The sequence below is a fragment of the Oryctolagus cuniculus genome, chromosome 8 (genome assembly GCF_964237555.1).
Source record: "Oryctolagus cuniculus chromosome 8, mOryCun1.1, whole genome shotgun sequence".
Taxonomy (NCBI): Eukaryota; Metazoa; Chordata; class Mammalia; order Lagomorpha; family Leporidae; genus Oryctolagus; species Oryctolagus cuniculus.
In genome coordinates this window covers 50,591,102-50,735,280 of record NC_091439.1, presented here as the reverse complement: position 1 = coordinate 50,735,280, position 144,179 = coordinate 50,591,102, and the positions used below count along the sequence as shown (strand labels likewise).

The 144,179-nt window shown below is 38.7% G+C and overlaps 1 long non-coding RNA gene and 1 other non-coding gene across 4 annotated transcripts; one reads left to right on the top strand and one right to left on the bottom strand.

The window, feature by feature from the left end:
* Positions 1–44,165: 44,165 nt before the first annotated feature.
* On the bottom strand, positions 44,166–44,271 carry LOC127483333 (U6 spliceosomal RNA). The gene has a single exon (XR_007909528.1). It is a non-coding gene; the product is annotated as a U6 spliceosomal RNA (small nuclear RNA).
* A 23,898-nt stretch (positions 44,272–68,169) lies between these two features.
* On the top strand, positions 68,170–125,151 carry LOC127483275 (uncharacterized). 3 transcript variants are annotated; one of them, XR_011378276.1, is made up of 7 exons: positions 68,170–68,208; positions 70,811–71,197; positions 75,948–76,224; positions 88,610–88,667; positions 104,999–105,164; positions 105,992–106,100; positions 107,651–108,025. It is a non-coding gene; the product is annotated as an uncharacterized lncRNA (long non-coding RNA). The 3 variants fall into 3 exon arrangements; XR_011378275.1 differs by lacking the exons at positions 105,992–106,100; positions 107,651–108,025 and adding an exon at positions 124,429–125,151; XR_011378277.1 differs by lacking the exons at positions 70,811–71,197; positions 75,948–76,224; positions 105,992–106,100; positions 107,651–108,025 and adding an exon at positions 124,429–125,151.
* The last annotated feature ends 19,028 nt before the right edge of the window (positions 125,152–144,179 follow it).

Sequence of the window (144,179 nt, the reverse complement as noted above, 5' to 3'; positions counted from 1 at the left end):
CTCTCCTCTGGCTAACTGGATGGAAAGAAATGGTCACCTCTGTTGGTATGACCAGTCCTCATAGTTGAAGAATGCCCTGGTGTTGGTCCTAGATGTGCTCAGCACTCATCTGTACTGCTTTATGAACTGCATATTTGATCTGGGGAGTCTTTCTTGTGAGCACTGTTCCCTCTGTTATGGGCTGCTACAGGTAACCAAGGAGCTTGGGAGTATAGAGAAGCACTCTATAGTTGCCCAGGGCCTAGCCACACTCTGCCTCTTCTTATGCAGTCACTATTTTCTCAGACTCAGCTCCCAGAGCTCTCTGGGTTATGGACTTTCAGTGGGGCCACTCCACCCCAGCCAGTCCTGTCTATAAGGAAACTAAGGTGTTCCTAGAGCAACTCTTTGTGTGTAGTCCTCCTGTGTTGGTGGGGAAGGTGGGTCTTTTTACTCTGGTTAGGTTTGTGGTTTGCAGGCATGTGAAGTCATCACCTGCTGCAGCCCCACTCACTCCTCGATGGTGCTGGGTGAGTAGGAGAGTCCTGCAGGTGGCGCTTCCCCTCCATAGGGGCAACTTCCCTTTCCCTCCTGGTTCCGGGGAACTGCTGCAGTGCAGCTGGCTGTTAAGATCAAAATGCGTCCACCGCTGAGGAACGACTCCAAGAGACTCTTTCATGCAAATTGCAAAGGGTTTATTATTTTTCCAGCATGCTGGGGCTCTCTGATGATGCAAGAACAGAGCAGCCCCGAGGAACTAAAGTATAGGGTTTATAAAGGCAAAAACCACAAAATCAGGAGTGGGGGAATACAGGGTTGCTATACACGCTTGCTAAGATCAAAGGAGAGTACATAGTTACTGGGGTCAACATAACCCACGACCTAAGTGAAATTAATATCCACTATAATCTTAACAATACCAGTTACAATTTTACAATTATTAATTATGATCTTGACATTAATCCAAATTATACGTAAGACTTAGACAAATCACAACTTTATCATTAACCCAGGTGCAACCTTTCTACTTTCAAGCTTGAGCAATCATGCTAAGGGGTTTTTGTGCTCTGCCAAGGGTGATGTAGTGTACTGCTATTGTCCGACTATTTGAGATCATAGTTTCAGACCAGAGTCTCACGGTGGAGGGTGCTTTCCCAGAATGGAGTCTCCAGTGCTCCAAAATGGAGTCCCTACTGTCAAGGTGCTACTTCACTGGCCAGGAGGGCAAAGGAATTCTTCTGAACTGTTGTGGTCTTCACTGATTGCGTGGGGGCGATTCCTGTTATTTCTGGGCACACTCATGGCAGGTGGGGTTGCAGCTACCTGCCTGTGTTCAAAAAAAAAAAAAAATAGTGTGAGCCCTCCCCTGATGGTTGCAGGTTTCTGCTATAGCAAGGAGATGGGGAGGGAGAGAGGTGTGCTGCATTTTTTCTTCTCTTTCCTGGTGTCTTAGGGGGTTCACATGGAACTCTAAATGCAGTTCACTAAGCTCTCCCTCCTGCCCATGGATTCCCCCCTCACCTGGTATGAAGGGGCAGGCATCTTCCTCCCCGATGGAAGCTTTTGGCGTTTTTTTTGGTCATGTATTTGCTCTTTCTGCATGCGTCTGGACCATTTCTTTATCTGGGTCTCCTGCTGGGATTCTTCCCTCTTCAATGACTTTGTTAAAAAAAAAATACACAGTTGAATTAGGTCAAGATTCTTATTCCCATATTCCGTGAACACTGAAATTATTAGCAAATCTTACTTGAGTGTGTGTGTGTGTGTGTGTGTGCATTTTTCTAGTAAGAAACTCTATTCACAACATATCTGGAATGTTCAAAAAGTTCATGGAGGATGGGCACTATGTTTTAATTTCATTCTCCCATAAACTTTTTGAAATATCCTTTGTGTCCATTTCTCCAAGAGTTGTAAAACAAATCTCAACTGGATGATTGTTATAATCTCTTGTAGTTCTAAAAATATTATGCTTCTATCCAGCTTGAGGAGATTAACACAGCAAAAAAGATCAAGAAACTCCAATAAAAGGTAAGGTTCCTGACTTTTTATTTTAACAATATTTAGCTAAAATTTAATTTCTAAACCTAATGCTTAAACAAAAATTCTACAGAGCATTTTTTTTTACCAATTTCCAACTCTACATCTTCATATCTAAATAGGAAAAACAGCAAATCCATTTTGACTAAGATTGAAACATGAGCTCTCCATGGTGTTCTGTGAATTATAATTCAGCTTAGCAGAAAAAAAAATGAATTTCTTAACTGTTTCAGTTTTGAATTAGCTAATAAATCTCTCTATTTTAAGAAAAAAATGAAGAACTACCAATTGAGTTGCTTTAACTGACCTTAAAACTAGTATCCACTTGACTTTGGAGCTTAGATATAAAGTCACTGAGAAGTAATTTTCTTTACTCATTCAAATAAGTAAATGAAAACTTTATAGCTTTTGATCATGTGGAGTTATGAAATTTTAGTGAAAATAAAGACATTAGGATTCAATTCTTCATATTTAAAAATAATGATATCCTTAGGGCTAATAACAGAGTACATGAATCTTGATCACATAACAAGATGATCCCCAGCATGGGACAGCAGGGGAGATGCTATTTAAACTAGTCTCCTTGATTGAATTTAAAAGGCTTAGAGGTTTTAGTGAGAAAGTGTCTGCTTCTCATTGTATTTTTTTCCACCATCAAAATTTTATAGAAAAAAATGTTAAGGATCCTAGGTAATACATAATCTCAATTTCTGCATAGCATAATTGTTGTGGCATCTACCCATGAAATATACCTGTTGGCATTAAACTGTAGTCATAAATGAAAGTAAAAGCACTAGTCTAAAAGAGTAGGATTAATATTATAGTGAATTTAAAGAAATTAAACTAACGTACAAGTATTTCTTATGTCATTACCCAGTTACACTAAGGCTTGCTGTATTTTGGTTCCTTAATCTCCAGCATCTGAACTTCAGTCTTCCTTCTCTCTGCATACTTGCTTTTCCTCAGTGTTTAGCACATAAGTCTGGCACTAATTCTAATGTTTATTTCTTAGTATGTGCCCTCATGGATTTCTGAGTGATTGATCTTTTTAGAATATACTACCAACTTTTATCTCTTTCTTGTAACTATATAATGCATTAATCACTGTTTCTTTTCCCTCATCTGCGTCTTCTCCACCCTCTTTTAACATCATTTTTCTACCCTTTAAAAACGTACATTCTCATTAAAATTATTTTTTTAGTCTACCTTTCATTCTCTCTAAACTTTTTCCTTGAGTAGACTCCTTCCTAAAGGTTAACTGCAGGTGGAACGCAATCAATGCACTCTTACAGGTTTATTAAAAATCATAAAATACTATCATTGAAATGAAATGTTCTTGCACATTATTGAATAAACAGTACTAAGGCAGTGAAGCAACTTGCCCAGGATGTAGCTAGTGAGAAAAGAAAATGAGACTCAGATCGTATTCATAGTCCAAATATAAGCCTTGTCCATCAAACCAGGAGCCAGGAGGCAACGGCTCAGAGAAGCAGAGATGGAGAAGGAAGGCAAACACAGCTATAAATGAGTCTGCTCAGCCGCAGGCTGAGGATTAACCTGCTGTGCCACAGCGCCGGCCCCGATTTAGGCTTGTTTTGAAGTTTAAGCCACTTGGGGCCAGTGCTATGGCACAACAGGTTAACGCCCTGGCCTGAAGCGCTGGCACCCCATATGGGCGCCGGGTTTGAGTCCCGGCTGCTCCACTTCTGATCCAGCTCTCTGCTATGGCCTGGGAAAGCAGTAGAAGATGACTCAAGTCCTTAGGCCCCTACACCCACTTGGGAGACCCGGAAGAACTCCTGGCTCCTGGCTTCAGAGCACTGCAGCCAACTGGAGAGTGAACTAGCAAATGGAAGACCTGTGTGTGTGTGTGTGTGTGTGTGTGTAAAACTCTGACTTTCAAATAAATAAATAAATCTTAAAAAAAAAAGTTTAAGCCATTTGCAACAAAGGAAATCCAGCCAAGATATATGTATTTGGAAGTTAATAGCATAAAATAACTTAGCACCACATTTGTATTTGCAATCCATTTGAATGAAACTACTGATAAGTGTACTCTATTAGGCTGGTTTGCAAGTTTTCCCTGCACTCTCTTTCCCTACAAGCCCCATTCGTATGCTCTGGGTTCACCAGTCACTGTCTCAGGAAGTCTTTGATCAGCTTTTGTAAAAATTTCAGCATCTGGCCCATCATATCCCATTTCTTGTTTTCTTTTTAATTTGAACAGTACTCACTACTATCAAACATACTTATTTATTTGGTTTACAACCTTGCTTCCCGCTTTAGACTATAAGCTCCCTATGTGCAGACTTACTGTTTGCTCTGCTCACTCTTCTATCCCTGGCAGAGGAGAAATCCTGGGTCCTACTGATTGCTCACTACAAATGCCATGCCCAGGTCTTGTTTACTACAATGGGATCAAATGAAGAAAACATGCTTCTAGAACAGGATGAAAGAAGCTACATTTCTTTATCAGAAAACCTAAATAAGATGTCCTCTTTGTTAAGAAGGAACACCTCTGTGCATATTAAATAAATAAAGTCAAATCCTGTCTTCAGAATCAAAAAAATCACTCCTGTTTCTGACAGTCTTTGTTCTTTGGATTCTTATTAGCAATCCTGCCCAGACCTTCAGATGTCATTTCAAAACACTGAACACTTGAGATTGTAAGCGTCTGTTTTTGTTAGGAAACAAATGCTTCTGTCAGTGCTGCCAAATTCAGAAAATTATCAAAGAAACAATGTTTTTCTATAGCATTTTATGTTTCTTTTTGGAAACAAAATACAACTCACAGAATGTTTTCAGGATTCATTATCCAGGCAGAAAGAAATTCAAGTGTCAGGAAGCCTTCACAAATCCTCTCCATGGTTGCTTAGAACAGAACTGGAGGCTGAGGTCAGCAGGCAACTTTTCTTCTCTTTTCCACATACTTTTTGTGATGCATTTTCAGAGAAATTCTAAATAATGACTGTCTCCGTTGCACAGAAAAATGTAAAAATGTTCAAAAATATGAAGGAGTTCCAGGATGGGAGTTCTTGAGGTAGATTTTTATCTCAGAAAACACAAAGGTTTATGGCATCCATATATTTTTGAAACATACATTCCTTTTCCTTGCATTGTGTAGTTAACAAGAGCATAAACTTTGAAACTCCAGACTGAGTTTCAATTTCAACTGCAGAGTTAAATATCTATGTCACCATGGGCAATTAATTTTATTAGTTTAATTATTTTTCCTACCCTGTAAATTGTACTTAACATCTTTCATAGGGCTGTTAAGTGTATTAAATGAGATAACTTATGGGAACTATGTGATATAAAACAGGCAAATAGTTAAAATTGCTAGTCTTCCCCCAACACACACACCTTCTTCTTATGTTCTGTTAATAATTGATTTCACTTAACTACTAATTTAAAGAGAACAATGTCAAGGAATTTAAATTTAGAAAATGTTCCATTCCTGCCCTATTTATTTAAAATAGGTGTTTGAACAACCTGCTGACAATAGCAAAAAGCAGCGCTGACCTATCTTTCAAAGGGTTTTTGTAAGTGAAGCTGAAAAGGCTGTGACCAGAAAACCTGATCAGCATTCCTTGATTATTTTCTGTAGTTGAGTGTTGAAATTGAACTATGCTTTTTCTGTAACATGGGTAGTTTTCCAAGACATTATTCTCTAGGAAAGTCGAATATGATGTGATTGAAAATGATATCACTCAGATTGCTGCTGTATTTATTAAGAGAAATGACTTGGTTACTATTTTTCATTTTGGGTGAAAATGTTGCACTTCATTTAGTATAGTGTCCCCTCCCCACAAAAATATGTTAAGTGCCTGAAAAGCTATTCTTGCTGTTTGCTCTCTTAATTCTCTGCAAGTAGAAACTAATTGCTACAAGCCTCAATGATTTGAACCTGTCTTACAAAGTCCTTAACAGGATTTCTGATTAAAACAGATAACAAGTCTAAATGGTAAATGGATGCATTTTGCTTAACTCATCCATTATTGTTTCTTATAATTATATAATCGCTTAAATAAGTATTTGGCAACTATAAAAATGTAATGCATCTTCTACATGTGTCATCATTTATGTAAATCACTGGTCATGGGGAGAGCAGCTGCCATGGTGAAGAATGTGTTCCTTTATTTGTCAAAGCTCTAAGATGTCTCTTTAAACCTCCTTGGGAGTATTAAGTTTTAGTTCTTAGTTAGTGCCCTTGTCACACTATCATGCAGCTACCAAAATAGGAATCCAAAGATGATGGAAGCACAGAGAGAGAGAGAGAGAAAGAAAGAGAAGAATCTCTAAGTATTCATAAGTTAGAAAACAAAGATTCGTGGAACTTGTTAACAACAGCATTTTACAGATGTTGTTTACCTAGAAAAGGGCTTAGAGATTATCTAGTTTCATCTCTACTGCACCTCGGCTTCCTTTCTGCATTTTCCCTGCTGTTAGAGTGTGCAGGTGGACAGTAGAGGACTCTGTTCCATGGTGCCCCACAGGTTCTCCCTGTTCCAGCTCGGTGCACCTGTGGCCCAGCTTCTGGGTGCTTTCCTTCTTGCCTCTCATACCTGTGATGCTCAGAGGATTGCTCTTGACAGGATAACCTCTCACCTGTTGTGATTCCTGGAAGCACAAGGAGTTCTTAGGACAATTGCCCTGCCCCCTGCCCCTGCCCCGACCCCTGCATAGTCAGCAATTGGTGCAGGAGTCCAAAAACCCTGCGTCTTTGCCTCCATGGTTATGGGCAGCTGTAACGTCTAATTTACCTTCCAGAGATCTCCATGGTAATCAGTCTATCCATGAGTTTGATTACCCTTGGAAGCGCATAATATTCTGGACTCTTTGATTAGGATCAGCTTCCAGACACCCTTTATAATATTTCATAAAGAAAAATATCAAACACTTAGTATCTTTAGCAGGTAAGTGAATGAGTGATCATGGAGTTTTCAGAGCAAGAGCGAGAGAGAAGATACTCCCATGTTCAGTTAAGCAACAAGATCAAAGAGTGACCACCCATTAGAATAGGGAATCTTTCAAAAGCACTAGGTCACATTGTGTGCATATTAAGTATGACCCTCTGGGAGATGGGTAAGGGCATGGCCTTGATGTTCTCAAAGTGCCCCAAGCTGATTCTCCTGCACAGCCAAGGTTGAAAACCTGGCATTCCCACTTGGTTCTAGATGAGTTTTTAAACCAAATGCGAAGCAGTAACAGGGTTGGGTAAGAACAGTAAAAATGAGTGGAGTTTGGATTTTCCAGTGCTAGGGTATTCTGTTTATTCTTTCTGACTTTATGGGGAAAAGAGAGGAGAAAAGTTTCTTAAACAAAGTTAATTATTTCAAATGTTATAGAGTCTAGGTATAAATAAATGAAGAGAACACAAAAGATTCTTTACAGAACCTTCTATTATTACTTAACATTAAGCATGTAGAGACGATTTTTTAAAATTTTTTGACAGGCAGAGTTAGACAGTGAGAGAGTGTCGCTCCCCCTCTTCGTGGAGGAACGACACAGGACCCTGCGCTGTTCTTTCGTCTGCTCGGCCCTCCCCGGGTTTGCTGCTGGTTCTTCCCGGGTTGGCTACTATCCCTTCCACCTCCGTGGAAGGGCAGTTCCCCCTGGCCACTTTCCCCACTTCCGCAGGGGAGCGGCACACCGCCGGCCGGCTCTCTCGGGGCTGCACAGGTGTTCCTTCAGCTAGATGTTCCCCTTAGATGTTCCTGGTGCATGCCGTCTCTCTCCTCCTTTATAGTCCTCCTCCGCCAATCCCAACTCGGCTGCCCACACGCCGAGTACGCTGCTCTCCTCCAATCAGGAGCAGGTTCAGCTCCTGGAGGTCATCACTCAGGTTGGCAAGAGGCAGCTGCGTAGAAGCTGTTTTCTCCTCTCCCAGCGCCATATTGTGGGAGAGCAGATGCATAGAATAAGTCTTAATTCCAGTAACTCAGTCTAGTCCAGGTTGCTCCCCACAAGAGAGAAAGGTCTTCCTTCCATTGGTTCACCCCCTAAATGGCCACAATGGCCAGCGTGCTGCACCGATCCAAAGCCAGGAGCCAGGTGCTTCTCCTGGTCTCCCATGGGGTGCAGGGCCCAAGCACTTGGGCCATCCTCCACTGCACTCCCTGGCCACAGCAGAGAGCTGGACTGGAAGAGGAGCAACCGGGACAGAATCCGGCGCCCCAACCGGCACTAGAACCCTGGGTGCCGGCGCAGCAGGCGGAGGATTAGACTAATGAGCCACAGCGCCGGTGACAATCTTTTTTTTTTGCCATATGTGCTTCCTTCTCTTCACCCCTACTTTATTTTAAAATATGATGTCCTCTGTAATTATGTTTCATTTTCCTATTTTTTACAGGATATACGTACCAGAAATGTCTTTTTTTTTAAACTCTCATCTATGAAAACATTACCATTATGCTCGTTAATGGCTACTGACCCTTCTCTGTGGTTCCATAGAGGTGACAGAAAGTCCCAAGTGCCTTAAAACCATGAAAATGAGATTAATATGCTTTTTATTTAAAAAATTTATTTTTCATTTTATTTGAGAGGGAATGAGAGGGAGATAGAGAGGAGAGATCCTCCACCTGCTTGTTTACTCCTCAGATGTCCACAGCAGCCACGGCTGGGCAGGTGTCATGAGCGTCAGCTTCGTCTCCCAGGTGGGTAGCAAGGACTGAAGTACATGAGTCGTCACCTGCTATTTCCCAGGCTGTGCACTAGCAGAAAGCTGGATTGGAATTGGAGGAGTGGAGATGAGGACTCAACACTACACTCTGATATGGGAACCCAGCGTCCCAGTGGTGACTTCACTGCTGTGGGAAACACCCGCCTCTAGGCTTCATCTGTGTTCTCCTTCACCTATATGCTTATCTACGCCTTTAGATGCACACAAACAATGTGCTGTGTACTTGGAAGGAAGCAGACACATATATAATGAGCTTATATAAATTGAAAGATGAAACTTTCCATCACAGTCCTCTGGGTGGGGATAACCTAGTAACTTTGAAGAGCTGCATAGTCCCAAACAAGACAATCTCTTGATGGGTTATTATTATTATTTTTTTGAAATAGTGCCACGGTCCATACACCTTTTTAAATTCTTAGTTCAAAAGCTTCTTCTTAGTCATCATCCTGATTAGCTATTTAGAATATATTTTCAGGAAGTGCTGTATTTTGTAAATTTGGAGTAAGAATACATTAAGGAAAAGGAAAATAAAGATAAAAAAGTAAATGTAAATAGTATCTAGAAAACAAAATATAATACAAAGAGCTTTGCATCTCAGAAGCAACTTACCAAATTAAAAAAAAAAACCAAAAAACATGAAACAACTTTAAGCATTTTCAATGTATTGAGGTCCTAGAGAAAAGGTATACAACGAGGATCTTTGCAGCTGTAGAAGAGAAATGAAGCATCGGCTTTTTGTGCGTGCTTCTGTATCATTACAACTGAACATCACAATATCAGAAATTTGAGGCTTAGAGTAACAAAGTGATAGAGGTGGCCCAATTTGTATAAGGTAGTCACGTGCCTAAATGGTTTATCTTATAAGAAAACTCTAAATGTTGAAACAAAATGGAGGGGTGGAGGAGGGTGTTAGAACCAACTTTTACTAAATTAGTCATCAGGGCTGGACAACAAACACGAGGGCCTGAGGAATCTTGCCTGTCTCGGTCACTGGGTCACTGTCTGAGGGGTGGAGGAGCGGAGGTTCCTGCAGCAGTGGGTGTGTGTCGTTTTCCCAGACACACTGGAGACTACCGTGAAGAGCCTTGCTGGGGAGAAGCTCACACACCAGGTGTGATACCGTTTCATATCAACATAAAATACAAAATGATAAAGTCATTTGTGACATGTCACATAGTATATATGGTTTTACCAAAAAAGTGTGTTAAGTATTATCGTACAAAGGACAAAGTTGATGGAGAAGAAAGGTGAATTGCACCCTTCCTTAGTGAAGGAATTTAACAGTTTTTAGTCCAGCTGAATTCTCTTTTCTTTCAGTGAATAACCTGGCTTCTGGCTTCGGCTGGTACCTTAAATCTTTTTAAAGATACCTCTGTGTCATGCCAAGTTGGTTGAGTGTCCCATTGTTCTCAATTTTTGTTTAAAATAACAGGACTGGAATCCTAATTCCTTGCTTGTAAAGACCTATCTATTTTCTTCGCTTTAACCTTCTGTGTTTCCATGGTTCCTCCTCTAATCAACTCTCAGAATTTTCTTACAAAATTATGCTACTTTGGAATGAATACTCAGCATTCCTAGCTGGTCTGGAAGAGTTAGACAATTATTTAATTACATTATATGATTTTGTAAAATAAAGAAATTAGCTATCAGAATGATACACCAGTGGATGCTTCAACATCTGAAATAATTTGAGGAAAATAAAATTATGGTCATGTAGTATTTGAATGAACATTAACTTTATTCAAATTTTATACCACTTATAAAATACATATTGACAATTAGCTATACTACAGGTAAAATATATTAACAATAGATTTGTTTGTGCATGTTTAGACTCTTACATGGACTTGTGTAAAGCAATCCATCTTCACTTTTAAAGTGGAAAAGAGAAGAGTAACACCTAATCAGCATGTCTGTTGGCTTTGTTTCCTGTGAAAACACACTACCTGTAAAACAGCCATAACTGCCATCATCTTTCTGTGTTCTGCTCTTTGTCTTGTACTCATTTTCTTCCACATTTCCTCCTCGCAGGCCCTTTTTCCCTTTTGCTTCTTTTCACACATCTCATTCGCTTTTAATTTTTTTATAATTTATTTATTATATGAAAGGGAAGGAGGGAGAGAGAGAGGGAGAGAGAGTTAGGAGACAGAGATTTTTCCATTTGCAAAAACACTCTCCAAATGGCACAACAAACAGGGTTAGCTAGGCTGAAGTCAGGAACCAGGGACTTTATCTAGGTCTCCCAAGTGGGCACAGGTGCCCAAGTGCATTAGCCAGTTTCTGCTGCCTCCCAGGTGCACTATTAGGGACCTGGATTGGAAGCAGAGTAGTCGAGGCTTGAACCACCACTCAAATGGGATGCTGGCATCCCAACCACAGCTTAACCTCCTGTGCCACAACTCCTGCCCCCACCATCTTATTTTCATAGCAATAGATATAATCATCACCATCATCATCATCATCTGCTCCCCACAATAAAAATCATTGTATTTGTGTGGGATGTGCTTTATGAAAAAATAACTTTTGCACAAATTACTGGGATATGACATTTGCAATATACATATGCAAATATCTAAATTAGGGATAAAATATGTTTCCTGCTCCTGACTTTGGTCTCATTAAGAACACCTGGGGAATAACAAGTGGATAGGAGCTCCTTCTCTTTGTCTACCCATACATTTCTGTCTTTCTGCTTCTTAAAATAAGCAAATAAATAAATATAGTTAGGTTAAGCTTTAAAAAGTTTTTTTTTTATTTTTTTGACAGGCAGAGTGGACAGTGAGAGAGAGAGAGACAGAGAGAAAGGTCTTCCATTTGCCGTTGGTTCACCCTCCAATGGCCGCCTCGGTCAGTGCGTTGCGGCCAGCGCACCGCACTGATCCGATGGCAGGAGCCAGGTACTTCTCCTGGTCTCCCATGGGGTGCAGGGCCCAAGCACGTGGGCCATCCTCCACTGCACTCCCTGGCCACAGCAGAGAGCTGGCCTGGAAGAGGGGCAACCGGGACAGAATCCGGCACCCCGACCGGGACTAGAACCCGGTGTGCCGGCGCCACAAGGCGGAGGATTAGCCTAGTGAGCCACGGCGCCGGCCTGCTTTAAAAAGTTCTAATCTAATAGATCAGCACCACATTTAGATTTTTTTCTCTGAAGGAAGCAAGTTAGAAAGAATAAAAAGAGACTTTGAACGTCTGCACCACGAAGTAGCCCCAGCAGCCCGGAGACAACATCGTCCCTGTCCCTTCATCTCCAGACTGATTTCCCTCAGCTTGGCTGGAGCTGCAGAATGTTTGTTGCTTTCATTCTCTGGAAACTGTTCAAGCTGTTAGGAAATACACATTCTCTCTTCCAAATGATTCTGCTTTAGTCATGGAACATGTTGTTTAAAAACATAAATGTGAAAAATGTGGTAGGAAGATGTGTGCTTTATTCCTAGACATAAATGAAATGGGTAAATGCCACTTAAAATTTTTTTCAAATGATTGTTAACTAAGGACCTGCCTAGTTCTATTCTGTTTGAATTCTATTTGAATTATGAGCCCCCACACACCTCTAAAAATACATATAAGATTTTGCTTCATGATATTGTTGCAAAAATTACTTCCTCAATCACTGTTTTTTAATTACACTGAAAGCATGAAAATGTGAATTTTAAATACAGTAATACTAGAAAATTACACCATCTACAATATATAAATTTTGCAAATATTTCCTAAGAAGATTGAATTGATATATAACTTTTGTTATATATAACAAAAGAATACTTTTATTTCTAAAATAAAGCTATATGGTCTAAAAGTGTTGAGGTACTGAGGTTGCCTGGAACAGTATTGTCTAGGTATGTAGCATAAATCCAAATTAACACTCTGAAATGACACTGTTGGAAAAGCTAAATGAGGAGCCATTTTCCTCTCTTTGTTTCTGTGACCTTACTTTGTAATTCCGTGAAACAACTGAAGATAATTTGGTGTGTAATAAGGACAGGAAGGAGTCAGCAGGCATGTATGTTCTAAACATAATCAGTTAATCAGGGATTTTTGAAAGTACAGCAAAACTAACTTCATGAGAAAACCACTATTTTAAGCATGGTACTTATCCTAACCCATATAATGCTCTCCACAAACTATAAATAGGTGTGTCATTATTGTTCACATTTAGGGACAAAGAAACCGAGGCATGGAGATATTAAATTACTTTCAAGAATACAGCTGGCAAGTACAGCCCCAGAAATCAAAGTGAAGTTATTAGCATGTCTGTAGAAACCTGCTCCCCAATGCCATATCCCAAGGATGTGTAACAGATTTTATTAGAACAGCTGAACTGGGGTGATGAAATTAAAAGTGAAGATGCCAGTACATTTTGTAGCCTGGCCCTAATATATTTGTTTTTTAAAAAGATTTATTTTATTTTTTTGAAAGACAGAGTTACGAGGAGAGCTAGAGACTGACAGAGAGAGAGGTTTTCCATCCACTGATTCATTCCCCAAATGGCCACAATGGCCAGAGCTGAGCTGATCCGAAGCAGGAGCCAGGAGCTTCTTCTAGGTCTCCCATGTGGGTTTATGGGACCAAGGACTTGGGCCATCTTCAACTGCTTTCTCAGGCCATAACAGAGAGCTGGATCAGAAGTGGAGCAGCTGGGTCTCAAACCGGCGCCCATATGGGATGCTGGCACTGCATGCGGCGGCTTTTCCTGGTAGGCCATGGTGTCACCGTCCCCCACCCCAATGTATTCTTAAGAAGACTGATAACACAGAACAAACAGTTCTACTTAAAGAATAAGTTAAGGAACCATCAAGGAATCTTCATAACATACTACAAAACAAAAATGAAGAAAAGGAAACAAGTTAATATCAATGAACCAAACACATCAAAAAAAATTAAGGAGAATGTAAGTTTTAAAATGTAAAAAATGTAAAATTAGCTAATAAGAAATACAGTAATCAAAGAACACATGAAAAAATTAATGAAGGTGATGTATCTATACAGCATGTTTATCATTATAGTTTCTGTTTGACTTATGATAACCTTTCTAATTATCTTATTATATGTGTATAATCTCCTAAATTTTTTGTTCTATTTTTTACTGTAATTTCTTTTACATTTAAATTTTAATAGGTGTACATTTGACCTAGCAATTAAGTTGCCAGCTAAGATGTCCACATCCCAGATTGGAGTACCTAGGTTCAATTCCCAGCTCTGGCTCATGATTCCAACTTCCTGTCCACATGAATCTTGGGATGTCACAGATGATGGCTCACTTATTTGGGACCCTGTTACCTGTGTGGGAGACTTAGATTGAATTGCAAGCTCCTGGCTTCAGTTCCAGCCCAGTTGTGGCCATTTTGAGAATTTGGGGAGTGAATAGAAGGTGGCGACTCTGTCTCTCTCTGTCTACTTCTCAAATAAATAAATAAATAAATGCAAAATTTAATATATCTGAATTGATTTACAAGCAATGAAGAACAGAAATTTACCTTTGCTTTTTTCTAGATGGAGACCAATGGTGTTGTCAGCATTTATTAAACAAATCAATTTTGCTAACTGAATTGAATAACTTTGGATTTAATTTACATTAATTTCTCATATATATCTGTTCATGTGTGTATTTCCTTGGATATATTTTATCTTTATTCTCCAAACAGCATCATACAGATTTTTAACTTCAAAACAATGCTATTAAAATAAAAAAGTATTTGAAATTTTAAATAGATATGTGCAACATGTATACATTATTTAAAATAAAGAAATGTTTACAACTAAGAAAATAAAATGTACTATATTACTTTATCTTTCTTAATAAGACTTCATCACAAACTCAACATATTTCTTTATGTCAATTGTTGAGAGCCGGCGCCGTGGCTCAATAGGCTAATCCTCCACCTTGCGGCGCCGGCACACCGGGTTCTAGTCCCGGTCGGGGCGCCGGATTCTGTCCCGGTTGCCCCTCTTCCAGGCCAGCTCTCTGCTATGGCCAGGGAGTGCAGTGGAGGATGGCCCAGGTGCTTGGGCCCTGCACCCCATGGGAGACCAGGAAAAGCACCTGGCTCCTGGCTCCTGCCATCGGATCAGCGCGGTGCGCCGGCTGCAGCGGCGGCCATTGGAGGGTGAACCAACGGCAAAGGAAGACCTTTCTCTCTCTGTCTCTCTCTCTCACTGTCCACTCTGCCTGTCAAAAAAAAAAAAAAAAAAAAAAAAATTGTTGAATGCATTCTATGGTTTTTTCCGTTATTGTGAATGATCTTTTCAAACTATGATATAGAATTACACCTTTACAAAAAAAAATAATGCTTTCTACAAATGCCCCTTGCATGTGGACATCTTCCAACATTTTCCCATTAAGTAAGTTGTTTTGATTTCTGTAATACTATTTTTCATGGAAGTCATTTGAATTTTCTGTGTATAAATCCAGACAGTCAGCCGGTGCCGCGACTCACTAGGCTAATCCTCCACCTTGTGGCACCGGCACACCGGGTTCTAGTCCCGGTCGGGGCACCGGATTCTGTCCCAGCTGCCCCTCTTCCAGGCCAGCTCTCTGTTGTGGCCAGGGAGTGCAGTGGAGGATGGCCCAAGTGCTTGGGCCCTGCACCCCATGGGAGACCAGGAGAAGTACCTGGCTCCTGCCATTGGATCAGCGCAGTGCGCCGTCCGCAGGGCGCTGGCCGCGGCGGCCATTGGAGGGTGAACCAATGGCAAAGGAAGACCTTTCTTTCTGTCTCTCTCTCTCACTGTCCACGCTGCCTGAAAAAAAAAAAAAAAACCGAGACAGTCTTGCCTGCCAGAAACAGAAACAGAAAATCCCAATTCAGAAGTTTTAGACTATCAAGGCCATTAATTTTCTCATACCAAAAGAGGCTCATAGGGAATACCTGAGACTGATCAGCTGAGCAGCACAGACCCTTCAGGTCCTCCTGTATGTGCATTGGCTTCCTTCTAGCTGGCTCCACTCATTGTCATGAGATGACTGTACAACCTCATGAGACACACAGCATCGCTACTCACATTCATATCAACAGACCACACAAAGGAGACGCTATTTTTATTGCATTTCTCTTAAAATTATGCCATATGACTATACCAAAACCAGTAACAGAGAAGGCAGATGGGAACCCTCACGATTGACTCACACCCTCAAGACATAACCTTAAGAACAAGGAAACAGGAAGGTGTGATCAAAACTGTGTCTTCTTAGCAAAAACAGAATAACAGCCACTGGTAGACAGGTAATACCAATGTCATAGGTTACCATCACAAAGAATTCCATTTATCTGCTCTTAGCCAATATACATGTCATTATTATTATTTTTTACTTAACCCACTGTATTTGCAGGAACATCCCAAACATAGTAAGTAAACATGATGATGGCAATTATCCTTAATTCTTTTTGCTTTTGATTTTAGCATTTAATCAATTTGAATGAGATTTGCCATATTTTTCTTTATAATATTTGAGGTCAGCTGGCCTGGTATACATGTAAGAACAGGCAAGAGCCTTCTCAAAACTTGAATATAAGAGCAGGATAAATCTCAGTGTACAGAGAATAGAGCTCTAATGCAAGCACTATGCACTAAAGTGTTATTATATTGGTTCATGATAACAGACAAAAGAAAGTGGAACCGAAACATGCTTAAAAACATGGACATTTGGAATATTAAAAAATAACCATTTTACAACAGAGATGTAAAAGAAATTGTTTAATAATTTTAAAAATGAATGTGAGAATATGCTAAGTACCAGGAAAATATGGATGACCCACTGAATTTAATTTCTGTGAATTGGTGACATGAAAATTTTAAGAATTAACAAAGAGAGATCACAATGCACTGTAAAATGCTGGAGAGATCACAATACACTGTAAAATGCTGGAGTTTTATTTGTTAATAATTTTTAAGGAGAGTCATAATTTCTGTTACCCAAATCTTAAGTTGACAAAAATAACAGTAACGGCTAAATTATAATAAATATTTTTAAATATATAAGGCAAATAAGCCTCCAAAGTATCAGAAGACAACTAACAAATTAGACAACATATTTGTAACTCAGTTGACAGAGAAAAAATATTGACACATAACTCCAAAAATTAAGAAGATGACATGAATAAAAATATATGAACATGTCTCAAAGATTTAATTAGGTCATTTATGAAATAATCAAGTGATTAAAATATATTTTTACATTTATTAATTTTTGTAGTATAAAATGAACTATTAACAGTGAAAACAAAAACAAAGACATGATGGAAAACTATGTGTGGTATACATAAAACATAGTTAACAAAATACGATAACTATGCAGAAATTGAAAATATTCAACTTCATTCATAATTAAGAAAATGAATAGAAACAGGGAATAAAATAACAAAGTTATGAAAATGTGACTTTAAAACGTAGATAAATTTTATTATTACAGCATTTTTTATTTATTTATTTATTTATTTTGACAGGCAGAGTGGACGGTGAGAGAGAGAGACAGAGAGAAAGGTCTTCCTTTGCCGTTGGTTCAACCTCCAATGGCCGCTGCAGCCGGCGCGCTGCAGCCGGTGCACCGTGCTGATCCAATGGCAGGAGCCAGGAGCCAGGTGCTTCTCCTGGTCTCCCATGGGGTGCAGGGCCCAAGCACCTGGGCCATCCTCCACTGCACTCCCTGGCCACAGCAGAGAGCTGGCCTGGAAGAGGGGCAACTGGGACAGAATCCGGCACCCCTACAGGGACTAGAACCCGGTGTGCTGGCGCCGCAAGGCGGAGGATTAGCCTATTGAGCCACGGCGCCGGCCTATTGCAGCATTTTAACAACTACTTGATCAAACTTATGGATAGTTGACTTAGAGGAAATTTTAAAAATTAGATTTCCTAAGTAAATTACCTCAAAATCTTTGTTTCTAGTCATCTCTATCATCCTATTTTTTAATATTATGAGATTCTGCAGAAAGTTTATACTAATACAAACCTGATATTGTTTCAAATACTTTAAATGAATAGTTGGTATCATTATTGTGTGCCCTAAAGATTCATAACTGACTTCTTTCACTCTTGCTTCTTGTATAAAAAAATCATTCTAATACTTTAATTTTCTAAATATTGATATATATTTGCACACACTGGTGAAAATTTTTTACACACTATTGTAGCTTCTGAGGAATTGTAAACTATTGATAAAGTGAGCACACATACTTCTATTCTGTTCTTTGGATCTACAGAATTTCCACTGAATTTTAAATTAATCAGGGATCAGAAAGGTGTTTTCTTTTTTCCTGGTGAAACTTATACAAATGCACAAAGAAAGCAGGCCAAGTATAATTTTTCTTAAGGTTATGACTTTTATTTATTATAATGATCATAGATGTAGACCTTCAGCAATATCATCATGGTATTTGTATGTAGGTTTAACAACCATGTCAAAACTTGGTTGTAAATTTTCTGATATCAACAAACTGAAAAGTTCCTAAAAGAAAAATCTATATTGACCAGCAGACAATCTTTATGCTAGCATGAAGGCTACAGCAACCAACAAAGTGGAGATTTAAGGAGTGTATTTTATAACTAGGCATGGGTCTTTAGTGTCTGCTTCATTCCTCCTCCATCTCTGGAGAAGTTCCAAACAATGGGATTGCAAGGACAAAAGACTTGTACCCTGATGTTTTCCTCTACTACTATTTCTTAGCTGAGTTTTTCTTAATTGTTGAGGATGAAACAGAGGCTTGGGTATGTATGATTGATTTGGAAATATGATCCTGGGAAGTAGTAGGAGTGTAGGGCATGGTAGAATAAAAGGGATGAAGTCAAATGTGAAATAATGTATTATTGTATTGGTACCATTTCAGGTACTGGTTCTAGATCTGATGGAACTGCAGATCTGAAGAACTACAGAACATGATTTCTGTTCAGAATTTTCTGCCCAGGAGATAAATTTTCTCTATTTTTCACTGGTCAGAGATGGCCCTTTCGGCATCAACTCTCTTTCATTTGGGGACTGCACAGAGAAGATTCCACATGAAAACTCTTGCCAGGAAATCCTCTGCATTCTGATGCAAAGAGAGAAAGTAAGGCCTGGAGTGAAGGGTTGTTGATTGTACCAGAGCAAAGCTGGTAGTAGTATCAGGAGTAACAGATAGGGTCATGAGGCATGTCAAGTGGGATAGAAGCAACCAGCAACATTGCTGCTTTGCCTTTAGAAACATTTCTAATTTAGGCTTGCATCATCAGGGTTTACCAACATCTATAAATGTGCTGATGCATGCACGTACCCACACACATATACTCACACTAGTCTGGGTTATGCTACTATAATGGGATACTTGAGAATGAGCAATTTATAAAGAATAAAAATTTATTTCTCATAGTTCTGGATTCTGAGAAGTACAGGATCAAAGTGCTAACATCTGGGTGAGGTGGGGGTGGGGCTAAGGGGCTCTTGCTGTTAAAATATGGGAAAAGGCATTACATGGGAGAAAGGGCAAGAGGGGACTGAGTTTACAGTTTGATAAGGAAGCCAAAATAGTGACACTGATCTGTTCATGAACACCATGCCCTCATGACCCTAATGCTTTCCATTAGATTCCACTGCTCACAGCACTGGAGATTGAGACACACAGAGAGGAGAGATATTCTATCCACTGGCTCATTCCCCAGATGGTCAAAACAACCATGACTGGGCCAGGCTGAAGCAAGGAACCAGGAGTCTGGAACTCCATCCAGGTCTCTGAGTTATCATCTGCTGCCTCCCAGGCACATTAGTAGGGAGCTCGACTAGAAGTGCAGTGTTCAGGACTTGAACCAGCACTTCGATATTCTCTTGGAAGAATCTGTAGCTAAATAAAGCAATACCACTCTCTTCAAGTTCCTCTAGGGTGGAGTTTCCTGTTTGGATTCACTAAATACTGGTGTTCTATGAGATAACAATAGATGAATTACAAAACAGAGTTCTTTTGCTCTATAAATGGTTGGATAAATGAGATTATGTTTATTGGATGATTCCTAAGATTTTTTTTTTTTAAGATTTAGTTATTCATTTGAAAGGCAGAATGAGAGAGAGAGAGGGGGAGAGAGAGAGAGAGAGAGGTTTTCTATCTGCTGATTTATTCCCCAAATTGCTGCAACAACCAGAACTGGGCTGATCCGAAGCCAAGAACCAGGAGATTCTTCTGGGTCTCCCATGTGAGTACAAGGACCCAAGCACCTAGGCCTTTCTCTGCTGCCTTCTCAGGCACACCAGCAGGGGGCTGGATCAGAAGTGGAGCAGCCAGGACCTGAACCCATGCCCATATGGGATGTCCGCACAGCAGGGGCTTTACCTGCTACACCACAATGCCAACCCCAAGCTTCCTTAGAATCTTTAAGAGGTTACTAAACAACATGACAGCAAAACTCTTTCTACAGGCCACCCTTAATATTATGCCTGACACCAGTGTTCCAAATGCACACTGTCATATAATGACATATTGCTACACTAAGGTAATTAAAACAACATCAATTATATCAAAAATATCAATTGACACTGGAATCATTTATTTTTACCCTTTTAAATTAAATTTCCCTTCTTTTAGATCACCTATAACATGATACAGCTATATTTTTCCTTTTATTGACCTCTGAATTTATTAATAAATTAGTCTATAAAATATCTTTACAGCACTTTTTATTTTAAAACAGAGATCAAAATGATGGAGACCAGACTCTGTCTTTTCTTCCCAAATACATCCATTTAATAAGTATTAATTGAGAATTGCTTGTGTAAAAACTTGATGATCTGGAAGGTACAAACTTGTATAAGGAATGATCTCTACACAGAAGTCTTTAATATAAAAGGGGATATAACTACACTTCCAAATCAATTACAGTACAATAAAGATATATCTATGCATGTTATCTGTGAAACTAAATAACAAAGGAATTCAAAGGAAAAATAGAGCTCCTCTTCCTTTAAGACACAAGGAAGAATACCTAATAAATAGAGTTTTAAAGTCCAGCTCAGTAGTCCCAATGTATTCAGTAACCAAGAAGGCAAGGTTACCTGAAGATCTAGAATGTGGAAGAGTTTCAGCCATGAGCATTTGAGAAGAGACAGGATATACATTCCAAGCTCTAGGGAGCTAATTTGTTATCAAGAAATGAATAATAAGATTGTCATGTAGCTTTGGGAACCCAGTGGAAAATACTCAGGTGAATTTATGGTAGGTCGGTCAGTGAGATTCGATTGAAGAGTCAAGTGAAAGAAGTGCTCTTCTTAACTATCCATGGCAGGCACAATGGGAAATTTAACTCTTTATTGAAGCAAAAATACTATTTTTAACTTGATCATTAATTTTCATTGTTAATTCCTGATGTCATTGAACTTTTACAGAGACCCTGAAGAACTGTACATTTCAATTTGTGTTTCTGCTTTTACAATGTTGAAATATAAAACAGAGGACTCAGACTTTATCTCATGTTTGAGATTCTATTGGGTTTCTATAAATAAAAAAGTTAAAGAGGATACTGTCCTGTACAGTTTTATTTTACTCAAATGTACTATGCTGTGTTCCAAGTGATTACACGTGATTTATAATGGCCAGTAAGATGGTTCTGTCAGGGAAACTATGTTAAGGATTATTTTCACTAATACATACAATAAATCACAATAAAAAGGCCATAACACTTGAAATTATATTTGTCTTGCCATCTTCTTAAGGAAGTTTTCAATTTACAATAAAAAGAGAATGGATGTTTCTGTTTTGTTCTAAAGTTCAGTATACATACTCAATATTTTTTCACCTGCTTCCCCTGAAGTAATAATACAGTTAGAACCATAGCATATTATTTTAAACTTTAATATTCTCCATCCTGGGTAGATATTTCACACTCTGTCACTACATAAGATCAAAATTCGTAATATAACTCCAAGACAACCTGAAGAATGAGAGTCTTCCTTAAGAAATCTCATATTTTATTGTTATTACAATTTGTCATTTCCCTTCTGTTCTCTTTCTGTGTAGAAGTAAGGGAGAGAGAAAAACTGTCAAGAAGGAAAAAAGCATGCCTTTGTGCCTGCATCTTGACTTAAGAAACTGGGCCATATCCTGAAGGAAAGTGATGACTATTTCACAGTGATTAAACGCATCCCTCTTGTCGAGGATTACTGCATTAACAGTCCTTGCTTTGCTCTAGCACCCAGAAGCACATGGATCAGTGGATGCACCACTGACTGTTCTACACAGTACACAGGTGGCCTCTGTACAGTGATGCATGGAACAGGAAGAGCCGTCAACGCTACCTCAATCATCAGTCCATTCATCCTAAGAAGGAGATGGCACAGATGGTGAGATTATCAAGTTAGCAGAGAGGAATGCCCTCAGGAAATCCAGCATCATCTGAATACTTCCTTTTCGCCCCTCCTACATCAGCTTTCATGGGACTTCCCTGCACATATACTCTGGGTGACATTTCAACTCATCTTTCTGAACATGAACTATGGCTCAGCCCCCTCCTTGTGAGTATTTAAAGAGTAAACCAGGGAAAGGGAGTACACACTCAGTCTGCCTTACTAGGCTTCTCCAATTCTAATAAAAATAATAATTAAAAAAAAAACAGAACACAAGACTTCTCTCCATCTCATACCAGTGGACTCGATACTTGACCTCTCTTGACCAAGTTACTAACTTACAAGGCTGCATCCTTGGTCAGGAGCTTCAGTTGTTATTACACTAATTAACAACAGCTTCCTGACTTTTCTCTGCTGTCCTATAAATGGTCCCAACACTGTGAGGACATGCCCCACTTCCCATGCTGTGCCCATGGGGGTGAACACGAATCTCACAGTTTGTGCATCCTCTAGACTCTAACACCTCTACATTTTTGCTAATGAATTACAGGGCCCAGTGTGTATGCCTCTGTGTCCCCTGCACCACAGTCCCCCATGACTTCCTTACTCACCTTCTCATGTTACTTGAGCTCTCAGAAGCATTCCATACACAAAACATTCTGTCCTTCTTTTCTCCTCTCAGTTCCTATGACTCCGTACCAGGGGCTCTTAAATTTTAGAGTGCATTGGAATCAACGTAGTTCCTGGGTCTGTAGATCTGAGCAGGGCAGGGAACAAGCATTTGCATTTCTAACATGTCTTCAGGTGATGCTGACACCTTTGCTTCCTGCGGACCACTTTTTGAGAATGACTCTGCACCACTATGGGGACCTCATTCATTTTGACACATTTGCCATTCACTAATGCTACTGTTGTAGACACTTCCCATCACCCTCTGCCAGAATAGCTTCCGTTGTGTGATCTCTAATTTCTCTTCAAGGGTCATTCTTTCCTCTAAGTCTCAGATCTATGACTCTGTCCATATACTGATGACTCCAGCATTTTTTTTTCAAATCCAATCTACATGTTCTGTAAAAGCTGTACTGTCTTTAAGCTGCAATCATTTCATGATATTATGCTGAAGACTGAGCTGTGAACCTCAGTTACTTTGACCAGGACAAAACCTGTACTATGATAATTCATAAAGCAAGAACAACACCATCAGGTAATCACATACACCATTTTAATATAGGCCTTCAGTAGATATGGAATCTAAATCATTATTATTGCCAGGAACATTACATTACACACAGGGAATTCCCATAAACTACATATTTGATTATTTTGATATCTCTTGTTTAAAAGTATGTAACATCATCTGTGGCTTAAGCTTTTTTCAAGTGTTTGGATATTTTATGGGTTAAGATGCACTAAGAGAAGCAGCTACTTAACAAAATGAAGATGTGGTTATTCAAACATGCCTATTTGACCGTGAAATTCTTTCATGCTGAAAAGAAATACTCATCAACGTTTTTGTAAGGAAAAAGCTCATTCTAATTGCATAATTTTTTGAAGATTTATTTTCATATTTTTATGTTGAAAAATATAACATGGCTAACAAGTTGCTGCATAAAGGAAGGAATAAAATTATAATCATGGCTATAAATCATCTTGAGAATTCTTCATCCCTTCAGCATGTCTAAATGCTAATGTTTGTGATGTTCACAATTGACTCCTTCTATGAATTAAAAACATCCCTCAAAGTCATTTTTTTTTTTGACAGGCAGAGTGGACAGTGAGAGAGAGAGACAGAGAGAAAGGTCTTCCTTTGCCGTTGGTTCACCCTCCAATGGCCTCCGCGGCCGGCGGGCTGCAGCCGGCGCACCACGCTGATCCGATGGCAGGAGCCAGGTGCTTCTCCTGGTCTCCCATGGGGTGCAGGGCGCAAGCACTTGGGCCATCCTCCACTGCACTCCCAGGCCACAGCAGAGAGCTGGCCTGGAAGAGGGGCAACTGGGACAGAATCCGGCGCCCCGACCGGGACTAGAACCCGGTGTGCCGGCGCCGCAAGGCAGAGGATTAGCCTAGTGAGCCGCGGCGCCGGCCCCCTCAAAGTCATTTGTAATTTGATTCATTTGAAAAATAAAATTGAAAACTCTAATATTTGTACAATTTATTTTTCAATAGAATTATTCAAAAGTATCATATGTGAAGTTTTTCTTCATATCTGGATTTCTGAAAATTAAGAGGTGATTCTGTTTGGTGACTATCAAGGCAGATTTTAACTCTGAATAAATCCCCAACTGACCTGTGGTGTGTGCATTTGTTTTAGGTGAAAAAATAACATTTTTAAAAAAACTACTGATACTTAAGGAGCTGTTAGTTCCCATAGCATGGCTTTGTCTGTCCTGACTGAGTTAATAGGCATATTCTGGAGATCTGATTATGGGTACTTTCTTTTAGGTTTTTCATTTCTTTGAATTAAAAGCACTATGACTTGCATATAACCGATAAAAATGGAAAAGGTAGCAGGATGTGCATGGTTAAGTTATATAAGATTGTGATTCTCATCCTGCTCAGAGACTTTCTCTTTGCAGGCATTGAAGAAACCGCCTTTGATGCTGTAAGATGCTATTTGAGCAGAGCCACATAGCAAGTACTTAGGGACAGTCTTGGCAAACAGCAAGAAGCTGAGGCCTGCAATCGTGCAGCCTACATGAAATTAAATGCTGCCAACAACTTTGTGAGCTTGAAATAGAGTCTTCTCCAGTTGACTCCTGATGGGAGTCCAGCCCTGTCTTCCACTTTGCAGCCTTGCAGAGGACCCAGGTAAACCTGAACCATTCCTGGATTCCTGGCACACAGACATGGTAAGACAATACTCATCCCTGAGTTTTGCTGCTAAGTTAATTTAGGGCTGTTTTGTAGAAACATATGACAATATTGTTCAGGATCTAGTTCTGTGATATTTCTTTACTTCAACAGCAAGGAGAGAGTTCACTGGTCTTACTGTAGCAAATTAAAAAAACTAATAATGGAGGCAGATAATGAAGTCAGATGCTCTAAAGGCTCACGTAATTTGAACCACTTTATGTGCTTTACTTGACATTTATTGAGGCGATAAAGAAGACCAGGTATGTTTGACCCTGCAATGTTGCATGAAGAATACTTACATCTTTAATGGCTGCATATTCAATGAAGAATAGGTTAGATCATCTGGTGATTTCTGCCCAGGTTCACCGTGTTTCTTTGAGTACTTTGTGAAATATGTCCCTTTCTGTATGTATACTATTCTTTAATAAAATGTGGAAAAAGACAGCTACGATCATCTAAAATCACACTGTCCATATATCTGCTTCTTTTTATTAAGGTATAGACTAAATTTACAATAAATAGAACCAATAAGGCAATTTTTGATACAAAAATAATTTTATTCCATGGCCTGCTTTTTCAGATACTGATTGAGATGGCCATGTCCCAAATGGGGATGCCTGGTCCAATTCACAGCCCCAACTGTTGACTCCCAATTCCTGCTAATGTGAATCATGTAGGGCAATGGTGATGGCTCAATAATTGGTTTACTGTTACCCCTGTGGGTGACCTGGATTGGGTTCCCTGGCTCTCTACTTCAACACTGGTGCAGGTATCTGGGGAGTGAACCACGGGGTAAGAGTGTACTCTCTCCCTATATCTGTCTGTACAATTACCTCTCAAATAAATAAATAAAATTTAAAAGGAAAACCATAAATTAAAATTATAGATGATGGGGCCAGCACTGTGGCATAGTGGGCAAAGCTGCCACCTGAGTGCTAGCATCCCATATGGGCGCTGGTTCGAGTCCCGGCTGCTCCACTTCTGTTCCAGCTTTATGCTATGGCCTGGGAAAGCAGTAGAAGATGAGCCAGGTGCTTGGACTTCTGCACCACATGGGATACTGTGAAGAAGCTCCTAGTTCTTGGCTTCATATCAGCACAGCTCTGCCTCTTGTGGGCATCTGAGGAATGAATCAGCAGATGGAAGACTCTCTTTCTCTCTCTCTCTCTGCCTCTCTGTAACTGTGCATTTCAAATAAATATTTTAAAAAATTATAGATGATGGATTCTAAAATTACATCTTTCTCTCATTTTCTCTTTTGAAAGTATTTGATTTTCAGTCCTTCTAACCTACACTGAATCTTCAAGTTCAAATCTATTGGCTCAGTCTAGTCTCTGGATTTCTCGTGTTGTTATTTTAATTTAACCAAGTTACTTGAGAAGATGTTCTCATTATTTTTCTCTATAAATCTGTGCATATGAGTAGTCTATTATTGATTAATTCTATTACAAATATTATCTTTTCAATCATCTAACAATCCAAATATAAAATGTTACTACAAAATCACTGAATCTCCTTTTATTACAGAAATTGTATCATGATATCATGTTTGGCAAAAGTCCTGTTTCTCTGCTCAGTCTGATGTATGGTCCCATAGATCTTCCCACAGTTCACAGAAAAAGACTAACTGCACAATGTATTATTGTGGGATACTGGAAAAATGCACATGAATCTGCATCTATAAATCATTGGTCTAAAGTCTTTATATCTTGCTCTCTGAGGCATATTATTAATCTCAGCTGAACCATAGGCCAGTAATTGTGTCATTGCTCTGGGTGAACATAATTGATGACACTGCTGGCAGGTTTGTAGCAAGGAAGAAGTTGTCTCATTTCCAGACTTTGAATCTGTGGCTGTGGAGAAGAGTGGAATAAAGAATGTTTATAAATATTGTTGACTGGGGCCGGCGCCATGGCTCACTTGGTTAATCCCCCATCTACTGAGCCGGCATCCCATATGGGTGCCGGGTTCTAGTTCCAGTTGCTCCTCTTCCAGTCCAGCTCTCTGCTGTGGCCCAGGAGGGCAGTGGAGGATGGCCCAAGTGCTTGGGCCCCTGCACCTGCATGAGAGACCAGGAAGAAGCACCTGGCTCCTGGTTTTGGGTCGGCGCAGCATGCTGGCCTTAGTGGCCATTTAGGGAGTGAACCAACGGAAGGAAGACCTTTCTCTCTGTCTCTCTCTCTCTCTCTCACTGTCTATAACTCCACCTGTCAAATAAATAAAAGATAAATAAATAAATATTGGTGAGTATTTATTAAAGATGGAGTGCATGAGTTAGGTAATTTGAGATCCTCACATATGCTCTATGAACATGAAAAGGTCTAATTGTTCTATGCCTCACCACCATTTATCTCCATAATACATAGAATGAATGCAAATCTCTGCCTAACTCTTCTTCCAGGCACAATTTGTGCCTCAATTCCTTCACTACACTTTCTTGAGTTTCCTTGTCTTCTTTTCCTTAATTTTGTTTCAAAGATTACTCATCTTAACCAAGTGAGTTAGAATTGAAAATTTTATTTCTATATGTTGGGCTCATTATCTTCAAGTTGATTAATTTCAAGATAATTTATGTTTGAGGGTAATATTTCTGAATATTTTATCATCTATATTCTTTTAAAACATACTGTTGATTGCCTTAGTATGCACCAGGCTAACCTTTCTAAATTTCACTTTTTCTTATCTATTAATATTTATTAAACAGGCCGGCGCCGCGGCTCACTAGGCTAATCCTCCGCCTAGTGGTGCCGGCACACCGGGTTCTAGTCCCGGTTGGGGCGCCGGATTCTGTCCCGGTTGCCCCTCTTCCAGGCCAGCTCTCTGCTGTGGCCAGGGAGTACAGTGGAGGATGGCCCAGGTGCTTGGGCCCTGTACCCCATGCGAGACCAGGAAAAGCACCTGGCTCCTGGCTCCTGCCATCGGATCAGCGCGGTGCGCCGGCCGCAGCGTGCCGGCCACGGCGGCCATTGGAGGGTGAACCAACGGCAAAGGAAGACCTTTCTCTCTGTCTCTCTCACTGTCCACTCTGCCTGTCAAAAAAAAATATTTATTAAACACATATTACATGTGTGAGGCACAGTGAGTAACATTCAGAAAGCAGTGGATCCATTTGATATATTTGCCTATGAAATTTTAGTGTAAGTGGAGACCCTTATAAGAGATTCTATTTCCACAAGCATTCCCCTACACTCTTTGAAAAGAATGGTGTGGAGGGTTGTAGGTCTGAAAGTAGTCTTTCAACCCTATATTGAATGTCCTTTAATAGAAAGAGTATTAAGGTGCTTTGGTTTATGTATTTTCTGGAGAGAACTGCAGCTCAGGAGACTTAGGAAACTACTAAACTAAGAAAAAATTCAGAGGATGGCATTATGGAACAATGGTTCAGCTACCACTTGTGATATTGGAGCAACAGCTCAAGTTCCAGCTGTTCTGCTTATGAATCAGCTACCTGCTAATGCACCTGGGAAAGCAGGTGATGATGGCCCAGGTACTTGGACTGCTGCCATCCATCTGGGAGACTCAGATGGAGTTTCAGACTCCTGGTTTTGGCCTGGCCCCAGTCCTAGCTTTGAGGCCTCTATACCTCTCTCATTTTGTCTTTAAAATAATGAATAAATAAATCTTAAAAAAACATAAGAAAAACTCCAAACACATATGCCCAATCCTAGAGTGACTAGAACAATGTAATATCACTTATATGAATTTTAAAATAAATTTTTTTAAATTAAATGTTGTTAAAAAGCTGTAAGTTCATCGTACAGCTTACTTAGCAAAGACACTAAAACTGAAAGAACAATATGATCCAATGGAAGAGTAAATTATTATCTATATTCTCTCTTAATGAGTAGCTTATTCTGCCATAAATGTCTCCGCTTCTCAGAGGAAAATTTCTTCTCTGAAGTCACGGAGTGCAGAGTTCAAGAGGAAGAAGCTACAGAGCAGAAATGAGCACCAGGAATCCTCAGAAGCTTCTTCACCAGTAAAGAAGGTAAGGGTTCAGGGGCAACACCACTGAGACTTTCATCCAAGTCCAGGACTGTCTCAAAGAGTAGGCACACGGATTTGAACTCTTTAGAGATAGAATGTATAAAAGAACAGGTAGATGGCTAACATTTTTTGATGCCTACTTTGATAAGCATCCTTTCAGCTCTTTGCAAAGCTTAATGTACTTCTTTTTTCAAATTTTTTATAATTTATTTATTTTTTACTTATTTGAAAGGCACAAGAGAGAGAGACATGGATACACAGAGACAGACAGAAAGAGAGTGATCTCTCATCTGCTGGTTCAATCCCCAAAAGCCCGCAACAGTTGGGCTAGACCAGTCTAAAGCCAGGAGCTGGGAATTCAATCTGGGTCTCCGAAGTGGGTGACAGGGACTCAAGGACGTGGGCCATCAGAAGCTGCTTCCTATGGCAGGCAACAGCAAGAAGCTGAAATTGAGAGTGGAGCTGAGACGGGAACCCAGAGATGCTGATATGGAATGTGGGTTTCTTAGTAGCTGTCTTAATGGCAGTGCCAAATGTCCACTCCTGTTACTTCTTTTTTCAAACAGCATCTGGAGTAGGCACTCTTTCAGATTTATAGATGCAGAGACAGAGGCTGCTTAACATTCCCCAAGTCACCTCAGTCTTTTGGAGAAAGAGCTGACACCTGGTCTAGTCTCCAGTACGCTGGTTGCTGTGTTATGTGGTTCCTGCCTACCTCTGCGCCTTTATTGTACTCTTGGCTCTAAAGGAACATGTCCCTCTTTCTACCTTTGCTAATATTGTTTTTCATGACAAAGCCACCCTACCACACATTTTTCAGCTTGTTAAAGTGCACTGGAGTTAACTTTTCGATAAAATTTTTGCTCTCTGACTGGATTCACTGCTGCTGGCCTTCTCCACCTTTCTCTACATATTGTGAGCACAGGTTTTACCCCCAGTGAGTTAGGGTATTGTGCTGTACTGATTACAGGGACTCTGTCTTCTTCTTCTTATGTATATGAAGTGTTTGACATAAACTTGGTGGTAAACTCATGATTCAAATCATGTCTCTGATATTTCAAAGTTTAAAAATAAAACATATTCACAGTAATTATGACACAATGTAGTTAGTGAAAAGCTACATCAAAGAAGTTAATATAAAATACTATGAGACTTTTTTCTATTTCTGTAAAAATATCATTATACTTTTAATAAAAACTAGTTCTTTTTATGTAGAAACTTTGATATATAAAAATTGTATATGTGTAGTATGTGATGTTGCATTACATACCTATATTGTGTTATGCCCAAACAAGGTAAATATATTTAACCTTTCAAGCATTGAACATTTCTTTATAGTAAAAACATCCAACATTCTATCTTCTATTTTTTAGAGGGAAATATACAGCACGTTAATATTATCTATAGTCACCCTAATGTGCAAAACTGAGAGAGAGAGAGAGAAAGGTATTCCATCTGCTTGTTCACTTCCTAGATGGCCACAACAGCTGGAGCTGCGCCGATCTGAAGCCAGCAGCCAGGAGCTTCCTCCAGGTCTCCCATGTGGGTGCAGGGGCCCAAAGACTTGGGCCATCTTCAGTTGCTGTCCAGGCCATAGCAGAGAGCCAGAACGGAAGTGGCACAGCCAGGACTCAAACCATCGCCTATGTGGGATGGCTGCACTGCAGGTGGTAGCTTTACCTGCTATGCCACAGTGCCAGCCCCACAACCGACTTGTGTATGTTGATTTGATATCTTACAACTTAACTGAACTTGTTTATTGGTTCTTACCATGTTTTTTTTTTTTTTTTGGTAACTTTTTAAAATATTCTCTCTATAAGATCATGTCATCTGCAAACAGAGACAATTTCACTGTGTCCTTTTCAGTTTGTATTTCGTCGTTTTTTTTTTTTTTTTAATTTTTCTTGCCTATTTACTTTTGGGGAAGAAGAAATCAGAATTTGAAAACTCCATTAGCATTTTAAATACAAGAATTCAGGAATTCTAAAGGAAGAATTTAAATTATGTCAAAGATTGTTTTTTGTTGGGGGGGGCGGTGCAAGCGAAAGGAAAGGAAACAGGACATGGGAACTCTTCCTCTGAAGAATGCCATTGGACCAAACCCAGCATGTTTCTTTATATCCTAGGAGTACACCGTACGTTTGTACAGCACATGCCTGTGCTCCTGTAACTCTTGAGATTTCTTTGAAACACGTTTAGCAAGACCTATTAGATAAGCATGTCTGGGGAAACAACTGCATGTCCTGTGGATCCCAACATTCCCATAAGGGGTCAATGCTCTTCTTGTTAGTAGGTCTCTCTGTGTAACTCTGACTTTCAAATAAATAAATAAATCTTAAAAAAAAAGAAATGCAGAGATTCCTGTAGAATAGCTAAATTTAGGAAATGTATGCCAAGAAGTGGATGAAATGAGGCAGAATGGTTGTTATTAGCAGAATGATTTCTAGAAGAACCTTTCAAGATTGTTGGCAGGGTTTATGGATTCATTAAGTAAATGAAGCAAATAATAAGGTACAAATATCAATTTTTTCTTATGTTTGCTGTTACATTTCTTGACAAATTTCAGGGATTAAAAATAGGAGTAATGGAAATTTCGCTCCTTCTTAGGTACTCACAACACAGAAAAATGATGACCAGTTAGATATTTCAATGGGGTCAGCCACAGCCAGAAACCTGGGACTCCATCCTGGTCTCCTATGGGGGTAGCAGGGATGCGAGTACCTGGGTCATCTTCCACTGTTTTTCAGGAGCATTAGCAGGAAGATAGATTGGCAATAGAACAGCTGGGACTTCGTAGCACTCTGATGTGGGATGCCAGTATTATAGGCCGTGGCTTAATCCACCGTGCCACAAGACAAGCCATGTTTGATGCTTGTTGACTTTTCCTTGGATTTAGACAGAAAGAACCTATCTAGGAGATTTTCCTTGATTCTTTTTTTTTAAAGATTTATTTTATTTTTATTTGAAAGACAGAGTCACAGAGAGAGGTAAAGACAGAGAGGTCTTCTATCTGCTGGTTCACTCCCCAGATGGCTGCAATGTCTGGAGCTGCACCAATCCAAAAGTCAGGATTCAGGAGCTTCTTCCAGGTCTCCCACATGGATGCAGGGGCCCAAGGACCTGGGCCATTTTCCACTGCTTTCCCAGGCCATTGCAGAGAGCTGGATCGGAAGAGGAGCAGCCGGGACTAGAACTGGTGCCCATATAGGATGCCAGCGCTTCAGGCCAGAGCGTTAACCTGCTGCGCCACAGTGCCGGCCCCTCTCCTTGATTCTTTAGGAGCCTTCATTAAATGATTTAATGATTTCTATCTCCTAAGATACCTGTTTCCCTGGATGTGGCAACTGGAATAAAAAAATGAATGGTGCAGATGTAATTTATTTTGGAAAACATTGCTATAAATTACCTACTGAGTAATAAGAACTAGCTTAAATATTGGTAAATAAGAAACTCAAGTTTCTGACAAAATTTTAAGGTTATAGTTTTATTAAGTACTGTGGCTTGGCAAAGATTTTTCATTTAGACAAATGTCTGTTGTATACTTTCCTAACCCCTTTACAATGGCTCTCTGAAAACCATACAAAGTAGCACTATAAGTATTTAACATAAATAAAACATTTGCAAGCAAACATTGGGCCAAATGTTAATTCAAGCATGAACTGGTAGAAGAAATGTGTTATGATTGGCATCATTCTGGTTCTCCCGTATTTCGTAACTTTGGAGTGTTAACTAATATTGCCCTATTTCTAAAAGAACCAGAAAAGATTTCTTGGATAAGACCCAACATGATTCAAGCTATGAGTTCATAAAGAACATTTGAAACTAATGGTCCACAAATCAGATTTAATCTCAACAGATCTATATGTTTTTCTGGTTTATTACATTCATTTTTCCCCCCTCCTTGAAGTTCCAGATGGATCATTGGAGTGCCCTGAATTAATCCAACCTTTCCCTAAAACACCACCTTACATTGTTTATGCAGTCTTTCATCTCAGCTTACTTTTGGATTGTATTAAGTGGTTACACTGTTATCTGACTCTACTGTATAACCCTCACTTTTACCTCAAATATGTGATGACAAGAGCACCATAATACATGCAATATGTGAATGAAGCTCTACTTATATCATCTGTGGATATTCTAATTGTTTTATGTTGCATATCTTTCCGTAATTCACATATACAATTCTGATTTTTGGCTTCACCAAGCACTCCGTGTACCCAGAATATTAGTAAAAGAAAACAAAATCATATCTGCTAAACTGACTTCCCAGAAATGCTAAGTGGAAAGACTGTTTCATGAATAGGTTCAAAATTAAAACTCTGATAAATGGATAGATTATTGCACACATCAATTCAAAATTAAAACCCCATAATGTAGAATTTCACTTAACATCAGTAGAGGAATAAGTATTAGCAAGGGTCAAAAGGCAATAAAATTAAAATGAAGAGCCAGCCTTATAAAATATAGAAACCAACCTTATAAAATATAAAATGTATAAAGCTTATAAAATATATGTAATATAGAAAAATGTTTCAGCCTCACTTAATAAACAATTCTATTAATTTTTATATGATCATTATGAAATTTTACTGGTAACTTATGACACTAAAATTTATGTTTAGGAAACCATAAAATAACATATAAAATAAAACAAATAATAATGTGTTAAAGGCACAATTTAAAACTATGTATATGTGTATAGACTGATCTAAATTGTTTTTTTTTTTTTTCAACTTTTATTTAATGAATATAAATTTCCAAAGTACAGCTATGGATTACAATGGCTTCCCTCCCATAACGTCCCTCCCACCCGTAACCCTCCCCTTTCCTACTCCCTCTCCCCTTCCATTCACATCAAGATTCATTTTCAATTCTCTTTATATACAGAAGATCAGTTTAGCATACATTAAGTAAAGATTTCAACAGTTTGCTCCCAAACAGAAACATAAAGTGAAAAATACTGTTTGAGTACTAGTTATAGCATTAAATCTCAATGTACAGCACACAAAGGACAGAGATCCTACATGAGGAGTAAGTGCACAGTGACTCCCGTTGTTGACTTAACAAATTGACACTCTTGTTTATGGCATCAGTAATCACCCTAGGCTCTTGTCATGAGCTGCCAAGGCTATGGAAGCCCCCTGAGTTCACCAACTCTGATCATATTTAGACAAGGCCATGGTCAAAGTGGAAGTTGTATTGAGATAAGTACTCTGTATGTAGAAAAATAACTGGAAGAAAAATAATCAAAATGTGTGAGCAGCTATCTTTGTTGATGTGTCTATATTCATTATTATTACTATTTTATTTATTTATTTATTTTCTAATTTAGCTTTAACATATAATACATAGGTCAAAGGGCCAGCACTACGGATCAGTGGGTTAAAGCTCTGCCCTGGAGTGGCTAGTATCTCATATGGGTGCTGGTTCACCTCCCAGCTGCTCCATTTCCAATCTAGCTCCTGGTTGATGAGCCTGGGAAAACAGTGGAAGATGGCCCAAGTGTTCCAGCCGTTGAAGACATTTGGCAAGTGAACCACTGGATGGAAGACCCCTCTCACTCTCTGTCTCTATCTCTCTCTGTGGTGTCTTTCAAATAAATAAAATAAATATTTAAAATATATACACACATATATAGAAAGGAAATAGCATATACTGTAATATAAAACAGTTATTTATATTTTATACTATATGTATACACCCATACCTATATTTATCTTATATAGTCAAATTAAAATATTTGTACAATGTAACAAAATATTTCCAACTCACCACAATTTTATATTATTATCTAAAATGATGAAAACTCAATGAATGGATGAAAATACTTATTATATACACTAAGTTAGATTACCCACAATTGCCCAAAACGATAACTTGATTAATATGGAATGAAGTAAAAATTTGTTAATACTGACAAAATACAAAATGTTAATTTGTATATTGACTTAGTATCTAGGTAAATGCTCAAAATACCCAGAAAATATGTTTGGGGAGTAAAATTTCAATTTTGTTGTCAATATAATGCATTAAATTGAATAATATTTTAAATATGGAGTCAGAATCAAGGCTGAAGTGCTTTTAGGTAAAGCATGAAACCCATTCCTTACATGGAAAATGTTGTGTGTTTCACCAAGATAAGTTTTTCAAATACTTCATTAGATAAATTAAACTTTTAATTGATTTTTGTTTGATTAGACAGCTTTAATTTTATTTAAATAGAGCCTAATGTGAGCAGGACCTTAAAAGATCGATACGTTTTAAGTAGAAAATAGAAAAATCAACAAGAAAGAAAAGCTGGTATGTGTACGGGAGTGGATTTTGTTAATAGGCTGTGATCTCTAATACATAAGGAGAAGTTGGTGGGGAAAATGGGCACAGGGCTCAGAGTGAGGGGCTGAGCATACCACTGTGTACATCTCCAAGATGAGTTCACTATGATGGAGAATAAAGCATGCAGTATTCATCTACTTAATGCCAGATGGATCTTAAAATCCAGTGGAGAAAGTAGGCATTCATGATTGAACACTTACTGGACGCTACAGCTTCTTCTACCCTGTGAACCTTAGTAACCCAACAACAGCAAAAATGCTCCTGCCATTGTAGACTTCATGTGCTATAGTAAACATAAGATAACTTCAATTACTATGAAAGTTTTGGGAGAAGTCAGAGGGAGAGCAGACTTTAATTTAAATCAGGCATACTGTAGAGTAGGTTGAAGAGGAAGCCTTTTACGATGAGCCGCGGGACTGCAGTAAATATGATAGAAAGACCTGTGAGCTTACCAGCTTTACTCACTATGTCACTGAATGGTGAATTAAGATTCTTTGAGGGCCGGCGCCGTGGCTCACTTGGTTAATCCTCCTCCTGCAGCACCTGCATCCCATATGGGTGTCAATTCTAGTCCCGGTTGCTCCTCTTCCAGTTCGGCTTTCTGCTGTGGCCCGGAAGGGCAGTGGAGGATGGCCCAAATGCTTGGGCCCCTGCACCCACATGGGAGACCAGGAAGAGGCTCCTGGTTTCAGATTGGCGCAGCACCAGCTATAGTGGCCATTTGGGGAGTGAACCAATGGAAGAAAGACCTTTGTCTCTCTCACTGTCTATAACTTTACCTGTCAAATAAATTAAAAAAAAAAAAAAAGATTCTTTGGATTTCTGTGTTTCTCCAAACATAGATGTGGGGAAAGATGGGGAAAGATCTTTGGAACAAATTGCAAAATAGATTCTTACTGTGGGAATAGAGATGAACTTCTAATTTCCTAAATTACAACTTTTAGTTTTAGCTGTAAAATTGATCATTAGAGGCAATTATTTTAGGGGCAAAAACTAATTAGCCGTAATCTTTTCTAGATGAAATTAGGTTTCAATATATTCAACAGACTGGCATTTTTCCTCTCTTCCCTTCTCCCTGGGCTGCTGCTGCTGCTCCCAGCTCAGTGGGGGAGGGATTCCCACTTTCAGGTCACTCCTGGACCCAGCCCCTCTCAGGGTTTCATCATTCTATCATGGTGAGATGGATATGCTTCTGGTTTCAGGTGAAGGATTCGAAATAGAGATTAAATTCAATTTAAGAAAATAAGCAATATGTGTTTACATGTCATTTTATGGACACAAATTCATACCCTCGATTCTAAGCACCAAAATCATTAAAGGATATGGAAGAATTTGTTAAAAATTAGCAGAATAGGCCGGCGCCGCGGCTCACTAGGCTAATCCTCTGCCTTGCGGCGCCGGCACACCAGGTTCTAGTCCCGGTCGGGGAGCCGGATTCTGTCCCGGTTGCCCCTCTTCCAGGCCAGCTCTCTGCTGTGGCCCGGGAGTGCAGTGGAGGATGGCCCAAGTACTTGGGCCCTGCACCCGTATGGGAGACCAGGAGGAAGCACCTGGCTCCTGGCTTCGGATCAGCACGGTGCGCTGGCCGCAGCGCGCCAGCCACGGCAGCCATTGGAGGGTGAACCAACGGCAAAGGAAGACCTTTCTCTCTGTCTCTCTTTCTCACTGTCCACTCTGCCTGTCAAAAAATAAAAAAGAAAAAAAATAGCAGAATAATAACAATAAAGATGGGAATGAAATAGTATCATTGGGTTTCAATATTCTTCTAAAGACAGCTGCTCAGAGGTTGTTCAGGGAAAATGGGAAGTAGAGGGACTGCTACTTGGGGACACTCATTTTGAACTTTTAGTATTGAATTAGGGTTGACATCGGGGTGTAGCGGGTTAAGTCACTGCCTGCAATGTCCCGCTACTTTCTCTGCACCTATGCCACATTTGTTTCAGACCGGAAAATGTAGCTAAGGATTAAAGTGTTCCTAGGTCAGTCCTAGCTTCCACTTCCACCCCAGTGAATCAACAAGAGCAGCAGAAGTCACAGGTTTCTAAACAAACATTAGAGTCACCTTTATTCCATGCATGTTTGATCACTGATGAAGGAGTGATTGCTTTTTCTGCTGACGATATTTTCTCTGAAATCTTTCCACCTTACTCCTAATGGGGATACTTTTTAACTTCACATATCAAAGGACACCAGTGACCTCATGTTTCCCATCCCCAATGAGAGGTGACAAAATCTCATGGTCTTCTAATCAAATTCCTGCCCCTGCTTTCTTATCTTTCATTCATTGCCAAACAACAACAACAACAATAAACCAAACAAACAAAAAATACCTGAGTGCATATCCAGAGTCTTGTTCTCCACACCGTTCTTGATGTTTGCTGTCAAAGCTGTCATCCTGATGCTCACTATGGTCTGGTTGCTCTGATTTATCCTAAAGCATCGTCAGCTCACTGCCAACAGCCTAGTGTTCAGCATCCATGTCTGAAAATTCTAAATCTTACATGATTGAACTCCAAGCTGCTGTCCTAATTATATTTTCCCCTTCTCTATGTAATTCCTACTCTTTTGGCAAATTTATTTATAATTTCATGTGTTATTTTTGCTTCCAGGCCTCATTAAATGGCAGAAATTCCTTTATGTTATGTTGCCATTTTCCTATGATCAAATTCTAGTGGATTTTCAGAGATCATTAAATTTCTTTCAGTTCACCAAAACTCTCTCTCTCTCTCTCACACACACACACACACACATTTCTTGTTCAAACTAATATAGTCCTTTCCTAATAGTTTTATTAGGCACTTATTCTCCATCTCATATTATAATTACTTAAGCACGAATAAGCTCTCCTACAAGATTGAGTTTTAAATTTCTTAAAATTTAAATTTTCCAGCCAGCGCCGCGGCTCACTCGGCTAATGCTCCACCTTGCAGAGCCAGCACACCGGGTTCTAGTCCTGGATGGGGTGCCGAATTCTGTCCCGGTTGCTCCTCTTCCAGGCCAGCTCTCTGCTGTGGCCAGGGAGTGCAGTGGAGGATGGTCCAAGTGCTTGGGCCCTGCACCCCATGGGAGACCAGGAGGAAGCACCTGGCTCCTGGCTTCGGATCAGCTTGGTGCGCTGGCCGCAGAGCGCCAGCCACGGCAGCCATTGGAGGGTGAACCAACGGCAAAGGGAGACCTTTCTCTCTGTCTCTCTCTCACACTGTCCACTCTGCCTGTCAAAAAAAATTTAAAAAAAAATTTAAATTTTCCCACTAATTCTTGTATCCCTAGCGGTAATGTAAAAAAAAAATAATCAATACATGATTGTGATAAAAGTTAATTTTATATTTGAATTCTATCCTCCATAAATTGTGTTTCTATTGCACCCAGGGAGAAGATCTGGGGAAAGGTTTATTTTACCCAAATCAGTTGTATCATTGTATATATTTGTCCATGCTCTTACACAGATACACATACACATGCACACTGCATGCATATTTGCACATCATTTCAATACATATGAATGACTGAGTTTGGCTTTAAATAATATCAAAGGAGTCAATTATGTTCTAGATTTTGGAAACTAAGAATAGGGAAGCCAGTCAGTGGGTTAAAGCCCCAGTTTGCAGAGCTGGGATTCCACATGGGTGCCGGTTTGAATTCCGGTTGCTCCACTTCTGATCCAGCTCTCTCTATGGCCTGGGAAAGCAATAGAAGTTGTTCCAAGTCCTTGGGCCCCTGCACCCACGTGGGAGACCCGGAAGAAGCTCCTGGCTCCTGGCTTCAGTTTGGCTCAGCTCTGGCCGTTGCGGCCATCTGGGGAGTGAACTGGTGGATGGAAGACCTTTCTCTCTGCCTCTGCCTCTCTGTAACTCTGCCTTTATAATTAAATCTTTTTTTTTTTAAAGAATAATAGGAAGAAAAAGCTACTATATTTTGTTATTAATTTGCTATTAAATTTCACCTGTAGGAGAAAGAAGAGAACTTCAATTTAAGGTCTCAATTCATCAGTTTCAGGCCAACCTCAGCTTGTGCTACATTCATTAACTTTACTGCCTAGCTAGCTGGCAATTTCAAGGGTTCTGCATTGTCAGTCAGTTCACCATGTGATCTGGGAGAAGTAATAAATGTCATTTTTAGGGCATCTCTTTTCAATATGGTTTCAGTTGATTAAAGTCATTTGTTCACTCATGAAATGGTAATGAACCATATTTTCACACTCTTGGAATTGGCCCCTAGAGCTTAAAAGAATTGAGTTGAGCAAGGTCGAAGAGAAAGCCACTAATATGTATGCTATTTTAATCCCTTAAATTAGATATGTACTATGAAATTGAAGGATGATTTTCAGAGTTGAGAGAAAGAATGTTTTTGTACAAGAACAAAATGAAGTCCACGGAGGAAATTCAAGAAGGGAAAAATGACAGAGTTGGTTTAGGATTAGTCAATAAAATAACTAAAGATGTGACATACTCAAAACTTCCAGAGGACGGTAAAAGTGAGAAAGCAAACAAGTGAATACTGTGAATAGAAAAAGCACTAATGAAGAAAAAAGCAAAAGGCAATATTTTATGGATTTTCCAAAAGAACTAGAAAAATACGAAAGCTTTAGAACTCATGGGATTAGGTTGGCTTTTTTTTTTTCCAATTTTAGTGTTTTTTAAAAAGAAGTACTAGATCATTGTTTACCTAGGTCACCTAGAATTATGTCACCAAAAAACTGAACAGCATACCACAGCCTCCTAAGCGCAGCCGTGGATGGAAGAATTTTTCAAAGGCTTCCCTCCCCATGATATACGTTTATAGAATCTCTATTAGACAGTAAGAATAAGAAAATTAAAAGCTGAAACGATCTACAAATTAAATTTCTGTTTAGGAGTTTTACAAGTTAAAAAAAATTGTTGTTACTTTATAATTGTTGTTTGCCCCACAGTACTCTATCATACTTGTTCAAAATACAGAAACATCCAATGTGTTAAGAACGTTCATGAGGCCTAATGACTGTAGATGTCCTTTGCCATTTACCTCATGGAACCTACCAAATTTTTTCTATCGTTCTTTTCTTGGAGAGAAGGATGATGAGAAAGATCGTTTTACCATATTGAACAGATGGATAAAAATAATTGAGTAATATTAAATGCTTTATCTACTAGCTAATCTAGCATAAATGGATTTAATACAGGGCTAAAGGAGTTCATGTTATTTAATAGCTTTTGTTAATGGCAACTATTTAAAGAAGTCAAAGTAGGTACTGATAAAACGTATTGAAATGCATAGCCCCTGTTCTTCTGTGAGATCATTCAATAAAAATTTCTTTGTGTTCCTGGGTTCTAACATATCCGATTTTATTTTATTTTATGCCATCAAATCATTTTTCGGTGATTTTAGTATGGTTTGGCACACAGGATTTAGAATTGTAAACCAGATTACCTGGCAAGGAATTATACCACTGACTTAATAAATTATTACAAGGAATTAATGTAACTGCTCTGGGTCACAATTTCCTAGGATAATTGTTTCTCTTTTTTGGCAGGAAAATAAAAGGAAAAAACACAGGCTATTTCTTGAGAACTCGTGTCTTTTCTTCAGTCAGAAGTCTCCTGTGAAAGTTAGACTTCTTTTGCAAAGTTATTCCTGAAACTGATTGACTCAGAGGGCAGATGACTTAGGGTTCTATTAGTTTCTATAAACAGCTCTGTCTCATGAGTAATGCTGAGATCACAGTTCTTAAGCACTTAGGGATTTCCCTGAACCCAATGAGTTTGACAAAACACACTTTAGGAAGAATTCAAACTATCATGCTGTACTAAACAGGCTTGAAACTTCTTACATATTTATTTATATTAATGGATTTCACATGTTGAGTTTTGCAGAAGAAACAAGAAATTTATCTGAGGTAATAGACATAGTAGCAAGGATCAGTTACAAAAGTAAGTATTCTAATTTTATATGATCTTTGTTTGGTTACTTGACCTGGAGTCCAGTTTCCTGTATTATAAAATGAAGAAGTTCAATGGTGGAATATATAAGTTATATTACAGACCTATACATAGCAAAATCAAGTGGTTTTATTTATAAATACAAGTTTTAGAAACATTTTAGCCAGTTTTTAAGTTTAGGGTAGATTTAGATATAGAGAAAAATTGTGAAGATAGTGTATATCATAACTATCCTGCTATTAACATTTTAACATTAGCATGATACATTTGTCATAATTAATAAAACAATGGATATATTATTTCCCAAGTTTATTCTTTAATTAAGTTTCCTTAATTATTATCTGATGAATGTTTTTAAAAAAGAATTATTTATTTATTTATTTGATTATTTATTTGAAAGGCAGAGTTACAGAGGGAAAAGACAAGACAGGGAGAGAAAGATTTTCCATCCACTGGTTCAATCTCTAAATGTCTGCAATAACCAGGGCTGGGCATGGCTGCCCCCAAGAGCCAGGAGCTTCATCCAGGTCACCCACATGGGGCCCAAGCACTTGAGCCATCCTCTGCTGCTTTCCCAAGCATATTAGCCCAGAACTGGATTAGAAGTGGAGCAGGGGAGTCAGGGGGAGAGGGGGTCGAACCTTTGCCCCATAGGATGTCAGTGTTGCAGGCCATGGCTTAACTTGCTATGCCACAACACAGGCCTCCAAATTATCTTTCTATATTCCAGAGTCCCATCCAATCTACCAGGTTATATTTGTCGCATTTCCTTAGGCTCCTCTTGGCTACGATAATTGTTTATACTTCCCTTGCTTTTGATGATAATTGGAGTTTTGAGGGATTGTTGTAGAATTTTTCTCTATTGGAACTTATGATATTTTTCTTTTGATTGGATTTGGATTGTAGGATTTGGAGAGAAGGACCACAAACATAAAATTTTATCACATCACATGAAGCGTGCATATCATCAACATGCTTGCTTAATTACTGTTGACTGACTCTGGTGACCTAGAAATTACTTTTCTTTCCCTTTCTTTCTGTCTCTCTTCCTATATTCTAATTTTTGGAAGAAAGTTATTAAGTACAGAGTGTACTTAAGATTTGGGTTTTGTTAAGGTAGCTAGGTAGTCATTAGCTCATGTGTGTGAGAGAGACCAAAGGAAATGGGAATTTTTGTGTGGCAGAATGAGGGAAGAACGTAGAAGCATGTCGTGGAAGCAGATCAGCATTTGCACATCAGAAGTCTTGCTCTTACTGCATAACCTTATTAGGTGGATTCCAGCCTCTCCCAGGGCAGCACAGGGAATCATCCCACCCTACACCAAGGAGGCTATTGGGTGGATTACGAAGTAAGTCCTGGGGGGAATTTCAGGAACTCAACTTCCAGAAACTATTCCACCCAAGAATATCCCAGAAGAGGGAGAGTGGAGGAGGAAAGGAGAACCCATACTCATTTCCGGGAAAACTCCAGTCTGAACGCAGAGTGGGCCCTCAGTTCTTTCCTGAGCTGCCCTCCTGGTCTGTCAGGTATACTCTCTTCACTGAATGTGGCTAGCATGCTAACTACTTGGGGGGAAAAAAAAGTGGGCTTTATTCTCCGTCCTCTAGAGGGTGGAGTTTGAACCTAAGCTATTTGCAATTATAATCAATCATTAGGAGTAGGACTTTGCCTCAGCCTGTGTCTTTGAAATGAAACCTTCCTAACTGCTTCTCAGGCTTCACCTCCCCCAAAGGTGGGAAAGAAAGACTAGGGTGGGCTGATACTGGGTGTTTCTCCTCCCTCCTCCCCCAACAACTTGGTTGGTTCTGAAGGACTCCAATATTTAGGCTCTTGTAAAATATAATGGTATTTCAAAATGTTAGTGGAGCAATGGAATTAAAAGGTAATGTTTTTCCCATGGATCTTTGAATATCCCTGGTCATTTCTTCTGAGGTTCAGCCTAGTTAAGAACAGAATGTTCTGGGATATTCCAAAATGTTTTCTTAGCCCTCCCTGAACTGAATGCACGGAATGTTTCTCAGCATGAACTGTGAGAACCAGACTGAGCTTTCAGAACACCAGAGTACTGCTAGTCCTTAACTCAGATTTGTCTACACTGAATCTCCAGCAATTTGCCAATCACACTTCAGGTTTTCTTACCCTGAGGACTCTGCTCAGGCAAGCCGTGATTCTCCATTTTGATCTCTGTCTCTCCGATTTTGAGGACAGTTGTTTGCACTACAACCCGACTTCTCTGAAACATCTGTAAGCTATTGATTTTTCAGCCGGTCCAGGTGTTTACCTGTTGGAATCTCGTTTCATGATGGGCCAGAACCATAAGTTTTGATAACTTTTAACACTTCTTATAGACAAAAATTCCCTCAGGAACTCCTTCATTGATTTATTTCTCCTTCATTACTGAAGGATAATTTCACTGGATACAGATTTATAGGTTGGTATGCTTTATCTCCCAACACTAAATTTTTGACCACTCCCTCCTATTTTTGGCCTAGTATTAATGTGGGAAAAATCAGGCAGATAGATCAAGTTCATGAGCTGGAGGCCACACCTACCCCACCCCATATAATCTTATTATCAATCAGATGGCGCCTCCCCCAATGCACCCCTCCTTACCTGGGACCTGCAGGCAGTACTATGTAACCACTCCCCTTTTGCAAGCTAAGAAGAAGCCTGGGGAATGAGAGGGTGTTCTCTCTTTTCTCTCTCCTCACTTGTGGACCCAGGACAAGCAGAGCAGGGTATGAAGTTCCTCTTTTTACCTTTCCTGGCCCATTCTCCCTAAATGGAACCTCCACGTGCCTGTGGATTCTCCTCACATTCTAAATAAACCTCACCATGCTGCATCCTGTGTTGGTGCCTGTGCTTAGAATTCTTTTCTAAGCAACAGACAAGAACCTGGGATATTAATTTTGGCCCACCTAGCCCACAATAGTATCTGGTGAAATGCCTGCTGGTTTTCTTATTTCTGTTTCTCTAGAAATAAAATGTTTCTCTTATTTGTGTTTGGTTTTCTAGTGCTGGAATATGACATAGCTATGTGTATGTCTGTTTTTGTTATTGTATTAGTTTTGAATTTATAATTTTTTTATGGAAAGCTTCAGGAATTTGCATGTCATTCTTTTGCAGAGACCATGCTGATATCCTTTGCATGGTTTCAATATTAGTATTTTTGCTGCAAAGTGAGAACTTGTTCTCTGACTTCCTAGATCTGTAACTTGGTATCAGTCTTTAATATTGGAAGTTTCTCAATCATTATTACTTCAAATATTTCTTCAGTCTCATTTTTTTCTCCTTCTGATATTCCAACTACATTATAGAGACATAGAAACATCACCTCTATTCTTTTAGGTCGCAACTGCAGCCTTAGAACTAAATTAAAGTAACAGGCTAGCCGGCGCTGCGGCTCACTAGGCTAATCCTCTGCCTTGCGGTGCCGGCACACCAGGTTCTAGTCCTGGTTGGGGCGCCGGATTCTGTCCCGGTTGCCCCTCTTCCAGGCCAGCTCTCTGCTGTGCCCAGGGAGTGCAGTGGAGGATGGCCCAAGTGCTTGGGCCCTGCACCCCATGGGAGAACAGGAGAAGCACCTGGCTCCTGCTTTCGGATCAGCGCGGTGCGCCGGCCTCAGTGCGCTGGCCGCGGCTGCCATTGGAGGGTGAACCAATGGCAAAGGAAGACCTTTCTCTCTGTCTCTCTCTCTCACTGTCCACTCTGCCTGTCCAAAAAAAAAAAAAAAAAAAGTAACAGACTAATAATAATGTAGATTTTATTTGGTAGAGGAGTCCTCATTAAAAAAAAATGAACACTGAAAGAAGCAGTCAGAGTGAATTACTTACATAGTGAATAGGACAAAAATTGTTAGCTGGGCAAAGCAATTAAATGATGTGGGGAGGCTTAAAAGATAAGAAGTATTGGGGCTGGCACTGTAGCTTAGTTGGCTTAGCCTCCGCCTTTAGGTGCTGCCATGCCATATGGGTGCCAGTTCATGTCCCTGCTGCTCCTTTTCCAATCCAGCTCCCTGCCATGGCCTGGAGAAACAGTGGAAGATGGCTCACGTGCTTGCGCCCCGGCACCAGTGTGGGAGACCTAAAAGAAGCTCCTGGCTCCTGGTTTTGGATTGGCAGCTCCGGCCGTTGCGCCCAACTGGGGAGTGAACTAGTGGATGGAAGACTACTCTCTGTCTCTCCGTCTGTCTGTCTGTAAATATATCTCTAAAATAAATAAATAAAATCTTTAAAAAGGGAGGTAAGAATCATCTTAGCAAGATTTGTGTAGAATTCTTTCAGCTTTGTTTGTCCTTGAGGATAAGGGCCCTGCATCATTCTACATAGGAAGGTGATTGAGCACATAGGAATGTCATCTTCTACTTTTAAAAGGCAACACAAAAATGAACCTGAACGTTTTGCATCTGGTGTTTTTCAAGTGTCATTAAGACATAGTTTAAATGAGAAGGTGATATATTTTTAACTCATTCAAAACATATATCACAACTTTTTGTATTATCATCTCACAGTTATTATTTTTTAAGATTGATTTATTTATTTGAAAAGCAGACTTACAGAGAGGCAGAGGCAGAGAGTGAGAGTCTTCCATCCACTGGTTCACTCCCCAGTTGGCCACAATGGCTGGAGCTGCACCGATCTGAAGCCAGGAACCAGGAGCTTCTTCTGGGTCTCCCACGTGGGTACAGGGGGCCCAAGGACTTGGGCCATCTTCCACTGCTTTCCCAAGCCATAGCAGAGAGCTGGATTGGAAATGAAGCAGCTGGGACTTGAACTGATGCCCATATGGGAAGCTGGCACTGCAGGTGGCAGCTTTACCTGCTATGCCACAACACTGACCCCTCACAAGTTATTTTGATATTCTATTTTATTTCAAATTATTTTTTTCTGATGAATTTCAGTTTTGGAAGTTTCTGTTAACCTCAAGATTACTCTTTCTTGGCTGTACTAAGTATACAGATGGACCCACCAAAGGCATTCTTTACTTCCTTTACCATATTTTTTACTTCCAGAATTTCCTTTTGATTCTTTCTTAGCATTTCCCGTTCTCTAATTTCAGTATTCATCTGTTCTTATATCATATCTACTATTGTGATTACAGCCCTTGACATATTAACGCCAATTATTTTAAATACTCAAGTGTATTTCCAACATCTGTGTCATGCCCGAGTCTGACTATTATCATTTCTTCACCTGATGGTGATTTTTCTCACCTTTGACATTCTTCACTTTTCTATTGTTGCTGTTGAAAGCCAGATATTTAGTAGCAGGTAATAAGAGTTAAGTTACACAGGCCCTTCGTGGAAGGACTTGTGGTAATGCAGTTAGTAAGTGAACTGTGTTTGATGGTTGCTGTAACCATAGGTTCTACATGTCACATCCATTTAGTGACCTTGTTTTTGCTTCCTCCTACTTTGGGTTTCCCCAAATACTTCTCAGTGAGACTATGGGTGTTGTAGCTCTTTTAAATGTAATTCATGTTAAAATATGAGAGTTATATTTGTGTGATGTTAAGATATGAAAATGTAGGAACACAATGATATTCCAGTGGACTCTCTTTTAGTGAATGTATATCCCCAGACTGGATCCTTCACAGGTATTGTTTTAGTGTATAGACTATTTTTCCATAGACCACCAATGCCTTCCCTAACTACAGTGCTTCCAAACTATTTCCTTGAAGTCCTGACCCCTAATAACTTTGCATTTTCTCCTTTCCATGACAGGGGAAGGCTAGAGAATGCTAGCGTGGCAGAGATTTCTTCCTCTCAGCTGGGAGAGGGTCTGGCATGTTCTTTTCTCCTGGAGACTCGGCCTTTGCCCTGGAGAATGTGCTGGGGGTGCTTCACAGTGCTCAGCACTCCTCTCCCCTTTACAAAATCCTATAATGATCTTCAGATCTTCACCATGACAGACTGTTGTGATTTCTGTAGGCAAAGCACAGAAGAGTATGAACTACTCCTAAGACTGTTCTTTTATGGTAATCCTTGCTCAAGCAACGCATCAAAATTACCATTTAAGTGTTGTTCTTAGCGTAACACTCCAGCAGCTTCTGCTGCAAGTAAGCTGATCTTGGTTGGTGCATCTCTCTTTGTGCATCTGTTCCCCCAGCTTTCAGGATGATAGCTTGCCTTACAATATTGGTTTTCTAATGGATGTGAGAAAAGTCATTGTTCTTCATTGTATCCAATTTTTTCTTATCATAAGGATGAAAGTGACAGCTTCTAAGCTCTAACATGTAAAAAAATTGAATCCAGAATTCTCAGTGTGTTCCTAGAAGTATAATTTGCTATATTCACTAAAAATGGAAGAGGATGATTCCTCAGTAACTTGCAGAAAAAAATATGTTTTAAGTTCAACACACAAATAGTACTGTTTAGTATACAACTTAGAGTCATAATGTTAATAAACTGTACAGTAAGAGCTGATGATGTGGTATTGCAGGTTAAGCTGCCGCTTATGAAACTAGCCATCTCATATTGGAGTGCTTATTTGAGTTCCAGCTGCTCTGCTTTGGATCCAGCTTCCTGCTAATGTTCTGGGGAAGGCAGAGGAAGATGGCCTGAGTACATGGAACCCAATTACCTATGTGGGAGACCAGAATAGAGTTTATAGCTTCCGGCTTTGATCTGGACCAGCCCTGGCAGTTGCAGCCATTTTGAGAGTAAGTTAGTGGATGGAATATATATCTCTCCCTCTTTGTCATTCTTGTTTCTTAAGAGAATTTTTTTAAAGACTACACAGGAATCTGTTATTTTAATCAATAATTAAAAACAGATAGTTATACAACAGAGAGAAACAGACACCAGATTGAGATATAGAAAGAGAGAAAAGAAAGGGAGTTGGGGCTGGAGTTGTAGTGTAGCAGGTAAAGCCACTGCCTGTGACACTGGCATTCCTTATGGGTGTTGGTTTGAGTCCTGACTCTTCTTCTCATGCAGCTCTCTGCTATGGCCTGGGAAAGCAGTGGAAAATGGCCCAAGTCCTTGGGCCCCTGCACCCACATGGGAGACCCGAGAGAAGCTCCTGACTCTTGCTTTCAGTCTGGCCTAGCCCTGGCCATTGCAGCCATTTGGCAGTAAACCAGCAGATGGAAGATCAATCTCTCTCTCTCTGTCTCTCTGTCTCTCTCTCTCTCTCTCTGTCTCTAACTCTGCATTTCAAAACTAAAAATAAGTTTTTTTTTTAAAAAAGATTTATATATGGGGGGGCTAATTATCACACTAGTATTCCTCTCATCAAAACAAGGAGTGTTTGTCTTTACTCCTCTTTCCCTGTTACCTTTGAAATCATCATGGAATTATGCTATTTTTGGACTCCTAAAAAGTAAAAAATTGATAAGCTTGAGTACACTGATAATATACATGGCCATTTTGAAAAATGCATGTCCAATGGCCCAAATGCTTGGGCTTGGGCCACCCATAATGAAGACCAAGATGGAGTTCCTGGCTCCTGGCTTTGATCTGGCCCAGCCTGGGACATGGTCACCATTTGTGGAGTGAACCTGTGGACTGAAGATCTTTCTGTCATTCTTTTTCCTCTTTTTCTGTTACTTTGCCTTTCAAATAAATAAAGTCAATCTTAAAAAAAAGAAAAAAAGAGCATATTCTAAAGTCCTAATATGAAAGACATCATATCAAATACTACAACAGCTACAATTATTTATTAACTTTGCACTAAGCTCATTTTCTTCCTTTAAAATAAGTCTTAGATATCCAAAATTCTGAGTAAATAACTCAAGAAATTCTGCTGATGTAAATGGAGTCATAGGATGATTATATAAGCAGATTTTTCTTTTTGTTAGTGTAAAAACTCATTCAAAGTACATAAAATAAAATGAACAAATGGTTCAACACTCTAGCAACCTGCATGAGGGTACTTTTATGCAATTATGATTTTCATATTACATACTCTTAAGGAATTTTCTGGAGTTTATATGCTAGTATTATAACATGGTAAGTAGTATAATGTGTCTGTCTATATGTCTGTGTAACAATTTTTGTGATAATCTACTTTTTGCTGGAATCTGGAATGATTTCAAGTTTGTGAAAGCATCATTACAATTTTTCTCTGAGTATTATGTCAGTATATCTCAGATGCTTATTTTAACATTGTGGTGACTGCAAATTTCCTCTATTTTTATACATATTTTCAGCCAGCCTGACATTGCTGCTTATCAAATTAGAAGTAAAGAAAATTTTTGACTCCTGCATTGAGATTTTTCCTTTTTTTAAAGATTTATTTTATTTATTTGAAAGGCAAAGTTACAGAGAGAGAGAGAGAGAGAGAGAGAGAGATACATAGAGATAAATCTTCCATGTGATGGTTTATTCCTCAAATGGCTGCAACAGCCAGGGCTGGGCCGGGCTGAAGCCAGGATCCAGAAGCTTCCTCTGGGTCTTCCCTCCCCTTGGGTGCAGGGGACAAGGACTTGAGTCATCTTCTGCTGCTTTTTCAGGTGCATTAGCAGGGAGCTGAATCAGACATGCAGCAGCTGTAACTTCAATTAGCACCCATATGGGATGCTGGAATTTCAGGTGATGGCTTAACCCATTAAGACACAATGCCAGTCCCAAGATTTTTCTAAAATACAATTAAGTGATGTCGATGAAAAGCCAAGTTTTGTTCACAGAACAGGAGTTGATTTTAGAAGAAATTTCCCTTGAAGATTGAGGCTATTAATAATGCACACTAATGAATTCTCCATGATATAGTTTCCTAACACAGTAGCAGCAGTATCACCAGGTAACTGATTAGAAATTCAAATTCTCAAGCCTCACTCCAGAGGGACTGAATCAAAAGTTCTGTGAGTGGAACCCAACAACGTGTATTTTATGAAAACTTCCAAGTAATTCTGTTTCTCCTAGAATTTGAGAACTCTTTTTAATTGTAGGAATCCTAAAAGAAACAACTCCTAAGACTTAAAAGAGCAAAGGTATTAGTGTTAGTTAATGCTGTTTCTTTCTCTTTTCTTTAAAGCTTTATTTATTTATTTGAAAGTCAGGAGTTACACAGAGAGAAGAGAGGCACAGACAGAGAGCAGTCTTCCATCTGCTGATTCACTCTCCAGAGGGCCACAATGGCCGGGGCTGCACCTTTCCAAAGCCAGGAGCCAGGAGCTTCTTCTGGGTCTCCCACGTGGGTGCAGGAGCTCAAGGACTTGGGCCATCTTCCACTGCTTTCCCAGGCCATAGCAGAGAGCTGGATCAGAAGTGGAGCAGCCAGGACTCCAACTGGCACCCACATAGGATGCCAGCATGGCAGGTGGCAGCTTTACCCTTTATGCCACATTGCCTGCCCCCATGTTGTTTCTTAATCTCTGGAATTCCACTCCTTTCTTTTCCTTTTACATCTTCCACATTCTCTATTGTTTCAACGATATATGCTTCTTTTTCCTTTAATGTGTCCATTTAAAAAAATTTGTTACAACTGATTTAAGAAATCAACATGGGCCGGCGCCATGGCTCACTTGGTTAATCTTCCACCTGCAGTGCCAGCATCCCATATGGGCACTGGTTCTAGTCCCGGTTGCTCCTCTTCCAGTCCAGCTCTCTGCTGTGGCCTGGGAGGGCAGTGGAGGATGGGCCAAGTGCTTGGGCCCCTGCACCCGCATGGGAGACCAGGAAGAGGCACCTGGTTCCCGGCTTCAGATCAGCGCAGCTCCGGCCATGGCGGCCATTTGGGGGGTGAACCAATGGAAGGAAGACCTTTCTCTCTCTCTCTCTCTCTCTCTCTCTCTCTCACTGTCTAACTCTATATGTCAAATAAAAAATAAAAGAAATCAACATGAATTCTTAAAAGGTCATGTTTAGTTGGAGAAAAGATTAGAAATTATCACTTAATTATATAAAAGTGTTATCTCCCCACTGATTAAATTATTCCAAGAAGTATTTTGCAACTGATGAGGGGAAAATAAGAGGGAAAAAGGAATTTTTGTATTCCTTCATAGTTCAAGGTCCATTAAAGTGAAGATTTTATCGCATACTGTTGAATATGGCATCAACTGTGTACTAACTATCTCCTACTGTCATTATTACTGTTAAAAGGAGAAAACTAAGGGTTACTTTTAGAATTTCTCCCATGTTAATTTGTGACATGAAGAAAAAGATATGGCAAATAAATGAATATAAACAAATAAAAATTTAAAAATATATATTGTTAGTATTTACTGTCTTTTTCCAAGTAAAATCCTATTTCTTGGTAATCTAAGTGGATAGGTATGCCATTTATTTATAAGAAGCCCAGTTACATCAGGAAGTATACTTAGGCAAAACTAATCATAGCACAAGTAAAAGTATGATAGATGCTGGAATTAAAATTCAAAGTTATACAAATAAATTATATATACACACATTCATCATTTATGTTTAAAATTAACATATTTCCTGGCCCAATAGTCCTTAGAAGTAGTAAAGGAAATTCTATGTCTAAATTCAGCAACAGTGGAAATTATGTATCATTAATGGAAGATTATGATTGAGTAATAAAATTCTAGGTCATTCTCTCTTTTGATATTTTGATGAATATTTCCACAAAACTGAGCAAAGTCTATAGGATAGGTCTTGGACTTATTCTACCAGCTCATTGTCCAGATGTCTCAAGGATTTGAGGAAAATGGAAAGTCTGGATGAAGACTAGGCATACATATTAAATGAATATTTTTGCATAGATTTGAGATACATGAAATCATAAAGTGAAACGTATTTCAGGTTGCCTGTTAATTTTCTATGGAAGAAGTCATTTTGGTCAGTTCAATTTGTGAATCATGATCTCATAGATAAAAGCATAGGTGACAGCAGCAGCTTACCTAGGTCTTACTTGGAAATAGTGCAGTTCCCTTATGTTTTTCTTTGGTCATAACTAAAATATAGTCACGGATTCTTGCAGCATGACTGCTAATGGAAAAATTTTTGAAATGCTTTTATGTATGATAATTATAAATGCCTGCTTCTCAAACTACCACATATTTGGTATTGAGTTTAGCTACCAAACACAACTAATGTGTTTGTAAGAAATTCTGGATTCCTTCCATATATGCACGCATCATGGTAACAGAAACACATTCCATTTTCACTTTTTTGTACATGGGAAATTTCATTTTTAGAATTTTTTTTCAAAGTATGCCAAGAAAATGTATTATTTGGCCTGAGAAGGCTCAGTGGCATCCATCTGCCAATTCCTGCTACTGATTGTGATGTCATTACTAAGCATTTTATAAAGTGCTTATGCCAAGAGTTTTTCCATGTTGGTAATTAATAGGCTTTTCCTGAGAAGTGAATTTGGTACAACGTTCTCTCTAGTTGATTCCAAAATAATAAAACAAAATCTAGAAACATAAATCAGTATATTCTATATACGTATATATGTATACTCTATTTGTTCTAGTTCCTATATAAACACAGGATTCAAATAGACCTTGAATAATTGAGCTAGTGCACTACTCTATCTTCATGTAAAATAATATCAAAAATAATATTAAAAATAAACAAAAGCAAATATAACTACTGCATCACATATTAGTCCTACAGTTGTTGGATTAGGGAGAGTTCAGAGCACTGAGGTAGAAGATAGGCGATGAAGGTGGCTATGAGACTCAAGGGGCACAGAAGGGTGGCTTTTTATCAACCTAAATAGTTGATATGATTCAATATTTTGTCAGCTAATATGTATTGGTTGAATATCATCCCTGGAAAATGCAAACCAAGCATGAGAAGCCTTCTTACTACCTGTGACCACAATGTGTGTTTCCAATTTATCATGGAACCATTTCTCAGTCCCTACAAGGTGTCAGAATCAATCTCAAATCTTTAGGACTTCACTGTCAGTCAAAGCAAATTTACTATTTTGAGAAGAAAAAAAAATCATTGTCATCTGAGATCTTAAGCAATCTAAAGAAATGAGTATTCAAAATTTGTTTTAATGCTAGTCTTCTTTGTGGTCAATGTTACCAAAGAAACCTTTCCCACATATTCCAGACACTCATATTCTTCCCTCGGCAAGGAGGCTTATCCAATTCCATGTCCTTACAGTGTTATTCCAATACATCTTTCTATGAAATCTTCTATTATTTTCTGCACATCACACAAGTTAGCACTTGGTTATATAACATATATTATCTTCTACTTTGTCATATTTAGCAGCCTTAATCATTTTATCAAAGTGAACCTTTGTTTAAAGATCATCTTTTATACAGATTTGGATTCATCTCCACACTGTGCACATATATATACATATATATATAGTCAATTTTATTTTTATTGCTTATATTTTGTCTATCATTTACAGGGTATTTTGATGTTATTTATAGTTCTATTGTTAGTTTAACAACTTATTACAAATTTAGTGGCTTAAAACATAAATTTATTATTTATACTTACATGGGTTTGAAATCTAACATACTTCTTGGTGGGCTAAAATCAAGGTGTTGGCAGGGCCAGTTCTCTTCCAGAGACTGCAGGGCAACATCTGTTTGCTTGGCATCCAGGGGAGAATGTTTGCTTGACATTTCTAGCTTCTAGAGCCAGCTGCACATCTTGCCTGTTTCCATTGCTTCATCTTCAAAGTCAGCAACAGTGAATGAAATCCTTGTGATGTTATCTCTTTGACTTCGTAGGAACTCATATGATTAGGTCGAGTTCATGCAGATAGTCCAAAATAATCTTTCTACTGCAATGTATGTACCTTAATCACAATTGCAAAGTCTTTTTTTACCATAGAAGGCAACAAAATCACAGATTTCAGGGATTTGAGTGTAGACGACTTTGGGGAGTCATTATTCTGCTTAACACAAAGACTAATTTTCAACTAAGTTCATTTTGTTCTATCCTCAGGAAGACGAATAACTGATTACTAATTTAAGTAGAACTGAAAGCACCAAACTGCTTTATAGAAAATAAAATGTATCATGACACCCAAGTCAGTAAAAGTCTTTATTTTCCTGTTTTAAATATGTTCTAAGTCAATTACAAGTCAAAATTCATAGAGTCCAGTTGTGTCCAATAGTCTAACTAATACTCCTAGTTGTTTAAAGTTCCCATTTCTTTTCAGTCTCTGCCTTTTATATGACCAGTTCCATACTAAAAGCCTGTCCAATAATGACATTTAGACTGCAAGTATTTTGTATGCTTTAACAGTGCTGGGAAAGTTCTCGAAGCTGTATAGAGCTTCTCATTCTTCTGCTCTCCTGAGACTGTGCTCTCATTGACTGTCAAAGTGTTCAGAAGCGCCATGAAGGAGACACAGAATGTTAACATGTAAAGAACTCTGAACAATTTGACAAGGCAGAGTTTTTGAGAATTATATTCTGGTTCAAGCTTGTAGTTTTAGCATCCCTGCTCCAGAATTAGTTTTATCTTACATAAAATAATTGAATCAGGTAACAAAATGATAAACGCTCAAAAATTCTTGCTCTTTTCCTTACTCTCAAGTTTACATAAACAATACATGGACAATATATTATTCATGAAAAGGAACTATAGATTTGCATGAATATCACCTTTTCTTTTAATTTTTCCTACATTTTATTAAACACAGATCATGTCTAATTTTTTAATATATGCCTACCTAATAATTGCTGGACACATAGTAGGTGTATATTGGAAGGACACATAGGTTTCAAGACACTAATACATTTTATTTCCTTATTTTTTGTGAGTTGAAATGAAAATAATTTTACTTATAGATGCTAAGTCTGCTTTGTGTATACGTTTCTCAGGAGTAGATTAAAAGATTTAACATAAAGGACTTCTCATTCCATCATCCAGGCAATTTGAAACCATTGGTCAATCTCCATTTTTTAAATTTACACAAATGATTTATCTAGAAGTTGTGACTAACTGCCAAATTGCTTGAGCAAGTTAAAACTCATTTTAGTAAAAGTGATTTTGTTGGTCATTCTCAAAGGAATTGGGTTGAGAACAATGAAGATTAAAATAAAAGTAAGGCAGAGGGCATGTGGAATATAAAGAAGATATGGAAACTGTCTGGAAAAATATTTATTCTTAAAGACTTATTTATTTATTTGAAAGAGGCATGGGTAGAGAGAGAGTGAGTGAGCTTCCATTTGCTGGTTCACTCCTCAACTGATTGCAACTGCAGGGGTTGGGCCGGCGTGGAACCAGGAGCCAAGAGCTTCTTCCAAGTTTTCCACGTGCATGACAGGGACCCAAGCACGTAGGCCATCCTTCCATGCCTTCCCAGGCACATTATCAGGGAGTTAGAGCAGAAACGGGGCAGCAGGGACATGAGCTGGTATCCACATCGAATACTGGTGCTGCAGGTGGTAGTTCAACGTGCTACACCACAATGCTGGCCCCACTGAAAAATATTTCTATTTTTAATCTCTGTAGAACTGCTGGATCATATGGTAATTCCATTTTTAGTTTTTTTGAGAAACCTCCACACAATTTTCCATATTGGCTAAGTTAACTTTCTTTTTCTTTTTTTTTCTTTCTTTCTTTCTTTTCTTTTCTTTTCTTTTTTTTTTTTTTTTGATTTGACAAGCAGAGTTACAGACAGTGAGAGAGAGAGACAGAGAGAAAGGTCTTCTATATTCACTCCCCAGATGGTCACAATGGCCAGAGCTACGCCGATCTGAAGCCAGGAGCCAGGAGCTTCTTCCTGATCTCCCATGTGGATGCAGGGGCCCAAGCACTTGGCCCATCCTCCACTGCCCTCCCGGGCCACAGCAGAGAGCTGGACTGGAAGAGGAGCAACCAGGACTAGAACCCACTGCCCTTATGGGATGCTGGCCCCGCAGGTGGAAGATTAACCTACCACCCACCGTGCTGGCCCCTAAGTTAACTTTCAATCCCACTAACTGTGTATAAGTGTTCCCATTTCTCTAAATCCTTGCCAACATTGTTATTTTTCATTTTTTTATATCAACAGTTGTGATTTTAATTAGCATACACCTAATGATTAGTGATGTTGATCATTTTTCAGTATTCTTGTCACTGATTTGTATATGTAATTGTGAGAAATGCCTATTCAGGTCCTTTATCAATGATTAACTGGATTTTATTTTGCTTTTGAGTTGGAGGAATTGTGTATCAATTTTAGACATTATTGCCTTCTCATGTATATGGTTTGCAAATATTTTCTTCCAATCTGTAGGCTATTTCTTCACTCTGTTAATTGTTTCCTTTACTGTGCAGAAGTTTTGAGTCTGATGTAAACCCAGTTGTCTATTTTTGCTTTTGTTGCCTGATTTTTTGAAGTCACTGAACAGACTGTCATTGTGTAGTTTTCTCATTATGTTTTCTTAGAGCATTTTTCAGTTTGGTATTTTATATTCATTTTTTTGGAAAGATTTTATTTATTTATTTGAGAGGTAGCATTACAGAGAGAGAGAAGAAGAGACAGAGAGAAAGGTCTTCTATCTGCTGGTTTGTGGGGAGCAACTCGGACTAGACTAAGTTACTGGAATCAAGACTTATTCTATGCATCTGCTCTCCCACAATATGGCGCTGGGAGAGGAGGAAACAGCTTCTACCCAGCTGCCTCCAGTTCAACCAATAAACAGCAGGACCTACTCCTGATTGGAGGAGAGCAGCGTACTCGGCGTGTGGGTAGCAGAGTTGGGATTGGTGGAAGAGGACTATAAAGGCGGAGAGAGACAACATGCACCAGGAACATCTAAGGGGAACATCTAAAGGCCGAGAGAGCCGGCCAGCGGTGTGCCGCTCCCCGGCGGAAGTGGGGAAAGTGGCAGGGGGGCCCGCCCCTCCACGGAGGTGGAGGGACGGCAACCAACCCGGGAAGGACCAGCAGCAAACCTGGGGAGGGCCGAGCAAACAAAAGAACAGCGCAGGGTCCTGTGTCGTTCCTCCATGAAGAGGGGGAGCGACACTGGTTTACTCCTCAAACGGCCACAACAGCAAGAGCTGGGCTGGTCTGAAGCACTTCGTCCGGGTGTAACACATGGGTTCAGGAGCCCAAGCACTTGGGCCATCTTCCACGGCTTTCCAAGGCCATAGCAGAGAGCTGGATCGAAAGAGAAGCTGCTGGGACTAGACTAGCATCCATATGGAATGTTGCTGCTGCAGGCAGAGGTTTAACTCACTATGCCACAGCACCGGCTCTGTATTCAAAGTTTAATCCATTCTGAGTTGAGTTGATTTTATATATGTTAAAAGATAGGAGCACAGTTGCATTCTTACACATGTACTGTATGCATTTGTCACTTCTGGTAGTTTTTTGTGGAGTTGTCAGAATTTTTATGTATGATAAGTTCAAGTTGTTGACAAACTAATAATTTCTATTTCCTTTACTATTTGTATGCCTTTTATTTATTTTTCTTGATTAATTTCTCTGGTGAGGGCTCCCAGTTCTATTTTGAAAGGAAGTAGTAAGCCTGGGCAGTCTTGCTTTTTTTTTTCCTCAGCTCAGGGAAATTCTTTAACTTTACTCCCTAGCAAGTCTGCCATTGACCCTGGGCCTGTAATTTATGAGATACATGCTTTCCATACCTAATTGGTCGACAGTTTCTATCACAAAAAGATATTGAATTTGCCAAATATTTTTCTGAATATCATGAGATGATCACAAGGTTTTTAGCCTTCATTCTCCTAGGCAATGTATAGTATTTACAGGTTTGTATATGGTGAACCATCCTTGCATCACGAGGGTAAATCACAATTGACCATGCTGATGGTTTTAATATGCTGTGAAATTCCATTTACTGGTATTTTGTAGAGGATTTTTGCTTCTGTGTTCATGAAGGATGCTGATTGTTGCTTAACAGTATAATATCTGAACAAATTATTTTCAATATGTCTTCTGAAAAGATATTAAAATGTCATATTAAACAGAGAAAGGTTATAAATGTATGATTTAATTCATGGAAAAGTCAAACATGTTTTTAAAGATAAGGGACAATGTCATTAAAGCAGCCATCTCAGAATTTAAATCTACTTCAGAATATATGGATATAGATCTCAAAACAAACAGTTTAATCACTCAATATAACTACTTCTGTCTGAAATATGCTTTTCTGTGCATTGTTGAGCTCAAAGCATAAAATCCATTTTCAGTCAGGTATAAATCTAGGACTATTTACTCTTCTTTTCATCAAAATTATTTCTATGGTTTTTCTAATTAAATTAAAATGCATAATGTTAGGCCTGGGGAAACCATTAGCTTAATTAATTAAATCTTATTTAATTAATTAAATCTTATTTTAGAGATAAGGTAAATATAAATTCTATAATGATAAAGTGTCCATGGGTACTTTTATGGTCGCACTGACTAAAGGCATTCCCTAGTCTCCCTGCAACAACATTGTTGGTATGACTAAAACCAGTGGAAAGAAAGGAAACAGAAGTATATGTGGCAGCTTCCAGAAACCTTTCCAAAGTGACAACCAAAATGGTTCCATTAACCCCTTTTTAATGTTTCCCTATTTTGTTGTCTAGAGACTAGAGGGTACCCATTTATGCCCTTCCTCAATAATAATAATAAAGTTGTAGCCCAGGAATTCTACAGTTATCTGCATCGCTGGGAAATTTGTGGAACAGAAGCGCCAGACCTGTCCAGTGCAGCATCTCTGTGGCCCTGGTTTACACAAAACAGAAGTTAACTTTACCTCACTTAAATCCTTGCTGTGTTTCTGTGTTTCTTATCACTCACAGTAAACTTTTTTTTTTTTTTTAAGACAGGCAGAGTGGACAGTGAGAGAGAGAGAGAGAGTGAGCCAGAGAGAAAGGTCTTCTTTTTCCATTGGTTCACCCCTCAATGGCTGCTGTGGCAGGCACACCATGCTGATCCAAAGCCAGGAGCCAGGTGCTTCCTCCTGGTCTCCCACACGGGGTCAGGGCCCAAGCACTTGGGCCATCCTCCACTGCACTCCCAGGCCACAGCAGAGAGCTGGACTGGAAGAGGAGTAACCGGGACTAGAACCTGGTGTGCTGGCACCGCAGGCGGAGGATTAGCCTATTGAGCCGTGGCACTGGCCTCACAGTAAACTTAATCCCAACTAATACAACTACAATGAGTAAGGTGAGTGAGACATTCATTTTGTATGTATTGTTTAAGGGAGCAGCAAAAAAAGTTATCAATATAAGCAAAATCAAATTAACAAACTATGACTTGTGGTCCATCACCTATTTTTATAAATAAAGTTTTACAGAAACTGCTACCAAAAGTTCAGTCCCTGTCCCAGGGGGTCAATCAAAATAATGACGACAAGACTTGAGGGTAAAGGAAAGAGACTGTGTAAGCCATCCATAGATGAGGACAACAGCAGACCTTGGGGTCTCCAAAACTTTCATCCTGCTTGGTGAGAAGAATCTGGGGTTTTTATTGAGGCTACAAACAAAGCGAAGTCTATTTTGGGGGAAAAAAAAAATGCCAGAGGCACAGCAAGTCTTCAGAGTAGCTGTGATAAAGACCAAGACTCATCAGCCAGAAACAGAACTTGTCACAAGAATGATGCCCAGTCCTGGGTGAGGCCTACGGATGGACGGATTAACCCTTTCAGAGTGGGTTGCTCTGCCATGGCTGCCTGTAAGAGAGGTCAAGATAAGGATTAAAACATTCTTAGAGCATGGGCAAAGGAGAGGGATAGGAATTTAGTCTTGAAGCATAACATGCATAACAGAATATTTTCCAAGAGTGGCCCGTAAAACATCACTTGGCTAGGATTAGTGAAAGTAAAGCTGCACACTGCAAAATGTTCCATCTTACATTTAATTATGGCAAGAACCAACTCCTGAAATATTTATATCATCTGGCACCTGGTTACAAAACCACAGCTTGGAGTGAATAAACAGGGTCCTGCAAGTATGAAGTGATATCTTGTCCTTTTTAAAATTTTTGTTGCTCATTGTGCTTTGAAAAACAATTTAAATTTAAAAATAATTTTGCTTGAGGGGCAGGAGTTTTGGTGATTCAGGTTAAGCTACCACTTGGGATGCCCACATCCCATACTGGAGTACTGGTTCAAGGTCTCAGGACTCCTGCTTCTCATCCAGTTTCTTGTTAATGGATCTTGGGAGGCAGCAGATGATGACTTGAGTACTCGGGCTCCAGCCACCTACATGAGAGGCCCAGAAGGGATCCTTGGCTGCTGGCTTTGACCTGGCCCAGCTCTGGTTATTGCAGCTGTTTGGATAATAAACTAGCAGATGGAAGATGCCTCTTTTATTTTTTTCTCTCTCTCTGCATGTGTATGTGTGTCACTCTACCTTTCAATTAAATTGATCAATCTTTTAAAAGTTGCATGAAATGCAGTTTTCTTGGTTGAGTGCTTGCCTCCTTACCTCCACCCACTTAAATTTTGCACCTTGTTCACCTCATTTTCATCCCAGGCCTGATGCAGACCTATGAAACTGCCACTGCGATGAAGATTTTAAGCACATCTATCACCTCCAAAACATTCCTCTTGCCCCTCGGCCCCTTTTTAATCCTTCCCTTCTGCCAATCTCTACCCAGTCATGAAGGAATCACTGATATATTTTCTATCACCATGTGTTACTTTGTATTTCCTAGAATTTTACATAAATGGCCAAGTATGATTTTTCTTTATTGGCTTCTTTTCTTCTGTATAGTTATTGCCATGTCTAACACACTCTTTTTTTCTTATTTGTAGTGTTATGTCCTTTCATGTGTTGATAGACATTTGGATTGTTTCCACTTTGAGAGTATTACAAAAAAGCTATTTGAATGTTCGTGTACGAGTCTTTTTATGTATACATGCTTTAACTTCTCTTGGGTAAATATCTAGGAGTGAAATGGCTGTATCAATGGCTGTAGGTATAGTTGTAGGTATAGGTGTCACTTTTTATGACGTTGTGAAACTTTTCAAGATGGTTGAATCGTTTTACAGCTCACCAGCAATGTATGAGAATTTGGATTCAACACTTTGTCAGTGACATTTAGTGTGCAGAGGAGTGATGACACGATCTGGCAGAAAGTAGAAGCTTGGGAGGACTTGTAAACTACCTTCATTTCAAGTATATTCTCTAGCATGGATCTATTACACGAAAGCAGAAGACACAGATGAGCTCAAGGTGGTCAAGCATAATATCTGACGAATTATTAGGTGACTACTAAGAAATGTTTATGATGGTACAATATTCTAGGAAACTAGGCTTACAAATAAAGCTAAGAGATAAAAAATAAAACTGAATAACAGCATCAGAAGATTTCTAAAAACTTTGACTATTATCTTCTGCTTTCATTCTTTACACAAATTTTAGTCACATGGCTACAAGGATACTGAGGAACAAACTATTTTCTGTGTGGCCATGTGCACACCTAAACACTTTATCACTATGGAATTGATGCTTACCTCATCTCTAAAGCAAGGGGATTTACTTCATTACCCTGGGTTTAATATTATTCCCTTTAATTCAATATGAAACCAAAATGGACATTGTTTGTAAGATAGACTCTACCTTATAAAATTAATCTGGAAGGCACTGAATAAAAATCCAACAAACACATAAGCAACAGCAATCCTTGGGGAAAAGGGTATTAATTTTCTTTACTTCCTCACAAATTACTGTTGCTTAGTGACTTAAAACAATGTGCATCTATTCCTTCAGTTTCTATGGGTCAAGGGCCTGGCACAGTTTAACTGGGTCCTCTATTGAGAATATCAGAAGGCTAGAGTTTAGATTTCAGATGGGGTGTCACTCTCATCTGAAATTAAGGTCTTCTAAGCTCACGTGAGTGTTGGCAGAAGAGAGACTGCTATTTCAAATCCTTGAAGATCTTTTCCATAGGTGGATATTTAGAGTACTTAGGGTGACGGCAACTACATATCAAAATGCCTGGGTCTGTGTCACATCTTCCTCTTTATTCCAGCTTCTTGCTCATTCCTTGGCTGTTGTGAGCATTTGGAGAGCGAGTAGAAGGGAGATCTTCTCACTTTCTTTCCTTTTAAAATAAATAAATAAATAAATATTTAAAAACTTTTTTACTAATTCAAAGTCAACTGGTTAAGAACTATGCCATTTGTAAAAATCTTTTCTCTCTTAGTATATAATATGAACTAACCACAGTAGTGACAAACATCATGTACACAGGTAGGTCCTTTACAAATTCAAGGAGACTATTCAGGATATGTACACCAAAAAGCAGAAATTCTATCAGTTCTCTTAGAATTCTGTAACAATTAAGACTTTCTTTTAGTGTTTAAATATGCAATTTTAACAAAAAAATGCAACACTTGAAAAAAAACCAGAAGTGTTATTCATGTAGAGAGAATGCAGCCAAATAAAAATTGAAGGGGCCAAGTACTATATTTATCAAAGATGTAAAAACAGTGTTAATAAGTGTGTTCAAAAAGTAAATTGAACTGTTTTAAAACATCAAATGTAAGCATAATAACAATTATTGATTAAATAGAGATTAAAATAGAAATTTATCTTCTAAAATATTTTATTTATTTGAGAGGCATAGTTATAGACAAAGAAAGGAAGAGAGAGAGAGAAAGAAATCTTACATCCATTGGTTCACTCCCTAAATGGTCCCAATGGCTAGAGCTGAGCCCGTCCAAAGCCAGAAACCAGGAGTTTCTTCCGGGTTTTCCATATGGGTGCAGGGGCCATCTTCTACTACCTTCTCAGACCATAAGCAGAGAGCTGGATTGGAAGAGGAGCAGCTGGGACTCTAACCAGGGCCAATATGGGGTGCCAGGACCATAGGCAGAGGCTTAGTATACTATGATACAGCACCGGACCCAGAAATTTAAAAGAATGTCCTGAGGCTGCAAAACACAGTAATGTAGTTACTTTGAACTGACACAAGAGAGAGTGTACTTGAAGATGGAACAACAAAAATGGCCCAATCCAAAGACTAAGTGAAAGAAGAGTGAAGTAAAAGAAAACACAATCTCAGATCTGTGAGACACGATTAAGTGAACCAATAAATATGTGTATGTAATTGGAGTCCAGAGAAAAGACAAGAGAAAGCAGAAAAAAATGACAAGATAATGGTGAAAACTTGACTGAAAACATTCATCCATGTATATAAGAAGTTCAACAAACTTCAGTGAGGATACACTCAAAGAGATTCAAATGTAGATACATTGTGGTCAAACTGCTTAAAGCCAAAAACAAAAAGAAAATTTCAAAGCAACAAGAGAGTGATGATTTATTTATAAGATATACTATACCACAATAAAATAAAATAGAGGTCAGAAGTGGTTAGAATGACATATTTAAATTACTGAAAACAAAAGTGTCATAAAAACAAAGACAGAGAAATTTTGCCTGGCAGGTCTGCATTACAATAAATGCTAAAGGAAATCCTTCAAACTAAAGAAAATAATACCAGCTGGTAACTTAAGTAGATTTTAAGAACTAATGTTCATGATAAAGTAAAATGAAAAACAGTGCCCACACATACTTGAAATCCATGCATTGTCTTTTTGTAGTACACAATTTTCCATGAATTGTTTGAGGACCTCTCATATGCATCACTTTAAAAAAATTGCACCAAAATGAACTCATCTATTTGCTCCAATTTCCACAAACTTTTTAAAGTACCTTAATATAACATATACCAAAAGCATCATTGACTGTATACTTCAGGCTGGAGAGTTTTATGGTACAAAGAAAACCTTAGTAAATCTGGTAAAAAATATATCAGGGGCAAGTTTCTGCCTGGTACTTCCTTATACTATCATAAAAATAAATATTTTATCTAGAGTTCTAGTTACTTATTGGTCCTAAGGGAACTACAAAAAGAATGTATGCAAATTATTCTCCTCCATAACAACCTATACTTGCTTTAATTGGTTTCAGTGAAATAGAGCCAAAACATATAAAGTCAAAGTTGGGTCATGCATGGACAGTGAAAAACTTCAGCAATGTCTGGCTACGGAGTAGGAAAATGTGGAGAATGCAAGTACAATAAGAATCCTACCAGGTATCCAGTGCAATCACAGGAGGACTTAACGTTGCCCTAATTGGAGGCTGGGCATCAGGATGGTCAGCTCTGTTTCTGATTGACCTTAGCGGAAGGTTACTCCACAGCAGTGTGTTAAACATTTCCCCAAGATAACGCACTGTGCATCACCAGAAAAAAATAGTTTCATAGCATGAAATGTTGGAATGTGGTTTTGCTCTCAAGCAGATGTTTGTTAATAGAATTTAGGCAGAAAATAAACTGGAATTTCTACAAAACCACACATAGCCAAACCATTAGATAGAATTGCATTTTTGGAGTACTGTAGAGTATTAATTCTATTATATGTTTATATCACATGCATCAGGGCAAGATAAGTAAAGTAAATATAATGTCATCAGGAAGTATCTGAGTTAAGCTGCACATGTCAACAGACATGAATATATATCAAAACCACAGAGACGTCTTGACTCAGAGTCATGAAAAAAACGTTTCCAAAATTCTTGCGCTATTACTCATCTTCAAAAGGATGTGAGTTGAAAAATAAGGGAGAATAACTTTAAAGTTTTACAATAAATGCCATATTTGCTTTAAATAGATTCATCTTGAGAATTAAACATTGGTTCAAAGAAGCAGATCATCATGGTCTTTTCTGGTTCCAGGATAAACAAGAATGTGTTGCAAAGAATATAAAGAAGAGACTGTTCTATTGATGGTTTCTCTGTTACCTAACGATGTCTTATTAATGACTTGGGTATAACACAATGTAATTTTTTGTCTATAATCTAGACATTGAGCTTCTTGTGCATTCATTCTTTTTTTTCACTTAGTTTATTAGTTTTATTTATTTATTTACATTTTTATTTTTAGAAAGAGAGAGTGACAGCAAGAGAGTCCTTCCATCCTCTGGTTCACTCCCTAAATGGCTGAAACATCAAGTGCTGGGTTAGACCAAAGCCAGCAGTCAGAAGCTTCATCTGGGTCTCCATGTCGTTGCAGGGGCCCAAGCATTTGGACCATCATCTGCTGCTTCTCCCAGGTGCATAAGCAAGGAGCTGTATTGGAAGTGGAGCATCCGGGACTCAAACCAGCACCCACATGGGATACTGGTGCCACAGGCAACAGTTCAACACACTGTGTCACAGTGCTGGCCCCTCATTCTATATTTTTAAGAAATGACACTAGATTGAGAGGGATCTAAGTTTACGAATTCAAGCGTTTATTCTTTGGTATGGTTTTTTTCTTTGTTCACCCTGCTCTTCTCTCTTCTAACCTCTCTAACTTCCCAGTTCCACTGTTTGGTGGAGAAAAGCACCCAATACTGAGAACAGAAAAGTAGACAAAGGTATCGAGGTGGTCTTGACTCTGGTAGCCACCTGATGTATTTTTCCCTTGCTACTTATTTTTTCTTTTATGGTAAGAATTAATCCCCTGCATAGTCATCACTGATTCTATATTGCCAAAATACATAGCAAATGTGTTCTGATAGGTGCTCTACATTCCTTATTGTCTGCAAGGTTAAGGGGGCTATAAAACAGCATAAACAAATCCTATTTCCTCTAGTTACAACAACACCTCCACTCACTGGCAGGTGAATTGGACTGCTTGCTGACTCCTGCACATGCCTTGAGGACAGCCACCCCCTGAAAGGGCTCATCTCTCAGCTGCTGGATAATGAGTCAGGAGCTTGGGGGTGGAGAGGTGCCTGAAACAACACAGCTGCATTGTCCTTAGATATCCATTCCAAATTTTTTCTCACCTCTACTCCAGTGTGGGTCTTATACTGAAAAGCTGGTAGTTAACCCACAGATGCAAGAAGTGCAATAAATCTCAAGTAAGATAGGATAAAAAGAAAAGATCATTATGCAGATTTCTGAAAATTAGTGATAAGAAGAAAATCTAAAAGTAGCCATGAGGTGATAATGAGGATGGAGGATCAAGTTAGCCACAGATGGTGTCCCCTGGTCCCAAACCTACCATATTCAGACATTGATGCCCTAACAACCAGTACCTCAGAGTATTACTGTGTTTGGAAATAGGGTTTTTAAAGAGGTAATTACAATTGCATGAGATCACGTGGAGGGCTCTAATGCAATCTGATAGCATACACATCAGAAGAGGAAATTTGGAAGTGAAGAGATATCAGAGAAATGCATACATACAGTAAAGGCCTTGAGAGGACACAGAGAGAAGATGCCTGACTACAGATGCAAGAGATAAGCCTCAAAGGAAACTCCCTGCCAACACCTTCTTCAAGGATTTCCAGCCTCCGGAACTGTGAGAGAACAAATTTCTGTTATTTAAGCTCCCAGACTGTGGTATTTTGTAATGGAAGCCCTAGAAAACTAACATACACATGATGAGCCGAGAAATCAACTCTTCATGTCTTTAAAATACAGAAGGAGATGTCTCAAAGGCTCCGTCGCTATTAATAGCAGAGGGCATTATGAGAGCATGGAAAAAGATGGAAATAAATCACTGGTGGTTTTCTTTAATATCATACAGAGGAGAATCTTGCAATAAGTGTAACTTACCCCACATTTTCTGAAGAATGATCCTAACATCGGTGCTATAGGATGCTAATAGTTTTTCCTTGGAAAATAAAGGAGCTTTAGGAAATATTACAATATACTGTGAACCAAATACTTATTTTATTTGAAAAACAGAGATAGTGAAAGACAAGTACAGACAGACAAACACACATACACACACAGCAAGAGAGATAGATAGAGATAAAGATAGAGATAGAACTAGAGAGAGAGTGAGAGAGAGAGAGAGAGAGAGGTAAAGCTGAGGAGAACTAATTTCCATCTGCTTGTTCACTCCCCAAATGCCAGAGCTAAAGTAAGAGCCTGGAATTGATTTCAGATTCGCCCATATCAATGTCAGGGACCCAAGTACTTAGGCCATCAACACCACCTCTGAGAGTGTGTATGTGCAGGAAACTTGAGTTGGGGGCTGGGGCTGGTCTAGAATCCACGCACTCTGACATGGGTTGTGGGTGTCCCAAGTAACTTCTTAACCACTGCACCAAGTGCTTACAAAAAATAGTTTTTGTATCTACTAAACAGCACAAGGTAATATGAAATTAAATTTGACTGAATAACCTGAAAGCAAACAATGTTATTCACCTAAATGGAGCTTGTTAAATATTTATTGGTAATATTGGGAAACTTCCTAGGCATGTTTGGATAAACTAATCTAATCAAAAGATCAAATGACCCCAAATTAAATATATGAACTATCATGAGAAATCCTTTAGTGATTCTCTCTAGAGGTTTGCTTAATTGTGACCATGGGAATTTAGTATGGGGGAGACAAGAAAAGTGCTTCTACTTTAATTAGACCTCTATGTATAATTACATGTGCTTTGAATCACATTTTAAAACAAGAGAAAACCACTTGCAGAGTGGCCCTGTTCTCTCAATCTGATCTTTTGAAGAAATATCAAACTTTTACTGGGGAGTTCTTTGCTGACCACTTCATGACTAGATTCACAGAATGCACACAGTGGCTTTGCGGCTAATGGAGACTTAGAATGCATATAGAAATTCCTTCTAGAAGCAAGCCCAACTGCCTGCTAGTTAGCAATCTACTGTGTCTCCATGTGGGAAGAACAGCCAGTTGTGTTTCCATTTTCTTCAATTATTATTTGATGAAGTATTCCTAAAGATCTGTGTTAAGTCTAAATTCTATGGATTTTGCTTTGCTGTGTTTGTTGATCAGTCCTCTTGAGTTTAATGTGCTAGAATCCACTGTGATTTTCATAACTCAGAAGACTCCATGCTGGCACAGAATGGCATTTGTTTGCTCAAAGTAAACCTGCATTTTCTTGGGAGAGAATACAGTACAGATGATAGGAGGTTTTATTTTGTTTTTGTTTTTGTTTTGGTTCCATTGGCTTCCAAGAAATGATTCAGACTAACATTTATTTTCTAAAACAAACAAAATGTAAATAGTTTTATATGAGTTTTAGTTTCAGAAAGGTTATACTCTCCAAGTCAGTTATTTAAATATGAATCAAAGTAAATCCCTTTAAGATTAGTCTAAAGTTAAATGCTTGACTTAATAAATAGATTTATGAACAGACTTATTCCTTAGGAAAATAAACGGCTGGCAGAGGAGCAGAGGAGTGGGAAGGAGTTAAAATAAATTATCAAAAAAGTCCACCTTAAAAAAGCATAGAATGCCAGAACTCACAGTTTCCATGGATACTTGGTTTTCAGATAAATGGACTGATAACAAGATAGTTCAAGTGATTTGCCAAAGACCAAGTGAGTAGATTCTGTGGGATTATATGTGAGCCTGAACAGTTTGTGTGCCAAACAAACACCATTGTATAAATGGTTTCATTTGAAGTCTAGCCTGACCTTTATGAGGTCGACTGGTCAACTTTGTCAATAGCTCACTCCTCAAGTGCAGGAAACCCCTGCTGATGCCAATGCCAATGCCAGCACCGGTAATTTAGTTATAAATGGTCACCCAAGCCAAGAGCATGTTCTCTCAATGAAATAGCTAACTTCAGAATGGCCTCTGTATGTTACTCTTGGGGATTTTCCTGTTCTGTGCACTACACAGCCTTCTGCTACTAAATCTCTGCAAGCCTCAATTTCTTTGTTTGTAAAATGGGAAACATAAAAATAGAACTTGCGCCCATAGGGCTGCTTTTAAAATGAATTATGGGGAGTGAGGGGACAAGGGAGGGAGATTTTGCACAGCAGTTAAGATGTTGTTTGAGATGGACATATTTCACATTAGATTGCCTGGGATTGCATCCTGGTTCCATTTGCAATCCAGCTTCCTGCTGATGTCTACCCTGTGAGGTAGCAGGTGATGATGGCTCAAGAGATTCAGGCTCTGCCACACACATGAGAGAATCAGAATGGAGTTTGAGCTCCTAGTTTCAGCCTAGCTCATGCCTGTTCTTGGCAGGCATTTGGAGATTGAAACAGTAGATGGGAGATCGCTCTGTCTCTCTGTCTATCTGTTTGTCTAACTCTTAGCCTTTAAAAGATAAAATAAAACAAAATAAAATGAATTATGACTATTTAAAAATCATTTATTATTTATTTAAAAGTCAGAAAGAGAAAGAGAGGAGAAAGATAGAACTTCTATTTGCTGGTTCACTCCCCAAATACCCACAGCAGCTAGTATTGGGCCAGGCAGAAGTGGGAACCAAGAACTACTTGGATGACAGGTGCCCAAGTACTTAGGTTGTCATCCACTGCTTTCCCAGGTCCATTAGCAGGATTTTGGATCAGAAGCAGAGTAGCCAGGTCTCTAACCAGGCACTCCAACATGGGATGCCAGCATCAAAAGCAGCAGCTTTATCTGTTGTGCAGCCTCAAATCATGATCTTATTACAGGTGAAGCATTTGACATGTTGCCTGATACATAATAACTTCTCAAAATGTTTGCTCTTAATTCTATTAATTATTTTAATTATAAAGCAATTTAATTATATTCAGAATCTCTCACTTATATACATTATTCACTTATATACATTATTTATACTTTTGTATCTGAGGAAAATAAGAAATAGTGGGCAATCAAGCATACAGAATTTTGTCATTTGCCTTTGTATGACAGTGTGTTTCTGCCTTCAATATCTATTTAATTGGACATGAACAGAAGGGCAGAAAAGAGAGAAAATTAACTTTTTATGAATATATTTTTTTGGAATCACAGCCTATAAAACATTAGAGTTGTATATCTTATTTCAAGTGGAGATTCTGTTAAATATCTATTGTTTTTTTTTTCTAGAAGCAGCACTATTAGCGCATGTGTGAAAATCTAGTTACTATGGTGATGTGTTAGCTGTCATCTCTTTTCTTTATAAATTAATCCCAAAACATCTTTCTAAATTTCAACTTCTAATTATTTGACAAAATAATTATCCCAAATAATAAGATTAAAATTATGTAACTACCCAGTAGAACTCATTACACTTTTAAAATTGATGCTGTTATTGTAAATAACTCTCAACCTCTTGACCTTATTCAATGTACTTGAACTTCAAACTGAAAAAGGAGAGAAAACATGGGACTCAAATTTGGTGTTGCATCTGTTAATTGTGAAATGCAGATGAAGTCTGGCCCAGGGAAGGGATTGGGGGCAGAGGCAGGACATAGTGGTGCAGCAATTGAGCCTCTGGGTTGCAGGACCCCATAACTTGTGCCTGGTTCAAGTCCTGGTTACTTTGCTTCTAATCCAACTTTCTGCTAATACAGGAAGCAGATAATGGTTTAAGTACCTGGATTCCTGCTGCTCACGTGGGAGACCTAGAGTGAGTTCCAGGTTCTTAGCTTTGGCTTGGCCCAGGCTGTTTTACACATTTGAGGAGCAAACCAGTAAATGTACCATTTATCATTCTTTCTTTATCAATTTTTTTCAAATAAAAAAAATAAATAAATCTTTTTTAAAAATTTTATTTATTTATTTGAAAGAGTTACACAGAGAGAGAAGGAGAGGCAGAGAGATAGAGGTCTTCCATCCACTGGTTCACTCCTCAATTAGCCACAATGGCCCAGAGCTGCACAGATCCAAAGTCAGGAGCCAGGATCTTCTTCTGGGTCTCCCACGCGGGTGCAGGGGCTCCAGGACTTGGGCCATTTTCTATTGCTTTCTCAGGCCAAGGAGAGAGCTGGATTGGAAGTGGAGCAGCTGAGTCTTGAACCGGTTCCCATATGGGATACCAGCACTGCAGGCGGCAGCTTTACCCACTACACCACAGCATCGACCCCCTTAAAACTGTTGTACTGGGTGAGAGCAAAGCTAAAGTAGCCGTCATAGCCTATTAATTCAGTAACTACGTATTATAAAAGAACAGATACATCACTTTAATGAATGAGCCTCTATTTGCCTCCCCTCTACTAGGAACATTCCACCACCAATGCCTGAGTCCAGGTTTATGGCTGACAACACTACGAGTAGCAAGTGACCAGGGAGGAGGATAATCCTAGTGCAAGGAAGCAACAAAATAAAGCACTGAAAGAATGTAGAAGTCACAAAGACAGTGACCTTCATAAGCCGTGTGAAGTTTTATAATGCATGACGGCTTTTTTAGCAACAAGCAGAAGGCATGCCAAGAAACAGAGTGAGAAATCATGTGACTACAGAGAGATGGAAAGACTAGTTACTTCAGACCCCAATGGCTTCACTTTCATGAGCCTCAGTTGCGCTCCTCCCTCTGTTGCACTGTGACAACTCCTCTTCAACAAATTTCCTCCTTATCTGAATGGATCTCGGTTCCTCACCACCAAGGTAGTATCAATGTTACTACTCTGGGGCTACCCTTTGCAAGGTGATCTAATGGAGCCCCGCAGTGCAGGGTTATTTCAGAGACCCCATGGGTCTAGGTTGTTGGAACATTGATCCAAATGTTCTACCAGTGGCTTAAATTACAAAGTGTAATTGCTTGGAAATCATCAAAATTTGATGACATTTTCTTAGGGATTAACTCTTGGAGTGGAATCATAATACAGAACATAATCTAAAAACAATACCAATAAGACTATAAGATACTTTTGTTAGATAACAAAGTAATCCTAATGAAAGTAATTTCCAATTAGTTTAGGTGTTAAATAGCAAAAGCCAACTGTGAACTCATGAACTTCTATCACTCATACACTCCTGCAAACTGAATACAATATCCAATTACCATAAATGCTTAATAAATTTTGAGCATCATTCCTTTATAGTGCTGAGTTGAACATAAACATTCACGTCTTTTGCCGCATGCCTGCAGAGTAAAATCTAGGTAGGCACCATAAATGCAGGCTCAGATAACACACATGCAGGTAGCGTACCTCTTTAGACTCAGTGCCTTCATGTTGGCCACCTTCTAAGCGAGTTTCACAGAAGTGCTTGTGCCTGTTCAAAACACCATGATTTGAGCATCCCAACACCATGAGAAGAGCATCCAAGGCAATCCCAGTTCCTACTTACTCAATCTCGGTTATGGAGCTATGCTAGCATTTGGGAATAAAGCACTGTTTAAGGAAACAAAGGATGTGTGGGAAATACAGCAGCTGGTGTTTGCAAAAGTGATTAATTTTTGCTGCATAACAGGGTTGTTTGGGATCTTACAGTGAGAATATAGAGATCACATCTTGGCCAGATATAAATATTTATATTCTTAATCTTCTTCAGGGACCCTGAAGATGAGGAAAAGGAATGATTTTGCTAGTGACAAGTTATGCTTGCCATAAAAATTTTCTTTTAAAAGCACTTTTAAACTTTTTTTTTTCTTAACCACATTTGCCAAGTCCAGAGAAATCTCTAGCAGAAATTAAGTGTAAAAAGATTTTGGGCATCTGCAATGTTAGTTCCTGAAACTGGTATGTGGCACAGGACCAGATGTCTCAGAGTCTGTAGCTTTTTGCTTTCAGTGTTTACATGTAGGGTTTTTATTCCCCCTTTTCCTTGCCTTTCTTAGTTGAGATTAAGAAAATGATTTTGACTCTTTTTTGAAGAGTCAGGCCCTACTTTAGCCAGCAATAACATAAAACAAGGATATTATGATGCCCCAAGAAAAATTCTGTGAGAAGAAGAGAAAAGGCAATGCTTGGGGACTCACGTTAAGACACAATGTGGCCTCTAACGTGCATTTGAGAAATGCCAAAAGGATAGGAGAGGACTGAGCAAAGGACTTCGACTACCATGAGATCTGGGAGAAAAGCACATGCCAGGGTTCATGTCATGTGCTGGGCTGCTGGAGCCCGAGGCTACAAAGGTTAAAGAACAAAAAGCAGCAGGACAAAAAGATCTTGGCTTCTTTAGGGCATGGTGAAAAGCAGTAAAATTGTTTAACAGAATTTCACCTCAAAATTGGGTTTAGGTTATGAACTCCAGACAATGGACAAATGTTAAATCAGAAAGACTTTTTCTTTTGTGCTTTCTGTGTTATTCCATTTTTCCGAATGATGGCCTCGTTCTGCTCTGATATTTGATGTCAGCATCATGATATGCGGGTCCAACTAGCCTGAATCCTAGGAACTTTTAATTCTTGGACAGAGCACATCCCTTTCTGCTGGGAGTGCTACTTTGAGTACATATGCAAACTTAAGTTTTGGAGGGTCACCATGTTAAGGGCTTGCCTATGAATGAAACCCACGCAGAAGTTTTCAGAGCCCATTGCAAGGCAAGTCTGTGAGGGAAGCCACTGTTAGCTGACGTGACTGGAGCTCCTAGGCCCAGAGACATCCTGGGTTACTCTGCTACACAGGGCAGTGCATTTTACATTTTGTTAGAGTTGAAGTGCTGGCTGAAACCATCATTTTGTATGAAATAACTTATTTTAGGAGCTTGAAATTTCCATGAATGTTTCAGGTAAAAACTGGTTTGCAATAGTCCCACGGCTTCTGTTAACCATTTCAGAGTTTGAAAAATGGGATATGAGGTGTGGAATTGAATGAATCTAACCATGGAAATGTTCCAGATGCTGATTGATGATTCTGGAGATCAATGCTGGGAAATAAAACAAAATTTCGACCAAGTTTCCTGCATTAGAATGTGTTTGCTGAAAATGAGAAAAATTGGAAGGAGAACAATTTTAGATTTTTATTTCTACTTAATGTAATCTGAAAGAAGAATTAATTTTGAGTTTATATGAAATCTTAATCAGGAGAGGAGTGTTCTGCTATGAAGCATTTTTATTTAACTGGCATTGTGGTTGAGCTAAGCTACCATGTAGTACTAACTCAAAAATTTTGCCTAGTGAATGTGATTGGGTAATGTGGTTACGCGGACTTTGCAACTCACAGTAGATTCAGGAGTGAATTCTTAATCAAGTATATGTTACAGCCTTGGAGATAACTTAATGAATGTCTTTTCTGCTGAATTTCCCAGGCAAAGGCTATAGTGCCCATCTTTCTTTTCCCAGGAAGGTACAAAAGAAGCATGATACATGTATGAGGGGAGTAGACAGAAGAGGATGAGTATAGAATTACTTTGATACACATCAGGATCTCAACTGAGTGGAGGTTCTAAAATCCAGATTGGTATAGGAGAGGTGACAGTTCTCAAATTTCTTTCCATATCAGATCACATCCCCTTTTCAGCTTTCTGTAATAAAGATAAAATAACACACATGGTCTTTAATCTATGTATCAGCACCATTATAAGTATTTTATATATTTATTTGTTTAATATTTACAAAGCCACGAGAGGCAGGTAATTCTATTCTTCTACATTTATAAATGAGGAAGGAGCATGGGAAGGCTAAGTGTCTTGTCCAAATCCATAGAGCTCAGAAGAGGTAGAACAGGAATTTGAACACAGATGGTCTGTTCTTCAAACTCCTTGCTGCTTGAGAGGAGGAAGATGTGCTAATACAACAGGGTAGGTAGAGTGTAAGCGTTCACCTGGGCTCTCTTTTATCAGGAAGTGGGCTACTGAGCCTCTTCAGGTCACGTGGATCAGGAAATGAACATAGGGTCTGATGTGCGGCCCAGATGTATGTTTCTCTCACACAGTTTCTCTTTCTGTCTCTCTCCTCCACCTCACATTTTTTCTCCCTGCTTCCTCTCTTTCCAACTACCACTTTCCTGCCTCATCTTCTCTTAACCATAAGACATATCTGAGCATGCCAGCCTGTCTCATTGTGAATATTTAAGTTGAAAGCAGGAATCCCCCCGCAAGCTTCAAGCAGACAGTGTAGGCATTAAATAACAATTAAGCCTTAACCAAGTATCTGTAGAGATACCTGTTCAGATATGAATTAAAAGGCCATTTGATCCCCCGTCTGCTCATACTCTTTGTGCATAATTATTTGGAAACTAGCTGGGATTGATAATCAATAATTGGCATGGCATAATTTGGGGAGTCTATGTTTTTTAGAGTTAATACCATTGAGGCTGAGGCCGGCGCCGCGGCTCACTAGGCTAATCCTCCGCCTAGCGGCGCCGGCACACCAGGTTCTAGTCCCGGTCGGGGCTCTGGATTCTGTCCCAGTTGCCCCTCTTCCAGGCCAGCTCTCTGCTGTGGCCAGGGAGTGCAGTGGAGGATGGCCCAAGTGCTTGGGCCCTGCACCCCATGGGAGACCAGGAAAAGCACCTGGCTCCTGGCTCCTGCCATCGGATCAGCGCAGTGCGCCGGCCGCAGTGCGCCGGCCGCGGCGGCCATTGGAGGGTGAACCAACGGCAAAGGAAGACCTTTCTCTCTGTCTTTCTGTCTCTCTCTCTCACTGTCCACTCTGCCTGTCAAAAAAAAAAAAAAAAAAAAAAAAACAAAAACAAAAAAAAAAAAAACAAAAAACAAACAAACAAAAAAAAAAACATTGAGGCTGTGGCCTAGTGGGAAAAGCCGCTGCCTGTAGTGCTGGCATCCCATATGGGCGCCCGTTCAAATCCCGGCTGCTCCGCTTCCAATCCAGCTCTCTGCTATGGCCTGGGAAAGCAGTAGAAGATGGCTTAAGTCTTTGGGCCCCTACACCTATGTGGGAGTCCCGGAAGAAGCTCCAAGCACCTGGTTTCGGATCGGTGCAGCTCCGGCTGTTGCAGCCATTTGGGGAGTGAATCAGTGGATGGAAGACCTCTCTCTCTGTGCCTCTCCTCTCTCTGTGTAACTCTGACTTTCAAATAAAATAAATAAAAATCTTTAAAAAATAGAATTAATAGCATCAAGCATTATCAAAAACCCACCTGATCTATTTTATTAACTTATATTACATTAATGTTTATTATTAAATATTTATAATATATGAATAGTTATGTACATTGATCAAAAAATATGACTCCAGGTGAATGTGAAAAAGTGTTGGATAGTAGTTCTACTTATGTGTATGCATGGGACAGTGAAGGGTATCTTGATATCTTTCCATTACTTTGCAGCAGTGCCTTACTTGTCAATTAATACAACTTTAAAAAATTGATTTAATTGCCTACTGTTTAGAGAGAGTTGTTAGTGATTCAAAGAGAACTATTTTATATATATTAGACCAGAATAATTAATGCTATGTGTAAAAGTAAAGCAGAAGATAGCTGTGGATAACTGTTCCTGGCATCATCCTCAGAAAGCCTCATGAAAGAAGTTATGGACAACACAGGTCTCCATTCTGCCAAGTGAGCATGAAGCAAGAAAGTGCTGTCTCTGCAGCAGAGAGGAACCCTCACCAGCCGCTCCATCTGCCAGTTCCTTGATCCTGAACGTCCCTGCCTCCAAACTGCTATAGACACATTCGTATGATGTGTAGATAACCCAATCTCAGACATTTTGTTACCACAGCATGAACAAATAAGACCCTCAGTAAGATGGTGATAAAAGGAACTTATTTGGGGATGTGGTTTGTGGTAAGTGACCTGGGGAAGTAGGGTTCTTTCTGCATTGGGTCCTGAAAGGGAGGAATAATTCTGTGATTAAGAATCTTAATAGATTTTACCTTGGAAGCTAGAAAGGTGAGGCTAATGCTGTAAGTGATTCAAAATTATTAAAAAAATCAATCACTCAGCTGGGAGAGGGAAGTACTGACATTTTTTGTTGTTTCTGGTTTTACAGCAACCTGGATTATAACTACACTCAAAGATAATTACAAACTGTTTTTGTTTTTTTGTCTCACCTTCCCGTTCTTAGAGTGGTTTCATCTGATGTTGGTCTGTGCAACTGTTCATATTTGACAGAACACCATGGCCTGCATATGGATGCAAGACCAGCTCTCAGTACCTTTCCTTCAGGGGAGAGCATATAATAAAAAACAAAACTAAGAATAGTTACTATTTGCTCCTAAGAAAATATTTTGGAGTTTGCTGTTTCTTTATCTCTCGATGTTTGAAAATAAATGTTTGCTTCAAAATAATAAAAGAGCTACCATGACTCCAACTTAACAAAAGTGCTCAGCACCTCTTTCCTTTCTTATAGACTCCGGTTCTATATAGTGACATAAACACTCATCCTTTTGTATCCTACAGTGTTCACAGGCAGGAAGACCATTGTCTTAGAAAAACAATGAATACAATATAATCTTCATGAAAAATGTAAAACACTGCATCTCATTGAGGAATTGTGAATGCAGTAGTGTGATATACTAATATTGCAGTATCGTAGTGATACTTTCTGTTTTAGTTTATTTCTTAGTCAATCTCTTCCTTCTGTATATGGGAAAATTGGGAAACCTTTATAGTGAAATTGATTTCATTTCATCACAGCAAAATATAATTTATAATGCCTTTTGGCATTTGCATTAGTTGAAGACAAGTTCATGAATATGTGCGAATCAAGGCTTTATTAAATTACGCTCTAGATTTTTAAAACTCTGTCAAAATTCCATGTTAGGTTGATCTTTAAATTTAAAGAATTTATTAATATATTAGATTCTCAGGGTCATAGAAAATGCATTATAATTACTACAGCACAATTATCTTGCTAACATGGTATCAATACAAAGAGAACAGGTTCAGTGTAGTTCATAGCTACAATCCTTGGAATATAATGATACTTCCTTTCTCCTTCCCTGCCTTCTTCTCACTCTCCATACCCTTCCTTCTTTCTTTCCTCCTTCTTTCTAATTTTCAAGATAACAAATTTTCCACCAAATAAGGAGTTCAACAAGCAAAAAGTAAAAAGACCATAGTTCAGTTAAAATATAATAGGTAAGGGCTATAAATACATATAATAAATTTTAAAATAATCACAGAGCATTAAAACTATAGAAGTGTATCATCTTTAACCATTGATTTGACAAAGATATAAAACAAATTTTGATAAAACATTGTATCTGCAGCAATAATGTTACACACAGGCATTTCTTTCCATTTTGCTGTGTTTGTTTTCTGCCTTTTTTTTTCCTTTTTTAATTTTAGCTCCCACATATAAAGTAGAACATGTGGTGTCTCTATTTCTGTGTCTGGCTTATTTCACTCAACATAATATCCTCCAGTTGCATCCATTTTGATGTAAATGATAAAATTTCATTATTTTTAATATCTGAATAATATTCCATTTTGTGTGTGTACGTACATACATATATACACATATATGCATATATATCACATTTTCTTTATCTATTTTTCTGATGATGGACACTAGGGCTGACTCTGTATTTCATTTATTGTCAACAGTGCCGTTATAAACATGGTGGGGCAGTTATCTCTTTGATACAATGTATTCATGTCTATTGAGTATATATCCAGACGTGGGATTGCTTGATTATATGGCAAATCTATTTCTAGTTTTTTAAGAAATCTCTGAGCTGTTTTCCACAATGGCTGCACTAATTTACATTCCCACCAACAATGTATAAGAGTTCTCCTTTCTCCATATCCTTGCCAGCATTTGTTACTCTGTCTTTTGGATAATACACATTATGACAGGGGTGAGGTGTTATTTCTTTGTGGTTTTGATTTGCATTTCCCTGATGGCTAATGATGTTGAGCATTTTTTTCATATATTTATTGGCCATTTGTATTCCCTGTTTTGAAAACTAATGTAGTCCTTTGACCATTACTTAACTGATTGGTTTTTTGTTGTTGAAGATTTAAAAGTGCTAATGTATTCTGGATTTAGTCCTTTCTCAGATAGGTAGCAGAAGCTTTTGAGCTTGACATAATCCCATTTGTTTAGTTTTGATTCTGTAGCCTGTGCTTTGGGAGTCTTGTCCAAGAAGTTCCCTACACCAATGTCTTGGATTGTTTTCTTCCAGCAACTTCATAGTCTCAGATCTTAAATTTAGGTCTTTGATCCATCTTGAGTTGACTTTTGTAAATGTGAGAGATATATTTCAAATTTCATTCTTCTACATATACCCATTCAGTTTTGTATCAGACTCATACTTTAAAAGTGCTCTAAATATACTTATTTCCATTTGAAAACTTTTAGCTAGAGTTTCAATTATAAGAAAAATATATTTTTCTATATTTGATCAAGCTAAATAATATGTTTTCATTATTACTAATTTTTAAGATTTCTTCCACTACAGTACTTTAATTTTAGTAGCTTATCAAGGTCAAATTCAGGATGTTTGAAAACCATTATAGTGTACCATAATATATCATTCTCCCATTGAAAATTTATTTAGATATCCATCTGGGATTTTGAGCCTTAAAATCTAAAAAGTAATTCATACAAATGGAATATTATTTGTCACTATGTACAGAAGTAATATAAGTGTTTCCTTAGATGATTATCTGTTCAATAATAGGAATTGGAACACTGTGATTATTATCATGTAATCAATTCAATGTGTGGCAATTTTTCTCCTGATTATAATTAATCTCTTCGCAAGAGTAGTACATAAAATGGTTATCTGATTCCCGGTGACCTGCTGCACTCATAGCACTCAGGGTCTGTGGGTGCAGAAAAATAAATAATTTTATAAGCAAAATGAGCCCTTCATGTTCCAGAGAATCTTCACCTTGTCTAAAATATTTAACTACTTTTTATGTTTAGTGTAATTATTCTTTTTTGTGTAGAGGGTTTTATTTTTTAGTGTGAGCACTAAGTCCTTAATGAAATATTGAATTTCAAGAAGCCTTAAGGGAGAGATTGTGTCTACTGTCTGCTAGTTTACTAGAGTTTCAAGAACAAAACTATTCACAGGTGAATCCTCAGAATATATTCTTTGATTTATTTAGAAGTGGTCTGAGCTATTGCTCAAATTCAGTTTCTGTTTCTATACTTAGAGTCAGCCGTTCAGATGACTGTGTGAAAATTTCTGCCTTATTAAGTTTCTGATACTTTCCTGTGTTGGGGAGTGATTTTTATCTTCTCATCGTAAGTCAAATATGATCCAAGTTTAACTGCGAAAGGCTTAAATTTGTGTATTTTTAGTCTTTCCCTAGGAACACAAATTTTATTATCTTGATTCCCTGCAGTTGGAATTGTAAAGTCATACTGATCCACCCCAATTGCAGACAATATAAGAGTGAGCTCTTCTGAGCCCAGACTAGACCACAGCTCCATGAACAAAGAAATGTTTTTGCTGTTCAGTTTATTTGTATGGTTGTTTTATAGCTTTATTGAAGTATAATAGATGTACAATAAATTTAACCTACCTGAAGTGGATAACTTGTCAATTTTAACATAAGGATACAATCGTGAAATTATCAGCACAATCAAGACAAAAATCATTTCCATTGCTCCCCAAAGTTTTCTCATGTCCATGTGTCATCTCCTTCCTGCCCTCCCTGCCACCCACTGCACAGGATACATTATGCCCCCATTTGAGTAAACCACTGATGTACCTTCTGGTACTACAGATTAGCTAACATTTTCTAAAATTTTATGAGTGAAATCAACTAGTGTGTGATTTGTTGGCTTGGATTTTACACTTAGTTTAATTTTTTCCATATGACAGATTCCAGTATACTGCTCATTTTTTTTGTATTGCAAACATTCTATTATATTAGTATACCACAATTTGTTAACCCATTTACCCCTTAGTGTTCATTTTAAATTTTTCTTTATTGTAATAGCTAAGGTGTTCCATTCATGTACATATGTTTTCAGTTCCCTTGGGTAAATAGTTATGAATGAAATATCTGGGTCACATAATAAACAAATGTTTAACTTTTTAGGAACTGAAAAACTTCTTCCAAAAGAAGCTGTACAATTTTCCATTCATACCAATAGTATATGACAATTGCAGCTGCTTCACATCCTTGCCAACCATGGGTGTTATCAGTCTTTTTAAACTTAATTGCAGTAATGTCTCATTATGGTTGCAATTTGCCTACCATAATGAGTAATGATATTGAGCATTTCCTCAAAATGTTTATTTGAAATCCATATCTCTTCTTTCTTCCTAATAATTTAGTTAAGGTTGTTGATCTTCTTATTGACTTTTGAAAATTGTGTATATGTTTTTTTTTTTTTAAACTTTTATTTAATGCATATAATTTTCCAAAGTACGACTTATGGATTACAATGGCTTCCCCCCCATACCGTCCCTCCCACCCACAACCCTCCCCTTTCCCACTCCCTCTCCCCTTCCATTCACATCATGATTCATTTTCGATTATCTTAATATACAGAAGATCAGCTTAGTATACATTAAGTATGGTTTTCAACAGTTTGCTCCCACACAGAAACATAAAGTGAAAAATAATAGATGATTTTTTTAAATGATGATGAAATCAGAGCAGACCTATTGTCATGTTTAATCCCAGTGAGAGTCAAGTTGGGAATTGATAATTTCTTTTTTTTTTTTTTCTTTTCTTTTTTTTTTTTTCTTTTCTTTTTTTTTTTTTTTTTACAGAGGATCAGTTTAGTATGCATTAAGTAAGGATTTCAACAGTTTGCACCCCCATAGAAACACAAAGTGAAATATATTGTTTGAGTACTCGTTATAGCATTAAATCTCAATGTACAGCACATTAAGGATAGAGATCCTACATGAGGAGTAAGTGCACAGTGACTCCTGTTGTTGACTTTACCAATTGACACTCCTGTCTATGGCATCAGTAATCTCCCTATGCTCCAGTCATGAGTTTCCAAGGCTATGGAAGCCCTCTGAGTTCTCCGACTCTTATCTTGTTTAGACAAGGTCATAGTCAAAGTGGAGGTTCTCTCCTCCCTTCAGAGAAAGGTACCTCCTTCTTTGATGACCTGTTCTTTCCACTGGGATCTCACTCGCAGAGATCTTTTGCCAGAGTGTCTTGGCTTTCCATGCCTGAAATACTCTCATGAGCTTTTCAGCCAGCTCCGAATGCCTTTAGGGCTGATTCTGAGGCCAGAGTGCTATTTAGGACATCTGCCATTCTATGAGTCTGCTGAGTATCTCACTTCCCATGTTGGATCAATCTCCCCTTTATTTACTCCATCGGTTAGCGTTAGCAGGTACTAGACTTGTCTATGTGTTCCCTTTGACTCCCAGTCCCTTCACCATGACCAACTGTGAACTGAAACTGATCACCTGGAACAGTGAGATGGCATTGGTACATGCCACCTCGATGGGATTGAATTGGAATCCCCTGGTATGCTTCCAACTCCACCACTTGGGGCAAGTCAGCCTGAGCATGTCCCAAATTATACATCTCTTCCCTCTCCCATTCCCACCACCATGTTCAACAGGGATCACATTTCAGTTAATTTTCAACACTTAAGAATAACTGTGCATCAATTACAGATCTAAACCAGTCATATTAAGTAGAACAGATAAAAAAAACTACTAAGAGGGATAATGTATTAAGTTGTTCATTAACAGTCAGGGCTATGCTGATCAAGACACCATTTCCCATAGTGTCCACCTCACTCCAACAGGTTTCCCTCTTGGTGTTCAGTCAGTCGTCACCGATCAGGGAGAACATATGGTATTTGTCCCTTTGGGACTGGCTTATTTCACTCAGCATGATGTGTTCCAGATTCCTCCATTTTGTTGCAAATGACTGGATTTCGTTGTTTCTTACTGCGGTATAGTATTCTAAAGAGTACATATCCCATAATTTCTTTATCCAGTCTATCGTTGATGGGCATTTAGGTTGGTTCCAGGTCTTAGCTATTGTGAATTGAGCTGCAATAAACATTAGGGTGCAGACCGCTTTTTTGTTTGCCAATTTAAATTCCTTTGGGTAAATTCCAAGGAGTGGGATGGCTGGGTCGAACGGTAGGGTTATCTTCAGGTTTCTGAGGAATCTCCAGACTGACTTCCATAGTGGCTTGACCAGCTTGCATTCCCACCAACAGTGGGTTAGTGACCCTTTTTCCCCACATCCTCGCCAGCATCTGTTGTTGGTAGATTTCTGCATGTGAGCCATTCTAACCGGGGTGAGGTGAAACCTCATTGTGGTTTTGATTTGCATTTCCCTGATTGCTAATGACCTTGAACATTTTTTCATGTGCCTGTTGGCCATTTGGATTTCCTCTTTTGAAAAATGTCTGTTGAAGTCCTTGGCCCATCTCTTAAGTGGGTTGTTGGTTTTGTTTTTGTGGAGTTTCTTGATCTCTTTGTAGATTCTGGTTATTAACCCTTTATCTGTTGCATAGTTTGCAAATATTTTTTCCCATTCTGTCGGTTGTCTCTTCACTCTCCTGACTGTTTCTTTTGCAGCACAGAAACTTCTCAATTTGATGCAATCCCAATAGTTGATTTTGGCTTTGACTGCCTGTGCCTCCCGGGTCTTTTCCAGAAATTCTTTGCCTGTGCCAATATCTTGAAGGGTTTCTCCAATGTTCTCTAGTAACTTGATGGTGTCAGGTCGTAGATTTAGGTCTTTAATCCATGTTGAGTGGATTTTTGTGTAAGGTGTAAGGTAGGGGTCTTGCTTCATGCTTCTGCACGTGGAAATCCAATTTTCCCAGCACCATTTATTGAATAGACTGTCCTTGCTCCAGGAATTAGTTTTAGATCCTTGATCAAATATAAGTTGGCTGGAAGGCATGGAGAGGGAGAAAGGATTAGAAGGCCTTTTTAGTGAGATATTAGCAGAAAATTTCCCAGGTTTGGAGAAGGACAGAGAAATCCTAGTACAGGAAGCCCACAGAACCCCTAATAAACACGACCAAAAGAGATCCTCACCACGACACGTTGTAATTAAACTCTCCACAGTGAAACATAAAGAAAAGATCCTAAAATGTGCAAGAGAGAAACGTCAGATTACTCTCAGAGGATCTCCAATCAGACTCACAGCTGACTTCTCATCAGAAACTCTAAAAGCTAGGAGGGAATGGCGAGATATAGTCCAGGTACTAAGAGAGAACAACTGCCAGCCCAGAATATTATATCCTGCAAAGCTATCATTTGTGAATGAAGGTGAAATAAAGACTTTTCATTGCAAACAGAAATTGAAAGAATTTGTTGCCACTCGTCCAGCCCTGCAAAAGATGCTTAAAGATGTGTTACACACAGAAACACAGAAACACGGTCATCAATATGAAAGAAGGTAAAGGAAGGAAACCAAGGAAGGAAACCTCACAGCAAAAGATCACAGGGAATTCAAAGCATATATTAGAACTTATCTTTGGCAAATGGCAGGGCAAAGTTACCACTTATCATTAGTCACTTTGAACGTGAATGGCCTGAACTGTCCAGTTAAAAGACACCAATTGGCTGATTGGGTTAAGGAACAAAACCCATCTATATGCTGCTTACAAGAAACACATCTTTCCAACACAGATCCATACAGACTGAAAGTGAAAGGCTGGAAAAAGATATACCATGCCAACAGAAATGAAAAAAGAGTGGGCGTAGCCATCTTAATATCGGACAACATAAACTTTACCACAAAAACTGTTAAGAGAGACAAAGAGGGACACTATATCATGATTAAGGGATCAATTCAACAGGAAGATATAACAATTATCAATGTATATGCACCTAACTACAGGGCACCAGTTTATCTAAAAGATTTATTAATGGACTTAAAGGGAGACTTAGACCCCAATACAGTAGTACTGGGGGACTTCAATACTCCACTCTCAGAAATAGACAGATCATCCGGTCAGAAGATCAACAAGGATACAGTAGATTTAAACGACACTATAGCCCAAATGGATCTAACAGATATATACAGAACTTTCAATCCTACAGCTAAAGATTTTACATTCTTCTCAGCAGTACATGGAAGCTTCTCTAGGATTGACCACATACTAGGCCATAAAGCAAGTCTGAGCAAATTCAAAAGAATTAGAATCATACCATGCAGCTTCTCAGACCATAAAGGAATGAAGTTGGAAATTAGTAACTCAGGAATCCCTAGAGCATACGCAAACACATGGAGATTGAACAACATGCTCCTGAATGAACAATGGGTCATAGAAGAAATCAAAAGAGAAATCAAAAACTTTCTGGAAGTAAATGAGGATAACAGCACAACATACCAAAACTTATGGGACACAGCAAAAGCAGTGTTAAGAGGGAAGTTTATATCAATAGGTGCCTACATCAAGAAATTGGAAAGACACCAAATAGATGAGCTTTCAATTCACCTCAAGGATCTAGAAAACCTACAGCAAATCAGACCCAAATCTAGTAGGAGAAGAGAAATCATTAAAATCAGAGAAGAAATCAACAGGATTGAATCAAGAAAAACATTACAAAAAATCAGCCAAACGAAGAGCTGGTTTTTTGAAAAAATAAACAAAATTGACACCCCATTGGCCCAACTAACTAAAAAAAGAAGAGAAAAGACCCAAATCAATAAAATCAGAGATGAAAAAGGAAATGTAACAACAGACACCACAGAAATAAAAAGAATCATCAGAAATTACTACAAGGACTTGTATGCCAGCAAACAGGGAAACCTATCAGAAATGGATAGATTCCTGGACACATGCAACCTGCCTAAATTGAACCAGGAAGACATTGAAAACCTAAACAGACCCATAACTGAGACAGAAATTGAAAAAGTAATAAAGGCCCTCCCAACAAAGAAAAGCCCAGGACCAGATGGATTCACTGCTGAATTCTACCAGACGTTTAAAGAAGAACTAACTCCAATTCTTCTCAAACTATTCAGAACAATCGAAGAAGAGGGAGTCCTCCCAAATTCTTTCTATGAAGCCAGCATCACCTTAATTCCTAAGCCAGAGAAAGATGCAGCACTGAAAGAGAATTACAGACCAATATCCCTGATGAACATAGATGCAAAAATCCTCAATAAAATTCTCGCCAATAGAATGCAACAACACATCAGAAAGATCATCCACCCAGACCAAGTGGGATTTATCCCTGGTATGCAGGGATGGTTTAATGTGCGCAAGACAATCAATGTGATACACCACATTAACAGACTGCAGAAGAAAAACCATATGATTATCTCAATAGATGCCGAGAAAGCATTTGATAAAATACAACACCCGTTCATGATGAAAACTCTAAGCAAACTGGGTTTGGAAGGAACATTCCTCAATACAATCAAAGCAATCTATGAAAAACCCACAGCCAACATCCTATTGAATGGGGAAAAGTTGGAAGCATTTCCACTGAAATCTGGAACCAGACAGGGATGCCCACTCTCACCACTGCTATTCAATATAGTTCTGGAAGTTCTAGCCAGAGCTATTAGGCAAGAAAAAGTAATTAAAGGGATACAAATTGGGAAGGAAGAACTCAAACTATCCCTCTTTGCAGATGACATGATTCTGTATTTAGGGGACCCAAAGAACTCTACTAAGAGACTATTGGAACTCATAGAAGAGTTTGGAAAAGTAGCAGGGTATAAAATCAATGCACAAAAATCAACAGCCTTTGTATACACAGACAATGCCATGGCTGAGGAAGAACTTCTAAGATCAATCCCATTCACAATAGCTACAAAAACAATCAAATACCTTGGAATAAACTTAACCAAAGACGTTAAAGATCTCTACGATGAAAATTACAAAACCTTAAAGAAAGAAATAGAAGAGGATACCAAGAAATGGAAAAATCTTCCATGCTCATGGATTGGAAGAATCAACAGCATCAAAATGTCCATTCTCCCAAAAGCAATTTACAGATTCAATGCAATACCAATCAAGATACCGAAGACCTTCTTCTCAGATCTGGAAAAAATGGTGCTGAAATTTATATGGAGGCACAAGAGACCTCGAATAGCTAAAGCAATCTTGTACAACAAAAACAAAGCCGGAGGCATCACAATACCAGATTTCAGGACATACTACAGGGCAGTTGTAATTAAAACAGCATGGTACTGGTACAGAAACAGATGGATAGACCAATGGAACAGAATTGAAACACCAGAAACCAACCCAAACATATACAGCCAACTTATATTTGATCAAGGAAAATTGTGTATATGTTTTAAAGACAAATACTTGGCCGGCGCTTTGGTTCAATAGGCTAATCCTCTGCCTGCGGCGTCGGCACATCGGGTTCTAGTCCTGGTCAGGGCGTCGGATTCTGTCCCGGTTGCCCCTCTTCCAGTCCAGCTCTCTGCTGTGGCCCGGGAGGGCAGTGGAGGATGGCTCAAGTACTTGGGCCCTGCACCCACATGGGAGACCAGGAGAGCCACCTGGCTCCTGGCTTTGGATCAGTGTGGTGCGCCAGCCGCAGCGGCCATTGGAGGGTGAACCAATGGTAACGGAAGACCTTTCTCTTTGTCTCTCTCTCTCTCACTGTCCACTCTGCCTGTCCAAAAAAAAAAGAAAAAAAAAAAAGACAAATACTTTGTCAAGGATGTGATTTCTATATTTTGTTCTGTAAATTTTATTTTAAAAATATTTATCTTTGGGTAAATAATTCATTTGGAGTAAATTTTTTTTTTAAGTTGTAAGGTGTGAATCAAAGCTCCTATCTTTCCTACTTATTCCTGCAAAAGGCTGTTCTTTCCCTATTGAATTACCTTGTCACCTTTGCCAACTTTGGCCATATATATGTAGGTCTATTTCCAGATACATTCATCTACCTTTCCATCTTTGTATCAATATCATACTGTCTTAATGACCTTACAATAACTCTTAGAATTATGTATTTAAGTATCTAAATTTGTTTTAAATTAATTGGTTTTATATATGAAATTTATTTCTGTATTACTTTTACAACTGGCATGTCAATTTCTATAAAAATACAGTATGTTCAGATTTTTTTTTTTGGAGAATAGAAATTGCTTTGTTTTAGAGTTCAATGGGAGAATTGATATCTTAATAGTTCTGAGCTTTCCAATCCTGAATATGACATGTCTCATTAAATTTTTTTATTGAATTCATCTGACTTTTGATATGGACTGAATGTCTGTGCCCTTCCCTCCTCACCCCAATTTATCTGTCAAGTCCCTTATCCTCAAAATGATAGTATTTGGAAGTAGGGCATTTGGGAGGTAATTAGGTTTAGGTGAGGTCATGAAAGAAAAGCCTCCATGAAGGGATTAGTACTTTAAAGAAGAAGAAGATGCCGCAGCCCTATTTTTTCCCCACCATTTGAGGATACAGAAAGCTGACTGCAATCTTTACAGGGCCAAAAAACCAGGAACTGAATCATCTGGCATCTTGATCTCGGACTTCCCAGTTTGCATAACTGTGAGAAATAAACTTCTGCTGTTTATGTCACCCAGTTCATGGTATTTTATAACAGTAGCACAAACTGGCTAAATAACTCTCTCTCAATATTTTGTAGTTTTCAGTATAAAGTTCTTGCTGATTTTTGACAAACAAATTTTGTAATTTGATGCTCTTTTAAATGGTATTAAATTTCAAATTCAGGTTGTTTGTCATTACTAAATACTATTCCCTTGCATCACTCATCCATGAAGCATACATTCCAACATCCCCTGTGGATTCCTGAAACCATGGAGAATTCCAAATCATATTTATCAGATTGCCAAGATGGCTACTGAATGTTGTATAGGTATCGCATACAGAGCAATATGCTGGGCAAAGGTGTCATTCATGTTCTGGGTAGGACAGAGTCGGGCAGAGTAAGATTTCATCATGTTGCTCAAACTGGAATGTGATTTTAAATTTATGAATGGTTTACTTCTGGAACTTTCCATTTAATATTTTTGTGTGCTGGTAATTGTAATAGAGGAAATTGTAGAAAATGGAAATTGCTGTATTAAAAACAATTTATTTTTATTTATTAACCGTATATTAGATGACCTTGGTAATTTCACTTATTTTTATATTTTTGTACAGTATATTCAGTAATATTCATTAAAATTGGCTACATAAACTATCAGATTGTCTACAAAATAGCTTTTCTTGAACATTTCTAATCTAGATGCATTGGTTAGAAAAAATAACAAAAGTATGCATATATAATGTTGTGTTGTACATATAATTAACATAATTTATATCTTTTTGTTGAAGGTTCACAGTACAATGTTGAATACAAATAATGAGAGTGGAAATTTTCACCTTGTACCTGGTAAAGTATTCAGTCTATATTGATGAACTTTTCTTCTATTTTTTGTTTTCTGATATATTCATCAAATGCTTTCTCTGCATCCAATGAAGTGATTATATTTAGGGGGTTGAATTGAATTCTTTGAACTTGATGAATTACAACAATTGATTTTCAATTGGTAAGAAAAATTTGTATTCCTATGATTCATCTCACTTCATCATAGTAGTTTTACCTTTATAAAAACTGTTGTTAAGAGATACATTAACATGTTATGAACTGTTGCATCTGTTTCTGTGAAGTACGATGGGTCTATGATTTCTTTGCTTGCATTGACTTTGATATCAGAGAAATGTTCAATTCATGGATTTGTCAAGTAGTGGCTCTTCCTAAATTTTCTATAAAAATTTGTGTCGACAACTAACTGAACACCAAAGGGGAAACCAGTTGAAGTGAAATAGACACTATGAGAAACAGTGACTTGATCAGACTTGTCCTGACTATTGATGTACAGTTTAATATTTTATCCCTTTTAGTATTTTTTTTGTTCTAGTACCATTGGTTGAACTCTGTAATTAACACACAATTATTCTTAGGTGTTTAAATTTAACTGAAAAGTGATCCCTGTTAAATATAAGAGTGGGAATAAGAGAGGGAAGAGATATACAATTTGGGACATGCTCAATTGGACTTGCCCCAAATGGTGGAGTTAGAAATGTGCCAGGGGATTTCAATTCAATCCCATGAAGGTGGCATGTAACAATGCCATCTCACTAGTCCAGGTGATCAATTTCAGTTCACAATTGATCACACTGATAGGTCTAAGAGTCAAAGAGATCACACAAACAAGAATACTGTCTGCTAATACTAACTGATAGAATCAAAAAGGGAGAGAACGATCCAACATGGGAAGCGGGATACACAGCAGACCCATAGAATGGCAGATGTCCTAAACAGTACTCTGGCCTCAGAATCAGCCCTTCAGGCATTCAGATATGGCTGAAGAACCCATGAGAGTATTTTAGGCATAGAAATCCAAGACACTCTGGAAAAAAAAAAAAAAAAGAGGAACTAAAGGAAAGATCTCTGCGAGTGAGATCCCAGTGGGAAGAACGGGGCCATCAAAGAAGGAGGTACCTTTCTCTGAAAGGAGGAGAGAACTTCCACTTTGACTATGACCCTGATCGAAGTCCGAAGATCGAAGTCGGCAAACTCAAAAGACTTCCATAGCCTTGGAAACTCATAACTAGAGCCTAGGGAGATTATTGACACCATAAACAAGAGTGTCAAATTGTTAAGTCATCAACAGGAGTCACTGTGTATTTACTCCTCATGTGGGATCTGTCCTTAATGTGTTGTCCTTAATGTGTGAAGTAATGCTATAACTAGTACTGAAACAGTATTTTACACTTTGTGTTTCTGTGTGGGTGCAAACTGATGAAATCTGTACTTAATATATACTAAATCAATCTTCTGTATATAAAGATAATTGAAAATGAATCTTGATGTGAATGGAATGGTAGGGGTGCGAGTGGGAGGGAAGTTATAGGGGGGAAAGACATTGTAATCCATAAACTGTACTTTGGAAATTTATATTTACTAGATAAATGTTAAAAAAATTTGTGTCGAATTAGTATCATTTCTCATTTAAAGATTTGGTAGCATTAACCCCTGAAGCCTTCTGGACCTTCTGCTTCTTTTGTGAGAAGATTTTCTACTGCAAATCCAGTATCTTTAACAAATGTAAGGTTGCTAGAAGAGAATGTGAGGGAAATTCTTAAGACATTGTTGTAGATAATTATATCTTAGATAAGACCCTCAAAGCACAAGCAACAAAGGTAAAACTAGACAAATGGGATTATTTCAAATTCAGAAGCTTCTGCACAGAAAAGTAAATAATTAACAGAATGAAGAGACATACAACAGATTAGGAAAAAAATTGGAAGCAACCTATCTGACAAAGGATTAATATCCTGAGTATATCAGCATCTCAATAAACTCAATAACAACAAATTAACCAATACGGTCAAAAAAAGGACAAAAGACCTCAATAGACCTCAAAAGAAGAAATACACAAGTTTTAGCCAGAGTCATTAGGCAAGGAAAACAAATCAAAGGGATATAAATTGGAAAGGAGGAAGCCAAACTATCCCTATTTGCAAATGACATGATTCTATATAAATGGAAGCAAAGACTCCCTTAAGAGACCATTGGAACTAATAAAGGAGTTAAGTAAAGTGGCAGGATGTAAAATTAACACACAAAAATTAATAACCCTTATATGCAGAAACAATACCATGGCTGAGAAAGAACTTCTAAGATCAATCCCATCCACAATAAGCATTAAAAACAATTAAACACCTTAGGCAAGGTATTTAAATAAATTGCCTATTAGGCAAGGAGGTACAAAAATCTCTGTGATAAAAATTACAAAACATTCAAAAAATAGAAGACATGAAAAAATGGAAAAAATTGTCCATGTTCATGGATTGGAAGAATTAATATCATCAAAATGTCCATATTACAGAAAGCAATTTACAAATTCAATACAACCATAGTCAAAATACCAATGACATTGTTCTCAGCTATAGAAAAAGCAATGCTAACATTCATATGGAAACACAGGACCTCAAATAGATAAAACAATCTTGTACAACAAAAATAAGGCCAGAGGCATTAAAATACCAGATTTTAAGATATACTACAGGACAGCCTGGTACTGGCAAAAAAAAAATAGACATTTAGACCAGTATAACAGAATAGAAACTCTGGAAATCAACCCACGCATCTACAACCAACTTATCCTTGACAAAGGAGCTAAAATCAATCCCTAGACCAAGGACAGTCTCTTCAACAAATGGTGCTGGGAAAACTGGATCTCCATGTGCAGAAGTATGAAACAAGACCCTTACCTTATATCTTACACAAAAATCCACTTAAGATGGATCAAAGATCTAAATCTATGACCTGATAACATCAAATATCAGAGAACCTTGGGGAAACCTCCTTGAGACATTAACCCACGCAAAGACTTCTTGGAAAAGACCCCAGAAGCACAGGCAATCAAAGCCAAAATTGACAAAAGAGATTACACCAAGATGAGAAACTTCTATACTGCAAAAGAAACACTCGGTAAAGTGAAGAGGCAACCAATAGAATGGGAGAAAATATTTGCAAACTATGAAAATGATAAAGGATTAATATCCAGAATCTATGAAGATCTCAAGAAACTCAACAACAAAACAAACAATCCAGTTAAGAAACGGGCAAAGGCCTAGAACAGGCATTTTTCAAGAGAGGAAATTCAAGTGGCCGACAGACACATGAAAAAATGTTCAAGATCACTAGCCATTAGAGAAATGCAAATCAAAACCACAATGACATTTTGCCTCACCCTTATTAGAATGACTCTCATTTAGAAAACAAGAACCAAGAAATGCTGGGAAGGATGTGGAGAGAAAAGTATACTAATCCACTGTTGGTTTGAATGTAAACTGGTGCAGCTACTGTGGAACACAGTGTGGAGGTATCTCAGAAATATAAATATAGACCTACTATATGATACAGTCATCCCACTCCTGGGAATTTACTGAAAGGAAATGAAATCAGCATCTGAAAGAGTGATCTATACCCCCAGGGTTATTGCAGCTCAATTCACAATAGCTAAGATGTGGAATCAACCCAAATGTCCATCAGCAGAAGACTGGGAAAAGAAATTATGGTATGTATACACTATGAAATACTATACAGAGGTTAAAAAAATGAAATCCTATTGTTTTCAACAAAATGGATACCACTGAAAACTATATACTTAGTGAAATTATCCGATCCTAAAAACACAAATACCATATGTTGTCGCTGATGTGTGGTAACTAAAATAGAGTACCTAAGAAGTAATCGAGAGAAGTAAAATTGATATTTCAACATTTGATGATTTTTTTACAGTCCTTGTCTTGACTGTTGAGGAATAGTGTTTTTTTTTCTTCATACTATTTGTTGATCTCTTTATTTAGTGTAGGGTTAATCTTATGAGTGTAAAGTTAAATGAAAATAGATCTTTTTAAAATTAAGAATAGGAATAGAAGAGAGAGAAGGAAGAATTTGTGGGAGCATGAGTAGGAGAGAGGTTAGTGTAGGAAGCATCACTATATTCATGGATTTGAATATATAAAATACATGAAACTTGTGCATCTTGAATAAAGTTAAAAAATTATAAAGTAAGTTGACATATACAAATCTAAGAAAGAAAATAGATTGCCACACTCTTTGAAGCCTTAATATTGATCTGAAGCATCATACCTTCACTAGCTAGATCTGGAGATGAACATGAAGACCCCACTTTAAGCCATAATAAAATCAGCTAAATAAAATGAGAAAAAAAAGAAGAAATACAAATGGCTATCAAATAGACAGAAAAATTGCTCAACATCGAAGCCATCATTGAAACTGCAAATCAAAACCACAATGAGATATCACCTCACCCTGTCAGAATGGCTATTATCCAAAAGACAGAGTAACAAATGCTGGTGAGGATGTGAAGAAAGAGACTTTTTTTTAGATTGCTGTAGAAGGTATCTTATTTTTAAGATTACTATAAAGAGAACAGAATTCATATATACAATTCTAAGAAGATAACCATACTTTGAAAGGGTAACTCTTACACACTGTTGGTGGTTATATAAATCAGTTCAGTCACTGTGGAATGCAGTGTGGAGATTTCTTTAAAAACTAATCTAGTTTTAAAAACTAATATAGTTTTACTCTATGATCCAAAATTCCCACTACTGACACATCAAATGAAATCAAACGACCTGCCTAGATGGGTGGATAAAGAAAATGTGGTAGATAGATACAGATGTAGAAATAGATATACAATGGAAAATTATTCAGCTCTAAAAAAGAATAAAATTGTACCATTTGTCTCAAAATGGATAAATAGGTGCAACTGGAGGACTTGATGTTGAGTGAAATAATCCTGAGAAGGAAAGACAAAATCTGCATGTTCTCCCTTATATGTGGGAGCTAAAATTAAAAAAAAAAAAAAAGCAAAAACAAAAACCAAAAACCAAAAAAAGTGTGTATCATCAGTATTACTGCAAACATAGTGTTATCAAATTTTTATATCTTTGTCAAATTAATGGGGGGCCGGTGATGTGGTGTAGTGGGTAAAGTTACCACCCGCAGTGCCAGCATCCCATCTAGGCACCAAGTTCGAGTCTCAGCAGCTTCACTTCTGATCCAACTCTCTGCTATGGCCTGGGAAAGCAGTAGAAGATGGCCAAAGTCCTTGGTCCCCTGCACCCACGTGGGAGATCTGGAAGAAGTTGTTGGCTCCTGGCTTTGGATTAGCACAGCTCCAGCTGTTGCGGCCATCTGGGGAGTGAACCAGCGGATGGAAGACCTCTCTCTCTCTGTCTTTCTTGCTCTCTCTGCCTCTGCCTCTCTGTAACTCTGCCTTTCAAATAAAATAATCTTTTTAAAAAGGAGTGAAATATGACTATAGTTTTAATGACCTGTTATTATTTTAATATTCACTAATTTGAGTGAAATTTTTAAATTTTAATTTGATTATTATTTATATCCCTTGCCTATATTCCCACTGAACTAAGGTCCTTTTCTTTTTTGAATTGTTCAATTCTTTATGTAGTGGAGCATTAAGCTTTTGACTATAATATAAATTAAAATATCTTAAAATTTATAAAAAGAAATAAAAAGAAGAAAGTAAAAGAATGAAGGAAGGAAGGAAGGGAGGGAAGGAGTGGGGGAGAGGTAAAGAGCAGTGTATTAGAATCGTATCTATGACTATATTGACTCTGTTCTCTTTGTATTAACAGCACATTAATATGAAAATTGATTGGAATCGTTATAGTTATTATTCATTTGCCATGAACCTGAGAATCTAATATGTCAATAAATTCCTTAGTAAAAAATGTATACTCAATATGCTCTAAGAAAAATTAACTTTTAAGTTAAATGAAATAATCTTCTGAGTTAGTGCTATGCTAACTTGTTTGAATTCTTCACAGTGCAAAAAGTAGATGAGGCTGGCGCTGTGGGGCAGTGGGTTAAAGCCCCAGCCTGCAGCACTGGCATCCCATATGGGAGCTAGTTTGAGTCCTGGCTGCTCCACTTCCAATCCAGCTCTCTGCTATGGCCTGGGAAAACAGTAGAAGATGACTCAAGGATTTGGGCCCCTGGACCTGCGTGGGAGACCTGGAAGAAGTTCCTGGCTCCTAGCTTCATATCAGCTCAGCTCTGGCTATTGCAGTCATCTGGGGAGTGAACCAGCCTATGGAAGACCTCTCTCTCTCTCTCTCTCTCTCTCTCTCTCTCTGTGTGTGTGTGTGTGTGTGTGTCTGTCTGTCTGTCTCTACTTCTCTCTGAAACTCTTTCAAATAAGTAAAATAAATATTTTAAAGAAGTAGACTTTTTCTTCTATATTTACTTACCCCAGGAAGAAAGTTCTTACCTAGGCAATGGGATACTTCACTTGTGATAGTGTATTTTCCCAGTATGCATTTTTTAGAAGGAACTAACAGAAAGCTAAAAGTTGAAGATACATAAAATTATAATACTTAATAAAATATCTCATTTCTGGATTTACTATTTATATACAAATGTTGAAAAAGAAATTTTGAGGCAAAACAGAAATGGAAAAATAATAGGCCTGTTGGTTGCTATACTGTAAATAATTCCTAGGATATTGCTTATAGGTTTTTAGACTAATTATTTTACCTATAATTTTATTATAGAGAACACTTTGCAGCTTCTTTCTGAGCCTGAATGGAAAGAAGTAGTTTTTTTTTTTATTGTGATGATAACAATATACTTGAGGGCATAGTGTTAACTACAAAAACCACTTTGTCCAACTGTGCAACTTGAAGTCTCAGAAATAAAAAACAGGAAAACCACTGTTCTTTTGAGAGTTTTCATGAACAACACTGCATTTTAGATTATTATCACATGATTAAGTAATTGAGTGATCAAGAAGTGAAAAGATTAAAGGAGTAAAAGTTAGGTGATTAAATAGAACACATTTCACCAGAAGCAAAAAACAATAATTAAAAACAGTGGTTTTATCAGAAAAATTAACTATATGGTGAGGACCTATACCTTCATCAGGTTGATTGATAATCTAATGTTCAATCAATCCCTTAATTTCAACCTTTTCATGTGGGTAATAAGAAATGAGTGAATAAATTTTCAAGTCAAAACATAAGGACTGACACACTGATAGGTAAAGTAGCACCCAAGAAATACCTTACAGTCAGCTCTGGCACAATGAATTTAGAGTATTTGATGAAAATTCTGATGTTTAGCCAGTCTGTGGTAGTTTTCTTTCTCTGGGAACCTTCCAATTTTTACTATTCCCTAGAGATGAAGTGCAAGCTACTGGGGTAATGTACTGACAAACCAAGATTGAAAGTCAACAAGGAAACAAAAAAACAGGAGTTGATGGTGACACTGATATGTAACAAAGAAAGCTTTCAGTACAATGATGGTACACACAAGGTTTTCTGTTATAGAAATTAAAGAGAAACTCTAACCAAGAATATGATGCTTCCACATGAATCAAGCTTTATTAAAATGTTCAGAGAAAATTAGGTCATTATAAAAACAGTGCTGTAACTAATAATTATTTTTTGAAAGATTTATTTTTATTTATTCTAAAGACAGAATTATAGAGAGAGGTAGAGAGAGAGAGGAGTATTCCAACTGCTGATTCACTCCCCAAATGGCTGCAATGGCTGAGCTGCACTGATCCAAAGCCAGGATCCAGAAGCTTCTTCCAGGTCTCCCACATGAGTGCAGGAGCCCAAGGACTTGGACCATTCTCCAATGCATTCCCAGGTGCATTAGCAGGGAGCTGGATCAGAAGTGCAAGGGCCGGTACTTGAAGTGGCACCCGTATGAGATGCCCAGCACCACAGCATTGGTCCTAGAAATAAATATTCCTAAATAAAGAATATAGGGTAGAGGAGGACAGAATTGATACTTTGTTAGATATGTGATTTTATATACAAAATTGCTGAGTCAGGAAATTAATTGCAAGAATATAGAAAGTAAGCAGCATATCTTTCAGTGCTTTCCCAAGCACATTAGCAGGAAGCTGGATCAGAAGTGGAGCAACTGGTATTCCAATCGGCTTCCATATTGAACATTAGCACTATAGGCCAGGGCTTTAGCCCCAGGGTTGACCCCCGGTGACTAATATTTTTTTTTAAACTTTTATTTAGTAAATATAATTTTCCAAAGTACAGTTTATGGATTACAATGTCTTCCCCCCCCATAACTTCCCTCCCACCCGCACTCCTCCCATCTCCCACACCCTCTCCCATTCCATTCACATCAAGATTCATTTTCAATTATCTTTATATACAGAAGATCAATTTAGTCTATATTAAGTAAAGATTTCAGCAGATTGCACCCACACAGAACATAAAGTGTAAAATACTGTTTCAGTACTAGTTATAGCATTAATTCACATTGGACAACACATTAAGGACAGAGATCTCACATGAGGAGTAAGTAAGTAAGTAAGTACACAGTGACTCCTGTTGTTGACTTAACAATTTGACACTCTTGTTTATGGCGTCAGTAATCTCCCTAGGCTCTAGTCATGAGTTTCCAAGGCTATGGAAGCCTCTTGAGTTCGCTGACTTCAATCTTATTCAGACAAGGTCATAGTCAAAGTGGAAGTTCTCTCCTCCATTCAGAGAACGGAACCTCCTGTTCTTTCCACTGGGATCTCACTCGCAGAGATCTTTCATTTAGTGTTTTTTTTTTTTTTTTTTTTTTTTGCCAGGGTGTCTTGGCTTTCTATGCCTAAAATACTCTCATGGGCTCTTCAGCAAGATCTGAATGCCTTAAGGGCTTATTCTAGGCCAGAGTGCTGTTTAGGACATCTGCCATTCTATGAGTATGCTGTGTATCCCACTTCCCATGTTGGATAGTTCTCTCCTTTTTAAGTCTATCAGTTAGTATTAGCATGGGGTTGAGTAAAGAGGACAGTGTAGAAAAATGAGCTTAGAGCACATTGCAGAGGGATGGGCAGATGAGGAGGAAATGTACCAACCTACACAGGAACCTTGGCTTTTATTGGATGGTTTGCACAGGAAAAGGATGGAATAAACCACTTGTTAGAAGGATAGAAGGATAGAAGGATAGAAGGATAGAAGGATTATTTTAGGTGCTTTGCTAAAAATGAATTGTAGTTGCAAGAAGATAAAAGTAAGAACACCAATGAGGAGACTGTAAGATTTCAGTTGATGGAGATTGGTGATTTGTTCATGGAATGTAGTTGTAAGCAATAGATGTGGACAGAAGTAGGAAGATATTAAAACTATTTTCAAGGGTGAACTAATAAAATAGGCTGATAGGTTAAATGTGGGAATGTAAAAGACAGAGAAGGTCATGGATGAAGCTAAGATGTTGACCAAAAACTGTAAGGTTGAGATATTTGGTCACATAGAAAAATAGAATCAGACTTTAAGTGTAGAATTGGTGTGCAAAGAGTTCAAATTGGGACTTATTATGTTTGAGACATTTGCTAAACATCCAAGAGGGAATGTTGAATATACAGGTATAGAATAGGAATTAAATAGCAATAAAGGAAAGGATATTATCAAACGACCACAGTCTATTTGAAGAATATTTTTTTAAAAATAGGATAAAGCCCCAGCAGCTGAGAGCTTAAGCACCAGCTTTGGAGAATGAGGTGAGACCAGACTATAGCAGCCCAAGCCACTGGCAATAAAGCTACAGGGAATTCCTGGCATGAGGCTGGACTGCAGCCCTGTGGAGGACAGTGTACCTGCCAACCTAGTGAAAAAAAAGGAGCACATCTCTCTCTCCCCAGCCTCCAGCAACTGTGCCCTGCAACTAGCTGAGGAAGAGTGGGCTCCATTTTGGACATCTGTAACAGCTGTAACAGCTGTAACAGCTTGTGTCCTAATGCCCAGCAATGAGCTGAAAAGAGATGCCTGAGTCTGGCTGGGAGGATTGACAGGGATTTGGGCACTCACATAGGATTGTAAGGTTCCCTCAGCTCCCAGCATGTCATAGGCTCTGGGGCTTAGGATTCCTGGGTGGAGTACCCAAGGCAGCTGTCTCTGACAGCAACTCCACCTCTCTATAGACAGGATGGATAGGCAGGGCAGAGTGGACCTTGGCTACCTGTTCTGTGAGAGCCTTGTGATTGGGACTGTGGAAACACTGTTGCTCCATGAGATGGTGCAGATTGTGGTTGGGTTTCTGGGCAGGCACTGTGGGCAGCTCCATGTGCTCAGGGGTGTCGCTCCCCCTCTTCGTGGAGGAACGACACAGGACCCTGCGCTGTTCTTTTGTCTGCTCGGCCCTCCCCGGGTTTGCTGCTGGTTCTTCCCGGGTTGGCTACTGTCCCTTCCACCTCCGTGGAAGGGCGGTTCCCCCTAGCCACTTTCCCCACTTCCGCAGGGGAGCGGCACACTGCCGGCCGGCTCTCTCGGGGGCTGCTCAGGTGTTCCTTCAGATGTTCCTCTTAGATGTTCCTCGTGCATGTTGTCTCTCTCCTCCTTTATAGTCCTCTTCCACCAATCCCAACTCTGCTAGCCACATGCCGAGTACGCTGCTCTCCTCCAATCAGGAGCAAGATCAGCTCCTGCAGCTCAGTCAATCAAATTGGCGAGAGGCAGCTGCGCAGAAGTTGTTACTCCCTTCTCAGCGCCATATTGTGGGAGAGCAGATGCATAGAATAAGTCTTAATTCCAGTAACTTAGTCTAGTCCGAGTTGCTCCCCACAAGGGGCTCCCTGATTGCCTGGGTGGGTCATTGCTATGAGATTCATGCTCACACTAAGGACTGCATGGATCCTTTGTGACCTTCAGCAATGGACAGATCTAACAGACAAAAATTCAGCAAGGAAATAGTAAAGCTAATCTACATGATAGACCAAATGGACCTAATGGATATCTACAGAACTTTTATCCTACAGTTGCAAAATATACATTCTTCTCACCAGTGCTTGGAACTTTCTCTAGGCCCACATGCTTGTACATAAAGCAAATCTTAGCAAATTCAAAACAATCAAAATTATATCATGCATCTTCTCCAAACACAATGGAATGAAGCTGGAAATCAACAACTCAAGAATCTCTAAAACATATGAAAACACATGGGAAATAGAACAACATGCCCTTGAATGAACAGTGAGTCAAAGAAGAAATCAAAAGAGAAATCAAAAAATTTCTGGAAGTGAATGATCATTACAATACAACATATTGAAACTTATGAGATACAGCAAAAGCAGCGTTAAGAGGGAAGTTTACAGCAGTTGATGCTTATATCAAGAAATTTGAAACATACAAAATAAATGAGCTATCAATGCATCTCAAGAACCTAGAAAAACAACAATAAACTAAAGTCAAAATTAGTAGAAGAAAAGAAATAATTAAAATTAGAGAAAAAATAAACAAAATTGAAACAAAAAATACAAAAAATAAATGAAATGAAGAGCTGTTTTTTGGAAAAATAAACAAAATTGATACATCATTGGTTCAAATAAACAAAAAAAAAAGTAGAGAGAAGATCTGTGGTGGAATGAGAAGCCATGCCAAGATAGCACTGGCAAGCAAGCGTCAGTTACTCAGGAAATGGGTTTGGAACCTACCTGGCAAAGGAGCCTGCCAGACAACAGGCAGTGATTGGTTACAGCATAAACCACTCCTTGACTGGATTGGCTGCCTTGGCTATATAAGCTGTTGCACCAACTGAAATAAATGAGTCTGCGAGCTGCTTGCCTCTAGTCCACTTTTACCCAACTCCTGATGTCTGTGTCATGACTCTGCACCTCTTGCCCCCACCATGCTTCTCCTCTCAGAACAAATCAACCTCAACAAAGACCAAATCAATAAAATCAGATGAAAAAGGAAATGTAACAAGAGAGCACAGAACTATAAAGAATCATTAGAAATTAGGACAAAGGGCTGTATGCCAACAAATAGGGAAACCTAAAAGAAATGGATAGATTCCTGGACAAACACAACTTACCAAAATTGATCCATGTATACATGGAAAACCTAAACAGACCAATAACCAAGTTGGAAATTGATCAGTAATAAAGACCCTGTTCCCCCCTCCAAAAAATTCCAGGACTGGATAGCTTCACTGATTATCTGTCAAACATTAAAAGAAGGACTAATCACAATTCTTATCAAGATATTCAAAACAATTGAAAGTGAAGGAATCATCCCAAACTTCTTCTATAAAAGCCAGCATCACCTTAATTCCTAAACAACAACAACAAAAAGATACAACAAAGAGAACTATACACCATTTTCCCTGATGAAAATAAATGCAAAAATTTTCAATAAATTAATTACTAGCCAATCAAATCCAACAACACATCAGAAAGATCATTCACCCAGACCAAGTGGGATTCATCCTTGGTGTGCAGGAATGGGTCAACATTTCCAAATCAATAAATGTGATACGTCACATTAACAAACTGAAGAACAAAAACCATATCATTATCTCAATAGATGCAGAGAAAGCATTTAATAAAATACAACATACTTTCATGATGAAAACCTTAAGCAAACTGGATATAGAAGAAACATTCCTCAACACAATCACGGCAATTTACGACAAACCAATGGCAAGCATCTTATTGAATGAGGAAAAGTTAAAAGCATTCCCATTAAGATATAGAACTAGGATACCCACTCTCACCTATACTATTCAATATAGTACCGGAAGTTCCAGCCAGAGCCATTAGATAAGAAAAAAGAAATCAAAGAGATACAGAATGGAAAGGAGGAAGTTGAATTAGCCATATTTGCAAATGACATGATTCTGTATATAGGAGAACCAAAAGATTCCGCTAAGAGCCTACTGAAACTCATGAAAGAATTTGGTAAAATAAAATTGACACACCAAAATGAATAGCCTTTGTATACACAGACAACGCCATGGCTGAGAAGAAACCTCTATGATAAATCCCATTAACAATAACTAAAAAACATTAAATACCTTGGAATGAATTTAAGCAAGGAGATCAAAGATCTCTATGATGAGAATTACAAAACATTAAAGAAAGAAATAGAAGAAGACACACACACAAAATGTAAAACTCTTCCATGTCCATGGATTACAAGAATCAATATCATCAAAATGTCCATAACACCAAGAGTAATTTACAGATTCAATGCAATCCCAACCAATACACCAATGACATTATTCTCAGATCTAGAAAAAAATAGTGCCAAAATTCATATGGAAACACAGGAGACACCGAATAGCTAAAGCAATCTTACAGCACAAAAACAAATTAGAAGCATCGCAATACCAGATTTCAAGACATACTACAGAGCAATTATAAACAAAACAGCCGGGTACTGACTGGCACAAGAACAGAAGGATAGACCAATGGAACAGTATAGAAACTCCAGAAATCACTCCTTGCATCTACAACCAACTTATTTTTGACAGAGGATTAAAATCAGTCCCTAGATTAAGGACAGTCTCTTCAACAAGTGGTGCTGCGAAAATAGGATACATGCACAAGTATCAAGCAAGATTCCTACTTTACAGCTCACACAAAAATCCACTCAAAATTGATCAAAGTCCTAAATCTATGGCTCAATACCATCAAATTATTAGCGAACATTGGGGAAATCCTGCAAGACATTGGCATAGGCAAAGACTCCTGGAAGACTGCAGAAGCACAGTCAATCAAAGCAAAAATTGATCAATGGGATTATATCAATCCTAGAAGCTTCCACACTGCAAAAGAAACATGCAACAAAGTGAAGAGGCAACTGACAGAATGGGAGAAACTATTTTCCAACAATGAAACCGATTAAAGATTAATACCTAGAAACTGTAAAGAGCTCAAGAAACTCAACAACCAAACAAGCAATCCAGTTAAGTGGGCAAGGGGCTGATGTTGTGGTGCAGTGGGTTAACGTCCTGGCCTGAAGTGCCGGCATCCCAAATAGGCACCAGTTCAAGACCTGACTACTCCACTTCCGATCCAGCTCTCTGCTGAGGTCAGGAAAAACAGTAGAAGATGGCCCAAGTCCTTGGGCCCCTGCACAGAAGAAGCTCTTGTGTTCTGCCTTTGGATCAATTAGCTCCGGCCATTGCGGCCAATTGGGGAGTGAACCAGAGACAGAAGACCTCTCTCTTGCTCTCTCTCTCTCTCTCTCTCTCTCTGCCTCTCATTTCTCTGTGTAACTTTGACTTTCAAATAAAAATAAATGATTCGGGGCTGGAGTTGTGCTGCAGTAGGTTAATCCTCTGCCTGCGGCACCAGCATTCCATATGGGTGCTGGTTCTAGTCCCGGCTGCTCCACTTGCAATCCAGCTCTCTGCTATGGCCTGGGATAGCAGTAGAAGATGGCCCAAGTCCTTGGGCCCCTGCACCTGCATAGGAGACCAGGAAGAAGCACCTGGCTCCTGGCTTCAGATTGGCGCAGCTCTGGCCATTGCAGCCATCTGGGTAGTGAACCAACGGAAGGAAGACCTTTCTCTCTGTCTCTCCCTCTCACTGTCTGTAACTCTACCTCTCAAAAAATAAATAAAATCTTTAAAAAATAAAATCTTTTAAAATCTTTAAAATCTTTAAAAAATAAAAAATAAATGAATCTTTAAACAAAAAAGTGGGCAAAGGACTTGAACAGGCATTTTTCAAAAGAGGATGTTCAAATGGCCAACAGACACATGAAAAAATGCTCAGACTTACAAGCCATCAGGGAAAAGAAATCAAAACCACAATGAGGTTTCACCTCACCCCCGTTATAATGACTCACACACAGAAATTAACAGTAAAAGCTGGCAAGGATATGGGGAGAAAGGTACTCTAATCCACTGTTAGTGAGAATGTAAACTGGTGCAGCCACTGTGGAAGACAGTGTGGAGATACTTCAGAAATCTGAATATAGACCTACCATATAACCCTATCATCCCACTCCTGGGAATTTACCTAAAGGAAATGAATTCACCATATGAAAGAGTGATCTGTACCCCCTGTTTATTGCAGCTCAATTCACAATACCTAAGATTTGGTATCAAACCAGATGTCTGTCAATTGAAGACTGCATAAAGAAATCATGGTATATGTACACCATGGAATACTACACAGCAGAAAAAAAATGAAATCCTGTCATTTGCAACAAGATGGATGCAACTGGAAACCATTATACTTAGTGAAATTATCCAATCTCAAAAAGACAAGTGCCATGTTTTCCCTGATCTGTGGTATTAATAGAGTACCTAAAAGGTAATCTATAGGAGTGAAATTGACACTTTGAGATGCTATGACTGAACAGCCTTTGTCTCGATTGTTGAGGAGCAGGTTTTTTTTTTTTCTTTCTTTAATATTTGTTGTATTCTTTGCTTAGTATAGAGTTAATCATATGTGTGTAAAGTTAATTGAAAATATATCTATGCAAAACATAAGAATGGGATTGGGTGAGGAAGGAGGAAGAAGGTTGGGAGTGTGGATGGGAAGAATCACTATATTCTTAAATTTGTATATACGAAATGCATGAAGTTTATATACCTTAAATAAAAGGTTTCTATGTAAAAATAAATAAGTAAAAAAATTAAAAAGCATGGAAATAATTCAGAAATTTAAAATGCAATTAAAACACATAATTAAATAAGTACTCAAGTATCTCTCTCTATTTTAAAAAATATGCACAATTTTAAAATTTTTCTTATGAAAAGAAGCCTGTTTAATAATATTTCAATGTTAATCTCCAAAAATTATAGTTTTATGAATTTCTGCTTAAGAAAATTAAAGAATGAGAAAATCCTATGCCTTTCCTTGGAACCATCAGTTCATTAGCTTTCTTAATTCATTATAGGATAAGCTTACTTACATGAATATGCTGCTTTGTAAGCTACTGGCACACAGATCTAATTACATTGTGACGTTGGAAATTGTTCTCCTACTTCAGCACATACACAGGATTTTACCTGAAATCTTCCAGAAATTCAGCTCTAAAAATTGCAAGTGAGGGCAAATAAAGGAAAATATAATTCTTCTCAACTTGAATGAAACTAGTGTTAGAACCACTAGGGAGATTCTGTCCAATGTTCTATTAAGGAATATTTGTCAAAAAGGAATGGCATTTTTTTTAGTAAGAAATTGTAGGAAGTTTATTTATCAAAAGCATTGAAAGCGTAAAATAAGTATTAGAATTCATTGGTTTCACAAATTTACACTAAATAAATTTTAATGAAACTCAAATCATAACCAAAAATCATCATCTACTACAAATTATAATCTTTACATCTAGTACTATTAAAACAATTAAAAAAATTTAAAAAACACCTACACAATGCAATACTTTGGTTATTCCCTCACACAGAGAAATCTCACATAAACCGTAGCTGAGTACCCCGGTTTAATGCAGTTCAGAGGGAAGATTAGAGGATTCCCTTCTCCCGGCCTGTAGAAGACATCAATGACTGCCGTTAATGGGAAGATGAATGAACATTATCAGACTGCTTCCTGTTATTGTTGCAGGAAAACAGGTGAGATGAGTCTAAATTGGTATCCTGGTATTAATGATGATTTATGAAACTGGATACAACAGTGAGAAGTGACGAAACAAAGTTTAAAGTAAGAAAAAGCAAAATTCCAAAAAAACAGTGGGGCTAGTAGACAGACCAAGCCACTGAAGTCTTGCAGTCTAGGGGTATTTGTATGTCTTTAACACATCATCTGCAAAGAGCAAATGTAGTGGTTATACATTAGCTACTGTGGAGGCAGGGACAGTCTTAATGGAGTCTTTTCTAACTTGTTCTCCTTGAAACCTAAATCCTATTGCTCATTGGCAAATATTTGTTACAATAAGATTCCAGCCTGGTTTCATTATGTACCTGCTGGCAAGGAATTGCAGGATGGAGCCCGTCTGGCCTGCTTCTAGCCCTGGGCTCCCTCTGCTTATGGAAACCCTGGCTGCTGACAGGAGTTAGGGCGAGGACTTCTTTCAGCTGAGTAGGGACCCGCAGCCAAGACAGGATTCCAGCAGAAGGTGTCCTTTTGAGGAGCCAGCAGTGCCAGCTCACAGAAACTATCTCCACTTGAGGTTTCATGTGCATGATCATTTAGAATTTCATTCTTTCAAGTCTGGAGGAAACAAAGAAGAGTAACAAAAAGATTAAATACACATGGTCTAAAACAAAGAACAGAGTTCTTATTAGAGGACCTAAAAAAGGTGTTATGCAAACCAGGAGAAAATTTTCTTCATGAGAGCAAATAGAAACTGATGGGGGTGGAGGGATTGATAATAATTGGGTGGGTGTTCAGTTTTGGCCAGGTATGTGTGAGGAACAGACCTATCGATCTTTTCACATAGGGTACCATAAGAGGCATCATAAAGGATGTGTGAACCTCCTTGGGGAAGAAATCCCATTCACTCCCATTAGCTGGCTGTCCTGGGAAGAAACCTGGCCCGAAGAAAGAAGGTTAGAATCGAATAGGAAGCCTCTCTAAAAGGAAGTTTACAGCCCTGCCTGCAGTGTTACTGACCCCAGGCTTCCCCCTCAATGGCAGTATTTACTATGCAAGGTGGGGGTGAGGGAAGGGCCTTTTCAGCTTAGTGCCAACAGGGTCTGCAGTTCTGACTTGACAGTCCTTTGATCTCAGGGCAGTTCAGTTTCCAGTGACCCAGCTCTTGGCTGATGGAACTGATATGCATGTTGGAAGCCAGCTTCTGTCATGACAACTGCTCCGCCCAAAGCCCTTTTCACATCAAAATCTGTGCCATTTGAGGGAGGACTAGCTTTGTTGGGTCTCCTTAATGGCAGATCACTGTGTAAAGCTGTTATTAATTGGTCTGCCACCTATCTTTACTACTGTTGGTGAGAATGTAAGGTGGTGTAGCCACTGTGGAAGACAGTATGGGGATACCTCAGAAATCTGAATATAGACCTACCATATGATCCAGCCATCACACTCCTGGGAATTTATCCAGACCAAAGGAAATCAGCATTATGAGAGTTATCTGTACCCCATATTCACTGCAGCTTAGTTCACAATAGCTAAGATATGGACTCAACCTAGATGTCCATCAACTAAACACTGTATAAAAAATTATGATATGTTTACACTGTGGAGTCCTACTCAGCTATATTTAAAAAGTGAAGTCATGTTGTTTGCAACAAAATGGATGCAACTGGAAACCATTATACTTAGTAAAATAAGCCAATATCAATAAGACACATATCATATGTTTTCCCTGATTAGAGGTAACTAACAGAATACCTAAAATGTAATATATTGGCATGGGATGGACATTTTGAAGTTGAATGAGTATTTACAGGCCTTGCTTCTTCTGTTGAGGAACAGAGTTTTTTTCTTTATACTATTTTTTGAACTATTTTACATAGTGTAGAGTTAATGTTATAATCATTAAGTAAACTGAAAATAGATCTGTGTAAAATTTAAGAGTGGAAATGGGAGAGAGAGGAGGAAGAAGGGCTGGAGTGTGGGTGGGAGGAGAGTAGGGTGGGAGGTATCATTATGTTCCTAAATCTGAATATATAAAATACATGAAGCTTGTATGATTTAAATAAAATTTAAAAATGAAAAACTGTAAAACAATCACAATGTTGAGGAACCTTGAAGGGGACTGATTATTAACTGAGGCAAACGTCCCACTTGCGGTTTACCAGAGCCCACAGCGTTTCCTTAGCTGCTTTGGCAAAAATGTCAACTGACCTTTGCCATTGTTATCATAGCAAGAGTTGTCACCTTTGCTATCAGAATTCAAGCCATGCTGTAGTCTCTGAAATCTAGGCTTTTAACAGAATTCAGGCCATGCCGTGGTCTCCTACACTTTATTTACATACATATTTGGATAGAAGATAGAAAGGAATGAAGTCTTTCTCTTTTTCAATACTCAGTAAACCCTGGAACCCTCACTTGGCCCAGATGGTTTTCTGCCATGTACTTGTACAAAATTTGAGGAACTGAAGTTTCTGTGGAAGTTAATACGGTATTATTATTTAAAAAGTGAATTATTTCTATTGAAATCTACTCAGACGGTACAAAGGTAGGCAGAACCTTTGGTGAATCTTTTTTTTAAACTTTTATTTAATGAATATAAATTTCCAAAGTACAGCTTATGGATTACAATGGCTTCCCCCCGATAACGTCCCTCCCACCTGCAACCCTCCCCTTTCCCACTCCCTCTCCTCTTCCATTCACATCAAGATTCATTTTCAATTCTCTTTATATATAGAAGATCAGTTTAGCATACATTAAGTAAAGATTTCAACAGTTTGCTCCCACACAGAAACATAAAGTGAAAAATACTGTTTGAGTACTAGTTATAGCATTAAATCTCAATGTACAGCACACTAAGGACAAAGATCCTACATGAGGAGTAAGTGCACAGTGACGCCTGTTGTTGACTTAACAAATTGACACTCTTGTTTATGGCATCAGTAATCACCCTAGGCTCTTGTCATGAGCTGCCAAGGCTTGGTGAATTTTTACAAAGTGAACATCCTCAGTTCTCACCAGCAGCTTTGAAGCCTTTTCAGGTGCTCTGTCACTCAGCCTTCTCTCTCACAAAGGTAAGCACGCTTCTGACTTCTATCACCGCAGCTTAGTTTTGCCTGATTCTAAAGTTTACATAAAGGAATCATGCAGTCCATACTGATTTGTGTCTAATTTCTTTTTGACTAACCTTATGATGCGATATTTCTTCACAAAGTATTTTGCTCATTTTAATGAGTAAATATTATTGACTCTGTAAGCATGTCCCAATACTTACTTATTTTAATATTGCTGGAAATTTATGATGTTTCCAGTCTGAAACTTTTAGAATTAATGCTAAAACTTTCAACAGTTTTACACATGTGCTTCATGAGTATGTGTGTACCTTTCTGCTGATCATGTAGCACAGGATGGGATTGCCAAGTTATAGGGAACATGCATGTACTGTTTTCTAATATTATTTCTCTAATCTATTTTCCCATTAGGAGTATGTGAGTGTTATGATTTATATTCTCAGGGAAAACTGATGATATGTCTTTTTTTATTCTAATATTGGAATATTGTGAATATGTCTTATTTAGTCATTTAGGTGACTATGTTGTAACATATAATTGTAGTGAATCTCTTATTTTTATTCATTTGTTTTGATTTTATTTGGAAGAGAGGAAGAGCGTTAAATTATCTATTTATTGATGTTAATTGTTTTTTATGTATTCAGTATTTTTCAGATAAATATATTGCTCCACCTTCTTCCATTCTGTACTTCAACTTTTTCATTTTTATTAGTGTTTTTGATGAACAGAAGTTCTTAATATTAGTCAAGTCCAATTTATGAATGCTTTCTTTTATAATTAGTGTTTTTTTTGTCTTCTCTGTTTAACACATCTTTGTCTCCCTTCGTTGTAGTGAAGGTATGTTCTTTTATTACCCTTTAAAATTTTATAGTTTTTATGTTACATTTATATCTACCCAGGATTGATTTTATGTGCAGTCACACTTTGTTCCATTGTATTATCTAGCAGGCCCAGCAGCATTTACTGAAAAGATCATTTATATCTTCCTGTGGTGTCTTTATGCATTTGTTTCCATCACTTTGGTACAGATTGTGCTCTATCTGTGCCCTATAAAGAAGGCTTGTGGATTTATCTTCCTAAAGAGTAGAATATTACAATATTTCATAAAATACAGATGATCAGGCAAATCTTTGGCACTTAAAGAAGTTTACTTATCCTTTCATAGTAAAAGGCTTGAAAAGAGATCAACCATATTTACTTTACAAAAAAGAAAAGTGTTCCACATTTGATTTTTCTGTGATGAACTCTTGCTGGCAGTGGCATACACAAGAAGTTATTTTCAATAAAATAACCAAACTTAACCTTTACTTTCAAAGTGAAGTTGAATATAAACAAAAAGTAAGTAACTGTTTTTCAAACGAAAGTATAGAGGTACTTAGGGCAGCACTGTGGAGCAGCAGGTTAATGCCCTGACTTGAAGCGCCAGCATTCCATATGGGTGTCAGTTCGAGTCCCGGCTGCTCTTCTTCTGATCCAGCTCTCTGCTATGGCCTGGGAAAGCAGTAGAAGATGGCCCAAGTCCTTGGGCCCCTACACCCGCGAGGGAGACCTGGAAGAAGCTCCTGGCTCCCGGCTTTGGATCGGCGCAGTTCCAGCAGTTGTGGCCATCTGGGGAGTGAACCAGCAGATGGAAGACCTCTGTCTCTACCTCTCTCTGTAACTCTTTCTTTCAAATAAATAAAATAAATCTTTAAAAAAAGTATAGTGGTAGTAAATGGAGATGTCTATTAGGAAATATTTCTTATGTGCTGTGATTTGCTGTTGAAAACATGTCACAAGACTTTAAAGATGTTTAAAAATATAAAAAAGGAAGAAAATTTTCTATTAATTTAAAAATCTTAGAAACAAACAATATTAGTAAATTTTAAACACATTTATTAGCAACATAAGCTTTGACTTGGTTACTTTCAAGAATAACTGATTAACATCAGGAAATGTATTATCTGAATTTCAATAAAACTTTTTAATAATTGATGAATGGAAGTAAAAAATGAACATCATTATTTAGAAAACTTAGTCAAGAGCCAAGAGCTATGTATTTTATATGATAGCACTATTAGCTATCAATGATTAAATTCAAGTATCAAAATAAACTGAATCCAACCAGATCTAATCTCTGTATGACAAAATGTTAAATCAAGATATTTTTTTACGTAGAAACCTTTTATTCAAGGTATACACACTTCATGCATTTCATATATACAAATTTAGTAATACAGTGATTCTTCCCACCCTATGTTCCCTTCCACCCACACTCCTACCTTTCTTCCTCTCCTTTCGCATTTTCATTCTGACTTTTACAAAGATCTATTTTCAATTAATGTTATACACATAAAATTAACCCTACACTAAGTAAAGAATTCAACAAATAGTATGTAAAAAAAAAAAAAAAAACTTCAACATTTGAGACAAGGCCTGTTCAAAATCATTGCATCTCAAAGTGTCAATTTCACTTCTATAGATTATCTTTTAGGTGCTCTATTAGTTACCACAGATCAGGAAGAACATACAGTATTTATCTTTTTGGGACTGGCTTATTTCAATAAGTACAATGGTTTCCAGTTGCATCCACTTTCTTGAAAATGGCAGGATTTCATTTTTCTTTACCGCTGCATAGTATCCATGGTGTACATATACCATAATTTCTTTATGCAGTCTTCAGTTGATGGACAGCTTGTAAACCACGATTTATAAAACAAAAAGTCTTCAATAACATTGTTCTAAAAATCTTAGCAGCGTTCTTTTTAACAATGGTTTAGTCATTTTATAATGGTGCACAACAAATAACAACAAACCTGCTAGCTTAAAACAGTACTCACAGTCCTATAGGTCAGAAGTACAGCAGAGGGTTGGCTGCGTTTTCTGCATAGGGCATCCCAAGGCTTGTACCAAGATGTTGAGTGGACTGAGTCCTCATCTGGAAACTCTGGGGAAGAATCTGTTTCTGAGTGCATCCTGTTGGTGGTGACTAAAGGATTGAGGTTCCCATTTCCCTACTGGCTGTTAGCTTAGAGCTACTCTCCAGTCCAGAAGCAGCCTGCATTCCTTATCACGTGACTTCATCCTTCTTCAGGCCAGTACAAGAAGAGAAAACTCTTGTGCTGTGAATCCCTGACATCCTCTTCAGCTAGCCAGAAAACTCTTCTGCTTCCATTTTTTTTTTATATTTAAAAAATTTATTGACAGAAACACAGAGACAAAGAATGAGAGAGACTTCGCCAATCTGCTGGTTCACTCCGCAGATGCTACCACAAATGAGGGCTGAGACCAGGAGCTGGAAGCTCCATCTGCAGAAGATGCTGTATTATTAAGATGTGGGGGCGGAGCCAAGATGGCGGAATAGTGAGGGCGCGCACCGATAGTCCGGGAAAATTTAGTTTAATAAAAGGGGAGTTACGGTAGCCTCAGAAAAAAGAACCAGGAAAATATTGCAGAGGAAACTCTTCTGGATCCAGTGGCCGTGAATCGGAGGACCTACTGGGAGAACAAGGTCGCCCATTGCGCGGAAGCCGAGCCGCGGAAGCCTAGCCGCGGGACCAAGCAGCGCAAGCTGCAGGGTCTATGCGCCAGTGCTCAAAGGGGAGTGCATGCCACACAGACAACAGCGGGGAGACTTGGGACGTCCAGGGCTCCGAGTCCACACATCGGCGCTGGAAGGGGAGCGGACCTGCGTGGAGAGCGTGGGAGCCCACAGTTTGGGACACCAGCGGCAGATTCAACACACCAGCGCTGGAACGCGAGGTGAGCCGAACCTCAATAGCCCGAGACACTGGCAGGCAAGCGGAGAGAGGAGACTAGAGGGAACGACCCCCCCGGGGTGGGGGGAACTTCACCAGGCTACCTGGAAGAGAGAGAGAGGAAAAAAAAAAGGTGACTGGTATGGACACGGGTTTCTCTCTCTCCGCTCACCTCTCAAGGGCGAGCAAGACAAAGAGCAGGCGCCATCTTGGACATACGTCATAAGCAGAGCGACCTCAGGTCTGCACCGGCCCTGAGCCTAGCAGAAAAACCTGACTCTGGGCGGGGCGAATTAACAGGAGATTAGGACCTAGTAACTTGTGGTGCTACTGAACTGAGACTGTGAAAAAAGAGACGGTGGGGGAGAGAACTCACGAAATTCACGTGAGCACTCTCCAGAGACGCTACAATTCCGTAACTTTGGCAACCCAGTGGGAGACTGAAGGAGAATTTGAGCCCACTCTGAGGGCCGAACAGATTCCCTGTGTGGTCCTTGGGAAAGAGCTTCCGATCTCTGGCTCCTGCGGGTATATCATTTGCCTGCTAACTACCTCCAACTTCGTTCAGCTGTGCAGAATAACTTCCCTTTTGAATCAAAAAAAAGAGAGAGAGAGAGAGAGGTTTACCACACCTAACCTGGGAGTGTCACCTTTGGCACACCAAACAGAGCTCTCAGGCCACACCCATCTCAAGCCCTAAGGCTCCATCAAAAACAGATAATCCACTTAATCTAGAGTCATAGTATAACAAGAAAAAGCACCACAGTGAAGAAACCAAATATCTCCAATATGCCAAATAACAAACGCAAAAACCGAGGTAATAAAAACAAGGAAGTCACCATGAAGCCCTCAAATGAAAAAGACACCCCAATTCAAGATTATGAGGATGATGACATAGAAGAAATGCAAGAAGCAGATCTCAAAAAATTGATAAGAACATTAAGAAGTTCTCAAAAACAAATTCTTGAACTACAGAAATCCTTAATGGACAAGATAGAAAATCTCTCTTGTGAAAATGAAATATTAAGGAGGAATCAAAATGAAACGAAACAACTAGTACAACAGGAAACTGGGATAGTGACTGAAGTGAAGAATTCAATAGATCAAATGAAAAACACAATAGAGAGCCTTACAAACAGAATGGGTGAAGCAGAAGAGAGAATATCGGACTTAGAAGACAGAGAACAGGAAAGGATACAGTCAAACCAAAGAAAAGAAGAGGAAATTAGAAATCTAAAACATATTGTCGGGAATCTTCAGGATACTATTAAAAAAACCAACATTCGGGTTCTAGGAGTTCCTGAAGGCATGGAGAGGGAGAAAGGATTAGAAGGCCTTTTTAGTGAGATATTAGCAGAAAATTTCCCAGGTTTGGAGGACAGAGAAATCCTAGTACAGGAAGCTCACAGAACCCCTAATAAACACGACCAAAAGAGATCCTCACCACGACACGTTGTAATTAAACTCTCCACAGTGAAACATAAAGAAAAGATCCTAAAATGTGCAAGAGAGAAACGTCAGATTACTCTCAGAGGATCTCCAATCAGACTCACAGCTGACTTCTCATCAGAAACTCTACAAGCTAGGAGGGAATGGCGAGATATAGCCCAGGTACTAAGAGAGAACAACTGCCAGCCCAGAATATTATATCCTGCAAAGCTATCATTTGTGAATGAAGGTGAAATAAAGACTTTTCATAGCAAACAGAAATTGAAAGAATTTGTTGCCACTCGTCCAGCCCTGCAAAAGATGCTTAAAGATGTGTTACACACAGAAACACAGAAACACGGTCATCAATATGAAATAAGGTAAAGGAAGGAAACCAAGGAAGGAAAGCTCACAGCAAAAGATCACAGGGAATTCAAAGCATATATTATAACTTATCGTTGGCAAATGGCAGGGCAAAGTTACCACTTACCATTAGTCACATTGAATGTGAATGGCCTGAACTGTCCAGTTAAAAGACACCGAATGGCTGATTGGGTTAAGGAACAAAACCCGTCTATTTGCTGCTTACAAGAAACACATCTTTCCAACAAAGATCCATACAGACTGAAAGTGAAAGGCTGGAAAAAGATATACCATGCCAACAGAAATGAAAAAAGAGCGGGCGTAGCCATCTTAATATCAGACACCATAAACTTTACCACAAAAACCGTTAAGAGAGACAAAGAGGGACACTACATAGTGATTAAGGGATCAATTCAACAGGAAGATATAACAATTATCAATGTATATGCACCTACAGGGTGTATATGCAACTACAGGGCACCGGTTTATCTAAAAGATTTGTTAACGGACTTAAAGGGAGACTTAGACCCCAATACAATAGTACTGGGGGACTTCAATACTCCACTCTCAGAAATAGACAGAACAATAGGACAGAAGATCAACAAGGATACAGTAGATTTAAACGACACTATAGCCCAAATGGATCTAACAGATATATACAGAACTTTCAATCCTACAGCTAAAGATTTTACATTCTTCTCAGCAGTACATGGAACCTTCTCTAGGATTGACCACATACTAGTCCATAAAGCAAGTCTCAGCAAATTCAAAAGAATTAGAATCATACCATGCAGCTTCTCAGACCATAAAGGAATGAAGTTGGAAATTAGCAACTCAGGAATCCCTAGAGCATACGCAAACACATGGAGATTGAACAACATGCTCCTGAATGAACACTGGGTCATAGAAGAAATCAAAAGAGAAATCAAAAACTTTCTGGAAGTAAATGAGGATAACAGCACAACATACCAAAACTTATGGGATGCAGCAAAAGCAGTGTTAAGAGGGAAGTTTATATCAATAGGTGCCTACATCAAGAAATTGGAAAGGCACCAAATAGATGAGCTTTCAAATCACCTCAAGGATCTAGAAAACCTACAGCAAACCAGACCCAAATCTAGTAGTGTGGGGAGCAACTCGGACTATACTGTTACTGGAATTAAGACTTATTCTGTGCATCTGCTCTCCCACAATATGGCGCTGGGAGAGAAGAAAACAGCTTCTACACAGCCGCCTCCAGTTCAACCAATAAACTGTAGGACTTGCTCCTGATTGGAGGAGAGCAACGTACTCGGCGTGTGGGCAGCCGAGTTGGGATTGGCAGAGGAGGACTATAAGGGAGGAGAGAGACAGCATGCACCAGGAACATCTAAGGGGAACATCTATCTGAAGGAACACCTGTGCAGCCCCCGAGAGAGCCGGCCGGCCGGCGGTGTGCCGCTCCCCTGCGGAAGTGGGGAAAGTGGCCAGGGGGAACCGCCCTTCCACGGAGGTGGAAGGGATAGTAGCCAACCCGGGAAACCAGCAGCAAACCCGGGGAGGGCCGAGCAAACGAAAGAACAGCGCAGGGTCCTGTGTCGTTCCTCCACGAAGAGGGGGAGCGACAAGTAGGAGAAGAGAAATAATTAAAATCAGAGAAGAAATCAACAGGATTGAATCAAGAAAAACATTACAAAAAATCAGCCAAACGAGGAGCTGGTTTTTTGAAAAAATAAACAAAATAGACACCCCATTGGCCCAACTAACTAAAAAAAGAAGAGAAAAGACCCAAATCAATAACATCAGAGATGAAAAAGGAAACGTAACAACAGATACCACAGAAATAAAAAGAATCATCAGAAATTACTACAAGGACTTGTATGCCAGCAAACAGGGAAACCTAGCAGAAATGGATAGATTCCTGGACAGATGCAACCTACCTAAATTGAACCAGGAAGACATAGAAAACCTAAACAGACCCATAACTGAGACAGAAATTGAAACAGTAATAAAGGTCCTCCCAACAAAGAAAATCCCAGGACCAGATGGATTCACTGCTGAATTCTACCAGACATTTAAAGAAGAACTAACTCCAATTCTTCTCAAACTATTCAGAACAATCGAAGAAGAGGGAATCCTCCCAAATTCTTTCTATGAAGCCAGCATCACCTTAATTCCTAAGCCGGAAAAAGATGCAGCACTGAAAGAGAATTACAGACCAATATCCCTGATGAACATAGATGCAAAAATCCTCAATAAAATTCTCGCCAATAGAATGCAACAACACATCAGAAAGATCATCCACCCAGACCAAGTGGGATGTATCCCTGGTATGCAGGGATGGTTTAATGTGCGCAAGACAATCAATGTGATACACCACATTAACAGACTGCAGAAGAAAAACCATATGATTATCTCAATAGATGCCGAGAAAGCATTTGATAAAATACAACACCTGTTCATGATGAAAACTCTAAGCAAACTGGGTTTGGAAGGAACATTCCTCAATACAATCAAAGCAATCTATGAAAAACCCACAGCCAACATCCTATTGAATGGGGAAAAGTTGGAAGCATTTCCACTGAGATCTGGTACCAGACAGGGATGCCCACTCTCACCACTGCTATTCAATATAGTTCTGGAGGTTCTAGCCAGAGCTATTAGGCAAGAAAAAGCAATTAAAGGGATACAAATTGGGAAGGAAGAACTCAAACTATCCCTCTTTGCAGATGACATGATTCTTTATTTAGGGGATCCAAAGAGCTCTACTAAGAGACTATTGGAACTCATAGAAGATTTTGGCAAAGTAGCAGGGTATAAAATCAATGCACAAAAATCAACAGCCTTTGTATACACAGACAATGCCACGGCTGAGGAAGAACTTCTAAGATCAATACCATTCACAATAGCTACAAAAACAATCAAATACCTTGGAATAAACTTAACCAAGGATGTTAAAGATCTCTACGATGAAAATTACAAAACCTTAAAGAAAGAAATAGAAGAGGATACCAAGAAATGGAAAAATCTTCCATGCTCATGGATTGGAAGAATCAACAGCATCAAAATGTCCATTCTCCCAAAAGCAATTTATAGATTCAATGCAATACCAATCAAGATACCGAAGACCTTCTTCTCAGATCTGGAAAAATTGGTGCTGAAATTTATATGGAGGCACAAGAGACCTCGAATAGCTAAAGCAATCTTGTACAACAAAAACAAAGCCGGAGGCATCACAATACCAGATTTCAGGACATACTACAGGGCAGTTGTAATCAAAACAGCATGGTACTGGTACAGAAACAGATGGATAGACCAATGGAACAGAATTGAAACACCAGAAATCAACCCAAACATCTACAGCCAACTTATATTTGATCAAGGATCTAAAACTAATTCCTGGAGCAAGGACAGTCTATTCAATAAATGGTGCTGGGAAAATTGGATTTCCACGTGCAGAAGCATGAAGCAAGACCCCTACCTTACACCTTACACAAAAATCCACTCAACATGGATTAAAGACCTAAATCTATGACCTGACACCATCAAGTTACTAGAGAACATTGGAGAAACCCTTCAAGATATTGGCACAGTCAAAGAGTTTCTGAAAAAGACCCGGGAGGCACAGGCAGTCAAAGCCAAAATTAACTATTGGGATTGCATCAAATTGAGAAGTTTCTGTACTGCAAAAGAAACAGTCAGGAGAGTGAAGAGACAACCGACAGAATGGGAAAAAATATTTGCAAACTATGCAACAGATAAAGGGTTAATAACCAGAATCTACAAAGAGATCAAGAAACTCCACAAAAACAAAACCAACAACCCACTTAAGAGATGGGCCAAGGACCTCAATAGACATTTTTCAAAAGAGGAAATCCAAATGGCCAACAGGCACATGAAAAAATGTTCAAGGTCATTAGCAATCAGGGAAATGCAAATCAAAACCACAATGAGGGAGCACATAAACAAGTCTAGTACCTGCTAACACTAACCGATGGAATAAATAAAGGGGAGAGTGATCCAACATGGGAAGTGAGATACTCAGCAGACTCATAGAATGGCAGATGTCCTAAATAGCACTCTGGCCTCAGAATCAGCCCTAAAGGCATTCGGAGCTGGCTGAAAAGCCCATGAGAGTATTTCAGGCATGGAAAGCCAAGACACTCTGGAAAAAGATCTCTGCGAGTGAGATCCCAGTGGAAAGAGCAGGTCTTCAAAGAAGGAGGTACCTTTCTCTGAAGGGAGGAGAGAACCTCCACTTTGACTATGACCTTGTCTAAACAAGATAAGAATCGGAGAACTCAGAGGGCTTCCATAGCCTTGGAAACTCATGAATGGAGCATAGGGAGACTACTGATGCCATAGACAGGAGTGTCAATTGGTAAAGTCAACAACAGGAGTCACTGTGCACTTACTCCTCATGTAGGATCTCTGTCCTTAATGTGCTGTGTATTGAGATTTAATGCTATAACGAGTACTCAAACAATATATTTCACTTTGTGTTTCTATGGGGTGTAAACTGTTGAAATCTTTACTTAATGTATACTAAACTGATCCTCTGTAAAAAAAAAAAAAAAAAAAAAAAGAAATTATCAACTCCCAACTTGACTCTCACTGGGATTAAACATGACTATAGGTCTGATCTGATTTCATCATCATTTAAAAAAATCATCTATTATTTTTCACTTTATGTTTCTGTGTGGAAGCAAAATGTTGAAATCCTTACTTAATGTATACTAAGCTGATCTTCTGTATATTAAGATAATCGAAAATGAATCTTGATGTGAATGGAAGGGGAGAGGGAGTGGGAAAGGGGAGGGTAGTGGGTGGGAGGGACGGTATGTGGGGGAAGCCATTGTAATCCATAAATCGTACTTTGGAAATTTATATTCATTAAATAAAAGTTAAAAAAAAAAGAACAAAGGGGAAAAAAAAAGACGTGGGGATTTTTTTTTTTGTCAATAATGTTTTACTCAGGAGCACTTCCAGTATTTTTATGAAGTGATATGAACACAGATAAGATAAAAACAGAGTTTCTGTCACAGAATTTCCTGAAGGATTTATCTATCTTTGCCTCCCCTGCAATCCATCAGCAGGAACAGCAGGATGAGGATGGGTTCCTTTTATATTCTTTACCACATAGAAGTAATTCATCTATACATACCATATTTTTTTTACAGGCAGAGTGGACAGTGAGAGAGAGAGAGAGAGACAGAGAGAAAGGTCTTCCTTTGCTGTTGGTTCACCCTCCAATGGCCGCCGCAGCCGGTGCACCGCGCTGATCCGAAGGCAGGAGCCAGGTGCTTCTCCTGGTCTCCCATGGGGTGCAGGGCCCAAACACTTGGGCCATCCTCCACTGCACTCCCGGGCCACAGCAGAGAGCTGGCCTGGAAGAGGAGCAACCGGGACAGAATCCGGCACCCCGACAGGAACTAGAACCTGGTGTGCCAGCACCGCTAGGCGTAGGATTAACCTATTGAGATGCGGCACCGGCCAACAAACCATATTAACCATAAGTCAAATATTAGCTGCATAGCATTCAAGGTGGCTGCAATATGACATTTATCAGTGTGTATCCTATGTTTTCTATTTGAGATATTGAAGTTGTAGTATTTGGGTCAACCTATTTGACTTCAAGAAATGATTATGTGAATAAGATCTGAATAACACAGATTCACATATAGGGGCAGGTGATTAAATCAGAAAAGCAGGGATGTATAGTCAGCAGAAAGTCCAATAGTTTGGCCACAGCCTCTCCTACATTGCTGTAATTCAAGTTACTGGTTATCAGATGGCACTGCTTTCAAATCTCACCAGAAATCCTAATTTTCTAATTGCTGAGTGCTCAAGGCAAAACTAAGCCAAGCTAAACCTCTGGTATATTTTTCTCTTTCAACACTTTCCTAGAATTTTGCAAAATTTTGGTGTTGTTTCCTATTATATGACTCAAAAGAATTCTCACCAGCACTCTAGTTGGAATATATTGGCACTCAAAGTGGCACCTCTATGTTCAAGCTGTTGAGTGGACTCTGCATTATGGAGCGTGATAATGAAGCCTCATATCAATTAGATTTTTGTCTTTCAATATATAGAGCATATCTTAACTGGTTCTACTAAGAAAGGTTTTTAGTTAAGTAAATTATATTCCTGTCTGAAAAAAGAAAATTTTTAATCTTGATTACATTTTATGAGGAAGACAAAAGAAGTTTAAATTCTTCTGGGTCTCCCAAGCACTTGGACCATCTTCTACTACTTCCCCAGGCCATAAGCAGAGAACTGGATCAGAAAAGGAATAAACTGGTGCCCATATGGGATGCTGGCAGCACAGGCGGAAGCTTAGCCTACTAAACCATGGTGCCAGCCCCACTTAGGGATCTTTAAATTATCCTGATGGCCTGCACCAATCTCCAGTGATTCTGCCGTAGTTAGGTTTGACCCTGGACGTCAGGACTGGGAATTTTCAGAGTTTCCCAGGAGATTCTAATTTTCTTCCATGGCTAGAACCACTACACTAGGAGTAGCATCCAAAAAACACCAAAGGAAATATTCCTCAAACTTTAAAGTATGAAGTAATCATGTGGAGCTGGTCATAAACATGCCGATTCTGCTACATGACATCTGAGTGTGGCCTGAGAGTTTGCACTTAAACTTGACCATAGGCAACAATTCAAAGAGCTGGGCTCTAGAACATCTTCTCCAGGCAGTTTTGTCAAATCTACAGAAATATGCTATCAGCTGGGGGATGACTTGTCGTGGATATTAATCGGCTGCTCAGGAAACAAGATCAGAAGTGAGAGAGTGAGGGCTGAATGAACTACAGACATATCCAACTTGCGGGAAACTGTTTGGATTGAGTTATTCAAAACCAAAAATGCTTTAACAAATTAATCCTTTAAAATGAAATACCAGAGGTGGAGTTTGATGCAGTGGTTAAGCAGCCCCTTGGGACAACCACCACAACTCATCCCAGTGCCTTCTTTGAGTTCTAGCAAAACTGCTTCCAACCCAGCTTTTTGCTGATGTACATCTTGGAAGGTAGCAGGTGATGGCTTGGGTGGTTGGGTCCCTGTCACCATGCAAGAGACATGGCTGGAGGGATCCTGGCTTTGGACTAACCCAGCCCCAGCTATTTGCCAGCACTTGGGGAGTGTATCAACAGGTAGAGGATTCCTCTCTGTCTCTATTTAAATATCTGCCTTTCAAATAAAATGAAAATAAACATTAAAATGAAATAATGGACCAAACTAACCTGAAGTAGTTAAAGTTAAATTTTTGCAGGTAGGCACCAAGGGAATACATAGATAATTTTTTCTTACGTTTTACTGGGGAAGACATTGGTCTAAATTCTTGATGTAACTTGACCTATGGTTATGGGTTTCTGTCAATCATCTCACAAGTAAATGGAAAAGCATTTCTATTTGGGTGTCTTTACTTATTAGTAAATATCAATCTACAATTTTAAAACTTTACTTATTTATTTGATTTTAGAGGTAGAGCGAGATAGACAAAAACAACTGTTATTCTCTGGCTCTCCCTTTACATTCCTGAAATGACCAGGCCTGAAGCTGGGAGCTGAGGAACCAAACCCAGGTCCCTGGCATGGAGGGCAGGGAGCCAAACATTTGAGCTATTGTCAGCTGCTTCTCAGGTGTGCATTAGCAGGAAGCTGGAGTCAGGAGCAGAGCTGGGACTTGAATCCAGGTGTCTGAATCAGCAGGTTAAACATTAGGCCAAATGCCTACACCTAGAGTTATGTTTCTCTTTATTGATTTTTTAAAGAAATGCAGTTTTGTGGTTTTCATAAATGTTCAGTTTAAAATGTGGCAGGTGAAGGAAACCAATTTAGCTACCTCCTTGTACCAAAGACAGCCACAGAGTCATTGCATGCCTGATTGGTTCAGCAATTTCCTCAATAGCAAGGGGTTGGCCAGAACCTGAGGTCACAGCTGAGCTTGGGCTTTTGAATTCTAACTATTTCTTCATTAATCAAATTAAGAATAATCACATATGTTAAGAATGGTTAAATAAAATATTTGTCTTTCCATGGTATCTTTTGATTTCTTTTTTAAAAAGATTTATTTATTTGAAAGTCAGAGTTACACAGAGAGAGGAGAGGCAGAGAGAGAGAGAGAGATCTTCCATCTGATGGTTCACTCCCCAGATGGCTGCAAAGGACAGGAGCCAGGAGCTTCTTCCAGGTCTCCCACGTGGGTGCAGGCGCCCAAGTACTTGGGCCATCTTCTACTGCTTTCCCTGACTTCAGCAGAGAGCTGGATCAGAAGTGGAGCAGCTGGGCCTCGAACCCTTGCCCATTTGGGATGCCAGAGCTTCAGGCCAGGGCGTTAACCCACTGCACTACAGTGCTGGTGCCATCTTTTGCTTTCTGAAGTTAGAGACATTGCCTTTTGTAAATGATTCTAGACAGGATTGATTGGTGAATGAAGGAACTGATCCTGGGGTGGGGGTGGGCAAAGGCAAGAGTGATTAATCAACAGTAGTCAGAGAATATTGAAGGGAAATAGTTCAGAATGGAGTTGGATAACTTGTATTTCTACTGAGTTAACCTGAAGCATAACTCATCTCCTGTTTTCCCAGGAGAAGAGCCCAAAAGAAGTTTTATTTTTAAACTAACACTATCATACTAACATTAATTATGTAGAGATAATTATAAATATAAACTTTATTTACTATATTAAATATTGCAAGTTATATCCATATATTCAAGTCACATTTTACTGTGTCATTACTCTACTATAGAAATATACTTTTTCATGGCTGATGCTGTGGTATATTAGGTTAAGCATCTGCCACTGGCACCAGCATCCCATATGGGCTCCACTTCAAGTCCTCGTTGCTCCACTTCTTTTTTTTTTTTTTTTTTTTTGAGTTGAAGTACTTTTTTTTTTTATCTTTTATTTAATGAATATAAATTTCCAAAGTACGACTCATGGATTACAATGGCTTCCCCCCCCATACCGTCCCTCCCACCCACTACCCTCCCCTTTCCCACTCCCTCTCCCCTTCCATTCACATCAAGATTCATTTTCGATTATCTTAATATACAGAAGATCAGCTTAGTATACCTTAAGTAAGGATTTCAACAGTCTGCTCCCACACAGAAACATAAAGTGAAAAATAATAGATGATTTTTTTTTTAAATGATGATGAAATCAGATCAGACCTGTTGTCATGTTTAATCCCAGTGAGAGTCAAGTTGGGAATTGATAATTTCTTTTTTTTTTTTTTTTACAGAAGATCAGTTTAGTGTACATTAAGTAAAGATTTCAACCGTTTGCACCCCCATAGAAACACAAAGTGAAATATACTGTTTGAGTACTCGTTATAGCATTAAGCCTCAATGTACAGCACATTAAAGTTGCTCCACTTCTGATTCAGCTCCCTGCTTATGGTCTGGGAAAGCAGTAAAAGACGGCCAAAGTGCTTGGGCCTCTGCCCCTATGTGTGACACCGAGAGGAGGCTCCTGGCTCCTGGCTCTGGATTGGCCTAGCTCTGGTTGTTGCTGCCATTTGGGGAGTGAACCAAAGAACGGAAGCCCTCTCTCTCTGCCTCTCCCTCTCTCTGTCTGCAACTCCACCTCTCAAGTAAATAAATAAATCCTTAAAAAAAAGAAATATACTTTTTCATATTTCTTGGAATCATGTATGTATATGATATTCTCACTGGAAAATTTATCCTGGCAGTGTATAATATTACATATTAATGTATTTGTTTTTTATAGTGTCCTATGGACATATATCCATGATCTTCGCAACATAACCAGTTGCTACTTTGCTTTTTAAGTAAATTTTAAAGGATTATTTATAGCCCAAGACGCAGTTTTAAAGTCCTGACAAAAAAAGAATAAAAAATTCTGTGTTAAAGCTCTTTCTTGCTTTCTCATCAATTTAATTAATGCTTACTCAGTATTGACACTTAAAACTTCATGTCTTCCCCAAAATCTACTTGATTAGTTAAAATTAAGTAAACTGTGAAGGAACTAACAATAAGTGATACTATAAAAAATTTAGATATATAATAACTACTCCCTTTTATCGAAGAGTTATTACCAGGACACATCAAAAAGTTAATCAAAAAACATGTATTATGAAAAAATTATGCATGAATTTCAAAAATTTTGTGTGACAATATAAGTTTGTCATTTAATTCTATTTTCCACACTCTGAATTATTTTTGTATTTTCGGAGGAAAAATACCTTTTATTTGAGCATTCCCAGTAATAATCTTAGGGTTGAGTTCATAGAAATTTTACCATTATTTTGATGCAATCTATACTATGTCACTACTTCTGAATTATCCCTTCAATTTTATTTGCATGAGATATATCACAGCAAATTCCATAAAGATGCTCACATAATATGAGAAAAAGTGTTATGCATACTGCACATTCTCTTTTGATAAATGAAAGTACTTGTGAAATATACTTCGTCTTTTGTTATAAAATCTTTTACTGTGAGAAATACATTTATATAGATATCTGGAAATAAAATTCAATCATCAATAAGCCTTTAATCTTAGCAATTTTCCTTTGCCACAATTCCTGATTTAGTAATTTCTAAATTTGACACTACTTTAAAATATTAGTGATCACCTGTAGAGAAATAAGCTTTTACTATGACAAAAAACAAATGAACTTAAAACTTCAGTGGCTTTCTAAAGGACACTTTTTTTTTTTTTGATGGAACTTGAGGCCTGTGTTTCACTGGACTCCATGACGATCAGTTAAGCTCCAAGATTCCTCAAACCCCTGGATATTTTCTGAAGAAGCTCCATCTCTGATGTGATATTCTCAAAGCAGAGGACAACTGCTCAGTGGGAAGAGAACCAACAAAGGCAAGGCATTCAATGCTCATGTTAGAATGGGTGTGTGTCATGTCTGTTCACAATCCTCTGGCCAAATCGAGTCATGTGGCTAAGCCTGATATCTGTGGGGCAGAGGTATATTCCTTACCAAAGAGAAAGTATGGCACAAATATACAGAAAAGAAATTTGTAAGCAAATGCATAATGCATCCCTTTTAATTAATAACTTACTTTTTTGAATGTCTTATAATTTACAAAATGTGTTTAAATATCATTAGAACTAAAATTAATTTAAGAATAAATGACATGTTTCTTATAATCGCTGTGAACTTGGATGAAGATCAATGTGAAAGATGAGAGAACATATTGAATATATTTTCTAATGCATTTGTAGTTTCTCATGAAGTCATTAACAATGATTTCCTTTATGCTTTTTAACTTCCAGAGTAAATTTCAAGTCTGGGGCCTGGTTGGGAGATTTTTCCTTCCTTCTGTGCTATTTCTGTCTGTATAGCATCCAAGCCTGGTTTTCCAGCTCTCCCAGATATTCCAGGAAACATTTTGTTTCTTTTATTACTTCTGTTAACTAGCTAGATTAAACTCTTCCCTATATATATATATATATATATATATATATATATATATATATCCCATAGAATGGATATAGCTTCAAGGAATTAATGTATTAGAAGACACTTAGCATATGTATGTATTTTTAAAAAATCACACAATTTAGAGTCTTGATACTTTAACAGAAAAAATGTTGATACATAGGCTTCTTTTTGCTTTTAAAGGTTTATTTATTTATTTTTATTTGAAAGGCAGAGTGTCAAAGAGAGTTGGAAAGATAGCCACACAAACACAGAGAGAGAGAGAGAGAGAGAGAGAGAGAGAGAGATCTACCATCTGCTGGTTCACTCCCCCAAATGACTCCAACAGCTAGATCTGACCAGGTTGAATCCAGGAGCCAGTAACTCCATCTGGGTCTCCCACTTGGATATCAAGGGCTCAAGTCTTTGGGTCATCTTCTACTGCTTTACCAGGTGCATTTTCAGAAAACTGGTTTGGAAGAAGGGTAGCCAGGATTTGAAACAGCATTCTGATATGGGATGCTGGCTTAGTAGCAGCAACTTAACTTCCTGAGCCACAAATTCCCAAGAAACCACTTACCCTAGTTTTTCTCATTATCTGTGCAAGATTGGAGATGGTAATGAATGTAAGCAATTTTTCTCTCACATTCTCAGTACTGTTCTAAGGCAAATACAATCTCAGATACTCTGAAGCAACTTCAAGCTAAACTCCGCTGCTTTGTTGACTCTGTGATTCCATTTTTATATGACATATATACTTTGTGTTTGAGGTCATAAAGATGGGATAGTCTTAAATATGACTACTTGTTTGAATATGACAGAAATGTAACCCCAAAGTCTGTCACTCTGTTAATTATCTGGATTAATTGGCTGACATGTGAATCTCTTCCCTGAAGTTGCATGTTGGAGCACACATGGACTCAAACACTGGAGAACTGCATAGCCACAGGACAGAAACCACTACTCCCCCTGGCTGAGATGGCTGTACACCTGAGCTTTATTGTGTAAGAGGGAAGGGGAATGGGGAGAAATGAGAGAGAGCGAGCTAACATGTTTGAGAACCATGAGTTCTGTAGTCCTCAGATGTTCTCTTTAGCATGGGAATAACAGTATTTCATGCTTACAATTAAAACCTTACTCATTTTATGTAAAATATGACATATTTTGGAAGATTTTAAAAATTTATTTAAGGGGAAGAGAGAGAAAGAAAGAAATCTCTTACTTACTGATCCATTCTTCAAATGCCTACAATAGCCAGTGAGAGAGAGACAAAAAGACAGAGAAATATCCCATCAACTGGTTCACTCCCTAAATGCACACAACAGCCAGGTCTGGGCCGGACCAAATCCAGGAGTCTAGAAATCAATTTGAATCTCCTGTGTGAATAGCAGGTTCCCGAGTAGTTGAGTCATTGCCTGCGGGATCCCAGGATGCACATTAGTGGGAAGCTGGATTTAGGAATGCAGCTGGAACTCAACCTCAGGCACTCCCATAAGGGATGCAGGCATCCTAAGTCATATCTTAACCACATGGCCAAATGTCCACACTGGAAGATAATTTTTTTAATTAAAAAGAATACTTTGTAATTTCACTACTTAGAAAAAATGCTATCAGCACTTTGGGATATGTATTTTGAGTTTTTCTATTTATGTAAATTAATTTTTAAAAAGTGATTTTATACTATAAATATTAGTTGTCTTTTTTTTTTTACCCATACACTATCTCGAATATACCTCCCAGTTTACCATATTATCTTACTACATCATTTTGGTAATAGCATACAGTATTCTACCATTTGGAGAAAATACAACTTTTTAGACCACATTCTGATTTGTTTATTTTTCTCTGATATTTTGTTTTCAGAGATACATGCTTTAGATAAGCATCTTTACAGATTACTATGGGAGCGACTGCATAATTACTTCCAAAGGAACAATTCTAAAGTTATCAGTCCCATAGCAGAGAGTATGTCTTCGAAGAGTTCATGGAAAATGTGCAGCTTTGTATAATTCCACTTGTCCACGATCACTTTGAAGCATCCTCACATGTTTTTCAAGTTAAAAATGTATTATGAACTCTTAGGCTGGCGCTGTGGCTCACTAGGCTAATCCTCCACCTTGCGGTGCCAGTACACCGGGTTCTAGTCCTGGTCGGGGCGCCAGATTCTGTCCCGGTTGCCCCTCTTCCAGGCCAGCTCTCTGCTGTGGCCTGGGAGTGCAGTGGAGGATGGCCCAAGTACTTGGGCCCTGCACCCGCATGGGAGACCAGGAGAAGCACCTGGCTCCTGCCATCGGATCAGCGCAGTGCGCCGGCTGCAGCGCGCCTGCCGCGGCAGCCTTTGGAGGGTGAACCAACTGCAAAGGAAGACCTTTCTCTCTGTCTCTCTCTCTCCCTGTCCACTCTGCCTGTCAAAAAAAAAATGTATTATGAACTCTTTCTCTAGCAAGTTTGCATAACTTACATTCAACCCCAATATGTTCATTAGCAAACCCTACTCTTTCATTGACAGAATAGTACTATTCTTTTTCACTTCACTGTCCTAAGAGTTTTATAATAATGATTTACATTTTAATTTGTATTTTTGTTTTTATCAATTTGCACAGTTTTTCACGTCTATTGTCTTTTAATATGATTTTGCTTATGAATTGTCATTTAATGTTTTCCCATTTTGTTTGAGTCTTTTGTTTACTAAGCAGCAGCATTAGTGTTTTAACTAGTTACTAGTAGCTAAAAATTAGTTTTAAGTGGTAGCTAGTTAAAACACTAATCCCCCAAACATATTGCAGATATACTTTCTTAGTTTGGGACTTTATTTTTAAAATTGTTTCAGAATATTTTAATAAACAGCTTTTCTTGCTGTTTTTATAGTTCCTGACCAAATAATGAGATATTAAAATATTTTCAGTAAAATTAATATAGCAGTGGTAGGAAGGCTTATTTAAACAGAAAACTAAGGATTTTATCCCAATAAAAATTAGAACAGAAGCTAGAGAGGGAAGCAGAAGCCAGAGATGGAAATGGAGCAAAGTGAATAAACGTGAGCTGCCTTTAAAGGGAAGGATGCTAGGGATTGGTTCAGCATAGGATCCAGAGGGATGTAAGAGTCACAGATGAGAAAAATGTGCCAGTACCAAAAGTATAAATGTTTGCATGCTGTACATTTGTTTATGTCAAAGTTTGTTTTGCTTGTTTGTGAAGAAATTAACTTTAAGGTGACATAGATCATATCTAGATACTGAAGAATTCCTAGAAATTCTTTTTCTATCACATATTTTCTTAATGATTTTAAAAGATTTATTTATTCATTTGAAAACAGTTACTGAGAGAGAGAGAGAGAGAAAGAGCGAGAAAATGAGACAAATCAATCTTATGTCTCCTCATTCACTCCCCAAATAGCTGCAACTGCCAGGGCTGGGCCAGAGTGAAGCCAGGAGCTTGGAACTCCATCCAGGTCTCCCATGTTGGTGGCAGGGTCCAAAGCACTTGGGCCATCTTCTGCTGCTTTCCCAGGTACAGTTACAGTGAGCTGGATCAGAAGTAGAGCAACCAAGACTCAAATCTGCACTCACAAGAGATGCTGGCATTGCAGGTGGCAGCTTAAATTGCTGAGCCACAATGCTGGCCCCTCTGTCATATCTTTGATAAGCATTTTGAAATAACCAAGCTTATGTTTTATTTGATTTTATAATATAGTCAATACTTGTGCTACCAGCTGGTAGCCAACAGGTAAAGAAGATTTTCTGAGAGAGAGGAAGTAGTGTGGGAGCATGGGCAGCAGGGTAAGTTGGGAAGTATCACTTTGTTCTTAAATCTGTATATATGAAATACATGAAATTTGTATGTCCTTAATAAATATTTTTTAAAAGAAGATTTTCTGTATTTCCTATAACTTACTACTAAGACTGTGTTATTCTTCCTCTCTGATTTGGTCTTGGATCATTGGTAGGTGGTTGCAGATGTCCACTGTGACACGAGATCTCAGTATCCAATCTGCTTCTGCTCTATCCCTATATTCAAAGTCAACACTCACTGCCATGTCTAAGCTCAAACTTAGTACATATATGGAAACATGGACAATGATAGAGATCTACTGAAAGATGGAGTTCAAGGAGGTATAAGGTAGAGACAGGTGGATGACTACATGAGAATGGTCACACACTGTGGAGAGACATGACTTTATAGACCATGTTAATGCCCATTGGAGACCTTCCACCAGGGAAGAGGCACTAACCAACCAGGTAAATCAAACAGGATCAGCCAACTGACATAAGCCAGCCTCCATTGTCAGCCTCCTCAGTATTGGCACAACGGACTCATAGAGGAAGCATCTGGGGTGTCAGAGACGAAGGCTAAGGATGGACCTAAAGCATCAGCTTCTACATGACAAAGTCACAAACTGTCCAACCTGTCAGCAACAGAGACCTTTGGTGAGTCCTCCATGTGATACCATCCCTTGAGACCAACTAGCCACCCTGGAAGGCACAGTGATTCGTTTTGTTAAGAACAGACACATAATATGGTTATGGGTTGTGTTTTCTGCATGTGGAATCTTAGATAGCACCACCATCCTGAGGCCTTTAAAACAAAAGCCCATCATCACTACAAGATTTCACACAAGAGAATGTGAGACCACTGGACCCATGTTAGACCAAAAGAGAGAGTGATCCACTAATCCTGTTATACACTGTGCCATTCAGAGGCAGCTGCCTGCACAGTGCAAAGGCACAGTCTGCTAAAGCAAAGTTGAAGTGCCAGTTCAGAGCAGATGCTTTACACCATCCTTCCAGGGATCCCCAATAAGCACAACACATGAGTTTTGAAAGGAAAGTACAGAAACAGGATTAACTCTCCTTACATCTCTCAATGACTCAGGTGATGAATTTGTGCCCCTCATTCCTGAAACTCTGGGCTCTCCTCACCACCAAAGGGCAATATTTCCACCAATACACCCAGCAAGAGATTCCACTAAAGTCTATGAGCTAATAGTTTTCTCTTAGAGACTTCAAGTTCCTCTTACAAATGATCAGAGGGTACAATTGGGAGCTGGAATATCCATCAGAGTAAGTGACTCTTTTCACCAGGGAGGGTAATACAAAGAGGACAGGGAGAAATATGTTTCATACCCAGCTAATCTCTTGGACATCTCTTGCTAACATGTTTTAGTCTATTTTTGCTGCTATAATAAAATATCACATACTTGGTCATTTAAAACTATAAAAATTCATTTGTTAATACTTCTGGAGACCAGGAAGTCCAAGATCAAGATGCCAACAGCTTCATTTTCCCATGAGGGCCCAATTTCTGCATTGAATGTAGTACATCTTGCTGTATTCTCCCATGCCAAAAAGAGGAAGGACAAAAAAAAGAGCCAGACTAATTTCCTTTTAGTATTTTACAAGGCACTGATCTACACTTTAAAAAACAATAACTGATGAAATCTTTACTTAATATATACTAAATCGATCTTCTGTATATAAAGATAATTGAAAATGAATCTTGATGTGAATGGAATGGGAGAGGGAGTGGGAGATGGGAGGGGTGCGGGTGGGAGGGAAGATATGGGGGGAAAAGCCATTGTAATCCATAAACTGTACTTTGAAAAATTATATTTACTAAATAAAAGTTTTAAAAAAAAACACTTCCCAAAGGGCCTCACCTCTTAATAACACCACAGTGGGGAATACATTCCAACATGAATTTTGGCAGGGTCATTCAAACCACAGTACACCTCCTTGCTGGTTTTTGGTGGTCAGTGGACACACTGAGTAACCTTTCTTTGTAAGGGTTTGGTAACTCAGGTTCACAATGCAGGGATGAGGATTTAAGCTCTGGAAGGGCTGCTAGAAGGTCTCCACTTGTCAGTCCTATCTCTGCTCAAACTGCAATATCCAAGATTGTGCTTTTTTTACAGCAGCAGCCTATATTCAATAATCGATCACAGGGGTGTGAAGGTTTATCTTCCTCACCTTTATTTGGAACAACTCCAAAGAATTGCTCCAAACTTGGAGTCAGGGAATAATATTGTTGTGTAGTAAATTAAACTGCCAGCTGCAATGTCAGCATCACATATGGGCATTGATTTGAGTCCTAGCTGCTCCATTTCCAATTCAACTCCCTACTAATGTGCTTGGGCAAGCAATGGAGGATAGCCCAAGTATTAGCCCCTGCACCCATGTGGGAGACCTGGATGAAACTCCTGGCTCCTGCCTTAGGCCTAGCCCAACCCTGGTTGTTGCAGCCATTTGGGAAGTGAACCAGTGGCTGGGAGATACCTCTGTTTCCCACCCCCCCTCTTTCTCTTTCTCTCTCTCTTACTCTCTCCCCTTATCCTTTTCTATCTGTAATTCTGCCTTTCAAATAAATAAAATAAATCTTAAAAAATGAAAGAACTGTGCCAAATTGGAGCAACCCATGGAGTGGCCTGAAGCCTCCTGTGTCAACAATCCCTCTGCCTAGTCTTGCATCTTTCAACTTCCTTCTCCAGGTGTTGCTCCCAAGAGCACATCCTGACAGATGACCTTCCCTCAACCTCTATATGAAAATCTGATTCTTGTGGAATTTATCCTACAATGTATTTATTTCAAATGGGGTTCATTTGTCACAGTAGTTAAGATGCTGCTTGAGGTGCCCACATCCCATATCAGAATGCCTGGGTTAGAGTCCCACCTCTGCTTTTAATTTCAGCTTCCTGTTAACATGAACTCTGGGAAGAACTGGAAATTAGTTCTTTAAAAGTCTGATAGGATTCAGCAGTGAAGCCATCCATACCTGGGCTTTTCTTTGTTGGGAGGGTCTTCATTGCTGATTCAATCTCTGTCTTGGTTATTGGCTTGTTTATGTTTTCTGTATCTTCATGCCTCCATTGTTTGTGTTCAGGAATCTATCCATTTCTTCTAGGTTTCCTGATTTGTTGGCATACAGCTCTTTGTAGTAACCCCTGATGATTCTTTTTATTTCTGTGGTATCTCTTTTTACATTTCCTTTTTCATCTCTGATTTTATTTATTTGGGTCTCCTCCCTCTGTTTTTTTGTTGTTGTTGTTGTTGTTTTTTTTTTTTTTTTTGGTTAGCTGGGTCAATGATGTATCAATTTTGCTGATCTTTCTAGAAAACAAGCTCTTCATTTCACTGATCCTTAGTATTTTTTGTTTTAATTTTATTTATTTCTCCTCTGATTTTAATTATTTCTTTCTTCCTACTAATATTGGGTTTGATTTGTTTTCTTTTTTTTTTTTTTTTTTTGTTTTTTGACAGGCAGAGTGGACAGTGAGAGAGACAGAGAGAAAGGTCTTCCTTTTCCGTTGGTTCACCCCCCCAATGGCCTCTGCAGCACACTGCGCCGATCCGAAGCCAGGAGCCAGGTGCTTCTCCTGATCTCCCATGCGGGTGCAGGGCCCAAACACTTGGGCCATCCTCCACTGTACTCCTGGGCCACAGCAGAGAGCTGGACTGGAAGAGGAGCAACCAGGACAGAATCTGGTGCCCCGACTGGGACTAGAACCCCGTGTGCCAGCGCCACAGGCGGAGGATTAGCCTATTGAGCCGCAGCACCGGCATTGTTGTTGTTTTAGGTCTTTGAGATGCATTGGTAGCTCATTTATTTGGTACCTTTCTAATTTCTTGATGTAGACACCAAGTGCTATAAACTTTCCTCTTAACACTGTTTTTTGCTATGTCACATAAGTTTTGATATGTTGTATTATCATCTTTATGCCTTTCCAGAATTTTTTTTTATTTCTCTTTTGATTTCTTCTATGACCCACTATTTATTCAGGAGAATGTTGTTCAGTCTCCATATGTTTGCATGCATTCTAGAGATTCTTAGGTTGCTAATTTTCAGCTTCATTCCATTGTGGTCAGAAAAAATGCATGGTATGGTTTCATTTTTTTTAAAAATTTTCTGAGACTTATTTTATGGCCTAACATATGGTCTATCCTAGAGAAATTTCCATGAACTGATGAAAAGAATATGTATTCTTCAATTGTGGGATCAAATGTTATGTAGATGTCGGTTACATTTGGTCCATACTGTCAATTAGCTCTGTTGTTTCTTTGTTGATGTTCTGTCTAGTTAGTTGATCTGTCCATTGATTAAAGTGGAGTGTTGAAGTCCCCCACACTATTGCAATGATGTCTATGCTTCCTTTTTATCTATTAACATTTGTTTTAAATAGTCAGGTGCCCTGGCATTGGGTTTATATACATTTACTATAGTCACATCTTCCTGTTGAATTGAGCACCATTATATAATGCTCTGCTTTGTCTCTTTTATTGATTTTTGTGCTCAAGTCCATTTTGCATGATATTAGGGTGGTTAAACCTGCTTGTTTTTGCTTTCCATTAGTATGGAATATCTTTTTCCATCCATTCAGTCTTCATGTATCTTTGTTGGTGAGATGTGTTTCTGGTAGGCAGCAAATAGATGGGCCTAGATGGGTCTTATTTTTAATCTATTTAACCAGTCAGTATCTTTTAATAGAGAATTTAGGAAATTGGCATTCAAGGTTATTATTGATACATAATAATTTGGTTTTACTATTTTCCATAAATATTTCTATCATTTGATTTTAATTTCCTTTGTACTTTTACTAAGACTTTTTCTGCCTCTCATTCTTTCATAATGATGACTTATCTTTCTGTGTTTCTGTGTATAGCACATACTTAAGAATCATTTGTAAGGCTGGACAAATGGTGACAAAGTCTTTCAATTTCTGTTTGTTGTGGAAGGTCTTTATTTAACCTTCATTTATAAATGAGATCTTTGCTGGGTACAGTATTGTGGATTGACAGTTTCTTTCTTTTAAGACTTTACTATGTCTTTCCATTTTCTCCACGTCTATAGAGTTTCTGATGAGAAATGAGCTGTTAGTCTAACTGGAGATCCTCTGAAGGTAATCTAGCATTTCTCTCATACATATTTTAGAATTTTTTCTTTATGTTTTCTGTTGAATATTTGACTATGAAGTGCTGTGGAGAAGGTCTTTTCTGTTCATGTCTATTAGGGGTGTTATATATGCTTTCTGTATTTGGATGTCCCTGTCTTTATCCATACTAGGGAAGTTTCTATTATTTCACCGAATGGCTCTTCTAATCCATTCTTTCTTTCCATGCCTTCAGGAACTCCTAAGATATGTATGTTTGGTCTTTGATAGTATCCCATACATCTTGAACATACTTTCCAGTTTTTAAATTTTTTCTTCTTCTTCTTTTTAGTCTGACTGAAATATTTCCAAGGACTTGTCTTCTAGCTCTGATAATCTTTCTTTTACCTCACCAAGTATGTTGTTGAAGCTTTCCATTGTAATTTTTATTGACATACTTAGTTCTCATTTCTAATATTTCAGTTTGATTTCTCTTCAATATTTCAATCTCTCAGAAAAATTTTTCATCCATATTGTGTATGGATTTATCTCATGGATTTATTTCTCTGTGTTTCTGAGTAATTTTATGATCATTCTTTTGAATTGATGAAAGATATTTCATCAATATCTTTGCCTTCACATTCAAACATTGAAGTGTTGTATTAATTTTGGGAGTCATGTTGTCTTCCTTGTCCTTGTTTCTCGTATTTTTGCATTTATTTTTAGGCATTTGTGGAAATGCTTGTTCTCAGTTGAGCACAGACCCCTCTGCAATAACCCACCCCAGGCAGTCACGGAGCTATGCACTTCTGACTCCAGACACAGAGATTGCCCAGAGACCCAGCTACACATCACTCCCTGTAGGCAGTCACAGAATTCCCACAGTCACAACATACAAGACTTCCACAGTCATGGGGTGCAGAGGATCCAATTTCAGCACTACAAGCCTCCCCCATCCACAGAGAGAAAAGAGACACTTCTGGGACCAACTGCCTCTGAGTGCTTCACCATGGCAGTTTGAGCTCTGGACCCTGTGATAGGTTGATGGGATGGGGGCACCTCGCAGTACTGGGTGTGTGCCCAGCACCCTGCCAAACCTCACAGCCAGACTCAAAGTCACTGGGGAAAGCAGATTTTTCCCTCTTAAAGTTCCCTGGTCATGATCGAATGAGAGCCACTGCAGCCTCTGCTGGCGTCAAGGTGACACCTTCCACCTACCACTGGTCACTGGGCTTATTGCTGCGTGTCTTTACTATCCATGCTGTTCTTTGACATCACCCTTCTTTCTGTCACTAGAGTACTCTGTACAGGCACTTTTCACAGGCTGGATGGTCCTACATCTTTCCCATGTAGCTAGTTACAAGCTACATGCACCTGCCTTACACTCTCTGGGACGATCACCATCCAGTCTTGATGGAGTCTCCAAGTCCATCAGTCCTTTCAGTGACATCTCCTTGAATGTATACCACTTCAGGGACACAGAAACCAACATCAGAGCATATGGATCAATGCCAGACATGCTACAGACTGTGGAATTCTGAGAGGAAGATGATTTTTAAAGCATGATTAGCCCAAGGCTTTCAGATACAGGATTATGGACCTGTGTTTACAAAATATAATCATTCTAGTAAGGAATAGAGTCTGTAAAAATTATAATATGAATTTTTTTATGTTTGTCTGGGACCAACACTTCACCCTTTGTGCCACTGTTTAGCTTGGTAGAGCCAAGATTTTCTATAGGCCTGTTCTCCAACAAGATTCATTTTCTCTTCTCATTATCCCCACATATAGATATCTATAAAATCTGATATCACTGCTTAAATGTTAATAGATTATATCTTTCCAGTAAATACTTACATTGTTACTTATCAATATGTATTTCCAAAGGCATAGCCTCCTCAAATGTTCTATATAAAAATAGAAATAAGCAAGTTATTAATAATAGCCCAAGAGTATATGAAGTTTTCTTATTCATACATTACAGAAAACACTTGGCAAGGGTAGAGAGTAATTAGTTTAACATTCCAAATATTGATTAAGATTATACAGTTTTCTGCATTTCTCAAAAAGATAGTTTCCATGTAAACATAATGGATTTTCAAGTGTCATCTCTAGCATTATAGCTCCATCAAGTGGTACAACTGATTAAAATTATATGCTTAGTCCCCATGTGCATTCTGTTCAATTTCCATACTAGAATTTTTATCAAGGCTAGATTTGTCATTAAATGTCTCCGTATTTCTTAGCACCACTTAAAACATTTTTAACCTAGAAATTATAATGATGTTATTTACAGAAAGACTATTTACCTTTTTTTTGGTATGATAACAGAAGAAATATATTTTTTGCTATTTATGTTTAGATTGTCTGAATATCTTTAAATTGCTGTTTGCTGATGACAATGGCTGTGAAAAATTATTGAAACAAATACTACAAAGAAAATATACAGAAAAGAACTAAAAGAACACGAAATTTCCCAGATAACAACACCAAGTTATGGAGAAAGGTTGTGCTTTAATCTTTAGCCAGAAGGGGGCATTACATGATTGTGGTATGATGGTGTGCTATTCTGTATTTTTAAAATCTAGAAGGAATTGACCTGGGTGTGTGGGGGGGAGAAGTATCTTACAGAAATGAATTATAGCATCCAAAAAACTGTACATTGAAATATTTAAAAAATAATCACTTTATTTTTTTAAGAATAATTGTGTATTGATTACAGTATTCAACCAAAAGTATTAAGTAGAACAAACAAAAAAAATACTAAGAGGGATAACATATTAAGTTGCTCATCAACAGTCAGGGTGAGGGCTGATCAAGTCACCATTTCTCATAGTGTTCATTTCACTTTAACAGGTTTCCTTTTTGGTGCTCAGTTAGTTGTCACCGATCAGGGAGAACATATGGTATTTGTCCCTTTGGGATTGGCTTATTTCACTCAGCATAATGTTTTCCAAATTCCTAACAGGGATCACTTTTCAGTTAAAATTTAAACACCTAAGAATAATTGTGTGTTAATTACAGAGTTCAACCAATGGTACTAGAACAAAAAAAAAATACTAAAATGGATAAAGTATTACATTGTACATCAACCGTCAGGACAAGAGCTGATCAAGTCACTGTTTAAATAGGTCTACTTAAGGCATTGGACTTTCCATCTACCTGAGATTTTAATAAGCATGTGATTTTGTTATATATCTGAGCACTGTGTTGTATTATAGCCAAGAGCTTATGTTGGAAGAGGATGATTCATTGTTCAAATTTAAAGGCCCCTACAAGACCCCTAGCTGATTTCTTCATTGAATAGATAACACAACTGAAATTCAAAGATGTCATTTAGTGTGCCTGAGACATCCCAGCTCTGATGTCCTATGCAGGTTGAGTTGTCTTCCAACGTCCCTCTTGAGAACATCTTTTCAATCACATTACTGATTTATTCACACAAATCAGAGCCCTGCCCCGGGCGTTGACATATATGTTCATTGACCCATGTCAGAAATTCCTGCAGAATTCTCATTTCTGAAAGAACTAACAACTCCCGGGCCTGGTTTTTGCATGTAGTGGGATAAGTCACCTTCTGTGATGTTGGCATTCCATAGCAGAGTGCTGGATGTGAGTCCTAGCTGCTCTGCTTCTGATCTAGTTCCCTGCTAATGCCTTGGGAAAGCACCAGATGATGTCTCAAGTACTCGATTCCTGCTACCATGTGGGAGACCAGGATGAAGTCACAGGCTCCTGACTTTGACTTGGCCCAGCCTCGGCTGTTGCAGCTATTTGGAGAGTCTATCATGGGTGGAAGATCTCTCTTTCCCTCTTTCTCTCTCTCTCCCCCTCCCTTACTCTTCTTCTCCCTTATACTCCTTCACTTTCCCTCTCCTTCTCCCTCTCATTCTCCTTCTCTGTGTAACTCTGCCTTTCAACTAAATAAAATAAATCTTAAAAACAACACAAAAAAGCATAATACCAGAATAAGCTTTAAAAAAAGCACCACTCTGTAAATGTTGACGTTAATGCAATACTCCAGAATACTTAAGAAATATTTCTGATAGAACATAATCGTCTCCTCTTTCAAATGGAATCCAAATATTCTCCCATGAAATGTGGCATCCACAAAAGCAGATCACAAAGTCCTATACTCTTCTTCCAGTTAGCCCAAGTAATCTCAGTCTCAGGTCACAAAATGATGGAATTATACAGCCAGAATATTAGTAATCCGTTTAGCTCTCTTATTTATAAATATTTTATAAATGAAGAATCTAAGTTCTCTGGAGGTAAAATGAGCTCTAGGACACAAACCTAGCAAGTGCCAGCAGTGACGGATCACTTAAGGTATGTGGAAGACAGAATTCTGTGAAGTCCTTCTCCTCTGGCATTACTCCCATAATTGTATTTCCTTCCATGGCAAATGGGATTTGGCAAATGCAATTCATGTTACTAATCAGTTGATGTTAAAAGAAGCAGATGTATAGGTGGGTTTAACTTAATCACATGGACTCTTTAAAGGAGAGTGGTTTATCCCAGCTGTGGACAGAAGACATCAGAGGTTTTTCAGAGAGTGAGACAGAGATTCCATGGGAGGAACCTTTTCTGTTGATGAGACGGAGGAGTCATATTGTGAGGGTTCAGGTACCAGCTGCCTTTAGACACTGAGAGCAGCTCCCAGATAACAGTCAACAAGGGAACACAGACCTACAGCTGTAAAATAACTGAATTCTGCCATCAACCTGAACACATTTGGAAGCAAATTCTTCATAGAGCTTCTAGGAAAGAGTCAACCCCTGATTGCACTATATTTTCCTAATCAAGGAACCCAGTTGAGCCTACATGGGGTTTTGATTTATTGCTGTGAGATAATTAATGTGTGTTCTTTAAAGCTGTTAAATTTGAGTAACTGGGCAGATAGCAATATAAACTAATACTAGGTCTGATCTGAAATAGAAAGCATTTGATATTTCAGATTTAGGGAATTAAATCTAAGTGTTTTGTTACACAGTCATTGTAAGAGCACTGAAGCTGGATGGAAGATGATGAGGCAACTCTGATTAGCCACTGCAGAGAGCTTATACCAGCCCAGGTCAGACAGACTGCAATAGAAGTTAGGTCCAGCAGCCTGTCAAGTAGGCGCTAAAACCACTGAGGTAGTGGGCAGGTGCCAGACACACAAGATGAGACATAGGGAACAGTGTGTCTCCCTTCTTTGCAACTTCCTATGTTCTATGATGCCTCTCATTGGCCAGATCCAGTTGGAAGTCAGCTTATACTGCAGCCTAAGAAACACAGCCTGCAGCCTCGGCTTCCTCTCACTCAGAGCAGTTCAAGGAATGAAAAGGGAATGGACCACAAGGCAAACAGGCCCAAAGACAGATTCAGATGCATTAGGAACCATCAGGAAAACAAGGCAGTTGAAATTCCAGGCACTGTGCTGGATCTATCGATTTTATTTTCTACCTTAGCTCATACTTGATCTTAATATCTTTTGTTTGGGGCCAGCACTGTGGCCTAGTGGGTAAAGCTGCCGCCTGCAGTACTGGCATCTCATATGGGTGCTGGTTCGAGTCCTGGCTGCTCCATTTCCTATCCAGCTCTCTGCTATGGCTTGGGAAAGCAGAAGACCACTCCCATATTTTTGTCCTTTAGTAGACACAAACACAAAGTAAATTTCTCTCTGTATATTTACTTCAGTTTCCTGACTGAATTGAGCAAAGAATTAAGATCATTTTTTTTCTTCTTTCCCTACTAGGAGCAAAAATGCTGTAACGATATGTAGCAGGGAAGGAGCCACTACTTTCCAAGGTTGTTATGCATGAGCTATACCTATGTTCATATCTAAATCAAAATATTCATTACTCTGAGGGAAAGAATATCATGTGACATTGTCTAAATTGTTAACAGAATGGTGCCAGTGAGGGAAAAACAGACAACACAAATGCCAACTTAGTTTAGAAAATATTTTCAAGTCAAGAAGTACACAGTAGGCATGGTGATGATTTCACAGCTAGGACCCTTTGGTGAGAGCAGATTTGAAATAAATACCTTAGCCAGTTAATTAGAAGCATGCTATGCTGGAAGTTTACTTTGTTGGCTTCCTTTGGAAGCCACCCACAGGAGATGTCACTCATGCAGAATGCTTTGGAAGTCCAAGTTCTTTGGCAAGAATTTTTAAATACTCTTAAAGAAAGACAAAGTGTGGGTTTTTTTTTTTTTGGGGGGGGGGCGCACATCCATGAGTGACAGGGCAGGGAAGGAGATGGGTCTAAGCCCATGAGCTGAGGAGGCCAGTCTTTGTAACTAAGATTCAGCACTTGAAGTTACCTGGCCATAAAATCCAATTGAAATTGTGGTGTTTGGTAGCCCAAACACCAAAAGTTTAGCTGTTTTTGCATTTCTGAGGAGAGACAGAAGTCTGTGGATAATTTTGAACCATGAAAACGTACTAGGAAAATGTGCTTTAAAAATTTATTTTATCTATTTTCAGAGATAGACACATGCACACACACATCCACATTCACAGGTCTCCCATCCTTTGATTCACTCTCTTAAATGTCTTCAACAGCTAAGACTGTTATTTGTTATCAGACAACCCTCACATACCCTGGTTCCAGCACTGACCAAGTAATCATTGCAGGCATTTGGGGGAGTGAACCAGTGGATGAAGGACATTTTGTCTTCCATGGTCCCAGCTGAACCCCATTCCTGCAATGGGATCATGGCATAGCCCCTTTAGGACTCCTGAGATCAAGCACCCAGGCTTGCAGCATGTTCTCTTCTCAGAGGGCAGGTACCACTTAACGATGTAGGTGATGTGTGCTGGCCTCTCTCTGGTGCTGCACACAGGGCTGGACACACTTGCCAAGGCCTGCAACAGTAGTGCCAGGTGGGAGCCTGAGGGTTCAGCCAAGCATCAGCCAGCACTGCACTCCTTCCCCATAGTGGAGAGTGGAGGCTGCTGCAATGGTAATGGCATGGACAGGACCAGCCAAAAGCCTAGGGCCGCAAAGAAGTTGAACATTCTGGTAGGAAAAACAATAGAGTGCCTGAAAAGAGCAACTGAGCTGGAGAGTTCCCAGGCATTCAGTCTGGGACCCCCTAGCTTTGAAGCTAGGCTGACTTGAAAGGTAGCCACAGCCACTGACCACACTGGACTTGGTTATGGAACCACATTTGGACTGATGTGCACTGGATTTGGCTATGAAATTAAATTGGATTCTTGAAAAGACTTTAGTCTCAGAGCAATATAATAAAAACCTTATCAGCATTGGGGTATTCTATGTTATGTCTTATAGTTTATTGCATTGCATTGTTGTTATGGCCTTTGGTTGTAATGTTCCACGCCCTATGTGTACTCCTTGCACATGGACTTGTACGGAAGATAATTTATATGTAGATCGTAAGGCCAGAAACCTTGAAAGGGTGGAGTGTTGAGGAGATGAATTTGGAAAGATGATGTTTAGCAGGTTTGCATGTCTTTTGCCCTTGGCCATGTTATTGCTGTGCTCCTACATCCCTGTCCCTGAATGGTAACTGGTGTCATGGTAACCAACAGGTATACCTGCTTGTCTTGTTGCCCACAAGTCTTGTGGTTGTGTGTGGATGTGTGCAGATGTCTTTCTGTGTGTGTGTGTCTGACTGTTGCCACAGGCACAAAGGCAAATATCTCCTGTGGCCTCACTGTGGAGGCAAGTGGCTGTTCCTTGTTCATTTCTCACTGCCACTGTGAGTAAATGAGACACAAACTCTCAAACAGCTCTGAATTGTCCTCTAACCTGCGGGAATCCAGATCTGCTTGTCCTGGGCCCTAAACCCTGGACATATACTCTCCCTTCCCCTCTCCCTTCCTTTTCCCTCTCTATCTCCCCTTCCTCTCCAATAAATGTATATTTAAAAAATTTTAAAGGATCTTCAAGTCTTATTTGAATTTCACTGCTGAAGGTAGTAACCACTAAGGTCGAACTGTAAGAAATTTGGTTGGAATGCCATTATTGTGAAGAATAGCTTTCTTTCTAAATTCTGCAATTATATATGTTGTTGACTATAGAATGCTATGCTCTTAGTAGTTCCAGATTTCCTATAGCTTTTTCTTTTTTTTTACAACTTGAGTGTTGGGAGATGACTGGCTGCTTCTTTGAGTAATTTCTCATTACCTTAATGTCAACCCGAATACAAATATCATCAGAAAATAATGACCAATCTTGTTCTGTGTGGATTTTATTGTGCTGTCTACAGCCATCTTTCCCCCTAAATTAACTGATCTTCTTTTAACTCTGGCCTTGAAAACTCAAGCTAAGGTCATAAAGAATAGTGGTTTCAAGGGCAGTTGTCTGTGTGCTCTAGATCTTCAAAGTCCTTTAGGTCTAAGGCTAAGAATGTTTTATAGCTTTACACTCAGATGGTCACAATTCTGACCTCAACAAAATTGGATTATTGCACCATGTAATGAAAATAATAAGGAAGGAATAGCTGTAAATTGCTATTAAAGATTTGCTGGAGAAGACCACATTTGAGAAAGACTCCTTGTTTTGAATCAGAGTTTTCAAGCTATAAGTTGCCCTAAAAAATTATGGATTCCCCAGAGGTAGTAAGAGATCCAACTCTATGGCTTTAAAATGATACAAACTGTAAATTCTCAGAGTTCTCCGCCTTTGTTGCAAATGGCCCTCAAGTTTTTCATTGTGGTTGTTGTTCTTCTTCTTGGATTCCTTGGTGAAAGAAAAGAAAAATAACAAATCCATCCCATGTGAATATATACATATTCAAACATACACCAATATTTACATATAATAGAATGTTGCTAGCTTCTCAATTTACTTGTCCATGGATTCCAGATTGAGAATGAAGGAAGAGTTTTCCTAGTCAGTGTACATGTCAAAGAATAAAATATCATAAATTATGTCTGCTTTTAGTAAGAAATGGGATACTAAGACATTTAGTGACTCTCGTTTTTCTGCATTATAGAAAAGACACATATTCTTTTTGGTCAAAGTTCATATGTCCAAAGAGACTAGGAAAGCAATACTTACAAATTAGAAAAGCAGCCCATGAATAAGACAACACAATTTGGTAACTATGTCATGACAAAGCTTAATGGTTACCCTGGGTATCTTAAAGTTCTACCCAAAAAGTTACTCTAAAAGAACCCTCTCAAAACAGACAATAAAAAGTACAGCATAACTTTCTAATAGACACGTTTTAAGAGAATAGTTACAAAGCAACTAAATATTGAAATACAACTCGCAATCTAGTTTGACAACCATTTAATAAAATAACCACAGGTATGAAGAAATTCACCAAATCAGAAATACAGGTAGTCTGATAAAAGATGGTCAGGCAATAGGAAGTGTCAAGCACTAATTTTGGGAAGAAAACAGCAAAATAATAAAAGATATAAAACAAAATGAAAAATTAACAAATATTCAAAACTATAATTGAAAGAAATTTTTTCTGAAATAAAGGAGCTCCTACCCACACGTTGAAAAGGCATCCCATGCACCCAAGAATACTTATCCCAAATTCCTAACACTGAAATAACAGTCTCACAAAATCTTTGGGCTTAACATAGTTTCTTTAAAATGCTCATGTAAATATAATATTCTTCAAATTCCTTTCTTACAATTCCATTATTTTGCTAATTTAGAATTGTTATCATTTCATAACCATTTATCTTATGAATGGGTCAGATATTTTCAAATTCTTCACGCAAATGATTATGAGTGACATTCTGGACATAAGTTATAGAGTCTCTAAGTTGTGTAAAATTCTTCTGATGACTCGATTTTATTTATTTGGGTGGTTTTTTTTTTTTAACTGGTTAAACATTATCTTTCAGATGGCAGATCAAATCTCAGCACAATTCAACTGGACTGCTTGGAATCTGCTCTTATGTGTGGCTTAGGATTCAGACAAAGTTTTAGCAAACTTTGTAAACAGAATTGGGGCTACCTCCGTCTCATCTCTGGTGATCTCCCCTCACTTTTCAGCAGCAATGATTGCCCCAAGTTCTATCATCTTGCTCCTTAGCCAGGTATTCCACAGAAGTTCCAGTCATACCACCTGGTGCAGATTGTGTCCACCCTCAGACTAGATGCTATGAAACCAGGACACTCACCAAGGTGCTACACACAGGACAATCTGATGGGAGTTTACTTGGGTTTACTACACAAATGACCACAATGACCAGGACTGGGCCAGGCTG